The following is a 144179-nucleotide window of genomic DNA, read 5'->3' as shown; positions in this document are numbered from 1 at the left end:
AGTATTTATGACCGCGTGTTGCTCGATACTAAGAAGCAATTTGAAGGCGACTTTCTTTGTTTCTTTCAATTTTTCGGTGCATCCCATTGAATGAAGGTGATTCAGAATCATTTTATTATAGCAGTTCATTTTTTCGCCAATTCACGATTGGTTTGGCGTTCGCTAGCCATCAAAAGTGATTTGAGACGTTCTTTATCGAATTGAGAAGACCTTCCCCTGCGATACGTGTCATCGACATCAAATTCGCCATTTTTGAACTTTGCAAACCATTTTAGTTCTGCAGACTCGCCTATGACAGCTTCTCCATATATATAATTGGCGCGTACACCCTATTTGTGGCGTGAGTCTTGATGTTATTCCAGAAATGGAGGGATCTACAGTTTCAAGGCGACTCCGAACGGCAAAAGTGTTTTTCTGAGGAGATTTTTCAGGGCTGAAATTCACTCAGAAAAATGTTTTTCTTCATTTTGGTGCTCCACCGAGATTCGAACCTACGTTCTCTCTGAATTCCTAATGGTACCACCAACCCATTAGGCTGCGGCGACCACACCTTCTCCATACGCATCGCAATTGTCCCGGTCTGCCTAGGCAGCTTTTGACCTCGATGAATAGCAAAGAGGGGCAGGTGTCGAAAATTTGGAATTTGCCTCCTGGGTATTCCATTTCTAAGGCTCAAAATTTATAAAAAAATAATTAACTCAAAAATACAATTAGCTTAGTTTTGTAGAGCAGAAAGATTTATATTGAATGAATACTTACTATTTGCCAAACAGCAAACACATCGTTGTGAAATGATATAATCGGCGCTTAACGGGTTATATACCTTGTGTTTGACTAAAAAATCGAAAAATTTTGTATGACATATTCTAAAAGTACATCATCTTAAAAATATAAATTCAAAAAATCATAAAGATCGTAGTACTAGAACGAAAGTTACAGACCGTGGAAGCGCGCGACCTTATCCTTAAATGAAGTGCCGCAAAACTTTAGACGCGATTATCTCGAAGTCGTGTTTCTTGAAAATTACCGTCGCGGTGATTATTATTTAATATATCAAAAACTATTTGACCGATTTGCATAAACTTTTTTTTATTATTCGAGGTTACAACCTCGCACATCTGAAGGGTTCACTTTTTATAAATATTTGCATAGTTCGCTGGAATTAATTTTTTTTTAATTTTTCAACACCTCAAAAATCGTTTTTTGGGTGCAAAGCGGTGTTCATACCGCTGGGTAAATAAACCGTTCAGATTCACTAAAAATCATTTTTCTACAATAATCATTTAATTTTTTTGATTTCTGTTGAGCTGCTCATGCGCTATCGTGATCACCGCAAGCCTCTTCTAAAAAACAGCGTTTCGGGGGAGGGGCGATATCAACAATAAAAAATAACATTTTTAAAAATATAAACACCAAAATGTATTCTTCGACAGTTCCTTTCAGTATGATATATGTCTCATTTGAATGAAAGTTCTAAAACATATTTAAAAAAAATTATGACATTCGTCCATTTTTTCGGGCTCACAAGGTATATAACGCCTTAAGCAATAATAATGATAATAATGCATTGTTGAAATAATCATTAAACGAGTACTCGTTGGATTGTTGGTTTTTCTTCTACTCGGGGGTCACTCTCATCTGCAGTTGCTCTAGATATATTTTTTTTAATTCCAGTTTTGCTTTACTCATCTTATTCTCCAATTCTCTTTGAACAGACAGTAATTCAGCCTGAACTATTGATAAAAAAAGGCGCGTGGATATTTTACAAATTATTTACTTTATTCATATCAAATACACATTCAAAGGTGTCCCATGCAAAGCTCGTCGGATTGTCTATATTCTTCTTCTTCCCGATATATTGGTTGTAGGCAATGGTTTCTGGTTTTTTTTTCTAATTTTATCCCATTTTCGTCTCATTCAAAATTTTGTATGTTAGAATTATATAAAATTCTGATATATATTTATTTAAATTCGATTAATTACTGTACGAATTATGTGGCTATATGAGCCACTAAATGCTTAATGCCGTACTAAAGCAAGATAATAAATAGTTTATATGTGAAAAAGTATGCCAAATATTTAAATATAATTTACTAAAAAAATGTATATTAAAAAAAAATTTTTCAACTAAAAAGTGTAACGCTATAATAAAGAGATCAAATGATTTACGCAATTTACTTCAGCAATTTTTTTCCTAAATCTAAGCTTTGAATCTACAGTATTACATTAAATCTACAGCAAAAAATATGTACCTGCGAATGAAAATCAATATTTTTTACACTTGCAATGGAATCTACAATTCATAAAATTTTTCCAGCTCTTCAACATTCTAGATTTTTTTTTCGCTGCATAGCAAAAATTAATGCTGTCATTAAGTTCAATCAAATATAAATAGTAATTAATTTTAATGGAAACTCAACCCGCGAATGGTGCACACATATATACTATGTATGTATAAGTGAGTATGCACGTATGTGTGCACATATTTACGAAGCTCTTTATTGAAATGGTTGGTTTGTAATTATAATTGACGTAAATGTTCTTAACCTTAGTTGACTTTCCTGGCAATTTGACGACTTTCAGGCTCACAAGTTCAGCCACTTGCTTAAACGGCCACAGATTTGCATACATTAGGGAGGGTTTTGCTTTGCAAATAATTTTTGTTTTGCTAAATTTCTATTATGAATTGAGTTATATATTGGGTTGGCAACTAATTAATTGCGGAGTTTTTAGAAAACCATAGACAGTTTTTTCATGGAACACAATAAGTTTATTCTGTAATGTTTTGCCCATTTTGATCAATAACCTTTTGCCATCTTTTAGGCAGCATCATAATCCCACGTTCATACTTCTGGTTTTTATTTGGTTTTTATTAGCAAAAAACTGAATCAGGTACGATTTGACTTCATCATCATTATTGAAATTTTTACCATTCAAGGAGTTTTGTCAAGATCGAAACAAAAAGTAATCAGATGGTGCAAGGTCAGAACTATGGTATATGGTGGATGTGGCAAAACATCCCAACCAAGCTCCAGTAACTTCTGCCGATCGGCCAAAGATGTGTGTGGCCTTGCATTGTCATGATGGAACAAAATATCTTTTCGATTTGTCAATTCGGACCGCTTTTCTTCAACTACATTGTTTAATTTCGTTATTTTCTCAATGTAGACATCAGAATTGATCGTTCGGTCGGGTGGTAAGACTTCGAAGTATCCAATTCCTTTGTAATCCCACCAAACTGATATCAAAACCTTCTTCTGATGAATATCAGCTTTTGATGTTGTTTGAGTTGGTTCACCTGACCTACTCCCCGATCTTTTCCGCTTGATATTGTTGTAAACAACCCATTTTCCATCGCCAGTTACCAGTTATTTTAAAAATGGATAATTTTCACTATGTTTCTTTAGCAAATCGCAGCTGTTAATGCGTTGCGTTCAATGCGTTTTTTTCAGTTTGTGAGATACCCATGAATCGAGTTTTTGAACAAAGTCAAGTTGTTTTAGGTGGCTTTCAATGCGTGTATGTGATACCCGAAGCTTCTCTGCAATCTCACGTGTTGTACTGTGAAGATGCGAATCGATTATGGCTTTGATTAGGGCGTCGTCAACTTCAACTGGACGACCAGCGCGTTTTTCATCTTTGAGTGAAAAATCACCAAAACGAAATTTGGCAAACCAATTTTAACACTGCCGTACTTTTAAGGCTTCGTCACCATAAACAGCACATCACTTTTTAAGAGCTTGCGATGCGGTTTTCCCTTTGCGGAAATAAAAAAGTAAAATATGACGAAAATATTCCTTTTGATTTCCCATTTTTCAACGAGCGCCAAACGAAAACTACGCAACCGATCAAAAAACGTTTTTTACTGATTAACAGCTGAATTGCCAACTATCAAATAACAAATTGTGTTTTACATTTGTACTTCGTCTGCAAACCTAAAAATTCAAGGGAAGCCATCTATGAGTCAAATCCGTAATTACATTACGATGCGGTACCAGCTGGTGGTAGCAGAGGAAGAGGAAGGCCTCCTCTGCGTTGGAAAGATCATGTGGAAAAGAACTTGGCTTCACTTGGTGTGTCCAATTCGCGCCGGTTAGGACGAGAAAGAAACAACTGGCGCGCTTTGTTAAGCTCGGCCAAAATCGCGTAACCGGTTATCGCGCCAATTAAGAAGAAGAAAAGATGAAGAGGAGAGAGTTGTAGCGGAAAGTGTCTAAAACATGCTACAGCGTCACCAACGGCGCAGATAAATTAAATTTTTCAGCAAAGTTGATCTAATTCATAAATCCCGACAACATCCCGAACAATATCGGGATCCGGAAAATAAAATTTTAAAACTACGAAAACTCGAAATATGCCAAGTTTTCGCATATTAATGGGTACGCATGCAAATGTGTGAGTACTTTCGTTTGTTCGCGTTTGTTTGAGCGCAATGTCCACTGGACAAGTGTCAATGAGGGCGAAAGAATAATTAAATCAAAAGCGACGACGTAAACAAAACAAATCGAGCTGTTATAAAGAAAGCAGAAACTAAAATTAAATTGAAATTAAATTTCGGCATTGCGCAGTTAAATGCATGAAAATGTTTGAAATAGATGGTTTTACTACAGTGGGGAGAGCCAAATAGAAATTAACCTAGAAATACATTAAAGGTGGCCCAAAACTAATCAACCAATTTCGTTTTTGAATGACTTTTTACAAAATAAAAAAAAATGATTTTGAGTGATGGCAGTCTTTATTTGGAGCTTTAGGCGATCCATTACTAAGATTTTTGCATGCTGCGGTCTAGTTCGTGTCTAGTTCACAGGAGTCAAATATGATTAACGTACAATTTGTAAAAATAATAAATTTTCCTATAGGACGATTAATTTTGTGCCATTTTACTTAGTACTAGCGCACGCAGTGTATTAAAAACGGCATTACATACTTTTTAATAAAAAAGAAAAAAAAGTTGGCACTCAGTAAGCTTTAAAAAAATTAGTTAACCATTAAATAACCACAGCGCTAGGAATTATTGGCAAGTTTTGACAATTTAATTGTTTCATGTATAAAAATTAATATTTTTTTCAAGTAAAATATATAATTAATCTTTAATAATTTTTTTTTTCAGATAATTTCAGATTTTAGATAATTTTGAATAATTTTTTTTTTTTCAAGTAATTATAGCTAATTTTTAATAATTTTTTTTCACGTGAATATATTTAATATCCTACAAAACCCAAATATAAATCAAGTTTTCAAATTTTATGCAAATTTAAAAGAAAAATTTTCAACAAATTTCACACTTTTTAATCAGCAACTTTAGAAAAATTTCAAGTACGCAGTTTTATCAATTTTGGTGAAGTGGTAAAATGCAACTTTCAAGTAGCTCACAAATTTTGCTGCAAATCTTGTGCGTTTTCGCCATATAACCAATGCTCGAACTTTTTTTATACGGAAGGAAAAATCAAACAGTATGAGCTGAATAAGCATCAAAAATTAACCTTATTTTTGAGCCACTTAAAACTTACACTTTATCATACAAAATTCTTTCTAAATGTTAGCACTTGTTTCTTCAGCTATTTGTCCCAACTAAGCCTGCACCAAAATTTAATGAGCTAAAATTTGCATATGTGAAATTTTCTGATTAAGTGAGTGAAAGGTTTTTAAATTTTTTTTTAATTTTCACAAATTGTGACCTTTTATTTATATTAGGTTAGGTTACCTGGCGGGCTAAAAACCATCACATAGACCTATTGGTCCTTAGTGGTACCAAATGGAACTTCACCCTTAAGTTTCCTTGTAGTGGGCTTCTTGTAATAAGCCTGCGTCTTTTGCGAATCTAAGTAAGCTCTGAAGCTCTCACCCCGAGAGACATTCTAACCTTTCATATTGTAGAGCTCCTAAGCATTTCATTCGGGTTCTAGCTAATGGAGGGTAAGAACATAGAAGATGTTCAAGAGTTTCCCTGTCTTCGAGTTCATTGCAAAATCTGCAGTTATCCCTTGTTTGTGTGTCGCTAACAAATTGTGGGCTGTCAGTGTACCTACGATAGTTCTGCTTTCATTTCTGCACAGAGATAGTACAAATCTGACGTATTTATCTGCATTCTGTGTATACATAATTTTCACGATTTTACAAGTGGCTAAATTATTCCACCTCCTGTCTATCCGTATTTTCATGTCCGCAGCGATTCCATTGTATATCGTATTTAAAGGTTTCAGTATGCCGTTTTCTTGTTCGAATTGTATGTAAACAACGCTTTTGGCAATCTCATCAAGAATTTCGTTTCCTGCAATGCCCTTATGTCCGGGTACCCAATAGATGTGTAACTGTCTGTCTGCGGTTAGTCCCTCTTTGGCTTGCCTGGTCCTAAGAACGTTTTTGGATGATATTTCACATGAGTTTATTGCCTTTGTTGCCACTTGACTGTCAACGTATATATTTAGGTATGTTGGAGTTGCTCGATGTCTTTCCTAGTGCTACTTATTTCTGCAGCCTTTCCTACCGCAAAGACTTCTGCTTGAAAAATACTGCAATGGGCAGTGAGCTTAATTTACGCCTTATGTCCAGCTCTGCTCAATAAATCCCTGCACCTACTCCGTCCATCACTTTCGAGCTGTCAGTAAATATAGTAAGCGTATTCGGTCTAGGTTTCATACCTCGGAGTAATATTAGTCCGGTCAAATTAGGCCGAAACGTTACAGTAAATCCACTAGAATTCATAACAAGCTGAAAATGGATGAAATTGCTCAAAACATTTGTAAAAACAAAAAAAAGTTAAAAAATGGGGTTTTCGTGAATTTCTCGAAAACAGTCAGTTTTATCGCAAAATTAACTCAGAAAAAAATTGTATATCTTAAAAATTATCTACAAAAAAGGTAGAGTTGCAAGTGTAATAATATGCATAAGCTCACCACGTATATACATTTTTGTAGCTGTAATATAAGTAAACATCCTTTTCTATCGGTGATTTTAACTGAGATTTGAAATGTATAACATAGACATAAGTATAATTCTCAGAATATTAGGTATAATGAAACCCAGTCCCTTATTTTATATGCTAGTGTAACCTTGAACGACAGCTGCCCATCTGTTCAATTGTGTGCGTGACTACGGTCGTATACCTTCTATGTGTGAGAATTCCGCCTAAGTGGGCTACCGTAAGTCTTGAGCGTCACTCCGTAGTGAAAACACGTGTTTATTCTAACCTATTTTATGTTGCTTTAATTGCCTAAAAAAACTACCTGCTTAGATAAATATCGATATGCATGTTTTGTTAAGAAGGCAATTAACTTGTCTTTCTCCAACGTCTGTCGCTGCTCATCAACATCTTCTCCGGGTGCATTACCAAGTTCAAGTATGGCTTGGTAATCAGCTAGACCCAACAGATTGGGGTTGGAGGTTGGTCGAGGATACATCAGAACCGATTCAGACTTTACTGCCACCAGCACCAGAGAAAATACTAAACATGATTTTTTGCAACTGTAAAAGAGGATACAGTGCCAAATGTGGTTGCGAAAAAGGGGGTCTGTATTGTTCTCTGGCGTGCACAAATTGTCAAGGCCGATCGTGTTCTAATCTGGAATCATCAACAGCAGAAGATTCGATCGGTTCCGACGAACTGGCATGCGATACTTCGTTGTTGACGCAATCTACTTGCAGACAGGATGAAGAAGAAGAAGAAGATCGAGAAGAAGAGGAAGAAGAAGAAGACTGTAACATATATGACTGTAACCTGGAATAATAAATTTTTATCTAAGATTTTTTAATTTTAATTGCGTTTTGAATCCGAAAAATTCAATTTTTACTTCCGTTTTTTTACTTAAATCACAATAGGCCTACTGGGGAAACCACGTTAAAAAAAACGCGCTAAGTACAAGACCTCCGAGGTGGCGTGGAAATGTGTGCCTATTATGACACTTGCAACTCTTTACTTCGTTATATGTTAGAAACGGTGGTATTTAGGGAAAAAATGTTGTAGATAATTTTATGATCTACAATTTTTGTCTGAGTTAACTTTGCGATAAAACTGACCGTTTTCGAGAAATTCTCGAAAAACTCCTTTTTTAACCTTTGACTTCGAGTCAATAGAATTGAAGAAGATAGCCCCGCCCGGTATTCTTTTATAAGCATATAGTGTGTTACTGGCCTTTTTCTTCCTCTCCAACACATTGAGCTTCCATGATAGTTTGCTATCCAAAATTACTCCAAGGTACTTTTATTTTATTTATATTATTTTTGTAGGAAAATAATCTGAATTTAAAGGAAAAAAAAAATTAAAATTAAATATGAAACTAATAAATTGCATTGTGCATTGATATCACTACAAAATGCATTCCAACTACTAAATTTTGTGAATACTAACTATTACAGTAAGGAAAAAAAAAATGTGTTTGCAATTTTTATTTATTTTTATTTAAAGTATCTTTATTTCAATAATTTATTTCACTGGCTTTATTATCACTTCATATTACCATATTGAATACTGTCGAAATATGTATAAACGTTACCATATCGCTAATGTAGGAGTATAATTATAAGAATCGTATAATAGAAATATTGTGTGTGTGTTTGTATGCAACTACATACGCACATATGCGTATCTGTATGTATATGAAAGATGCACGCTTCAGATTTGATATAAATTAATTCAACTACAAAATATAAACAACACTGAAAACAAGTGAATTGAAGTGTGCGATAAAGAAAGGACTACAAGAAGTTTCGTTAGCACTTTCAGTAGAAAAAGTACTTGACTATCGATTATTCTTACCGAGCCACTAACACACAACAAAAAGTAATGTTGATCGCCAATTGTGTTTCCTATTCGATAAAAATTAATTGCTACCTTGACTATGTTTTGAAATTATTGTGACAAGGCGCTTATAAGATTTTATCGCTTTATGCATATAATTTTTTTTTTTTTTTTTGGTTTTTCTTTTTGCATATTTCTATCAGTGCCACTTCCGACTTCCATTCGGTTTCATATAAGTACAAATAATTAAGCTTTTTTTTCTCCGCTTCAACTTCAGAACTTATCACCTTTGTTTCAGCCAATTCTTAAGTCAGATGACTTCTCCAATTATCCACTGCCGTTTTGCATATCCGATTAAAATGCACTGTTATTTTTTCAGAAAACATAAGAAAAGCTGACAGTGCAAAAACGGAAATCAAATACAGGAAAATATTATAACAGTTATAATTGCACACTAATTTCTATGTTAAACAAATACAACTAAATTCTGCTAGTCTCAATAAACAAACAATTTTTCAATAGAATTTCAGCTAAATAAAACTAGTCCAATATTGCGCTAATTATCATTACAAAATAGTTTAATTAATATCCATTAGTTAATCATTACAAATGTACTTATTTTATTTGTATGAATTTATTTTAATATTACATTAATAAATAATTTCCAAATTATTCTCTATTCAGATGCTAAGCAAAGTATGAGTACAACTCTAAGAGGATATGACTAGAAGTGGGGCTGTGTAATTTGTAAAATATGCAATAACAATTGAAACAAAAAATTGTTGCGTTAAAAATTCAAAGCCTTACCACTTTGAAATGAATAAGTGACAAATAAAGGCTGATAGGATTCGAGGTATTTTTTCCAATAGGGGTTTTTGACAGATCACGCGTGACTACTGTCAAACTAAATACATAATTGTTTCCGTATTCACTGACATTTCATCATGGCAAGACTTACGCCTCAACAACGTTTACAAATCGTAAAATTAAATTAGGAAAATCGACGCTTAGCTTGAAAGCGTATAAAATACAGTCATAATTTCAGTCGTTGGGCTCTTGAAAAGTTCGGCGAAGATCCGCATTTTGCGACAAGAATCCCTTTCAGTGATGAGCCCCATTTTTAGCTTAATGGCTACGTCAATAAGCTAAATTTCCGTATTTTGACTGAATAGCAACCTGAAACCATTGAAGAAAAGCCATTACGTCCATTGAAAACAACCGTTTAGTGCAGCCTAGCGGCTCGAGGAATGTTCAGCGCATATTTCTTCAAAGACGAGGCTGGCGTCAATGTAACTGTGGTAATCGAAGCTCGTGACCTCCAGAACATTTGATTTGAATAAGACCGCGCTACTTGACATGCTAATCACCTGCCCTAAAAAGCGCCAGCCTGAACTAATGACAACCGACCCGCAAATATCAGCGGACACTCTTTATCCCCACATCACCACCGTCTGGAGCAATGAAAAGCTGCCTCCGTCTTGGACAAAAGGCATCATAGTAAACCTGCCTAAGAAAGGCGACCTACCTGACTGTGACAACTGGCGAGGAATAACTCTACTTAACACCATCTACAAAATTGTAGCCGTGATCATACAAAGCAGGCTCAAAGATATCAAGCACTCGACGAGTAAGCTGGTTTTCGCCCTCACCGAAGCTGTGTGGACCAAACCAACACTCTTCGGATTATAGTAGAACAATCAGTTGAGTGGCGCTCTCCGCAATATGGCTAGCACTGAGTAGAAAGGGAGTTTCCGCCAAGATAATCCGCCTCATCTAAGCCCTCTACGAGAACTCTGAACTGGCAGGGCTTCACATATCAAAGGTTGTGCCCTGTCGCCCCTTCTCTTCGCCATTGTCCTTGATGTTGTCATGAGCCAACTGGCACTGCACAAAAAAGGCGTCGTAAGGAGTTTCACCAGACATTTTGAGGACCTGGGCTTCGCCGATGACATCTGCCTTCTCTCTCACAAACTCTCTGACATGCAAGCGAAGGCGGACAAACTAGTCGCGCTGGCACGGACTGTCGGACTGGAGGTCAACAAAGCCAAGACCAAGGCCATGAGAGTTAACCACAATAACGCAAGGCAGATATTGGTTGACAGTTGCCGAGAAGAATTTGTCGAGAGTTTCTGCTACTCGACTGCATCATCACGGCAGATGATGGAGCAGATGAAGATGTAAACTGCAAGCTCAACAAAGCTAGGGCGGCATTCGGGCGAATGCATACAGTATGGGAGAGTTCGCAAATCTCCAGGCGCATTAAACTACGAATATTCGGCTCATGCGTAAAGTCCGTATTGTTGTACGGCGAAGCATGGCTGGTCTCTAACACCATCATACAGAGGCTCCAATCTTTCTTCAACAAATGCCTCCGCATCATCTGCAGAATATTCTGGCCAAACACCATCAGTAACGACGCATTGTGAAGATTAACGAATGATGAACCCATCCTTAGGCAAATCAAAAGCAGAAAGTGGAGATGGATGGGTCACACATTGAGAAAACCACCAGATAGCATCGCGCGAATCGGACTGGAACGCGCAAGGGAGCAGAGGTCGCGGTCGACCAAAAAACAGTTGGAGAAAGTCGATGCTGCGGGAACTAGCAGATGCCGACATCTCATAAGACGGTGCAAAAACAACATCTCGGAACCATGTACGATGGAAAAGTCTTATCGAGCCCCTATGCTCCCGAAAGGAGTGAACAAGGAAAGAAAAACTTGCCATATAGCCCGTGAAACAGTGGATACTGCGCCGTCGTTTCGGTGCGCAATTCATCCCTCGTCTCTGAGCAGTGGATTGCCTTCCAAGATCGTGTGATATCACACCTTTGGACTTTTATTTGTGGGGATTGTGGGGGTGCGTAAAGTCTAAATGCTTTGTGTTATAAACCAGTTTCGATTGAGGCATTGGAAGGCAATGCTATTAAAGTTCTTGATAAGATACCGAGCACTGTCCTCCAGCGAGTCATTGAAAATTGGTGTTTACGGCGCGGTTGCGGCCAACATTTGAAAGGGATTATCTTTAAAAAATAAGTGGCATGAATGGTTTTACGCACAAGTAATAAAGATTGCCCAATCAATTTGAAATCCGTCTTCCCTAATTCATTTAAAATGTCCACGCTTTATAATCCTTCCAGGCAGGTGGTACGGCATTCACTGAGCAGAGCAATGATAAGAAAAAGGATTCTTTGCGAAAAAGTGCGCTTGCCTCCTGGGTATGAACGAGGGCAGACGTTATACCTTAACCAAACGAAGAATGCATTGGAAAGTAGTATATTTTTTTAACCTTAAAGAACTCGAAAACTTCGAGATTTTACATATAAAAAGTTTGTAGTTGAAACTAAAATTAATGATTACACAACCCCAGTTATATGAGTAAGTTAATAATAATATTGATAAGTGTGTGTGTGTGTGTGTGTGATAAATGCATACTATTACGAATACTAAGTTTTAATAGTTGCAGGATGCGAGTAACTTAGGATCTCTAGAAAGCTAAGTGAATATTTTCTACGTTTCAGATATTTCTGACCTTTCTTCTTTCGAGTTAGCTGCATTTGCCTATCAGATTGGATTGTACGTTTGCTGCACACTAGCACACTATGACACACTAACTGAGTATGTATTCATATACATACAAATACATTTAAGTAATATTACAAAATTTCTGCGTGTGATCTTTCGCCGTTGCTTATCATTGAGCTGTCACATTGGCTCATATACTTTAAGGTATTTCTGTTTAACACATATACATACGCATGTTTGTAACCTGTAGTTTTATATGTATGTGTGTATTACTTGTGTATTCTTAAGGAAATAAATATTGCAACTATGAGATGCCAAAGCATCTGAAAATGTTCATATTTTGCAGCACCTTTTTTCTTCAAAATTATTTCACATCATTTTGGCATATTTTTTAGTGTCGTTTCAATATTTTTACAACTTAACGGAAATATGAAAAACTTTGTTGCTACTTGAGTATCTGCAGTTGAAAATAAACAAATGCATGAGCTTGATGCAACTTGACTCTTCGCAAGCGTTAGTTGGTTAAATGTCCCTTAAGCGATTGCCAAAGTACGTCTATTCATCACCTGCAACTAAGTTTATTTGGTTCTTTCAAAGTTACTTCACACCATCTTGGCAGTAAATTCTTTACTTAGACTTTGCCATACTTACATTCTAATGATTTTTTATTTCGACGGTTTCATACAGTGAGTTTCACTAAAAATCGTACAGCAAAAACGGTTTTTGTTAAGCTAAAAAAAAAATTATTTTAACTTATTTGTAAAAATTCATGAAAAATCTACCAAATTCCATTGAAATTTTTAATTTTACTCAAATCAAAATTTTTACGAATATTCAGTTATTATTCAATCAAGTGACTTTTATCAATCAGTAAGAAGCTTTAGAGCTTTTCGCTACAAAATCGAAAAAATTGCATTGAAAATTCAAAAAGAAACAAAAAGAAAAAAACAAAAATTTTTTTTACTCATTTGTAAATAGTCATGAAAAATCGACAAAATTGCATCGACATTTTAACTTTAATCAAATCAAAATGTTTATGAGTATTCAATTATTAAGTTCAAGTGACTTATCCGTGAGGAACTTTCGAGCTTTTCGCTAAAAAATCGAATACATTGCATTGAAAATTCAAAACAATACAAAATTTCTTAACTCATTTGTAAAAACTCAGGTAACCAAATAGCATCGAAATTTTAAATTTTAATCAACAAATAATTATTCAGTCAAGTGACTTTTATCAATCGGTAAGAAACTTTGGAGGTTTTCGCTAAAAAAATCCAAAAAATGCATTGAAATTAAAAAAAAGACACATTTGTTTAACTCGTTTATAAAAAGTTATGAAAAATCGACCAAACGGCAACAAAATTTCGAAAGTTTTAATCAACTTTTAATGTAAATGGATATTAGGTTCAAGCAATTTTTATCGGTCGGTAAGGAGAATTGGAGGTTTTCGCTTAAAACTCGAAAAAATTGCATCGAAATTTCGAAAATTTCATTTGTTAAAACTCAGGCAAAATCGACAAAAATGCATACAAATTTCGAAAATTTTAATCAACTTGAAAATTTCCAAAAAAAAATTTTTTTCCAACTTATTTGTAAAAACTCTGGCCAAATCGACCAAATTGTATCGAATCGCAAAATTTTTAATCAACTTTTAGTGTAAATGAATATTAGGTTCAAGTGACTTTAATCGGTCGGTAAGGAGCAATTGGAAGTTTTCGCTAAAAGTCGAAAAAATTGCATTGAAATTTTAGACAGTTTGCAATGTTTCTTGTTTTTCTTAATTTAATAACATAAAAAAAAGCTCAAAAGTTAACAAAAGAAGGCTTAATCAAAGCCTATTTTGGTAAAGTAGTTTTTTTTCTCATTTGCAAAAGCTCCTGAAAAGCGATCAAATCGCATCGAAATTTCGAAAATTTTAATCAACTTGGAAATTTCCAAAAAAATGTTTTTAACTTATTTGTAAAAACTCATGACAAATTGACTAAATGGCAACGAAATTTCGAAAATTTTAATCAACTCGAAAAAAAAAAAAATTTGTTTGACTTATTTGTATAAAGTCACGAAAAATCGACCAAATGGCAACAAAATTTCGAAAATTTTTATCAATCTGATTAAACTTTTTGCCGAGTACTCAATTTAAAGCATTTTTAGAGTAAATGGAGTGACTTTTATCGATCGGTAAGGAGCTTTCGAAAATTCCCAAAAAAATTGTTTTTTAATTCACTTGTAAAAACTCAGGAAAAAACGACCAAATTGCATAGAAACTTCGAAAATGTTAATCAACTTTTAGAGTAAATGGATATTATTAATATATTATTTCTCATTTGCAAAACCTCCTGAAATTTGACCAAAATTGCATCGAAAATTTTAATCATCTTGGAAATCTCCAACAAAAAAAAATTGTTTACTCGGGGAAAAACGACTAAATGGCAACGAAATTTTGAAAATTTTTATCAGGTTTTAGTGTAAATGGGTATTAGGTTCAATTGATTATCAAAAAAAAATATAAAAAAATCGCTGAAAAATCGAAAAGATTGCACTGCATTTTGCATTTCAAAAAGTTTAAAGAAATTCATAAAGAATTTTACGATTTTTTGCTATTTTTTATAGCAATTTTTATGTCATAGGGTAAAAGCTTTAAATGGCTTTTTCCAAACGTTAAAGAGCTATGAGATTTTTAACTGAAAAATTTCTCCAAAGAAACAAAATTGTTACGAATACTGCACTAAAATTGAAAAAACTGCACTGCACTGTGATAAAACTGGATATGCCACCGAAAAAATTCTAAAATATCAGTCTAAATTTTTATAACTTGCAATGCAATTTTCTCACTTCGCTTGGAGTTTTCAAGCCGTTTGCCTCACCAGTCGAAATGTGCTCAAGGTACTCAAAATACCTGGCGTCGGCCAGACTTTTACTGTTTGTTCTACTGAAAAAAATTTACAGAAAAAAACAGAATTACTAAAATTATTTCTTTTCTTGAAACTTAAAAAAAAATTATTGCGGATTATTCTATTCTTGATGATAAGAGGGAGTTTTTGTTCACACGGACAATTCCGCGCCTGGTGGCAAGAGGGAGCTTTTGTATAATAATAATAATTTCTTTGATAAGAGGCAGTTTTTGTTCGCGGATTAAGCCCTCAAATGATGCAACAGGGTGAAAAATGCATTAAAAAAACAGTTTAAAAGCCTTTCAAAGCAATAGCTACACAATTTTTAGTGAGACTCACTGTATACAATTATTAAAAAAAAAAATATGTATGTATATAATTACATGATGAACATTATGAAAATTTATAACAAATTGCATGTTTTGAGTTCTTTTATAAAATTTGCCAAAGTTCGCTCAGATGCCTTTTTTATTTTCTTATTTTTTACTATTTATGTTTAATTTTTTATTTAATTTTTTTTTTTTAATTTTAACATCATTACCAATATCCTCATTACTCTCATTATCAATAGTTAATATATCTTTTTTTCCAAAAAAAAACGCTCTTGAGAACATACGAAGATGTGCCTTGTCTTCCTGCCGAAGAAGTGAAAAACACATTAATAAGTAAATACAGAATTCGTAGAAAAATGTATAAAAAATTAATCAAATAATTACAATCAATCAAGCAGAGTACTCAATTACCATATTTTCGTATTAGCATTCCCTAGTACAGACACAGACAATGTAATTTTTCCTATGCAACATTCAATGCATTCGCACTTGCATTTGTAGTTTGCTTACAGTTAGTAAATAATTATTTAGTATGAGTCTATAGTATAAGTAAATATATGCAACTTCGTATAAATACAAAATATCGATATGCCATATTGTAGTGTTGTAGTTGTAGTTACTTATGCATGCCTCAGTGCGCGTATGCCTCGGTAAACCCCAATGCACTCTGAGCTTTGACAAGAAAAGTCGCTATAATCCGATCAAATAAGCAATGCATCAGTCGGAACTTAATTAAGGAATTGCATACAAGCGAATTGCATATTTAATTGTTTGTTCTTCCTTTTTGTTGAACGTCAGAAAGTCAAGTTGATACTTGCATAAGTCGAATAAGTAACTAAAGAAAATTGGATTTGAATGCCTTTACAAGTGTTGCACGCAGAAGCATTGAAAACATGAAAGTGCAAGTAAGTCAGAATTCATTGATTTATTGATTCAAACAAAAGATTCAAATTCACTGACAATACGAAATTAAATCGCAAAATGTCCGCAACGCAGTTGAATGTGAATGAATTTTTTTTTAAATAAATGAGGGTAACTAAGTTTTTGAGTAGAATTTACGCAGGATACGAATTCGTTTTTTTTTTATTTACGTATTAAATAAGTAGCCCACGCAAGTGTTACATTGGGCTAAGTAGGCAATTGTTGTTGAATTGATTGAGTATTTCTACTGAAATAATCCTAATTAACGGCCTGCACCGTTTTACTACCACTGTCCTCGTGTGATGATGTCCATTTTTTTTTTTTTTTCTTTTGTTTGCTTCTAAGTCAGTTCCATTTAGTGAGGTCTAAGTATAACAGCACAGACATAGCTCAGTGAATGAAGATCCATCGGCTTCGTAGGATGTGTTATGTCGTCCGAATGGATACAAACGCTCCGACTCTGAAAGTTTTTGATGCGGTACCAGCTGATGGTGGCAGAGGAAGAGAAATGCCTCCTCTACGTTGGAAAGGTCAGGTGGAGAAGAACTTGGCTTCACTTGGTGTGCCCAACTGGCGCCGGTTAGCACGAAACGTTAGAAACGACTGGCGGGCTTTGTTGAACTCGGCCAACAAGAAGAAGAATAAGTAATAGACGTATTTTTCTAGAGAAATTGCTTTATGTGCTTTCCGAGATATTGAAGGCGCCTTTGACGACACGGATTATCGCTAGATAGAAAGAACTCTTCTCAATAAGAAAATCGATCCGCCGACTGTATTCACCTCCCCATATGAAAACTATGCTTGGCAGCAGAATGATTAGCTCAACTCTAGGGACTGAAACTGTCTCAGTCAAGGCATGCAAAGGCTCTTAACAAGGAGGTCTATTGTCACCTCTTCTATGGTCTTTAGTCATTGATGATCTCCTAATAAAAATACAAAACGCACATCAGACTGGTGTTGAGCTGAAATATTACCTGTTGGGCCCAGCAAGGCAATCACTTTCATTTACAAACAAACTAAAGTTGAACCTTACTACAATAATTGTAAAAGGAACTATCATACTATAAACTCCATCGAAGTAAAATATCTGGGTGCTATCTTAGACAAACGTCGAAATTGGAACTCTCCCCTCGAAGCGATGATAGCAAAATCCACTAGAGCCATGTGGGTCTGCCGAAGCTTTTATGGCAGAACGTGAGGTCTCGACTCTAAAATGATTCATTGAATGTATGGCAGGATGATTAGACCGATCATCACCGATGGCGCCCGTGTTTGGTGGCTGAAAGCCAAACAAATAATCACTAAACAGCAGCTTGGTAGCCGGTAACAGACAAGCCTGCTGGCAATAACTGGTGCTATTAACAGCTGTCCCACCACTGCTGTTATAAAAGCGATAATAGAAGTGTCCTCACTGTATATTTTCCTTAAAAAATGTGCAGCCAGATGTGCCCTACAAATGTAAATGCTTAACCTACGATTAAGGTTTGAAATCATAATCTCAGATCGCGATGAAGGAGAACTGGGACGACATTGGGTCTATCCCAGAAGTCTGAAAGGATTCACAAACGGTTCGAATACAAATACTGGAGTTAGTGCGGAAATGTATGGTGCAAACACAAATTCGTCGAACAAACGCTTCAAAACGCCAAATAGAGAATTGCATTTACGGTTTGGCCCGTCAGCACCAACTCCTTGTGGACAATTCGCTTGGAATCGTAAAATCAAATGAGCTTCGACTTGATTTTAGAGTTCTCCAAACGTGATTTTTGGGTGGTGGCTCGTCTTGGGTCTTCTATTCATCACTTTGACGCTTAGTTTCAGGTTCATGTTGGAAACACCAAGTTTCATCACCAGTTACAATGTTGTAAAGGAAGTTCTCGTCTTTTCTCGCCTCTTTAATAGGTCTTTCCTAAGTTGAATTCTGAGCAATTTTTGGTCCTCAGTTAACATGTGCGGAATGAAATATGCACAGACCGTTCGTAAGCCAACGTGCCTGTCGTGCTTGGAGGAGGCGAATAGCACTGAGCACTTTTTCTGTGAGTGTCCTGCCTTTGAGTGTGTGAGTGTCCGATGTCGTGAGAATGAGTAATATTCGTCCTCTAAAACTGGAGGATATTTACAGATTTGCCAAAGAATCTGGAAAATTCTCACAGGACTAACTATCTCTATCATTCAACGACTCGCTGCTCTGTGCATAACAAGAGCGATGAAAATCACTCCAATGGCGGCACTGGAAATGATACTCAGCGTGCCACCTAATGACCTTTTGGCGGAAAACCTGGGTATTCACCTGCAGAACCTTCGGTCCCAGCTCAATAGGAAAGGGGAGCTCAGGTTGCACGGACTGCATGATTCCGACACCCACGATTCTAGCCTACACTAGAACAAGAAATAACTCAATAATTAATATATAATATATGTGGACAGTCAAGCAGCAATAAGAGCAATAAGCTCAATAAGTCCAAAAATGTTCGACGGAGCAGGGAGGCCATAGAAAGGCTAGCCGCAAACACTAGGCTGCATATCTACTGGGTACCTGGTCACAAAGGCATTATGGGGAACGAAATAGTAGATGAGATAGCAAAAAGTGCTGTTAGACTACCTTTTGAGCAAGAGAACGACATACCAAAACCGCTAAACACAATATACAATGAAATGGACGACCACATGAAAAGGCAAGTGGAAGATAGGTGGACTAGTCTGACCACATGCAAAACAGCAAAAGTCATGTGCAGAACTAACAACAAAAAACTGACTCAATTCGTACTTACGCTCTCGCGAAAGGTCTGCAGAACTATCATAGGTATGCTAACAGGTCATAATCTATTGGCTGCACATACGTACAAGATAGGAAATGCATTTAGGATGTTGAGGAAACTTTAGAACCCCTTCTGTGCGTTTGTCCGGCTTTATTAAAAATGCGAGCCATAACTATCATATCTTCTTTGTCTCTATTCTTTCCTATCTCTTTCTCTGATACTTTTCTCCTTCCCCCTTCACTATCTTTGTAGCCTGGGTGCTTTAGCAGCCACCAAATCTCCTGGTGCTCCTTGGCTCGACTTTTTCAAAATTCAGCTTGAATTTCAAGCCCAAATGATCAGTTAAAATGCGATAAATCAATGTTTTGGAGATATTCAACTCCAATTCCATGAATTTCAACTATGATTTCGGTTTTGATAAATTTACGAACAATTTCGATGGAGTTTTCGGTGATTTCTGATTTTGGGCGGCTCGTATGTTCATTGTCATTTATGTCCTCACAACTATCTCTGAAACGTGTAAACCACCCATGAACTCTGGCACGAGATAGGCAATCACCGCCATAAACTTTTTTCATCAATTCAAATATTTCGGTAAACGTTTTACCGATTTCAAAATAAAATTTGATATTAACTCTTTGTTCAAAACTCATTTTTGTACCTATGACACAAACATACTGACACTTTAGACGCAATAACTTCCCTCCACTGAACCAAATGTCGCCAACGAAGTCAGCTTTTTATGACTTGTTTACTTCACCTTGTAATACATTTAATAAGTTGTATGTAGTCAATATGCCGTTTCATGCGCCTCGTGAGTTTTACTGCCGTCAGAAAAATGGCTAAAAAACGTTAAACAAGTTCCGGAGAAATTTCTAAACAATTTCACTTCCTTCAGTGGCACCAGCAACTTTTCTTATAGCTCACACTTAGGCATGCAATTGGTATTATTATTTATTTATTTACTTTTTTTTTGCTTAGCTCACTTCAGATCAATAACGATTTTCATAACTCTTAAATAAACTGGTATACCAGTTCGTTTTTGTTTTTGCAATACTTTTTCGCTCCTCAAAATTATTGTTTTCCTTCTCGCTTGGGGCAGTGACCACTTCAATATACATGCGTATGTGTGTGTATGTTTGCATGCATTTTCATCTTTTCAAATTCTTTAAACCTATGCTGCGCGAATATCTCGTCGTATTTATGTATGTGTGTGTGTGTATGTATGCGTTTTTCATATCAATTCAACGTTAATTATGTGGTAGCATGGCAATGTGGCAATGATTTCAGTCCTTCAATTCTATTACATATTGTTTTTGTTTTTTTGTTTTTGTTTTTGTTTTTTTGTCAATACATTTATAAATCTTACGAATTTTTTAAGCTATTTCGCTTCTTCTGTTTGGCTTGCAATTACACTTGTCTCATATGCATATAAATATTTAATAGCGGCATTTCTATTGTTTACGACTTTAATTATACTTTTATCCGTTTTTTATGTTTTTTAATTCTAACGCTTTTTTCGAATTTTTTTTCATGTAAGATCTTTAGTTAAGAATGCAAGTGCGCTGTCGTATGAGTAACCTCGAACTTTTACTGCTTACACGCGTGTGTGTGTGTGTGTGTACGTGTTGACTACAAATCGTTCATTGTTAGGAAATATTCTCACTGGTTTATTACGTCTTTTATACAATTATTTATATCTTAATAACGCTTTCATTTGCTTTTCTTGCCAATATCAATATTTCTAATCTCTTATATAATACCATTTGCTTTACTGCTATTAAGTCAATGACATTGGTTGAGCACACTTACACATGCAAATAATTGCGCAATAGCCGTACTCTTAAGTATTTGCACGAAAATCAATTATTAGCTATTTTAATGATGTACTAGAAGGGCGGATAAGTTTTATTGATGGTGGGTGATGTAAGTTATTATATTTGTTTGAAAAAATTCTAAGGGGACACGTGTGATGGCATACGAATTTGAAGAGAAATTCTACGAGTAATTCAGCTATAACTTCACGACAAAGTAGCTATGAAACCGAACTGTGGGGAAGCTGCTAAAAGTGTTTATTTTCGCAAACAAATACGCAAAAAAAGTTTAGGTTAAGGTGCATAGTGGAAATATATAAAAAAGTGAGCCATTCTAATAAAGTAAAGTTGAATTAAATTTTATCATAATGTAATCAAGGTGAATCTATTAAAAGTGGTATCGCTAAATCGGCTGATTCGTTGTCTTCTTTCGCCGTGTCCATGTGGCTGTCAGCCCCATGGCTTCCCCCCACGCTTCTCCGATATTAGAGTTCAAACGCTCACACTTTGGCAGGCAAGATGGAACTCTAAACGGTACGGTACATGGACACCGAGACTAATACCCCATCTAAAAAAGTGGGTAGAAAGAAAGCACGGTGAGGTGAACTATTACCTCACACAGTTTTTGTCCGGGCATGGGTCCTTTCGCAAGTATTTGTGGCGAATGGGAAAAGTGAGCCTAAACACTGTACTGCATATATGGAGATACTGAGTATGATGATGCAGAGCACACCATCTTTAAATGCGAGAGGTGGCACATGGAGAGAACAGGTCTGCAACGAGCTTTTGGTGTATTTACACCTAAAGAAATTAGCGAACAAATGATGATAGACGAAGAAAAATGGAATGCCGTCGGAAATTTCGTAGAGGATATTATCCGAAAAAAGAAGCATGAAATGGAAAGTTATGATGAAGAGCATTGAGCATAGGTTGCTCAAAACAGGCGACCCTGAACGCAGGGTGAGTAAGTAAGTGCCTTCTTGGTCTTCTACCTGGAAGCAATGCGGAAGCAGTGCCGGAGTGGGGGGAAAAATCCAAGAAAAGAGGAGGAATATTTTTAGTGGAATCACCAGACACGCAGTAGCGACGATTACTATATGGTGCGAAGGCATTTTTAATTTTAATGCCATCATCTTTAATGAATGCACCTCACCTAGTAATGTAAGAATACCACTGGAGAGAATATCAAAAGAGGTCCTTAAAAACTGGCTCAACAACTTCTTTGATGATGAAGGTGCAGTTCTCGACAAGAAACTAAATTTGAACTTGAATGCAGAGGACAGAGTAAGAAAACCTACTATAGCTCTATTCATGCCAAAAGGTAATAGAACGCAGGTCTCTAAAATCTCCGAAGATAACTCACTGGCTGTATATGACCGTTATCAGATCTACCCTCCTTTGCGGGATTATAGTCTGCTGGTCTACACCTCTCAACAAGAGTACGATTAGAAATAGGCTTTTGATGGCTCAAGACATGGCGCTTATATCTATCAGCGGCGCTCTTAGACGCACACCCCCTGACACTGTGAAAAGTCTTTTCTTCTTACTTCCCTGAGATTTGTTGTTAAACAAAATGCAGGTAATACTGTTGCTCGGCTTGTCGCAACTAATCAATGAAGCGTTTTGGGTATTGCACACGCGGCCATAACACTCGGTCTGGGTTCAACCAATCCTTTTGACTATTGATGGAATGAACCATACTTCAATGGGTTATTTTGCACTAGAATCTTACCCAGATGTGAGTGGGTTGACAATATATCTGGTCGGAAAAACTGTCTACGGTTCTTTACTAATGGCTCAACGCTTGACGATGAAGTTAGCTTTGGTGTCTACTGTAAGACGCCAAAAGTATGCGTTTCGGCTTGTCTTCCAAATCACAAATCAGGCTGAACTTCTAGACATTAAAAGTCTTGTTACAGAAGTCTATATTTATTCCGTTAGCCAAGCGGAGACTACATTTCTTGGTGGGGTTGTCACTAATTCCATCATTGCTCGCAAATGTCGGGCGTCTCTTAACGAGAAGGTGGAATATTTCCGAATCCATTTGCCAGGGCATAGTTAGATACCAGGGAAATGTAAGGCAGAAAATTAGCAAAAGAGAGCACTACCACTCGCCTTTCTCTTGTTATGGAGTTTTTATGTATACCCCTCTCAACCCACAAACTGCGTGGTGCCAGTGGTTTTGTCACTTCAGCTAACACGAGATGGGTTGATAGTCTGACATGTACCGCAACAAAAATAGGTTGCCCGAAATGGGACGTCAGACGCTCAAAGACGCTACTTTATCTGTCAAGGAAAAACGTCTGTATGTTAGCTGGCTTCATCACAGGTCATCCTTGGTCGACATGCTCACAGTTTGAACGCACCTTCTTCTTCTCAAATATTTTTCATTTCCATTTCCCAAAAATATTTTCAAAAACGAATATACAGAATGCAAAGGTATGACTTGGATCAAACCGTTACTCGGCTATCAGCAAATGTTGAAGAATCAGCTGATTTGCTTACGCAAAGGCTGTTTGGACGAGTGTGTGAATACGTGTGATATGAACAAACGAAATTCTGCTGTCGAGTCCTCAACTCCGTGGCTGGTGAAGTTGTTCTCACAATTTTTCTATGGATGGCCAAACCTCGCCCGGTAATCTATCATTAATATAAAAAACGGCCGATTGGAAGTGCCTAAGAAGAGGTGTGAAATGAGTGGACTCCATTCTGTTGATCGCCCTGGCCGTCCGTGGTGTAACAGTCAAAGTTAGACAGCCAAAAGCTTACTAGCAACTCATCAAATTTTACTATCGCTACCCTAGACTTTAGAATAGAGTTCAAGGTAAAGTTATCCACACGAATGGAATGTGATTATAATTCAGTAGTCAAAGAGAATACAACTGCAGTTTACACTGACGAATCCAAGATGGATTGCGGCGTCGGTGCCCGTGTATATTCGGAAGACCTCGAAACTTCCAAGTCTTTCGCGTGTAGAATTGGAATAGTATTTTTCAAACAGGAAATTTCGCAATAAGGGAGACTTGCAGGATAATTGGAAACCATCCACAACAACTATCGGAAGAAAATATTTTCAGATAGCCAAGCAGCCATCTTAACTTTAAAGTCACCTAGAACCAATTGAAAAATCATCAGACAATGCGAAGAAGCACTAAACTCTTAGGTATGCACGACAGACATCACTCTCATATGGATACCTGGCTATAGAAAAATATAAGGAGATGAGAAGGCTGATGTCCTGCCAAGATAGGGGGCATCTTATAACGAATCCGAAGCGGTAGAAATAGGCTGTACACAAGGCGTGTGCAAAAGGGCAAACTTCTCGCTATTCCAGAAGCAGGCTGTTGGCAGATGGACTAACACGAATACCTGCAAAATAACCAAACAAACGTGGCACAAGTTCAATAAATCCAGAACTGATGAGTTGTTAAGAAAGCGACGAGCAGACATATTCAGAATTACGTCAACAATAACCGGTCACTGGCCTTTGGGAGGCATTGCCAGGAAACAGTCATTCACTAGCTGTGTGATTGCCCAAGCCTAGATGTTCTACGGCATAGAGTGCTGGGGGAAATACTCGATGGTTAACTTGAAAGAAATTGCAGAAATGAAAATGCACGAGGTGGGCAGATTTATAGTCAATTGAAGATGGTTCGACTAATAAAAAGCAGTGGGTAGTTATTCTACAAGTGGCGAATCAAAATGGCAGCTTTTGTGCTCATTGAGTCTGGGATGCGGTACTCAGACAACGCCTCCACCAGCACCACCACTCAGGCACATACTTAAGATTCTAGTTTATCAGCATTCAAATAAAAATAATAAAATTAGACTTTGAATACCAGTGCGAAAATGTGAACCGAGTGAGACTCGACAGTAAAATTCTCTCTTCTCTCTCTGAGGGTATAACCATGACCAACCTATTATAAGTGGAATATAGGATTACATTGAATGATTAAATAATAAAATACTCTGTGAGTCCATAGTTCTTAATACGGTACAGAACGCACAGCACTGCAAAAAATCCGCAGCTCCACAGTGCAGCTCCTGCTGAAGTACTGAATAGATGAATGCAACTGAAGCAGCGAGATTGTAGAAGTACTCTCAAGGTACTTGTGAAATCATAGCAAGGTGACACGGCACATTCTAGCATCGGTTGGGTAAATTCTGGAGACATTGTTTGATGCGTGACACAGTTCGTAGCATCATTTTAATGACAAAATTTTAATTGCAGTTGCATACAAAGACAAAGCCTTAATGCTATAGCGCCAATTCATATACATTCCCGTATTTGTATTACAAATCCCCACAACTACTCCTACACACTTATGTCTACTTTACAATTTGCTTATCTTTTAACTTTTAGTCTTCATTGAGACCATTCAATTCAACGCTCTGCGTCTCTAGACTGCGTTTCAAATCCGCAATAGTGCTGAGTATCATTTGCTTTTTCTGCTCTTCGTTTGTGCCAACGCCAGCTGATTCACTGTCACAGTTAAAATCGTGCAGATCCTGACTGCTGCTACGCGTAGCTAAACGTGGATTGGAGTTTTGGCGTTCGCGACGCCTCAAATTGTGTATCTTAGCCAGCATCGTTTGTTTTGGTATTTCTACAACAGACAAATAAGTAATTAGCCGTCGAATTAGTGATACTAATTTTGTGTCCAAACACTCACCAGCTTCAAGGTCGAAACTCTTTTTGATGCGCTCAAATGTCGAGCTCCCACTGTAAACTTTTCGTTTCAAAGGCTCACTTTGCGGACACGCGTGCATCATTCCCGACCGCCAATGCACCACTGCATCACTTGGTTTTGCCTCTACGTTGGCCATATTGTGATTTCGCAGATCCGCTTCATCGTAGCGCGAAATGCGCGCGAATTCCGGCAAATAATTGTGATTCACTGCATCCACGACTGCGGTGTCATTGACAAACTGTTGCTGCCCACCACCAACCTTTTGTTGAGACTCCGACTCAGAGTCGCTGTCAAAGCTTTGCGCTCGCTGTAGGTTTCCACTTCGCTTGTAACGCGCCACTGGCGATTGGCTGCGGAAGCGACGCTCTTGCAGCGGGGCGGCAGTTGGGCTGTGCTGCATACGACGCCCATTTAACTGTAGCTGCGGCGACTGTGGCGGTTTTGCCAAATCGACTGCCTTACGCACCGGCACCTCTGGTGGCACATTTTGATTTATAAAATTCGTCAAATGCGTTTTTCGTGGACTGCAACGACTGAAACGTGGGCTATTCGGTGCAGAGGCTGGCGCATGTCTTAGTAGATCTATGCGACGATTGATGGCGGCAGCGAGTTCATGCTGTTGTTGTTTCTCAGACTGGGCTGCATCCAGAGAACGTTGCTGGGCTTGCTTTAACTGCTCGCGACGTGTATCTGCCTCACAATTTTTCAACATTTCTACGCGCTTATTGGCGAGTGGATTTACACGACGTGGACTGGAAACGGGTGTGTCGCGTGGTATGCTGAAAAGTGGTGGAAGTTAGTTGAGGCTTTTCGTGGAGTGCGATATGGAGTGCTTACCTCTGCATGCTATTCTTCATGGAGACTAGTAAAGATTCGGCTTCCTGTATGAGTTGTCTGTACTTGACGTCGGCCTCCAAGTCAGCTCTGAGCAAAGCACGTTCGCTCTCTGCAATTGTCATAAAGCGTTTGGTGTCGCACACATCCACGCATACCAGCGAACTGGAGCGATTGGTGAGTGGTGACGTTTCATATATTCTAAAAAAAATAGAAAATATATAAAATTAAAGTGTAAAACAAGGTAATACTCGATGAATAGAGAGAGAGAGAGGGGGAGAGAGAGAGAGAGAGAGAGAGAGAGAGAGAGAGAGTGAGGGAGAGAAATTTAAATAATAAGCTTGGACTTATGTGCGCTCGGCGAAACGAACCGGGTGACCAGTTGACATTGGCGAATTAACTAAGGTGACCAAACCCAATTACACTGCACAACACAAAAAAATACAAGGTTCCGACTATAGGTGTCGATAGACAGGTAAAAAATATGCATTTATCGACGATTTCAAAGTTTACCTCTGAACTTTTTTAGGGGTGTAGCGACTTTGTCACTTTGCACATTCTTTCTTCATTATGGTAAGCCGATGGGACAGTGAAGCGAGTGACAGATGAACGGCGTAACTTATTCCATAAATTAACAAATGGATGCAAAGGAACTACGGGAAAGTGAACTAATTCTTAACTCCATTCCTCTTGGGTCACGGATACTTCCGGAGATACCTATACCGCAAAGGCAAGATAACCGATTCCAAGTGAACAAACGTTTTTTAGTTGTAACAAATGGCTCGCGGAAAGAAATGCTCTGGGGAGCAGCAAAATGCTCGAACGCGAGGACAGCTGGAACGCGGTAAAGAAATACTTCGAGAACGTACTACAAAAAAACAAAGATTGACCTCAAGACAGTGCAACAAAGCGAAGCCGCACAGATAGAGACACAGGAAGACGAGCCTTAAGCATGAAAGCTGGCTACAAATATGGTTCACCCAGACGTGGGTGAATAGAATTGATCCTTTATAGATGCCATTCTGAGCCCTCGTGAAGTAATATAGAAAGTAGTTCCGGGAAGGGTGTCTCCCCACACGACGCAGTAGACGAGGGTCGCTGTAAATGCGAAGGCATCAAAAACAAAGCTTTCACCCACAAAAAAAAAAAAACGGCAAAGGAAATGGTGCGATTCTTGATGCAGTTCTATAGCAAAAACAAAGTGAAACATTTTTGTGGAGTATTTTAACCCTCTAACTACTCAATAGATGGATCTTATTGGTCTCCTTTGCTGGAAAAGGTCAGAAGCACTCACAGCCGAGTGATATAACGGTTTAAAATGTTCCACAAAAATATTTGCAACTAAATTTTACTATAAGTCTCTTAATACACCGAAGCATAAAATTCAACTTAAACGCTCTAAATAAGTCAAAATGGAAGATATGCAAGGGTTAAATTCGGAAAAATAATATATTTTTGGAACCTGGTTATTTTGGGAAAAAGTATGATTTTGTAGTACAGTGTTAACGCCAACACAATGTGAGTCTCTTGTCTGGGGCAGGAATACAAGGAAGTAGTAATATTTTTAAGTGTTTCTCTGGGTTTTACCAGACTGAGTTTAATATCATACGTATGAAGAAGAGGCCAATTCAATACGACTTCACCGGTTTGTTAGGCGGTTCAAAGAGTTAGCGAGGCCTGAGCAGGAGTAATAAGACTCAAGCAGTCTATTGTCTAGCGCTGAATTCTTTCTAGGGAAACTAAACCTGCATTCTTAAAAAATTACAATTGTTTTTCCACGCTACTCAAAGCGCTTGAAAATCCATCCACCCAAGGACGTGATTTCAGGCGCTTCACGATTTCAGATATTTGCAAGCACACAAACAATCGCAAAGTCTTAAGCGTTAAAAACTTGTTTCCTGCTTCCTTAAATCGCTAACTTTTCCTCTCCCACATTACTCACCTATTCTTCGCTATGATATGTCTTTGCCTTCGCACACAGACCGGTGTTCCACCAACACTACGGGACTGTCGCGACTTGTGTGGCGAATATGATCGGTCTGTACGATTCTCGGCACTCTTCTTGCGTGTCTTGAGAAAACGCTTACGTCGCCGCTGCGAACCACTTCCAGGCGCCATCACACCACCACCAGCCTCTTGTGAGTTCTTCATGTTTCGATAATTTCGTCGCGAACGCACTGAAGCACGCGTCTCCCCATGCTGCCGCATCGAACTCCGCTTGGGACTTTGGTTGCAATAATAATAGCTGCCCGCATTGCTCTCAACCTCCTTGCGCTCAGATACCTCATGCATGGATGAGGTATCAATGAAATCTATATCGAGCAGCTCATCGGTGTCACACTCATCGCCGGCATCCTGCCCAGTATCCAAGTCTGAGGGGCAGTCCGTTGGGTCCGAATCGCTGCTACAGTAAGTGTTGTTATTAAAAAAGCAACAATTAACTCATTTTTTCCCCACACACATACCTGAGTATGTCAGTCTCCTTCTCATAAACGTAACTCTCATCAAATTTGCCCATCATCTCGTTTAGCGTGGCATCATCGTCACTTACAACTGGCTCCCTGTTGCTGCCACCGCCTACGACACATACATCCGCCAACATTACAGCCAGCGGCTGTGCCACCTTTGCTTGTAGCTGCTCTGCACGTTTGCGTCGCACTGTGTTCGGCGTGTATGTCCTTTGCATATTTTCCACTTCAGTCAAAGATGATGAGCTCTCCGTCGACTCATAACCAGTGCCCACCATGCCACCATTGTGCCTGCAAAGCAGATAAGAATGAAGCATTTTAATTTTGGCCGCATTCTGTTTGTCTTCTCTGTTCATTCGACTAACTACACTCATGTGAAATAAAGCGCAGTACACTGAAGTATTCGATTGCGCTTTTTTCCTTTTCAGCCCGGCTACTTACTTGTCACTTGTCTGTTGATTATGCTGCATTACCCGGCGTCCATCTGTTGTTGCGTTGCTAGATCTCTTGCCTGAAGAGGATGTGCTTGCGGCATCAAGCTCGCTGCGTCCACCGCCCACGTTGCCACTTGTCAGCATCTTACCCGCTTTATGTTGCCGCGTTGGCGTGCCTAACGCCTCGAGCGCCTTAGTTGAGTGCGCTGACGAGGAAATCGTCGACGTGTCGGATGTTGTTGACATCGCCGTCGGCGGTGGTTGTGTTGGTGGTGGTGGTGGCAGAAATGCTATCACGTTCTGTACGCTCACACTTCCCGTTGCTGGTGCATTCGCTTCCGATGTGAGGTACCATGGATTCGTGCGTATGCGACAACGCTGCCTAGGGGAGGGTGCTGCACATGAGGAAGAGAGAAAAAAAGGTAAGAGAGAGGGGAAAGGGTGGTTGACAATGACATTAAGCTATCATTTGGCTCATCGGAGTCAATGATTTTGTTTATGCTTCTATGCTACAACAATTGGGACTTACACTCAAAACCCTTCAAGGTGGGCAAAACAATGGCATTACGCAATCCCACAGGACTATGACGTCCAACGTTGCCAGTGTGTTGTATGGCATGTGGGGCATCGAGTGGTATGAAAGGTTCGTGATGCATGCCATTGTTGTTACTGCAGCCTTGGCCCATATCATACGAATCCGCACGCTTGTATAGGCCGGAAGCATTGGCGAATGATGTCTTTGGCTATGGAAATATGAAAGTGATGTGAGAATTGAATAATCGCTACTGCTTTCAATGACAAATAAAACACTTGATATCCTGCCAATGTAATAGTTACAACTATTTTAGGTGACTACTGATTGATTTCTTTTATTTGAATCTGTTTCAAAGTTATCAGAAAGACAAATAGTTGTCCTTACGTTCGTCCGCCTGTTCATGCAAATATGAATTCATGTAGAAAATTAGATATCTAAATTTTGTTTATGTCAAAACCTTGAACTTTTTAAATAGAATTAATTCCGAATTTAATTAGAATTTTTCCAGCCCATTGAATTCAAGCACAAATTGTAAGTTTCAAGTGACTACAAAATACCGTTGATTTAAAAACCAAAATTAAATTTAATTTTCGCTGAGTTGTCCCGCCATTTCTTCCATATTTGTTATATGGACGAAGCAGCCTGGCACTACCCATACAAAAATTGTCAAAAACCAACGGCATTTTGTAGTCATTTGAAACTTGCACTTTGTTAGACTAGAATTTAATGGGTTAAAAAACTGTGTATCCGAAATAATTCTAGAAATTTTTGTTCACAAGTTTTAGGTTAGGTTAAGTTAACCCGGCTGACATTAAGCTACGCATAGCCCTGTTCGCCCCTAGCGATACCAGATGGAGACTGCCTTTATTAAGACTTTTTTTAAGTTTTTAGTTTTGATACAATTTTGAATATTTTAAGAATTTTGTAAAAACGTTTGAAATTTTACGTAAAATGTTTTTTATTTTAGTATGAACTATATTTTTATAAAAAAATTTTGGTGAGCTTAAAATTTTGCAACTAGGTGCATATGAGAAGAAATCATAGGGGCACAAATTAGTAATAATTACGGCGATTATATTTAGCATCAAATATTGAACCCAAGCCTGATAAGTAGCGCTTAGTGTTGCTAAAATCCCATCTCTTTATTAATGATAGCTCGTTGGTAAATGCATAGTTCGACTGGGAAGGCTACTAACAAATTGCCAAAACAATTCATAATTTTGGATTTGGCGGAAAACCGTCAAGGCCGAACGAATTTGAGCTTAACTGTGATTTAAGCCCGTTGGACTATTTTTTGTGGGGAGCCGTTAAGGACAAATGCTATGCGAACCATCCAGAGACGATTGTTGCCATTCATGAAATTGGAGCCCAAACAATCGAAAATGTGCTTAAAAATTGGGTTGATCGAATGGCCTACTGTAAAGCCAGTCGTGGCAGTCATTTGAACGATACTATTTTCCTTTCATAAATGACAATGTTTAATCTTCAAAATAAAAAACAAAGTTTGAAAAAATATTGATTAGTTTTTTCTTTATAGCCGATTCAAAAAGCAAATTTTACATGGCCCACCCTATATATATATATATTTGTATATAAGTCGAGCATAAATTCATTATGCTGTATAAAACAAAAAAAACAACAAACTTTATAACACCTCATCAATAATAAATGAAATTACAAATTGAACTCAACACTTCAGCTTAAATCTTCACAGCTTACCATTGGGTCGATAGGTGACATTTCCTCTATTTTATTCAGACCAAATTTGTAACGTTGCGCCTCAATAGCCAGTGAATTGACGCTCTTCGGAAAGTAGTGAGTGCCGGTACGCATATTTATGTAGTATTCCGGAGGCGTGTAAATGGCGCCTGGTATGACGAAATGGATCTTAGCCAGTTAACTACTAAACTCGCCTTGCTTTACTTACCTGGTGAAGTACCGTCGGTGGAGTAACCAGTCGAGTAAGCGCTCTCCGGCGACGAGAGGCTATGCAGCGGCGCTCCAGTCATGCCTGCCATTGGCTGGGAGCCATTCAAAGCATGCCCATTGCCAAAACGTCCTCCACGCAAGCGGCTGCGCTGGCAATGCATCGACATCAAACCATTCGAAGGACCACCCTGATGTGTAGCACCGAACTCGCCTGACATGCCGCCCATCACCCCGATACCGGGATGTTGATATTGTTGCGATATGTACTCCGCACTGCCACTCCTCATGTATGTCATGGAGGCATTCGCATTCAAACTGTCATTCGAATTGCTGCAGCTTTGAATTTTCGATGGCAGCAGGCGGCCGTAGCGATTAGAGGCATCATCTTGCGAACGACGATCCGCATAGAGCGAACGCACGGGCGTGAATGTTGTGAGCTGTTCTGATTTTGGGCGCTCATGTATTAAGAAAGGGTTGGTATTATTGTTATTGTAACTGGCGCTGCAGTGCTCCGGATGACGCAAAATAGTACGTATTTCCTCGTAGTGTACAGTATTAGGATCCTCCTCGAAGTGTTGCAAATCGGTGGTGCTGGTATTTTGCGGCTCAGGCGTGGGTAGTGGCTTCGACAGTGAACTATTATTATTGCTACTATTCTGGTTAGTTATGTTGTTGTTGTGATTGCTGCTGGAATTCATTGAAGGCTCCTTGGAGCCAGTAGACCATGACAACGATGAAATTGATGATGATGAGCAATCGGCGGGATGTGGTTGTTGTTGTTGACGCTGCAAAGTGTTTTGTTGCAGCTGTTGCTGTTGTTTTTGTTGGTGTTGTTGTGGTTGTAAGTGATGGCTATAGGATTGTGTATAAGACTTTGCTTGCAGTGAGCGATCATCACTTGAATTATCTTTGCTATTTGGCGCCGTATAGGGATGCTGCTGTTGTTGCTGCTGTTGTTGGTGGTGGTGGTGGTTAGAGTGATGCGACTGACTGCGTACACGATGTTGTGGCGCATACAGGAAATTGTCAGATTTTGGCGAAGTGACTGTCTCCTGATCCGGTGACTGCCAGCCGAAACGGCTCTGTGTCTAAACGAGGACAAAAACAAAAACAAAAAGAAAAAGGAAAGTAAAGAAAACCCAGAGTATTAATCAAACATAAAACACGCGCCCCAGACCCCAATACTCATGGTCGCCCAACACCACGGACATCTAAGTGGGCTATTATCCATCAACATTTTTTGTGCGAACTTACATGGCCTTGAATAGGCGAGACTTCTCGTCGTCTGACTGGACTCGCAATAACACTGCCGCAGCTATTTCCACCGCCTCCACCGCCACTCACGCCACCGCCATTGTGATGATTAGCACCGAATGAGGACATCGCGCCGGGTGCCACCATTACCGTTGTCATTGTCGGCGCCGCGGACGCGGACGAGTTGTTGGCAGTGATTGATGTTGACGCAGACGACGCGCCATTGCCGTGCGCGTGATGAAGCGTAAAAATAGCGCTCGAATTGGTGTTGGATATCTTCTTGTTGTTGCTATTTTGATGCTGGTACGCTTCGTGACTGCAACCCGCGGCATTGGCGACACTGACAGCGCTGCGGAAGAGGAAAATGCGGCAAAAAATAGCACAAAAAAATGAGTGTTTGTTTTGGCTCTGCTGACAAAGCAAAAGTTGGATGTGTTTTTAAATGTACGAGCAGTCGACTATTTTATTTTACCTATTTGCAGTTTTATTTTTGGCGCCCTTCTTACGCGGCCGCCCAATGTGGTTTTCCATCCATGAACGTAATTTTGAGCCGAACATCGCGTCCGGATTTTATGTAGTTGCTACTCCTTCTACGAAACTTAATATTTAATTTTTATTTTGGTTTTGGTTTTGGTTTTGGTTTCTTGTAGAATAAACTTATTATTTAGTTATTGACTTCAGCATTGCTTAATTGTTTTTAATTTCAATTTTATTCCTGTATAAGTTGACAACAATGGACGGATTTCGTCAAGTATTTCACCAAGGAGCTGGAGGATATAGAAAAAGTAGGAGTTAAATATGAAATAATTCGATTCACAAATGTAAGAGGTGTATTTGCATTGGATCTGGTTGGTCGTCATACGAAAAAAAGTTGGAAAATTCCATCCATGCATTTAAAATTTATGTTGAGAGGATTTCGACGCTATCGATTTTCTTAATGCTTAGAAAACTGCCGAAAACTGCAATACGCCATGATTACAGCCTTGAAGACTTCTATATTCAGTTTTTATATGTACCCTTTTGAGTTCCGAAGGCATTTTCACATAGTTTGAACAGTTATACTTCCCTTAGATATCCTTTTCGTTTCATCAAACTCAAGATTCTCAAAATTTATTAGAAGTTTACTCTTAAATTGTTCTGCTGAATTCATAAACAAAAAATTATATCTAAAACCTCAAACCTCAGGTTTATATCTAAAACCTGACCCAATTGCGTGAAAATAGCTTCGAAACTCAGTGTGCGAGATGCGGAAATCAAACCGGTGGAACCTTCGACCATTCAAGATCACAGCATCTATCCACCAGATGCTGGTGCCAGCTATATAAATGTCTACTTAAAATTTACAACCTGCCGCATAGCTGGGCTTCACATCCATAAAAGAACTTCTCAATAAGAAAAGCAAACAGAGCCTCTAATAGAACCCTCCATTTTTGTTGGCGACCATACCGAACGTTTTAAGGACTACGATTTGAGGACAAGCACCTTAATGCAGAAGATGGCTCTGTACGGCTATTTGATATACTTGTTAGAGCAAAGACTGGCATTTTCGTCACTCAAAAGCTAATATACGATGAACGGCGCAAGCCAATAAGATCATTGGGTATTGCGATGTCTAATGCAGTTGCGTCCATGTAAGGAATAAATATATCAGTGTCGGATTGGTAGTGGATGAGCGATTTCGCTACCAAGTACGCTTACTTACTCCGGTGAATGAACATCTTACCATAATCCGCTTCAAAGTAAGACGAAGGAGAAGCACGGCATAACAAAAGATCACTTCTATTTTTTTAGAAATAGTTTTGAAAGCTTTCGTCTATTAATCTCCTTCAAATCTGGTTTCTTTTCTTGTAGATTTCTCGCTAGAAAGCAGATAGAAGTCGCTTAGCGCAAGTTCCGTTGAAGAAGACGAAAGATCTAACGCTGTGATTTTATACTTTGCCGGAATCTTTTTGAGCCGAGCTCTCCCGCCTATTTATCGTGTGCGTCTTGATGTTGTTCCACAGTTTCAAAACGACTCCGAACGGCAAATTGTTTTTATGAGGAGCTTTTTCATGGCAGAAATACCCTCGGAGTCTTGCCATTGCCTGGCAAGGGGCGACCGCTATTAAAAAACATGTTTTCTACCATTTTGATGCTCTATGCACGGAGATTTGATCCTACGCACTCCCGAAAGGTGGACACACACCAACTCATTTGGCACAGTGGAGCCAGCGAATGAATCAGTCTTGTTTTAGTCTTTGACTTGTCTTTCGATAATGCGGGTTGTTATTTCTTCTTAGTTCGTGGAATGAGTATTGACTCTAAACTTCTCTGGAAAGAACATATCACGTTGAAAAGAAATGAGGTAAAAAACAGATTCCGACAACTATACTGGCTACTTGGCAGGCGCTCGAAACTGTCATTGCTGAATAAAACACTTATATACAAAACTGTGATTGTGCCAATCTGGGCATACGGCATAGAAATCTGGGGAACTGCAAGTAAAAGTGACATTGACATTATTCAACGGCTACAATCAAAAATACTCAGAACTATAACCAATGCACCTTGGTACGTCCCAAACGAAGATATTCATCGCGACCTCAACATCGATACAGTAGCAGAAATCATCCCCAAACGCAGCACAAATCATATTGCCCGTTTAATGAACCATACAAATACTCATGCGACAACTCCCATCAGCAAAAAGGGCAAACTCCAGGCGGCTCACACGACCAACCTCAACTCAGCTGATAACTAGAATAATTCAAAGCTATGTACATACATACACTTGTAAACTCACACAAAAACTTAACCAAACTGTAATATTGATAATGATTAATGTTGTGAAATCCAAGCTGTAGAAAGAATTACTTAGTGTCATACGACAGGTGTAATTAATAAAGGAGGCAAAAAAAAAAAGTTCGTGGAAGGCAGTGAAGATGCGAAATCGAAGCAGGTTAAAAATTCATTCAATATTGAAAGAGCGAACGAGGAACTGTAAAAATTTCGCCAATAGCGAATTTGCCACACCAGAAGCCACGCTCATAAGGTCCTATCGGTTTATTGACAATGTACCCTTTACACAATGCCGGCGATAGGTGGGAAGATTTATTATAGTGCAGTAGACACAAGCTGCAAGATAACAATTCTTTTATCAAAATCATCCCTTTCAAGTAAATTGGTAGTGATTCCTATGCGGAAGTGTTGTACGTAAGTAGGGTTATAAAATGTTTGTAGTACCAGACTGGAACTCCCCAAATAAAACTACAGCGCCATTTTGATACCATTATGAGACCTCCAAGGAGCAGATGTCTACAGCCAGCCAAAGCTGTTGAAGTAATGAAGAAGATTAAAGAGAGTTAGGTTGGCGCACTATCGAAGAAAAAGCGCCCAGTGACCTTAATCGTTTAGATGCCAAGCCCGGATATTTACAGAAAAAATGCTCTATAGATTCCTTGTCTGAAAGGACACCTGAGCTTCTGCAACGGAGATTGAATAGTACACCCAACTTTTCTGCGTGAGTGCCGATCGTTCAATGGCCGGTATGTACAGCTACTTATTTGGAAATTGAATGACGTGGACTATCTGCGTCCTGCTTCTGTTGTACTGAGGTCAAAGGATATTCGAAATACCACCTTCTGGACTGTGCTTTCCTGAGAAATAAGTTGTGCGATTTCCCTTTAACAACAATCAGGGGGATGCCGATAACAGGGTGGTAGAACTCTGAAACCAATTCAGTCTACTCCTTCCAGGCAAGCTCATCAGCTCTCTCTTTGTTCCTATGCCCTGCCACCCAGATCATAGAAATGTTACCTACACACACAAAAAATTTGATCTCCTCCTTACAGAAGTTGAAGAATTTGGATCCGCGTCATGACTTTGTCAGTGCGGAAGTGCTGTACCGTTATTAATAATTACACATTAGATTGAGATGTCACTAGTCAGCAACCCAAAAGTCTTTTTAAGCTAGAAATTCATATCTCTAGAATAATTTATTAATTCTTGACAATGCTTGGCTTTTTTCTATACAAGAAATATGAGCATTTACTTTGTATGGAGGAAAAAGTGTAGCACCTCCGTGAAGATTATCAAAAATCAATAGTATTTTCTAGCCGCTTGAAACTTGAGCTTTCTAAATTACTAAAACTCAAACTGCATACCCAGTAAAACTCTAAAAATTCTGTTCAAAAAGTTTAACATTTTGACGGATTTTGAAATATTTTACAAAGTGTCAGACTTTAGTGGCTAGACAGAGCACTCTGGAGACGGTTTCATTGCAAAACGAGCGGATCGCGGTTCCTCTGAGAAGCTTTGGTCTACTCTTGAAGAGATGGTCCTCGTTTCAATTCAGCGAGCGCTGGGCTAGTGCGAAAACGTGCAAAGTCGCGAGATCCTACTGGCCCCGGGTCGATCGAGGGCGCTCGGGGGAACTACTAAGGCTAATAAAGCCGCAGCTCTCGAGTTTGGTAGGTATCCTTAACGGGCATTGTGCGTTAGGTGTACATGCGGGGAGACTTGGGATTGCTTCAAGTCCTTTCTGCCGAAGATGCCTGAGGGATGAGATGGAATCATCCAGTACCTTCTTCTCAGCTGCCCTGTGCTCTCGTCGGGCAAAGATGTAAGCATCTGGGAAATCGATTTTTTGCTAAACTTGCAGATATTGCGGATTTAAATATCACACAATTGTTGTGCAGCACATCAGTAGCTTGAAGCGGTTAATACGAACTTAAATAGCCACTGTTGGTCGTCATTCTTTAATCCAAAGTCCTTTCTACCTTTTCCTCCTGTTGGGCTCGTTTTATTATATTCCCCTCCTCCCCCTGCATGATATCACAACGGACAAATTTTGATTTTTTTATCGAAGTGGGCCTCTAGCAAGTGCAGCCATTTATCCTTCACTATCCTTGAGACTTTGCATTATTTGGTCTTTGTTGTAGTATAAATTATATTTTCATAAAACGAAAAAATGGTGGTATGTTTATAAATTAGCAACGGGATGTATATGAGAAGAAATCAAATAAATAGTGACCACCGCGTGGTTAAGTTAATAATATCCGAAAAATCTTGTTGTACAATTATATTTTTTAAATAAAAAAGCAAAAACTTGGTATCAATTTTCTGTCCCCGAATTTTGATTTAGGCACCGATACGCAGTAGTAAATATGCAGCTTTACTGGAAACTCAAATGCGATTTCTTCAGAAAATTATGCGCAACCTCTTTCGCCATACAGCCAGCCATTCATTGCTCTGATTTTCTCCATAAATGATTGACGCTTAAATTATGCAATAGATCCTTTTCTTCCTTTCATTCTTCAACTATCCAACTATCCACCACTAACACCACTAAAATTGCTTCATGCAAAATTTATTGCCAAATAGGCTGTTAAAGCGATTTTCAATTTCTTCGTATGTGCGAGTATTTTATGTAACTCCCCCCCACTCACTTTATTTTGCATGCCTTTGAGTTCGAGACAATAACTGGCGTTGTTCCAGTTCTGTCAACGTCTCATATCAAGCGGTCGACAGGCGGATATGCCGGAATGTGAACAGGCATGTAAGTGTGCAAGAGTAACTGCATATGTATGTGTGTGTGTGTGTGTATATATAGACAGGCCAACATGCCAACTTGGAGTCAAACTGGCTGGAATACAATCAATTTGTGGGGTAAATTCGCACGAAGGCATGCCTCGATGTAAGCCCAATCGGCGCTGAACACGCACAACAACAGTTATGGAAGAAATATGTGTAACAGTATCTGAATATCCGGTGCCACCCGCCTGTGAGGGGCGCATATGACAGCTACATTTTTTACACTGATTTTAGAAGCCACAAGCAGCCGAGTTCAGAGAACTGCATATCCTGTTCCATATACAGAAGTATTTAATATAATTTGAACTAACGATTTTTCCACTCCTTAGGGCTTAATGTGAAGTACAATTATTAAATTACGGCAATCAAAGACATGGAAAATTTATGAAGGTTACTTTATTTTTTCTACACTTTTAAATGTATGTCAATGCATACACCCCGGGACAAAATGATAGCACAAATAACATTTTCATCAATTATGATTTTTTTCTTTTTTATTTTGAATGGCCATTATTTTTGTATAAAAGTATAACTCAAACAAAAAACTATAAATCCATTTTAGCTATAAATGAAATTTTATAAAAAAAATTATAAAATTCCATAAATTTTTATCCTTTAAGTGGGATCGGGATAAACTGCACTCCAAAAATCTATCTAGAAATCCCACTTAAAAGCCGTGGAATCGTAGTGTAATACAGTGCATAGCGAAAAGATTTCAAAGGTGAGCTCATCATTAGGCACTGAGCGAATTCGGCCGAATCAGTTGATGGGCAGTCGTCACTTAAGGAGTTTTTACTACAAAACTGCGATTGTGTTGATTATGTACGAAATAAAATCAGCAATCACACAAAACTGTGAGGAGAACTTCGGCTGCCACGTCACGGGGGACTCGCCAGTCGAATTGCGAATCGTGTTCTTGTTCTTGTCGTTGTAGCAGCATAAACATTCTCCATATATATATAACCGACTATCGTGGGAACGCGAATCGTGAGTTTGTGGGTTACGAGCGGCGACTGATTTGCAGTTTTGTTAACTGCTGCTGATGAAGTTAATCAGAGTTTTGATACCACGGGCTGCTATCAGCAGTCATAGGAATAAAGTGAGAGCTAATATGCCTAAATCTTAGTCACGCGAGAGCACGGCTGTTAAGCGATAGCCTCTCGAATTCCATCTTTGAGGTCTTGAATCGACCCTGGGCTATTGGCGTATACCTTCTCTTTCACGTGGCCCCAAAGAAAAAAGTCTCAATGTGTTAAGTCACAAGATCTCGGTGGCTAATTGTGATTACCTCTTCGAGAGATAACACGGTTCGGAAACTTTTTCCGTAAAAGATCGATGGTTTCGTTGCTTGTGTGTCACGTAGCGCCGTCTTGTTGAAAATAAATGTTGTCCAGACCAATACCATCAAATTCCGGCCATAAAAATGCGTTAACCATCTCTCGATAGCGATAGATAACACCTGTTATTAGAAAACCCTTTATTATATTATTTTCATTTTCTATACTAAAATACCGAATTTAAAACTTTATATTAGCCTTTGCCTTTTGAAAATTGATTGAACCATTCTCAAGTTATAAAAGATTGAACTCAGAACTAACGTGTCCAGTTTTTTTTTTGGTTCACTGTACACACGAGGTATGTTCAAAAAGTATCGCGAATTTCGATTTTTTGTCTCTCATGTCTCTCACTCATGCCGACGAGTTCGGCCATTTTGAATGTTGTGCCTTTCAAAAAGATGGATAAAGAACAAACACACTAATGATGCCACAGCCACCGTATTCCCCAAATCTGTCCCGAAATTGACAACGCTACTCTAGGATTGACGAGATAAAGACGGCATCGAAGGAGGGGCTGAACAAGATAAAAAAAATTATTTTTTGAAGTGCTTCGAAGATTGGAAAAAACATGGACGTCCAATGTAGAGTACAGATTAAAGAAAGCGAATATAACACTTTACACGTGTAAGAGGCGGCCGCCGTAGCCGAATGGGTTGGTGCGTGATTACCATTCGGAATTCACAGAGAGGTCGTTGGTTCGAATCTCGGTGAAAGCAAAATTAATAAAAACATTTTTCTAATAGCGGTCGCCCCTCGGCAGGCAATGGCAAACCTCCGAGTGTATTTCTGCCATGAAAAAGCTCCTCATAAAAATATCTGCCGTTCGGAGTCGGCTTGAAACTGTAGGTCCCTCCATTTGTGGAACAACATCAAGGCGCACACCACAAATAGGAGGAGGAGCTCGGCCAAACACCTAACAGAAGTGTACGCGCCAATTATTTATTTTATTTTTTTAACCAAAACTATTTAATTGGTCCTACACAGCCATTGTAAGACCAATAATAAGGTAGGTGTCACTTTTGACGCGCAATAGAAAAGAAATACAAGCAAGCTAAACAAGATACAAAGAACAGCGCGTATCTTAACCGCAGGAGAGCTTAGCACCAGTCATACTGAAGCGCTTAATGTCCTAACATATCTATTACTAATGGACTTACATAAAAAAATCGTCACTGGCAGCGCGGTGAGACTCAGAGACATAGCTTGACAACAAGATCGTACGGTCACAGCAACATCCTCCTACAGGGACCCTCGCTGCTCAAAAACAAATCAGACTATCCAGTCCCCGACCTTAACTTCAAGAAAGACTTCACGCTACGTTTTCCACCTGTAGCCGAATGGGGCAAAGGGAAGGTGATTGGAAGGTACGATATTCAAATCTACACGGACGGTTCTAAGATGAACTGTGATGTGGGAGCTGGGAGCTCCATTCTGTGCCGCTCAGCAAATCTCAGTCAATTCGACTTCCTGACTATGTCAGCGTGCCAAGCATGCAAATCACCAAAACTCTATAAGGAAGTTGGTGCAAGAGTAGCTATCTTTTCAGACAGTCAAGCACCACGTCCACCTCTACTAGTCTTACAGTTTAGAGCGGAACTAGAATTCCTTCGTTATTGGCTTGAAGTTACTCTGATATGGGTTCCCGGTCTTAGGAATATTTGGGGTTATGGGATAGCAGATGAGCTAACAAGAAAAGGTTTGGCACTAGACATAGCAGAGACGGTGGAGGTTACTACCCCTTTTAACATAATAAAAACATCCATGGCTTCGCACTACCATACTTAAGCCGAAAGAAGGGGGATGCAAATAAATACGTGTAATACTACAAGTAAAACATGGCCGTCGTACAACATCCAAAGGACGAATTACCTATTAGGATGCTTGGTTGGTTAAAGTGGTAATTCTTCCAGAATCCAACTATCGCTTCCGCACCATTTTGTTGACACATCCTCGTTACCAGGTTGTTTAACGATTGTTTACAGCATGACTATATCCAGTCTGTGCGGTTTAAGAACCTTATTAGGTTGTTGACATGTACGCCAGACAGTTGTTCGAGACTCTCGAACAGCGGTTGGCCAAGGGTTAATATTCTGTCCTTCCATAGGGCAGGGCATTCACAGAGGAAATGGAAGATTGTTTTCTTTTTCTCCGGTTGTTTACAACTATGAGGGATACCCATTTTGGCTGCTTGTTCTCTGATAGACCAAAAGCCAGTTATGATTGCCGTTAGTGTCCAGGCGTCGCGTCGTTTCATGTTTATCAATGTTAACGATTGCTTAAGGTTGTAGGTCGGCCATAACGTTCTGCTAATTTTGCATTTTGTCTGTTTGCTCCATCTACAATCTGCGATTCGGAGGTACTTTAGGGAAATTATACTCTTGACTGCACCTAGTGGTGTGAATATCGATTCTGCGAGAGCGTTATTCATGGCAGATCCCCCTCTTGCCAATTCATTTGCTTTTTTGTTACTTTTAACGTTCCGATGTCCCGGGACTCAGATTAAGGTAACTTTATGGTTTTCACTCAAGGTGGTGAGGCTATTCCTTCTGTGTTCCACCACTTTAGAGGTTGTTGTAGCCGAAGCCAGTGCCTGGATTGCAGCTTGGCTATCCGAAAGAATAGCGATATTGCCCTTGAAAGAGAAACCTGCGATTAGTAGCCTACAGGCTTCCCCAATTGCCAGTACTTCCGCCTGGCAGACACTGCTGGTATTATGGAGACGGACAGATTTCTCAATTTTAATTCTTTATTTCAGTAGAAGTATTCAACCACTTCAACAACAACAAGAACAACAACAACAACAACAAGAGTCACCAATCATCACTAATAGTGATAAATGGCCATAATACAGGCTTACAAGTGTAAGTGCCAAAAGTACACTCGGTAATCGAGTCCCACATTTTTTTAAATGCCTTTGTTATGACTCTGTTAAATGCCGCTGTAATGTTACACTATTTAACTGATCCAGTTAATCTCCGCGTCACCAGCTCTCCACAGCGCTAATCTGAGTCCTTAGAAAGTTAATTTTTTTACATTTATTTAACAACTCATTCAAACATGCAAACATAGGGCAGTATTTCATAAAGTATAAGCGATTACAAGCGATTTGAATAAAAGCAATTGTAGCAAGTTTTCGTTTTGGCAAATCGGTGAGAAGGCAATTTTATTCAAATGAACACAATAAACACATTTTCCTCAAACACTGCCATTTTTTATTGCTTTTCTTGTATTCTAAACCAAGTTAAGTTATACTTTAAACTCGAAACGAATTTCTTTAAATATCGTACGCTCCTATCTTTGCTCCCCAGTATCCCTAGCAACTCAGAGTATTACACTTTTGGGTGGATTCTGATTACACTATTGGGGCACATTTGCAATTGCATGCCATCATTATCCGTTGCCATTCAAATCCTGACATAATCATCAACCAAGCATGAGATCATCCGAGAAATGGCACTACAACATCATAAAAATAAGGAAAGAAAGAAAGAATGAAATCTTAGAAAATGTGCTATTCGGTGCGCTTTGGATAGGCGAGGAGGATACAGATTTATATTTATCATTTGTGTTAGCGAAATTTCAAATTAATGTACGAATAGAAAAGCGCAAGCTGAAGTTCACTAATAGAAGATGAGCAAGAAATGTAGATGCGCGACGTGGTGCGGGTGGCGGGCACACACACAAAGGGATACGATATGGGACTGTGTGATAGGCGAGCGTTTCGTTGCAAAATTACACTTAATACATACAGACAGCACGTAAAAGTTACTGTTTGTTATTGCAGTGCGCTTGTCATTGGTGTGTAGTTGAAAAGCTGAAAAGCCTCCAGGGAGCATTTTATGCTGATAAGAAAAATTCAATGCAAACGCTACCATGCCATGCCGCGCCACGCCACGTCACTCACTATGCAGCTGCGCCCTTCCTTTAACGACCCACTGAATGAACTAAAGGAGCGCCTGCAGTGCCAGCAAAGTATCACTCGATGCCCCTCAACTCCTTCACTTCGCCGCTGCCGAGTGCGCAATAGTTGTATACTATGTAACTACATTGGAGGTGTATACTATTTCAACTCACTTGCAGGAGGACGTATGCCGAGTTAGTAAAGCCTACCCAAAATGGAAAGATACACTGTATTTGTGCACAAATCCATTTGTGTGCCAACATAAATATCCAGACTTGTATGTGTGGGCATACATGCCTTCAACACAAACAAACAAAAAAAACTTACTATTTGTATTTTTGTGTGTGTGCATGTGCTATATTTGTTTTTGTGTTTTGCTGTGCCGGAATGCGGCATCATTTACCTTATCCTTTGCGAATTCTGCAGCTGCCATCGCATCATCCTCATCATCATCAGCATCATCCTAGTTACTATATCCTTCATATCCTTTTGCTTTTTGTTTCAGTGACAAAGCGGAAACGTGTGCAACAACAGCAATAAGTAGGCAGTCAATGCGATAAAAACCAAAACAAAAAGAAAATGTAAAGCAGAAAACTTTAATAGTTGCCGTTGTAAATGCACCTCCGCCACTCTACCACCCCCGCTTGCTATCGCTCTTTTTCGCCTACTCGCGCCCCACTCTTCACTTGTCGGTTTTGTTCCTTTCTATCTGCTTTCTGTTTGTTTACCGTTTGCCGCTTACAATTTTGTATACCTTCAATTTATTTGTTTATTTTTGTTGCGACTGCACTAGAAGTCGGAATTTACTACTCACTCACTTATAGTGTTGTTTTTATTAGTGTTATCAAATATCATTTACTTTTTGTATTTTACAGCTAGCAATGGAGAGCGCGTGACGAGCATACTCGAACGCCAAAGAGAACAAGAAATAGAGCGCTTGTGTATGAGTAAGTTGTGTGTGTGTGTGAACGCCTACAGAGCCGGCTTGACAGCGTTCGGCTTCGATGTTGGTTGTTTTTGGGGGGTTGGTCGGTCGTCTGCTTGCGTTGATTGACTGTTTGCTGGCACACAAGCAAAGAGGATGCTCACAGGATGCGCGCTATATCGCTGGCGTAATGTCAGCGTCGAAGCGGAGAGTGGTTGCGGGTGGTGGTGGGTTGTTTGTTGGCAGACGCGTTCAAGTAAAAGACGTTGGCAGCGATTGATGTTGGCGGTAGAAGGGGCGTGGGCGAGCTCACTGTGATTATGAGTGAGTGCGAATGCACTGAGGGTGGGTTGTTGGTGGTAATGGTGGTTGTTGCTTCTGTTTTTATTGTAATTGTTTGTTGCTTTAATGCTGCTACTGTAGTTATTTGCGTTATTATGGTTGAAATTATTTGGAGTTGTTGTTTTGTTGGTAGCGACGATAGCGTTGGCTTGGTTTGGTTGTTTAGTTGTTGTTATTGTTGTTGGTAGTGAAATTTCTCGTCTTCTCGGTAGAATTTTTCAATTCTGTCGGAATTTTCTGTGGTGTATCAATTTTTTCGCACATACATCTGCATTATGTGCATACATACATATGTGGGTACACATACCAATGCAAATCTATATGTTTATCTACGCACACGTGCGCAAATCAATACAAACACATAAATCATGATTTCTGAATTACATTGGAGAAAGACCTCCGCACATTTCTTACAATGTAAATTTATAATGCACACAATTTATGTAAATTCAAAAAAAAAATTTTAATATTTTTGCACTAATTTTACAAAAACAAAATATGGCTTTTGCCATAAACCACACTGATTTACCAATTAATTTATTTATTTTACCTTCTATTTCTTTGCACTGCAACAACGCGCCTCATCGCCCGTCATATTCACAATTTCTACAATTTTCCAGTTCTACAATTTTACACATTTTCCACCTTTACCCGTATTCCGCACATTTTTGCTGCCCAATGGTCTCTCCGCGCACCCGCCTTTTGTTTCCGTTTACGTCCAGCAGCCAACACACAAATATCTGCTTATACACACATAAACAGCGTCTGGCTGTTTAAAACAATTTTCTAAAATTTTCAGCCAATTTTCATTCAACGGTCTATCACTCACATATTAATTGCATCTGATTTCATTATATTCTTACACATTTTTTCACATTTCCACCCAAATTTGCGGTGCAAGTTTTTGCCAATGATCTCGTCGATTACGTTTTGCAAATGAAGCGAAAATTGTTTACGAAATAAAACAATTAAAAAGCGTTGAAAAATGCAATATTGCCGCAACGATGGCCAGCCGCCAATGAGTATTACTGCAATTTGACAATAGATTAAATTTTTCCAGTCTCAATGTATTCACCGACTGCCTTCTTTCCCTTTCGCAATATGCGTATGCACGTATGTATGTATGTGCGTGTGTGTTTCTCTGTGATTTGTTGATTGTGTTGGGTATAGTAAGCGCACGTCCCGTTATTTTCCGTTCACCGGAAATGCGTCCGCAACGTTTGAGATGTACCAAGCAACTGACTCGGTGACTGTTGGTATTCGCAACCCCTGCGTTGGAGCGGCAAATTTCCTTACACTTGCCCATTCTCACACACACAAACACGTACGCAATTCAAACCCGAGTGGTGCAACATTTAGTAGGTAATGCGAATGGGCCCAAAGCTGCATGGGGCGCGTGAAATGCGAGTTTGTTAAGCTTTGAAATTTACTTAGCAGAAAAAGAGTGCCCGCTTTGGCAAAATATAAAGTTGAAACTAGAAGAAGTTAAGAAAAATACTATACATATAAAAAATTATTATTATAATTATGCCTAAAAATATTGATCTTTTCCTAAAACTACAAATAAGCTTCCATCAAGGTTTTTTAATGAATGAAATATGAATCGAAACTGCTTATGCGTTGCCGAAACTCCTTCCCAGCAGTTTTAAAATTATAGTAAAATTTCAGTTATTGGAATGAAGCTATGCTATTTTCTTAAATACAGCTTCTTTAATGAAGTCGTAAAAGTAGTCCAAGTGTCCTATCTCTATCTCTGTCTCTATTCTTCCCTATCTCTTTCACTGATACTTTTCTCCTTCCCTCCTTGACTATCTACCCCCATTCCAGAGCTTTAAATACAATGGGCTTTTTAGCTTCAGCGTTTTAGGAGCCACCAAATCTATTGATGCTCCTTGGCTCGACCTTTTCAAATTTAAATTTCAATCCAAGTGTGATATATATTTTAAACATTACTCACAAGGAACGTTAGGCCAAATTTTTCAACTTAGATTACTTCAATCTCATACATTAGTATGGGGAAAAGAAATCCATTACTTTTGTGTAAAATTTTTGCGCAAATGGTTTAAAACTGTTTTATGATCGATCTTTAGCTCCTGGGCCGTGCTACGACTACTAAAATGCCGGTAAACTTCGATTATTTCGGTGATTTTATCGACATTTTGGGCATTATCAACATTTTTTTTTACATCAAAAATGCCTAAATGGAATCGACGAAACCAAAAAAAAAAACAGAGGTTGCACGTAATTAGTTGTTACAGTATCGGGTGTCGGCACCACAAACACCAGGCTTGCATTCTCACCTTTGTCAAAAAAAAAGTGTAAAATGTACGGAGTTTTCTCTTTGTTAACTTCCATTGCTAACTCCCCGTAACTCACAACTGAATGGAAGAAACAAAACACAGCAAAAGAAATTTTTTAGTGTGAAATGCCACCTTGACAACGAATACGATATTTGTACTTATGTCGCGAAAAATTCTGGGACGCAGGTCAATGTTGTTAAAATCTCGTAATCTCGAGATTTACAAAGGAGATCAAAACGGGGTTATATACAGTGAGAATTTTCAAAAAATCGATTTGGTTTTTATTTCATTTTCTTAATGTGCATATATTTAAGAATGCACAGAGAAAATTTAATATCGTTCCGGTGAATATTTTCCAAGCTACACGAAAATTTGAAAAGGCGTTTCAGAGAATTTTTACCTTATGCAAAGTGCTTTTCAAATTTTAAACGCGTTTTTCTCATAACCGTGTTTTAGAAGTCGGTGGAAAGATTTCTCAAAAACGGCTGAACCGATCATCTTGAAATTTTAACACAACCTTCTCAGATATATTCTCCAGGTATCAATTGAAGGACTAAGAATTTCGAAGATTTTTTCAGTTTTTTTAGGCAATTTTTCGCGAAAATTTTTGTAGAAAATTCGATTTTTGTTTTTTAAATGTTTACTATTCCTTCGATTAATATGTATCTAGCTTTAATTATCCACAAAAAGAATCTAATTAGTTTTTCGATTTCAGATAATCCAAACCGGAGATATTTTGTCCACCGCCGAACACTTTTTTTTGAAGGACGCTTGGGAGATCATCTGCAGGAGCCGAGCACTTCAATACTTTCACTAACTTTACGTTCTATTATTAACTTTAAAGTAGACATTATTTGAATAATTAAAAATTGTATTTGTTGAATAAAATCGTTCTTTGTAAAAAATTCTCAAAAAAACCTGATTTTTCAGGCTTACAAGTGTATGCTTTTAATATCGTTGACTATTATACTGTACTGCAAATACTGACTTCGGAAAACAAATATTAAAAACCGAAAAATCTACAACTTTTGTGCGGAATTGCTCTAAAAATACACGACATAATCTTCAAGCTGATTGAAATAAAAAAAAAACATCTATCACTGATTACTTTAGAGACTGTGGGAGGTTCAAGTATATAGAAAGTTATACCCTAGCTTTGGAGAGAACTCGTAGCGTATATTTAAGAGCTGTTAGCGCACACCAATGTCGTGGGGCTAAACAATTTTTTTTACTTTATTGAGCTTTGTGACTGCTGAAACTCTTCTGATGAACATTCAAAATGAATTCGATGATGAAAATATAACTTTATTCTAAAAAAATGGTTACAAGTGAAAGTATTGCCCATCGCTGGCTATTACTTTTCCCCATCTACATATATGGTAGATCTCGTATACCGTCGCGGTAAAACTGTCTTCTTTTGAGGCTATCCACGGGTCAAGCCATTTTTTGATGTCTTCATATGAATGGAACATGTGCCATCAAGCGGAACAGGTGATAATCGGACGGCGCAATATCTCGAGAATATGGAGGGTGGGGCAGAATTTCCTATTTCAGTGTTTCCAGGTAGGTTTTAATGGGTTTGGCAACATGAGGCCGAGCGTTGTCATAGTGTAGAATCACTTTTTCATGCCTCTCCGCGTATTGCGGCCGCTTCTCGCGCAGTGCTCGGCTCAATCACATCAATTGAAGTCGATACCGAGTGATGGTTTCGCTTGATTTTAACAGTTCATAATAAGTGACACCAACTTGGTCCCACCACATACATAGCATAACCTTCGCAGCGTAAATATTCGGCCGAGACGACGACGTAGAAGCATGACCGGGGAGTCCCCATGACTTTATTTTCTTTGGATTGCAGTAATGAATCCATTTTTCATCACCCGTCACGATGCGATGAAGGCGATGAAGAAAGCGCTTCCTTTTTAGCCGCTGGAGCAGTTGTTCACAGGCGAAAAAACGACGTTCAACATCCCTTGGTTTTAACTCATAAGAAACCCAAGTCCCCTGTTTCTGAATCATTCCCAAAGCATGCAATCGCTTGGAAATGGATTGGCGGGTAACTCCTTATACTGAGGCGCAGCTCTTCTTGCGTTTGACTCGGATCCTCATTGGGCAATGCCTCCTATTTAGCGTCTTCGAAGGTTTTTGGCCTTCCTTCACGCGGACGATCGTCAACATTAAAATCACCGTCTTTGAAGCGACTGAACCAATCTCGGCACGTTGTTTCACTTAAAGCAGCATCTCCATAACCTCTTTTGTAGCTCTCGATGCGCTTCAGCCTCCGTTTTTTCGAATGAAAGAGGAAAATCAACACTTCCCGCAAATGATGATTATTCAGCACAAAATCAGACATTTTCACAAAACCAAAAGTATTTGATACCAAAACAAAATCACTAATGTGTCGAAACAGTTTGTTTACCATATGTCGAAGCTTGGTTTATGACGTTTAGGTTATGTTAGAATCAACTAGCACACACTGCTGGCGGCATCTATTGACAAACAGCGGGAACTTTGTTGCGCACCTAATACAATAAGTGTTATAAAAACATGGATCAGAGTTAAAAATTTTCTAAGTCTCGTAAATAATTTTTACGGTGAGTTTCTCTTCATAAAACTAGAAAAAAATATTGTACATATTTCAATTTAAAGTAGGCCTTTCAAGATGAATTTCGAAATATGAAAATAGGTCCAACCAAGGCGAATCTATTAAAGGTGATATCGTTAAATCAGCTGATTTGTTTTTTGTTCGCCGTGTCCATGTGGCTGTCAGCGCAGAATCAAAAAAAGCAAATTCATTTTTTGTTTTCTATTTTGCCAATGATTTATTTGACAATCAAACGTACAAAACATTGTTGTTGATCTAGTGTCACCAGCTTTATGAATCCAACCAAATATTTGAGCTCAATATAAATATTTTAATATTTTGCGCTTAGTCATAATTTTTTATTGTAATTAGCGTTAAAAACTTTCAAAATTTCACACATGCACTTTTTCAAAATGAATTCCAAAATGAAAATGAATCCAATAAAGTGCTTGATTTCAATATAAATATTTTGCGTTCAGTCATAATTTTTATGTAAAATATTTTCGTTCTAAATTCATTTAACTAATTCCCTTCATCAAACTTTTTCTGCCACAATTCTAATACAGTTTCCAAGGGAAATAATGCCTCACTTCCGCTCCTGTTCATTATTTACATTTCTCTGCTCTGCTTACTCGCTTTTCTTTGTATTTTTTGTTTGTCTTCAAATTGGCGCAGGCGCACTTCGAAGGTCTCTCTCTCTTTTGCCAGCGACCTTAGCTGCATATTAAATTAAATTAGCTATAGACGATGAGTCTGCGTTGTTAACGGTGTTTTTAATGACCAGCTTAAAGGCTGCAATAAATTTTGATAAAAGCGGATTTTAAAAATCCAATGAGTAAGCAAAAAATTCACTCATTTTTTTGCCGTTAAAGACGACTAAATCGAAACTAGAAAAACGTCATAGTTCAAGTGCAAATGAACTGAAATCAGTGTCATTAACGGTATTTAATTAATTACTTCTGCACTGGATATTGCCAATGATGCAGACCATTGAATGCCAGTGGGGGTTGCTTGGGTGAACGGAGTCGTTTCAAATGAAAATCAGAAGGCCTAACGGTTTGATTGCATGCAATTCCATTTCAAGGTTTTTTTGTAATGACTTAACTGGGACATCGTGTATGTATGTATATATGTATGTATTTTAAAAAATCTAATTTGAATTTAACAACTTAATGAAGTCGATATGCTACGTAATGATTATACAAGTACAGATATATGTACATATATATTATAACTGGCACTTACACCATTTTTGGGTGTTTGATGAGCTCCTCCTCCTATTTGCGGCCTGCGTCTTGATGTTGTTCTACAAATGGAGGATCCTACAGTTTCAAGCCGGCTCCGAAAGGAAGATGGGTTTTTATGAGGTGCTTTTTCATGACCGTAATACACTCGGAGGTTTGCCATTGCCTGCATGGGGGCGCCCGCGATTAGAAAAAAAGGTTTTCTATCATTTGATGTTTCATACCCGAAGACTCGAACCTGAGCACTTTCGAAAGTTATTCTCGGGCCAACCCATTTGGCTACAGCGGTGGCAAGATGTGTATACAGAGTCCGTCACTCGAGCTGTACCCAATTAAAAATGCCATAAATTGAGTTTGGAAAATTACTTTTATTCAATTCAAAGTAAAAAATGTGTGAAAATAATACAAAATTAAGAATCAGTTTACTTTTGCTCAATATGACCACCTTTTGCCTTGACTATGGCCTTGAGACAGTCCAGAAAAGGATCGCAAGCTGCCCGAATGTGACTTGCAGGTATTTTGGCCCATCCCCGGACGATAACTTTTTTCCGCGCCTCAAAACTGGTGAGTCCTTTAGTTCGAACTTTGCTCTCCAAAATGGCCCAAAGAAAATAATCCATCGGATTCGCGTCCAGTGAAATTGAGAGCCAATGTGTGGACGCTATGAAGATCGGAACGTTGGTTTTTAGCCATTCTTGGTTCACTCGAGCTTTGTGAGACGGTGCCGAGTTCTGTTGAAACGTCCATGTTCTGCCACCGAAATATTTGTATGCTCATAGCTTCAAAGCAAACTCGTGAATACTTTCCTGATAATATTTCGCATTTACCTTAACGCAAGGCTCGATGCTCCAAAAGATTGGTGAGCGCCTATCAGCGGTTACAGCGGCCCAAGCTATTAATGTGGCGGGTGCTGCCTTCTGGTGGCCAATCGATGACTCAAGTTCTCGTATCGGGAGTTTATGAATTGCTCAATTTCAAAAATTGTCTGGTCAGAAAACACACTGTTCGGAAATTGACCGCTTTCGGCCAAGCGAAGCAACTCCTTCGCTCTCTCAAGTCGGACTTGTTGCTGCTTTGGTGTGAGATCATGCACCTTTTCAAACTTGTAAGGCTTGACTTTGCGATCATTTTTCAGTATGCGGCGATATTTTCAGTTCTTTCGCCATTTGATTGGCACTTCGTCGGGGATTTCGCCAAGTCGCTTCTTCAATTTTTGCACCATTTCACGTGACGTTGCAGTCTTTTGATGACCACCTGCATGAGGTTTCACGATGCTACCAGTATCATTGTAACGAGTAATGGCGCGATAAATAAAAACTTTATTTACTTCAAGTTGATCGAGCTCACGAACAATCGCTGGTTGTGATTTTCCAGCCTAATATAATGCAATTACACTTTTACGTTTGAAATTCATTGCTTATTTCTTTTTTCGCGTTTACTCTCGGCAAAATGCTTCCGCGCGCTTATAAACAATACTCTGGACTGTCATTTAGCCAACTAACAAACAGCTAATGCCCGTACATCAGCTGCACGAGCGGTCTGAATTTGGTTACACTTCGGGTGCTGGACCCTGTAAGTATATCATAGGAAAATATGTATATTGGTTAAGTTAGCGTACAAGGCTGTTCATGCAAGAGCCCACTTGGGCAAATAATCAAGTTTGTCCATTGTGTTACCATCATCATCATTTGGCGCTACAGCTCTGTATGAGCTTTGGCCTGCTACACAAAATGCCTCCATTTGCCCCGATCCTTGGTTGATTCCAGCCAGTTGTTGATCTCGAGTTTCGCCATGCCATTTTCTAGTTCGTCAATCCATCTTGATCTACTCCTTGTTTTCGTTGCAAATGTTTTAGCGTCGATTATTTTTCGTTGAGCTCTCGTGGCGTCCATTCTCATGGTATGACCTAGCCATTTCAGCTTTTGAGCTTTGATGAAGTCCAGTTAATGGTTCCATTTTATACGCCACCTGCCGTTGTCTTTGACCACACCGAAGATTAGCCTCAAAGTTTTTCTCTCGAATACTTGAAGTTTTTTTTTATCTCTTTCACTTATTGTCTAAGACTGCGATCCATATCAAAGAACCCGTCGGACTATTGATTCATGCAGCGTAATTTTGCAAGGTCTGTTCAACAGCTTTGACGTAAAAAGTTTGATAAGTGAGTAAAATGCTTCATATGCTGCTTGTATTCGCTCGTCGATTGTGATGCCCCGTACGTTGTCGTGGTTTAGTTTAAACTCCAAATGGGTGAAAGTTTTCACCGCTTCGAAGTCATATGCCTCGATTTTGATTGCACCAATTACCCCATCATTTTTTCTGGACATCAAAATATATTTTTTTTCCTCGTTGATTCTCAATTCAATTTTACTGGTTATGTTTTTTACATATATCACAGAAAATATTTAATAATGCACTAAAGCTTTTGCTGACTATCGCAATATCAACCGCGTACACGTATCCTCCTATTGGTGTTGTTCTGTTAAGGGCCCAGTTCTTCTTGCATCAGTTACTGCGTCTATTGCGAAACACAGTAAAAGATTAAAAATGGTTGAGGAAAGCGCGACGCCTTGCCTAACTCCGGTCACTATTTTAAAGGCCTCAGATAAACTGTCTTGCACCTTGTGATGATAGGGGGAAAAAGAAGGAATGAACTTTGGATTAGAGAAGAATGACGACCAAACGGTGGTTAATTACAATTGCGTTAACCGCTTCAAGCTGCTGATGAAATTCACCAGGTTTGTGATATTTAAATCTGCTATAGCCGCAGGTGTTTCCCAGATGTCTGAATCTTAGCGCGGCGAGAACAGGACAGCTAAGGAAAAGGTGCTGGGATGACTCCACCTCATCCACCAGACAGCTTCTGGTAAGAATTTAGCTAGGATGGGCTCTGAGACCAACTTCTTCAGCTTGGAGCCCGTACTGCCATTCCCTTTTGCAGTCATCAAAGTCACGGTTAGCAAACGGGTTACTCTAACCCACAAGCGACCTTAGCAGGCTGAGAGAGGCTGCAGATGGACAAAAGTAATGTTACCTGTCATGTCCAACCGACTGTCGCAAATCCTCCTAACATAAGCAGAAGGAGCTGCAGACAGCTTTCTGTGAGCAAAGCACATGGAAAAGGTGGGCATCTCAGACAGTGCGCTCTGTGCAGCATATGGAGAGGAGGATGTAACGGCGAACCACTTTCTGTGCGTCTTTGGCACTGATGTGTTAAGAACGACCACCTTGGCTCTTTGGCACCACAACATCTGTTCAGATTTCTTCGGAGGTGGGGTGCAGTACAATGGACTTAATTGTGTCTGAGTGCTGTACTTGCTAGTCTGTCTCGATTAAAAAAAAACAAAAACAGGATACCCACTAAATTGGAAAGCTGCAGCTTTGTTCGTCCTATAATTTTTTTCGAGCACCCCCGATCTGCCTGTGCCCAGAAGTATCTTGCGACTTTGCACGTTTTCGCACTAGCCCAGCACTCGCTGAGTTGACACGAGGTCCTACTTTCCAGGAGCAGACCACAGAATCTCAAAGGAACTGCAGTCCTCACATTGGACGGTGAAACCGGCTCGAGACGCTTAATTAAAATGCAGTACCAAAAAAATATTAGATTTAAAAAAATAAAAATTTTATCTACGATGTGAATAAAAAGTTTTTATTATTCTTTTAAAATACTAATATATATTATTCTATCTTTAAGATTTAAATCAATTCTTTAATAAAAAAAATTTGTCTCATAAAAAACAGAAATTCAGGGTTAACATTAAAATAATAGTGGCCATACAAAAAACGCATTCTGACCAATTTTATAAAAAAAAACTAAAGAAAATCTGCATCGACAAAGTTTGCATGTATAAAGTTGAAACTAGTATTTAATTGACTTCCCATTTTTTTATTACGGCAGCACAACGACGAGGCATTGAGTCCACCAATTGCTCACATCGCCGCTTAGAAATCTTCGGCCACGCATCTTTAATATCTGGTTGACTGTTACTCGATTTGGCATTGTGTACAGGTCTCTTTAAGTCTCCTCACAGATTTTCTATAGGATTGAGGTCGAGGAACAGAGCTGGGCATTCCATAACCTCAATTTTATTTGCGCTAAGCCAATTCTTGGCCTTCCGACTCGTGCGTTTAGGATCATTATCCTGTTGGTGGACCGAATTTATTTGCATTTCCTCTATGCACTACGCCAACATATCAATCTGCATTACTTCCAGATAAATATTGGTGTTTGTATAATAAATTTTGTGCGAGAGGCTTGCGCCATAATATGAGAAGCATCCGCATACGATTAGAGTGCATTCTGGCTGACTTTCGGTTCCAAGTGGGCGTCTAACATATTGTAGTGAGCCCGTGCCGCTATACAAAACTATTTTAGACTCGTCAAAAAATATTACGCCACATGTAGCTGACATGTTTTCTTGCAAAGTCCAATCGTTTTGCCTTTTGTTTTGGTGTCTGGAGGGCCTTTTTCGTAAGCTGCGAGCTGTTATCCAGTTTTCCGTAGTTTTCTAGGTGCAGTAACATCAGAAACATTTAAGTACACCTCTTTTTTTAATTCGTAGGGCTGACTTCATGGGATTCTCTTTGGAGCACCTTACAATTCCATGATCGTCATGCAGGAAAGTTTCTCATTTTTCTCCTCTTTTTCCGGATTTTTCAAAATTTTGATTACATTTGAAATCATTTCCGCTGCACATGAAAGAATTTATTGTATTTCTATCTACGATCATCCATCCGCTCTCAATTTGGAAATCTGCTTTTCTAGTTCTGTGGTGCAGTGTTTGGTTCGCCCCTCTATAGTCAAAACATTAGAAATGAAAGCGAAATAGAAATAACAAAATTAAAAAAAAAAATATTAATAAAAAATAAAAAAACATACTTTCCTCTAAATCTGTGCAAAATTGCATTAAAATTCCTTGTATAACTTCAAAAAACTGAGGGCACTGCTATTTAATGTTGCAATCAAAAACGTAACGACGCCAATAAAGAACCGTTTTTTACGTAGTTGCTAGATTTATTCAGATAAACTCTACACATTTAAAATGACTTAACCCTTCGTAGATATTTGGTATTGAAATTTTCTTTGGTGTGATTTGTACAGAAGCAATAAATGACTTCAAAATAATTGTTTAAGGGTACTGCTTTTTTTATGTTCATATAGTTGTATATATGCCTCCTAAATGTATGCTTCAATATTGAGACTGAGTTCAAGAAATGTGTTAAGCAGCGGTTATCGTATATGATTTAGGCTGAATACAAATTCGTCTAAATTTTAAAATCAGCACTGCTTCAAATCAGAAAAATAGCTGCTAAATTAAATTTTAATTTGTTTGCTTTTATCGAATACATAAATGTGTATATGAAGTGAATAATTTTGTGGTGACTTTGTGACTATTTAGCAATACAATAAATACTGTGTCGTAATACAAAAAATCGTACAAATTTTGCAGTTCAATTTAAATTGCAAAGTGTGCTGCAAAATATGGTAAATTTTCTATAATCACTGCACTGCCGACAATTCACTGCATTGCCTATAATTCCCTGCATCGCCTTTAATCCACTGCATTACGCACTCGTTTCACTTCTTTCCATTAAATGCTGCTATAACCAGCTATAACGTCGAAGAATACACTGCATTGCCATCCGCATTTCGTATTATCACCATTGACAGCTGATGCCTGATTTATTTACATATGCGTATGCAAGTATGTACTCGTATATCCATCAAAATTTGCACATATGCATGTATGAATGCGTGCGTGTGTAAATACATATATGCACACAAACGCATAATAAAGGCTTTAAATTTATTGGTAAAGATTAGACATGCATTTTATTATGTTTTCAGTGAGTGCAACTGTCAGCCAGGATTCTTTTGTTTGGGAAAATAGCAATGCTTCAACTTATTTCTTAGCGTTGTATGAAAATTACGAAAACGCCGAATGAAAGGCAAAACATACACCGTTTTTCATACACTTTCATATTCTGTACAAACCCAAGGACACAGGCTATAGCTGTTAATTGATTATTATTATAATTCTTAATGTCAATTTACTTTTGTGTATGCATTTAAAATCATTTCATAACAATTCTCATACTATGGATTTCTATGCAATACGGCAGCACCTTCCGAACAGCTGTCCGTTTGACAACCAAACACCTGCTTAATTGCAAGGCCTCTTCGTATAATTAGCAAAAATTTGTTTTTAAGAAGATTTAACGTGTTCTAAGTTTTATAGTCTAAATAAAAATAATTGAGTAGGTAGAAAACTTTGTCAAAGTTTTCAGTGGAGACCCGCTAACAATTTGAAATTACAATAAAGGCGACATTACAAAAATGAAGTGTTACTACGAAGAACTGGGTGTAGCTCGCGACGCTACAGACAGTGATATTAAGACTGCATATCGCAAGCTGGCTTTGCGTTGGCATCCCGACAAAAATCTCAACTCACTCGAAGATGCAAAAGAACGGTTCCAAATTATTCAACAAGCATACGAAGTGCTGTCCGATCCGCAGGAGCGCGCATGGTATGACAATCATCGGGATCAAATATTGCGCGGCAAAAACTCCGAGTACACAGATAATTGTCTCGATGTCTTTGAATATTTCACTTCATTCTGCTTCCGGGGCTATGGTGATGATGAAAAAGGTTTTTATGCAGTTTACAAGCAGGTATTCGAAAAGATTGCCGCCGAGGATGCAGAATTTATGGATGATGAGGATGAAATGGAGCAGATACCAACTTTTGGTGATTCAACGAGCAGCTATGAAGATGTGGTTGCGCCCTTCTACGCTTATTGGCAGGCCTATTGCACGAAGAAAACATACACATGGCTATGCCCGTACGACGTGAAAGATATCAGGGATCGGCGAATACTGCGTGAAGTTGAGAAGCAAATGAAAAAAGTGGCACAAAAGGCGCGCAGGGAGCGCAATGAGGAAGTAAGTAGTGTTTTCAATATTAATAATATATATGCCTATATACATAATAGCATAATACGGTATATTACATGGTGAACCTTTCTTTAAACTTTCAGGTGCGCAATTTGGTATCCTTTGTGCGCAAGCGAGACAAGCGTGTGCAGGCGTACAGAAAAGTTCTCGAGGAACGCGCTGAACTCAACCGCAAGAAGCAAGAACAGAATAGATTGGAGCGAATTCGTAAGCGTCAACGTGAACTTGAAGAGATGCGCCGAAATCATGCACAAAACAACCATCACCATGACGATTATGAAGCACAGCTAAAGCAACTTGCGCAAGATTATGGCGACAGCAGTGCCGCAGAAAGTACTGAAGCGAGTGATGAGGAAGCGGAGGAAGACGAAGAAGAGTCTGGAGAAGACGACTTTTATGTAGATGATCTTTACTGTGTCGCTTGCAATAAAGTATTCAAAAACGATCGTGCGTATGCAAGTCACGAGACGAGTAAAAAGCACCGCGACGCAGTGGAGCGCATCAAACTTGAAATGCAAGCAGAGGAGGCAGTATTTGAAAAATGTAACGAAGATGAAGAACAGCAGCAAGATGAAAAATTGCAAGATAGTGGGACGGGAGAACTAGAAGTAGAGGAAACAACGACTGAAAGCCACATTCTAATTCAAGAGCAGTCGGAGGAAACCGATGTAGCCGCGGCTGATAAGGATGATGCGAGTGCAGACGATGAAATACCTGCCACGCGAAAGGCAAAAAAAGGTAAAAAAGCACGGAAAAATGCCAAACTCAATAAATCACAAGTGCCAGATTCAGACGATGAACACGAAGGATCTATTGCGACCGATTTTCTGGCGCGTGCGAAAATAGCGAACAGTGATGAGGAAGACTGGAACAGCAGCGGTAAAAAAGCGACGCGCAAAAACAAAAACAAAAAGCAATTAAAAAATGCTGTTGTCGAAGAAGCAAAACCGAACTCTTCAATACAAGAAGATAAACCGACGACGGAACCGAAAAAACTTAGTGTGACAAAGGGCCAAGAAACGACTGATGAACCTGTTAAGAAAACGCAACCCAACATCAAGTTAAAAGTCGAGGAGAATTCCACTACCACGTCGCATGTGTGCGTTACTTGCCACAGTAATTTTTCATCTAAAAATAAGCTATTTGCTCATTTGAAAATCACCAATCACGGTGTTTACATACCCAAAACGAAAGCGGAAACGCCAAGCAAAAAGGGTAAGGGTAAGAAGAAGTAAGCACAATGAGCGCGTGATCAATGAACGAAAATCGCTACAATTTCATACAAAAGGGTTTTCCAATAAGAGGTGTTATTTTGATGAAAAAAATCATTGGTTTCGTTGCTTGTGTGGCACGTAGCGCCGTCTTGTTGAAAATAAACGTTGTCCAGATCAATACAATCCAATTCATTCGGCCATAAAAAAGCGTTAATCAGCTCTCGATAGCGCAATCCGTTCACCGTAACTGTTGCTCCAGCTTCATTTTCGAAAAAGAAAGGTCCAATTACTCCGCCGGACCATAAACCGCACCAAACAGTCACACGTTGAGGATAGAGAGGTTTTTCAACAATAACTCCGCGATTTTCTGAGCCTCAGATCCGACAATTTTGCTTGTTGACGAAGCCACCGAGGTGGAAATGGGCCTCATCACTCAAGATGATTTTTCGCTGATGGAATTCCGGATCATTTTCATGCATTTCAACGACCCAATCAGGGCATCAATTTCTGTATTGCGGTCCGACAAGGTGCTTCACGATGACCCAAAAATGCTCGAGTTTTACGAATCGTCTGCCAAATTTTCACCATTTTTTAGTGAATCTTAATAATTTCAGTGCGTAGTTTCTACTTGTCAAATATCAAAAAATGACAGCTTCAAAAGTGGCATCTACAGAAATAGCGGGCTATTCAAAATGACACCTGTTATTGGAAAATCCTTTATTTATGTGGGAATATATTGCATCCGTCTGTCTTATGATTTTAAGTCAAGAAAATGTACCTCGCCTCACTTAAGTATCAGCGGTGCATTATCAAGTGTGTGTTGCTAAAAACCTGTCTTCGATTCCGTTTAGCGTTTATTGCACGCCAAAACTTAACTTAATTTTTATTGTAACATAAAACTAGCGCTTCTCTTATATGAAAACTTTAAGTAAATTTTTTATTAAAAATTGTTAACAACTACGAAATTCAAATTGAATAGTAAGCAGTTAAGTCGTAAAAATATCGTAAATTATCTTAAGATCTTAAAAATATATATTTTGGCCGGAATCAATTATTTCACACAAAACGTATATGGATTTATTGCATTGTGACCAAATTTAAAATAAAATATAAAAAGCAAGGTGCATTCATTAAAGGTGGTGGCACTAGACCAACAACAATGTTTTGTATGTTTGATTGTCAGAGCCAAGTATTGGCAAGGTAGAAAACATAAATTGAATTCGCCTTGTTTCATTCTGGGCTGACAGCTTCATAGACACGGCGAAAGAAAAAAAAACAAATCAGCGGATTTACGATACCATCTTTAATAAATTCGCCTTGATAAAAAGCTTGTAAAAAATAAATTATTTGCTTTTATATATAATTGGCGCGTACATTTTTTTTTTGGTGTTTGGCCGAGCTCCTCCTATTATTTGTGGTGTGCGTCTCGATGTTGTTCCACAAATGGAGGGACCTACAGTTTCAAGCCGACTCCGAACGGCAGATATTTTTTATAGCAGAAATACACTCGGGGGTTTGCCTTTGCCTGCCGAGGGGCGACCGTTATTAGAAAAAACTTTTTCTTAATTTTTGATCTTTCACCGAGATTCGAACCGACGTTCTCCCTCTAAATTCCGAGTGGTGGTCACGCACCAACCCATTCCGACGGTAAATAACCCCAAAATTTTGGGTGTAACCTTTGACAGCTTGCTCTCCTTCTCTGCGCACACAACCGCAATTGCCACTAAAGTCCAAAATCGCAACAAGCTCCTCAAATCGCTGGCCGGCAGCACTTGGGGCAAAGACAAAGAACTGTTGCTTTCGACATTTAAGGCAATTGGTCGGCCGGTTCTAAACTATGCTGCGCCTGTCTGGTCGCCTGGAACTAGTGATACGCAGTGGACAAAGCTACAGACATGTCAAAATACCGCCATTCGGACAGCGACCGGGTGCCTCCTGATGTCTCCTACTCAACACCTACATAACGAGGCACAAATGCTCCCAGTAGTGGAGCACAACAAACTGCTCAGCAAGCAGTTCCTGCTTGGATGTTACCGCAGGGTTCACCCCTGCAGACACCTACTTGAGCCTGAGCCGCCTCCCAGGCACGTCAGGAGACACCTCTTAGACTACGCTGACGAAATTAAGGACAAAACTGACCGCAACCTACTGGACCGGACAGTCAATAAACGACATCCACCGGGAGATCGTTACCACCTTCATGAACTCCCGTCCTGTGAATGCCTTTTTCGGAGTCCAACCACCACCTATTGCAGACGAAGAGCTCTAGCTTCCCCGTGAGACTCGTGTAACAGCCACGGCGGCCGCTTTTATACATCGATGGCATACATTTATAGATTTATTTAGTGTAGTTGTAAAATGAACAAATGAGGTTTATTTTTGTATTTGTGACACCCAATAAGTGATTTAATTAAATAAAAAAAACATAATTTTTAAAAGAAATTTAATGTTCACATTCTTCAAATAAAGGCAAATTCACCATAAGATTATAACTAATCACAAGTAAATTATGTTTCTTTATACTGTTGAACAAATCTGTTAAGGGGTTATAACAGTTAGAATTTTCAAAAAATCAATTTTTGAAGTGAAACTTCTTAGGCGTCGATGGGCGAGCGGGAATGGAGAGTAAAATTTCAAGGCCATGCAACGTTTTGGGCATTTTCGTTCCGCGAGAGAGAAAAAAGATGTAACGTAGAGGAAAAGGAGAGAGAGAGCTATACCTTATATATATTTTAGATACACTTTAGGCTATTTTTACCGAGTTTTTCCTTGTGGTTGCCAATTTCTAGTGAGAAATAACATTGCCTACTTTTCTACGCTTGTTTGTTGGTGCAAATTTGTAGGAAACATATTTTTGGTGCCTACTTTTTGGCGTTATATTTCCTTGTGCCTACTGTTTGGGGCGTTTTTTGGCGTTTATTTTTGGTGCCTACTTTTTGGCGCTTATTTCCGTTTCCTGGCTAGTGCTGGTGCGTACTATAAAGTGCTATCAATTCCGGCGTCGGACTTATTGGTATTGCCTTGCGGTAATTTGTGCCGTTGCTGCGGTTCTGGAATCGCTGCGCTTGTGCGGGTGATAAACGCTCGGAGTAGTGTGCGTTGTTGCCACGGTTTTGTTCGGCGCTTACCTACACCGGTGGACCCTTCTCCGTTTTTTGTAAATTTTGTCTATTTGTATTCTCTGCAAATGTTGTGAATTTTTTAGATATATATTCCTTATCTTTCTCCCTCTCTCTCTCTCATTCTCTCTCGGGTCTCTCCCTCTTTCTGTGTCTGCCTTGAAAGTTTCACTTCTGTTATGTGTACATCGCTACACGCACTTTCATTTTTTTTTTTCTTAACGTACATATAAAGGGTGGTTAAGTTTCAAGGGCAGGTGTTGATTTTAAATAAAAACAATTTTTTTTTTGAGAAATTATTGTCATTTCTCTTTATTATGATAATATTGGTATGGCTCAATTACGTATGGAACAAATTATAAGCCAAATGGCCGCCGCGGCCTCGGCGGCACACCTCCATCCGATGGTCCAAATTTTCGATGACGCTGAGGCATAATTGAGGTTCTATGCCGTTAATGTGTCGAATTATCTCATCCTTTAGCTCTTGAATTGTTGCTGGCTTATCGACGTACACCTTTTCTTTCAAATTACCCAAAGAAAGAAGTCCAACGGTGTCAAATCACATGATCTTGGCGGCCATGATCTTGGAGACAATTCACACTCTTCGTAGCTCGTGAGACTTCTCTATACATTAACGTTCTCTGTGTGTACATGAACAGCAAAACTTGAGAATTACAAATACAAATTATTTGCTTCATGAACAGACCTGTTTTCATTCAATAGCAATTTTAGTTTGTTTGAGGGATGTTTGTAAATATTCTAAATCGAATGATTAGCTTATCAAAAAATGTAAACTTATTCGGGAGATTCGTTAGATTTATTCGCACTTCTCTTGCGCCAAAGCTGGCTTTTATAATTATACGCCTCATAAAAGACACTTAGGTGTAAATATTATATTTAAAGTATGTAATTATACCGTTAATAACTGTACTGTTCCTAAATATCTAAATATAGAACATACAAAAAATATGTCACTGGAGTTTGTGTAAGTAATAGTTTGTAATACTTAAATCAAAAAAAAAAAAAAAATACAGTTAAAGCAGCTTAAGCTATTACATATTTCTATTGGGAAAATACACACCTACACAGACATACATACATAAAAAAATTTACAACACAGTAATATAATATAAAAATTCGAAGTACAACATTTGATGCGACTTATCGAGGATTTGTTTTTTTTTTAATTCTACAAGAAATCGCTAATAATCATGGAATGCACACCAATCGATTGCCCTCCTCAACGCGGCGTTTTACACGCGAGCGCATATTTGACGACTCTGCCTTCAGACTGATGCCGGCGCAAATGAAGCAGAGTACCGCTGCCACCACGGCGCAATAGATGGAAATGCCTGGAAGAAATGTTCGATTGTTTAAAATCGCATAAACTTCAAATACCTCAAACTAGACACTACCAATGGAACAGCTGGCGGGATAAAATGGCTCGGCGTCAGCACCGCACAACAACTGCACTCTAGGCACACCCCAGGCAAGCGGATGTAGAAAAAGCGCCAACATAATACTGATCGCTGCAAAAGAAAAACAAAGCAAAAAACAAAGAAAATAAAAACCAAAAATATGAATTCCATTGCAAAAAATTTCAGCATCTGCTGGTTCTGTTCTGTTCTGTCGAATTAATCGAATGCATGACTCACCTGACACAACTTGCGCGCAGCCCGTCATATTGTGTATGCTCTTGCCAAATGCCGATTGCCGGCAACAAGTGATGAGCGTCAACGCCACCGTTATCGAGTGCACCGCAAAGCCCAGTGACATAAAGAACATCGTGAACTTCCACGCAACCGGATAGACGCTGTTGTCCGTCGCAAAGCCATCCAAGTCGAAGGGACCACAATGATAGCCATAGCTATGCATCACCTTGCAACGCGTATAAATGCCCACGGAGGGGTAGCGCACCGTTGGCACCAGCGACACCAAGTGTGTATCGTTTTGGACCTCTTGCGCACTCGTTTGTATGGATGCGCTGGAGCCGACACTGACCAGCGTTGGATTGGGCCCAATCAGCCATTTGGGTGTGACTATCGCAGAGGCGATTAACATATCGGCTATCAGGCTCAACACGAACCAGACTAGACTGCCACCGGTGATGATGATGTAACACATCTCTCTTCGATTCCACTTCTCTACTCAGGAAATGTATTTGTGTATTAGCGCTCCGCCTGACCGTGCTACTGACCGCGTGCTCGCTGCATTTGTGTGCTGGAATGGCATAAAAAGAACATGAAGAAATGCGATGAGAAAAAAAATAACTTTAATTTTTGAGTAAAATGTGTGTGTGTGTGTGTTTGTTTCATTTGGATTACACACCGCTGCACCCCGTCGCATGGCATCACCACAATGTGTGACCCATATACTGAGTTCACAAAACTTGTGAATAAACAAAGTGAATGCAACAAAAAATGGCAGTAGGTATGAAGCAACAATAAAATTCAACAGAATAAAAACCAGACCAAAAATCACTGCACATTGATGATCAGCCAAAATGACGTCACTCCGCTTTGGTGTTGTATTCTTTGTTTATTTACTGAGTAATACGAGCTAATGATTGTATTTTTATGATCTTCAACTCTGCACGCATAATAGCCGGGCGTTCGTATGGCATCTGTATGAATATGTAATCATGTATGTATGTATGTATATGTAAGTTTGACGTATTTATGTAAAGTTCTTACACAAAAGAAACGTTTGAAAGCTTACATACAAACATAGCTTTGTAAAGGGTGATCAATTGAGAGCTTTCGGATTTTAAAATGAAATAAAATTATGAAAATTCAAATTTATTGGGCAATCCTTTTTGTTTTTGTATAGAACCATTCAAGACATTTATTTCTTAAAGATAATCCCTTTTAAATCTTGGCCGCAACAGCGCCGCAATTCGGTCCTCTGCAATTCGGTCCTCCTTTAGTAATGTTGGTTTCCCCAAGATAAGGCCCTACAAATAAAAGTCCAAAGGTGTGATATCAAACGATATTGGTGGCCAATCCACTGCTCTGAGACGAGAGATAAATTGCGCACCGAAACGACGACACAGTAAATCCTTTGTTTCACGGGCTGTGTGGCAAATAGCGCCGTCTTGTTGGAACCAAATGTTGTGGAGATCACGAGCTTCAATTTCACCCATTCTCTGCATCAAAAAGTCGTTCACCATGACGTGATAGCGTTAGCCATTCACTGTTACATTGACGCCAGCCGAGTCTTTGAAGAAATATGAGCCGATGATTCCTCCAGCCCATAGGACACACCACTGGGTTGTTTTCAATACATCTAATGGCTGTTCTTGAATGGTTTGGAGTTGTTCTTCAGTCCAAATATGGCAGTTTTGCTTATTGATGAATCCATTAAGCCAAAAATGGGCCTCATTGCCGAACACCAAAAGTTGGCCTGAGCGCGCGATGAACTCTTTTCACAGAGCGTCGTGATCTGTCAAAACGAGTCTGGCGTGATCTGTCAAAACGCCCTATTGGAAAAAGAACCTCCAATCTGATCACCCTTTATTTATGTAAAGTTCTTATATCAAAGAAAAGTTTGAGAAAATACATACAAACCTAGCTTTGTACTTGAAGGGTTAGGTGAAGGCAAAAAAAAACATAATTAATTTGAGAATTTTTTCAGCGGAAATATGGAATGAAAGCAAATTTTGAAGAATTTTTTTTATTGGAATTACAGAATTAGTTTTCAGTTCAAGAAAATTGATTGGATTCCTCTTCCAATTTGTACTGCACCACCTCTGCAGATCTTCAAGTTAAATCAATTACTGCTCAGAGCGCTATTAGGTTGAGTGAGATTGACCTCTGGAGGCAACTTCCTGTAGGACATAGTAGCATCTTGAATCAGATCTCCCCTTCCTTCTCTGTACTTCGTACAGATCTCTCCATCCGCAAACTGAGATTTGAGAGTTAAGGTGGGGCTATCTTTCTGAGCGGGCAAAATTGGAAGGAGATGAGAGTACCTCTGTCTTCACTGACGGATCCAAGATGGAATCTGGAGTGGGAGCGGGGGTTTTCTCTAAATCAGCCAATATTTCAGCCTCCTTTAAACTGTCGAAAACGAGCAGCGCTTTCCTGCACAACTTCAACAGCACTGAATGGATGTAGATGGTATTCTCTTCCCTTCGCAGGTAGTGTAGTAGTCCACATTATGGTATCAAAATGCCATGTAAGCGCTACTTGAAGTACACCTGTGGTACTCTTGCCATCTAACCTACCTACCGACCGCTGCAGATTCCAATGTCCAAGGTCTTCCTGGGTGTAACTCACAATAACTTCTGCAGGAGTTGCGAAAATGAAGAAGACACTGAGTCGATACAACACTGAATGTCCTGCGCTTCAAAATGCCAGGTATCTTGGCGATTATTTCTTTAAAGACCTGGGAAATTTGCCAAGTATCTCTATGATGTCTCGAGGGACTACTTGCCTTCTTAAAGGGATCCAAGTAGTTTCAGCAACTTAGTTAGGGGATGGAAATCAAATTTAGGGCCAACGAGTGTCTTGCCTTAGACAAGCAACCTGGCTTACCTAACCTAACCTAGTCAATTCATTCGTTTCCCCGTGTAAATTATTTTTTACCTTAAAAAATAATTAAAAAATGATTAAAAACCCTAAAAATACATCAGATATTTCACTTTGAAAAACTCTGCACCAAAATTTTCATCATTGAATAAATCTTAAAATTATTTTTTTTTTCCAAAATTTTTTCCGTGTTAATCCAATAATTTGTCAAGCGCATTTGACTTAAAACGTTCACACGACAGTCGGTTCAACGTTACCGGAATTACCCGGATTTACCCAAGGACTGTCACTCCAGTAGTATTCCATGTACCACTTTATGTCTCTTAATTGGAGTGATAACCGTTTACACGAGCCGAGTGTAACAAATCGCTCCAGTCGATGAAAACCACTCCTACGGCGGCGCTAGAAGGAATGCTTTGCACACCACCTATTGGTCTTAATGGGGAAAATCTTGCGGCAAAATCCGCGGGAAGATTAGTGGCTGCTGGAGTATTTACTTACAGGCATAGCTCAATAGGAAAGAGGAGTACAGGTTGCACAGACTACATGACTCCGCACTTTAATTGGGAGTGTTTCATACTAGAAGTGAAAATGATGGATGGCACAAAGTTATGAAGCCTGGTAGGACTTTTCATATTTACACAAACGGGTCAAGAACTTTGGACGGAGTGGGAGCGGGTACTTACTGTTCAAAACTAGTTAATTGGCAGCCAATCAAACTGCCAGACCAGAGCAGTATTTTCCAAGTGTAAGTTTTTGCTGTTGAAAATGCCGGGGAACTAGGCTACACAAAAACTGAAAATAACTCAATAATTAATATTTATGCACGTGTACCGTCAAGCAGCAACAAAAGCAATAACCTCATATTTTTTTAAATCCGAAAATGTCCAACGGAGCAGAGAAGTCATGGAAAAGCTCGCCGCAAACAGAAGGCTGCACATCTATGGGGTACCGAGTCACAAATACATTATGGAAAAATCAAGTGAAAGCTAAATGGACTAATCTGACCACATGCAAAACTTCAAAAGTCATGTGTAGAACTGAGTTTAAAAAACTGACTCTGGAGGATATCTCACAAATATTTAGATCCGCATGCGCTACTTTTTTTCCTTGTTCACTGCTCTCGGGAGCATAGGGCCTCGGCAAGACTGCTCCATCGTACACGGTTTTGTGCTATTGTTTTTTCACCGTCCCATGAGATGTGTTTTTTGGTCGAGCGCGATGCGTTGCTTAGATTTGCTAAAAGCATTGACATCCTACGAGATGTGTACTTTAAATATAGGTCAGTCTACATGTGGTATTGCTAGGGACCAAAAGGTACATGCGTGACTAAATGCCAGCCGAGTTAACCTAACCTATCCTACAAACTGCGATATTCTACAATTAGAAGCCTGTGTAAGCTGGCGAAAAAATATTAAAAAATATTAAACGCGTTTTCAATTAATTTTCTAACACTTTGATTTTCCATACCAACAATGGAAGTTTCTTAATGGACCTACTGCCGACATATTACTTGATTTACTGAAATCACAGAAGGCATTAAATTTCTAATTGGATTTTCCTAAGCTAAGTTTGCTTTCAATTTCCGTTTTTTCACCATTAGTATTAAATTTCAATTTGTTCGATTGCAGTGCATGGCATGACTTGGCCTATTAATTTACACACATATTTAGCTATAAACATATTTATGTACGTGCGTACGTATGTGCCATAATATAACTCATCCCCGCCGCCGCCACACTCCACAACTTGACCACTTTGCATGGCCATAAGTGGCGGACACTCCCACATTTTTTGTCTTTTCTGACTACCATTCATGCCACATATCTCCTAAGGCTGTCCCGCTGCCCCGCAGATAATTCACGAACACAACAACAACAACTATTTAATTCAGCTACAACCATAACCTCAATGTATGATACAAAAAAGTCCCATATGAATGTGTGTGTATGTATGTATGCATGTATGTCTGTATTTAGCTCGTCATTAGCCTGAAAAACAAAGCGTCGGAAGCACAATGACCTGTAAATGATTTCGAATTAGTAAAAAAGTGTGTGTGAAAGAGGAGCACACCAAGGGCGAGCAGACGTGACGCCATGCCATGCCATCACCGGGTAGATTGACGTATGGAGGGGAACCTGTGAACGTTTTATGGTTGATGTAACGCTGCAACTATTTGAGGTGATTTAAAGCTTTTGACGCGTCGGGAGCGTGAAAGTAATTTAAATGTAAAACAAGCAGCTGACAGTGGGATTATGCCGGTAGGGTCGCGCTGAATATATGCGCCTTAAACACGCTCAATGCGTCAACCCGACAATTAACGGTACAATTTATTAAAACATAGACCATAAAAGCACTACAACGCTTGGCAGCAGGCAACAACAAAACCAAACGCACGACTGCTGTGCACTTCCGCCCACTTAGTGTAAACATTGAATGCTTCAGCGGCTTCATATTTAATATGTAGACATTCTCACTTCTTATAAACTTTTTTTTTTTGTGATACTGAACTTTCCAGTTCACTTTTTAGCCCCTTCGGCCGGCTACAAGTCATTATAATTGAAGTTTAAGTGCTAATGATGATGGCCCCCAATGCGGAAGCTATAAGCAAATTGCAACAGACGCAGCCGTTGTTGTAGCGCAACATATGTTCATCTAACTGTAAACTTTGCCACGATCTCACAGCATCGGCGGAATCTAAATTCCAAATTGCAATGGACATACATTCTTGCACAACTACAACTAGTCGCTGCGCTGGCATTAGTATCCCATGGACCATACTCCAATTGCTGCTGCACAGTGTTCTAAAGTTATGAAAACTTGTGGGTAATTTGCGAAACATAAAGACACAAAACTGTTATGTGCTACGCGTTCCCACGACAGTTGATTCTACTTTACCGGAACGACCTGGACTTGTGTCAGGCCAAGGACTGTCATTCCAGCAGCATTCCCCGTGCTGGATAAAGGAAGTGCTTCCAACACTGAAGGGTTTGCGGGATGGTACGAAGTTGAAAATAGTCGACAGAAACGACATTTTGTATATACCTCGTGACAAGATGCGTGTAGCCGGCACGATAAAACTGGAAGTCGCATCTTTACTACTGAAGCGACAAAATTCTGGCGTCCCTACAATGGATTGGAAACTGCTCCATGCAGAAAAACCGGATGCGAGCGGATCTTAGGACCTTATACTCCAAATTAACATGGAGGCCGAGGCCCTATTATATCATACCATCGCTTTGGCAACATGACTTGGGCAATAACATCCTAAGGATAGCAACGAAAACACTCTTGAGGCCGGGGAAGTAGAGAGACCCCGGACTGGAATCCGTGATGATCGCCCCTCTCGCGCTTCGGAGTGAAAACACGGAGATAAGAGAGGTTAATTCGCATAGAGAATCGGCAAACAGCCGTTCCTATGTCAGAGAACACTGATCTAAATGGAGGGGAAGGTTCTGCAGTTCAACCTCCATCACAGTAGAACGGCATCGCAATAAATCCTCCTCATGCTTGAGGACTTAACCTAACCTTCCGCCATTTTTCGCCCCCTTAAAAGCAGTAACATCTCTCCGTTGTTAAACGGCATTTCTTTAAGGCCTTCGGCCCCCTTCCATTGGCTCGGAGACTCTTTCTTCAGTGTGCTTTATAAACTATTTATTTATTTATTCTTATATTATTACTTCCCATGGTTCCTGGGAGGAACAAAGGCCCACAACAAGTTCCTTCCATTCAAATTTGTTCTGCGCCAGTCTCTAAACTTCATTCCAGGTTAAACTCATTTCTAATCCAAAAAAACGTTTCCAATTGTTCGATGACCTTTCGCGTCTACGACTGCCTTGGGGATTAATCAATCAATAGCGGCTCTTGCTTGTTATAAATATATACCTATATAATTGGCGCGTACACCCTTTTTGGATGTTTGGCCGAGCTCCTCCTCCTCCTAATTGTGGCGTGCGTCTTGATGTTGTTCACAAATGGAGGGATCTACAGTTTTAAGCCGACTTCGAACGGCAGGAATTTTTATGAGGAGCTTTTTCATGGCATAAATACTCTCGGAGGTTTGCAATTGCCTGCCGAGGGGCAAGGCTTTTTCTTTATTTTTGCTTTTCACCGAGATTTGAACCTGTGAATTACGAATGATAGTCACGCACCAACCCATTTGGCTACGACGGCCGCCTCCTCGGCCAATCCAATCCCATTTTTTTTCTAATATACAAATCTCAAAGAGTAATGGAATTTGTTAAGTTTTTATCCGCAGATCAGCATTCGAGATTGGGTTTGATAGTTTTCAAGATTTTACGAAAACATTGATTAGTGAAAACTTGTAGTTTGTTCGTTTATAGAGTAGAGTAGACATGATTTTACATTAGAATGAAAGATCCACAACCTTGTGCGTTGTGAAATGTGTGTTGCTTTCCAGGCTGGACGGCGGGAGCCAAATATTGCTAGAGCTTTCCTATGTGGTATTTAATGTCTTCCCTCGAGCCACCTGACTCCGAGATGATACTGCCCAGATAGCAAAAGGTGGCCCCTAAAACCTTAACAATCGATCAGCAACCGATGCGTATTTTGCGTATTAGTATGCATCACTTTGGTTTTTGAAATGTAACGATTGGAGTTGCATTGCCATGTCGGGAAAAGTATGCGATAGTAGGTCTTATGAATAGCCCGATGCTATATATTTGGTACTACAACCTTTATTGAGTGTTTGGCCGAGCTCCTCCTCCTATTTATGACGTGCTTCTTGATGTTGTTCCACAAATGGAGGAACCTCGGAGGTTTGCAATTGCCTGCCGAGGGGTGACCGCTGTTAGAAAAAACTCGTTCTATCATTTGGTGTTTCAAGTTCGGAGATTGGAATCTTCTCAGTTCCGAATGGTAGTCACGCACCAACCAGTTCGACTACGGTGGCCGCCTCACAGATGGACGTTACACTTAGGCAAATACCTTCGTTATGGAAATACTCGCGGGAATTAAATTGGATAGTAACTTTTCAAGTAGAAAGCTTGATTTGGAAGAGAAACTTTTTTTTTAATTGTCTTCACAGCAGAGACGTACAGAACAGCACATGCGTCATGCTTAACTGAACTCATTTCCTTCTCAGTTTGGGATTGGATCCTCACAAAGTCATCTGCTTGCCATTTAGCGAGTTTCATTTCATCCCAAATAAGGCATTACTACTTCTAGCTCACCCAATATAATTTGAATTTTTATAAAAATATGAAATGTGACAAGGAATTATGCGCTCAGAAAACACTGTATCTTGCAGCGGCTCTATTATGAACTTCTAAAGATGTAGTTCGAGCAGATACGCGTCAGCAGCGTTGCAATCAAACGGGTTGATTGGACTCTCAAAGAGAGGCGTCCGCCTAATGATTTGGCTGCTGAAACTTGCTCGCCTTATGCTGCTTTCGATAGCATTTCATTTGTTTGGAGTTTCGAAAACCACTACCGCCATCAACAACGGCGCATCGTTAATGGTGGGGCGGCATGGAGGCGGTGGTGCAGACATCAGCGCGCGTCAGCCACTATCGCATCATCAACAGTTGTTTTACATGCGTCTCAGATTGCTGCACGAGTATTTGTTGTACAATAAATTGACTAGAGTTTGTTGTTGTTGCTGCTATATTTTGTTATTAGTAGGCTATTTGATGGCATGTGGCAGGCTGGCTCCTCATAATTGCATGATTGTGTTTTGGCAGCTAAATGAAATTTGTGCAGAAGGGTTGAATGGTTGGCGCTTGCGACTTAAAAAATGTTGCCGGCAATGAAGGGGCATAGCAAAGGGCAAAGCTTTGTAATTGATATTGATATAAGAGAATTTTCAAAGTTTGATTTTTTCTCAATTACAAGTCAAATTAAGTTGCATATGTTTCGCTTTTTTTCGCTTTGTTGTAAGCGTGGGTTCAATACGAGTAAAACAAGCGCAAAATAATGAGAAAAAGAAAACATTAATATTTACAACAAATGTAATTTTGTATTCACTCCGCGCAATCGGCGCGTTGATTCTCTGAATGACTAGCCGCGGCCGCCAAACTTCCACAGATGTAGAGCAGCGGGTGCGGGTGGCGGAACTCTGTTGGCTGGCAGTTGGATGTGAGCGATGAGTATCATAGTTAGTTAGCTACTTATGCATTGATAGGAAATAGCAAAATATGGTGGGCTGAATGTGGACGTGAGGAGAGCGCGGTGGGGTAGGAGAGTGAGTCTATAATACGTTGCCTGTTATGGGTTTTGGGGTGCGGTCACTGCCGTTTACTGACTGCGGCCATATAAACAAGCAAACAAACTAAGAACTAAGTAAACTAAAGGGAATGACAGTCAAACAGGGAACGAAATAAATGCATACAACCAAATGAATATGCGAGTGTGTGTGTGTGTGTTACGCAAAGAGAGCAAACAGTCAGGGGGAGCAGACAATTGAAGCTATTATTATTTACCACAATCATTATTATGGCAACGAATGGAACAACAACAACAAAAGACAAGAGAAAAACACATAACTCTAAACCAATAAAATGCAGGAGCAGTAGTTAGAAAAAATGTTACACGAAGAATACAAAACATAAGAAAAAAACAAGTAGCAGTCTGGCAGCGGTTTGGGGCGCAGATAAATAGGCAGTGCGTACCAAGGATGCCAATATTAATGGTGATTGTTAATTTCGGGATTTCGTCGGCATAACTACACCGCACGAGAAAATTATAAGACTAAGATGATTACGATTATATCTACAGGGTGGGCCATGTAAAATTTGCTTTTTGAATCGGCTATAAAAAAACTAACCAAATTTTTTGTCAAAGTTTTTGTTTTATTTTGAAGATTGAACATTGACATTTATGAATGAAAAATAATATCGTTCGAATGACTGCCACGACTGGCTTTACAGTAGGCCATTCGATCAACCCAATTTTTAAGCACATTTTCGATTGTTTGGGGTCCAATTTCATGAATGGCAACTTCGATTTAGTGTTTTAAAGCATCAATCGTCTCTGGATGGTTCGCATAGCATTTGTCCTTAACGGCTCCCCACAAAAAATAGTCCAACGGGCTTAAATCACAGCTCCGAGGCGGCCAATTGATATCGGAATTTCGGCTGAATATTCGGTAGCCAAAAGTTCGAATGTAACTTTGGCAGTGTGACAAGTTGCACCGTCCTATTGAAACCAAATGTCGTCCATGTCATCCTCTTCAATTTTTGGAAACAACTCGTTGAGCATGTCGCGGTAACGCTCACCATTTACTGTAACCGCGGCTCCTCGCTCATTTTCGAAAAAAAATTGCCCCGATGATGCCGCCAGACCAAAAACCGCACCAAACAGTGACTCGTTGTGGATGCATTTGCTTGTCTACAGTAACGTGTGGATTTTCTGAGCCCCAAATCCCACAAATTTTGCTTATTGACGTAGCCACCGCTGTTAAAATCAGAAAAGAAGAAGAGGACTCACCACTTTGGAAATAGGTTTTCAATATTTCCCAATTTTGTTCAAGAGCATTGCGTCCCATTTTGTAAATGTCAAACCTTTAAGTAAATTATCAACACATTTCTACCATTCTCAAAAAAATAGGTGGTTCAAAAGGCAAACGCTATATGGCCCACCCTGCATATTCGCCGTTGCTGCTTACAACCTCTTCCCAACCCCTCTCGACCAATTTGTTGATGCCGTTCCGCCAAAAATTGTCTGGTCTGGTGTCAAAGAAGTTGTTGAACCAGTTTTTAAGGACCACTTTGTTATCGAAGGTAACAAACACCCTTCATTTGGTTTGACAGAGAGCAGAAAAGATGGGAATTGGTCGGTGCAAGGTCCGGGGAATACGACGGATGCTGAAGGGCCTCCCATTCGAGCTCTTCGAGTGCGGCTTTGACGACATGTGCAACATGTGGCCTGGAAGGAGTATGGTTTGACCGTTTGGTTTGGTTTGACAAGTCGATCAGATCTTTTCAGTCGAATAGTCAGTCAAATAGCCTCATTCACGCGGAGTAGTTGAACAATGCAGAGTTCCTAGTTGAACTCAAATTTTTCGTCGGGGAATCCTTATGCTGCCTGAAAGATGGAGCAAAATTGTAGCGTTCAATGGCACGCACTTCACATAATATCATGCAGTATTTAATTGTTTCAATGATTCATAACTTTGGCTAAGAAAATACGGAAATATATTCCCACACCCAATATACCTATATGTTTTATATATTTAGCTCAAAGAATATGGTATTAAACCTATTATTTAAATTAAAAACGATGCAAATTCAGTTTTTATGAACTTAAACAAAATACTATATTACAAAAAAGTAATTTCTATTCAAATTAACTGGAATCCACACAAGAAACCAAGCAAATCGTATATAAAAAAGAGGCAAAAAATATTCTCTCATCTCGAACGGGAAAAATGGGTTCCTTATGCTTCATTACAATCGAAATATGTTTGTAAAGATAGTACTGTTTACCAGGGCACAAGGGAACAGACGGAAATGAGAGAGTTGACGAGCTTGCTAAGGCACCCGCTTGCCTAAGATGAGTAGGTCGTTCACTCTCACTTTTGATGGCGGCACAAGATGAGCAATTAACTCTAGAGACACATTCTATATGAGAAGCCTCGAATTCCCACCGGATTGCCTTACAACAGAAAACACAACGAACTTTATTTTATCACACCCAAGGAATGGATGTAAAATATTGGTTGGAGTACTGACGGGACATTCTCTCACTACATATCACGCAGCTAAAATAGCATTTGCACAGAACGACGCGTGTCGCTTATGCGAAGAAGAAGGGGGTACGTTAGAACACCTCTTTTGCCACTGCCCTGCGCTAAGCAGAACTTATTACAATTGCTGGGTAAGATATATGGCACAAACTATGTTTAACACGACTCCAAAATCACTGGTAACACTACTGACTCTGGTGGTCTATGCGAGATATATTCAGATCAGCTGGATAACCTAAAGAAACGTTGTAAGATCAGTAAACCCACTATAAATATGCTAATAAAAGGTGGTTTTCAAACACTTGAAGATCGCTCGAAATATCTCAAAAGTCGCATAATATACAAATTACTCTACGATTCTGCTCATATTCTTCACCATGAAATTCGATTACTGAATAAAAGAAGAAGACCATTTTCACATAAATCAACATTATGCGAAGTAATAGTGCTCGCTGATCATTTAAACTTGAAGACATCTCCAATGAGAATACCTCAAACCAAGCTACAACCCTGGGCTCTAAACTCTGATAGCTTTATCGAAGACTTATGCTTTTTACGAAAACAGTGCACCAACAACACAACATATCAGCAAATTTTCTGGAGAATAGTGCACCCTCTGAAACGAAGTGGTTGGAATATTTTCACCAAGCAAGTCAATGACTGTTTTGCTGTTACAAATGAAGCTTGGTAAACCCTTTCTCACGTAGTGAAATATCCCAGCTACTTGAGACAGGCTAAACGGATGTACAGATTATGCAATGTCAGAATCATTAGAGGCTATAGGACCATATCTGACGAAGCAGCAGGGGTAAGGGCAGAATCCTCCTCGATATAAAGGTAAAATGCATGAAACAAAAATACACGCATGCAAAAAACGCGTGGGTATCTGGTCACAAATCCTCACTGAGGGACGCGCTACAGAGGATCGATGATACCGTTCTGCAAAACTGGCAGACCAAATGGAGCGATAGTGGGAAGGAAAGAACCACTTTCACTATGATCGCCAACATACAGAAATGGATCCGGAGAACACATGGAAACGTTACCTTTATGCTGACACAGTTTTTAACTGGGCATGGCTGTTTCAGGCAGTATTTGTAAAAAAACAAGCACACAGATCCCCACTCCACATTTTACCTATACTGTCAAGAAAAACATGAAACGCCTGAGCATGCCCTATTAGGATGCTCTAGATTTGATGGGAAACGAAGCATATGGCGCTCAAATATCGGCGAGAGCATGACAGCTGCTAGCCTAGTACAATATATGCTAGTATCGGAATAAACGTGGAACTATGGTTGTAACCTAGCCTCAGACATGATGACAATGAACGCAGACAAATGAGTGAATAAACACATCCTGCCCCCTCGAAGGAATATCTTAAGCGAGGCGATGGAGTGGTTTAGTCCCCAGGCACTACGAATACTCAGTTCAAAAGAGCCAGGGAATATCGCATGTGAATCGGGCATACGCGTGAGTCGGCTCATACGTATCTTTAGAAGATTCCACCTCCAAGGTCCGCATACGAAAAAAAAGAACCCTTTCTCACGGACTACTACCGCAGGATGCCAATATCTTTGAAGCTGAATTACAGGACATAATTTCAGCATTAAATCTGTAAAGATTAAACAAAAGGTTTTAATATGCACAGAGAGCGAATCAGTGTTCAATGCTGCTTGAAACATTCGAATGGTTGTAGGCCCAATGTATGCAACAATTCGAAATCATTTTTTCGAAGCAAAAATAGTAGGAAAATTCGCCCCAAAATTCATTTTTTTTTTCGAAGCATTTTATTCCGCGAATTTCTACTTTGGACTTCTTTCTTTGGGGTTATTTGAAAGAAAAGGTGTACGTCGATAAGCCAGCAACAATTCAAGAGCTAAAGGATGAGATAATTCGACTCATTAACGGCATAGAACCTCAATTATGCCACAGCGTCATCGAAAATTTGGATGGAGGTGTGCCGCCGTGGCCGCAGCGACCATATATATATATATATCTGTTTATGTACTTGTAGACTTGTGGTGCATATATGCATAGATCTGTGCCCCCAAGCAATAAGTCAATAAGTCAATAAGTCAACTTAGGATACATTGAGTTACGCAGGTACGAGTAGTAAAGAAAATCTGGACGAGCGAAGAGTTCAAAAGCAGCTAGAAAAATTGCCAACTAAAAATAGCACAAATATTCATTCATTGCCTTCAGTGCAATGGATTACGCAATCATTTAAATGAGTTCGATTCGCAAAACCTAATCATTTAAAGGGAACCCCAGATATTTGCTTTCCAACTCGTAGTAGATTTCGTGGAAAAAATTGCATGTTTGTTTGTTATATTGTAAAAATAAGTCTAATAAAAAAATTTGTTTTCTAGTAGAAAAAGTAATTATTATACATATCTCAAATACATAACTGAACATTTCGATTGAATTTTCATTTGGTTATTAATTTAAAACATTTTATGATTAAACAAAATTACCGGCACTCTTCCATAAATCGCAGAATACGAAGAAATAATAAATAAAGAGTAATGTTATCTGCTTTCTTCCAATGAAAACTTTGAAATTAGTCAAACTTTTATTAATGAATATTCGTATGTAAATCAATTTCAAGTCAATCTCGGTGTGTTTGTGACTCATTAAATAAAACCACTTTTTAATTTTTGAATTCATTTTTTTTCAAACTTTTTGTTCGCCACTTAACTTTTTCTGTATTTTTCTGAATCTATTATTCTAAATTTATTTCAAAACTGTCATAGCTGAAGTACTTTTTTCCGACCAGTTTTTCGTGTTGTGTTGTAGCTTTCACGTGAGCAAAATTGTTTGTGGCTGTGTGGGCATGTTGTTGGTAGTTTATTGGAGGTGTCCACTAATGTATAAACTTGTATAAATACATACATACAGTTATCAGCATGAACATTTAATCAAACAAGGAGCTACACGGTTATCTTCCCGTCTAGGGAAGAGTGGAACACTAACCCAACATGGCTAAATGATGGCTCACAAAAATGCTACACAGATGGTTCCAAAACGTTCCAAGGATTAGCCAAGCGGAGCTCTTCGACATAATGGAAACAGTGGAAATCATATCCAAAAGAGGTTCAAGAAAGTAAAAATTAAAATACTTTCGGACAGCATATCGGTTCTCAAAGCCTTGAATAGCTTCACATTCAAGTCAAAAGTCCTAATAGAGTGTAACAATGCACTCAACTGGCCACTCATAATCAGGTCTCACTGACTTGGGTACCAGAAAATGAATGACACGAAGGAAATGAGAAGGCAGACTTTTATGCCAAAAAAGGGCAGAAGGGGTTATTAATTGGACCTACCCAATTTTTCAGCTTTGACAAAACTAATATGAAACAGGAAACCAAAAAATGGATCCAAACTAAAATCAGGGAACACTAGAACGGGCAAGCGGACTTAATCACACCAAAAAGACTTTGAACTTCAATCTCAAAAGAGAAAAACTCTGTTCTAACCCTAGATAAAAAGGGCCTCAGATTACTCTGTGGAGCACTTACAGATCACTTTGCCTGTAATAAACACTTTAACACAATAGGATTATCTAGTACAAGATCATGCAGGTTTTGCTGTGATGACGAAGAGTCTATGGAACACTTAATCACCAACTGTAAGGCATTAGGCCACAGAAGACACAGAATCCTGGGCTCTTACCTACTAGAGGAGCAAGACTACAATTGCTCCCTCCTATGGAGCTGGATCGATTCCTCGGTGCACTCAATACCACGTCAAGCAATAATAATTATTCCTTTTCTGCCCATTAGTGGGTGCGAAGATTGTGAGTGATGACACCATATGACCTGTATCAACCTCATCTATTATTTAAAGGTCATAAACATAAGTCACTGCTCGACTTAGGTGCTTGATAATGACCAAAGCTCCACTATCCGCCCACCCAAAGCCTCCAAGTGGTCGGTCAACGTGCATACTTACAAATCATTGCTTTGAAGCAGAGCCGTACGACTCGCTGAAATTCGTTTTGACCTACAACGCAAAAAACTATGAGACCTTCAGCCCATCCGAACTGACGAGAACACAAGCTAACCCAAATCAAATTTAAATGCATTTGTGAAGAAGATTTAACTCTTAGAAAGAAGTGGATGCTGAAGTTTTGGCCAAAGATAGTCACAGCCTAAGGCTTAGAACACTCTTTGTGGCAGTGCATTTCAAGTATGCATGCGTATGTATGTATGTGTACGGGTTAATGATTTCGGTATCATTTTAGCCTGATTACATCCACATGTGACTACCATTCGATAGTGCCCGAATTCGACGCCCCGTATATTATCAGTTCCTTCGTATTCGTCAGTTACTCTAAGAAGCTCAGCAAACCATTCGCCCGTTTATCTACCCCGATGATCCAGATCCGCTAGAAATGGGATGCATTCGTCACATGTTCCGTGCGGTACAAGGTGGCGGTACTTGCGTACCGAATAATTTATAATGTGGCTATAATAGTCGCTTCATGAATGCCTAAATGTTGAACACGTCGCGATGCATCCACATGTTAAAGGTTGTTCAGCAACACTTTGCGTTACAACAGCAATGATGGGGAAGATGAAGAAGAATCTAAGAAAACAGTCTTTCACAAGCTGTGTGAGTCCCCAGGTCTGGGTGATCTGCACCACGGAATGCTCGTGGAATTCTCGATGGTTAACTTGAAAGCAATTCCGGAAAAGAAAGTAAGCGACAGAGGCAGTTTCATAGTCAATAGAAGATGGTTCGACTAATAAAAAGCAATGGTTCTACAAGTGGCGTATCAAAATGGCAACTTTTGTGCTCATTGGATCTGGGCTGTGTCACTCAGATAGCACCTCCACCAGCACCACCACCACCACTAGAATAATCGAAATACTTTCTTAACCGAAGCTTAATAATATTTGGCTAGTTTTAAGTTACTTCCATTAGGGTGGTACTTAAGGCAGGTGGGAACTGATATTTTGTGAATTTTTTTACTAAATTGGCTTGCAGAAATTTTTGCGTGTTAAGGGGTGGTCTAGAATTTTCAAAAAATCGATGATTTTGTGTTCTGATATTTCGTAAGGTAGGCTTTTAAGGATATACTGTCAAATTTGTATTTGTAACGTGGTTTATGAAGCCCCAAAGATTACGATGGTATAAGTACGTTTTAAGAATGAGCAGCGAAAGAACAACCAAAAACGTATTTAAAGCAAACTTTGAAGGAGCAAGAAGAGAGGCCGGCCAAAGAGACGATGGTTGCAAGACGTAGAAGACGAAATACGAAAGATGAAAATCTCTATCTATAAAGAGCGAAAGCGGACTGTCTAGAAGAATGGAGGCGTATTGTAGAGGAGGCAATGGTCCACCCGGACTGTAATGCCAAGATGCTGACTATGATTCCTAGTATTTTCGATTATACAGCCGTTTTAGCAGGTAGAATGAGATTCGTCACGCGGCGGCATCAATGGAAATATCCACTCTAAAAACTTTAAACTCAATTATCTCGAAACTACTTTTTTCGGTCTGGTGTTGTCAAAAAAGAAAAAAAAAAACTATTCAACCGAATCATCTGAAATTTTAATATGTTGTTCACAACATCAATGGCTATCGCCCGTACTAGAATCATATTATTATTTCAAATATTTTTTATTAAAAAACTGAAAAAAACCTGATTTTTAGAGTGTCATATTCAAAACAGCGCTATTTTGTCAATTTTTTTTTTTTATTCTAGTACCGGGACATATCTACAGTCATACTGATGAATAAACATTTTTTCGGATTTTGTGTTTCAGATAAATAGAAGAGCCAAAATGGACAACACCGTCCAAGTCCAATTTTTCGGTAGGGTCCACCTCGGCGCTATTTTTAAAGTTATTAAAATTAAAACAATTTTTTTTTTCATTTTTTCATTTAAAATAAAAACAAAAAATTTTCAAAAAAAAAAATTAGAATTAAAAAAAAATGCTCATTTAAATTTTAAATAAAACAAAATTTAAATTTTTTCATTTAAAAGAAATAAAAAATTTCAAAAATGGAAAAAAAAACTTAATTAAAAAAACGTTTTTAATTCAAAAAAATATTTTATTATAAAAAAAAGTGTATTAAAAAATTAATTAAAAACTTGTTTTTTTAATTAAAAATTTTTTTTTTGATAAAAATTTTTTTTTAATTAAAATTTTTTTCGATTTTTGAAATTATTTTTTTTTGGTTTAAATGAAAAAATGTTTGATTTTTTTAAAATAAATTTTTTTTTTTTAATTAAAATTTTGTGTTTCATTTTTGTATGTAAAAGAAATTAAATAAGAAACCTTAACAAGCCGGAACTTTTTTGTTTTTCCTTTTAGGGTGGTACGGTGTAACGTATATGTATGTGTGCACATACACAGCTGTAACAATTTTGATTTGTATTATTGAAAGAAGAATCAAATAAAAAAATAAATGAAAAAAATTAGCTTTTCCCGCGGGAAGTTCTCATATTTTCATGGCAAACTTGAAAAACGCCGAGCACAGCTTGGTGGCCCAGGTATCTTTTTTTCTATATTAAGTTAAGTAAATATATAAAATTATTTTATTTTTATAATTAAATTTTTTTTAAATTAATAGTAATTTAAATTATTTTAATTATTATACGCATCACAGAGATGTTTTGTTTTTTTGTTTTTGTTTTCTTTGGAATCGGTTTTGTCTTCTTTTCTATGAATTATATATAGTACATCTGTATGTCAGAAACTAAATATTTTACGCATACATACACACATATTTGAGAGCATTGAAGTTTCCAATCAATCTTCAAAATTCACATATTAAAATTTTAGTCTTTTTGAAGAATATTTTCCTTATTTTCAAATACACAAACACATCTGCATCAAACTACAAACACACAACATATTTTTTCCTAGAATACGAATACTCATAATTTCATTACTTTTTCTTGAGTAATTCCGCAACACTCCTTTGCCACCAGGGAGCCAGTCACTCCCTTTGCTCCTTTTGTTGATGTGTTTTTTTTTTTTTGTATTTTTGTGAACTTCTTTTTCTGTGTTATTTACTCGTATTTTGTATTTATTTTGTACGTTTCACGCTTTTGCAACACCAACCAACAGCGGCAACTGATCGCGCGATTTGGAGCAAATCTTTGCTGCTCCAAATAGAAAAAGTCAATCAGCCAGTCAGCACAGCCACAGTACAAAACAATAACAATGCAGTGAACAATAAGAACAAACAATAGCAACAACAAAAAGCAAAGAGTAACGCCAACGCGAATCTTCAAATGAATTCAGTGCGCCCGCAAATTCGACTCGACTGTAGAAAATGAGAGATAGAATAAATTTTGTTGCTGCCACAACGAAGGCTCCGACAAGACTGAAGCCAACTGAAGCCAACTGAAATTGCTTGCGCTTTAGTAGTGGAGTGGCGGCGTAAACGCACGCAATGTTGTGGCGTGGCAGTGGCAGCGAACTTTTAGGTGGCAGAACATATAAACCAGCCAGCCGGCCAGCCAAACAACCACCCCGTTAACAGCGCCACCGCCCGCAACAGCAACAACACAGCTGAATGAGCAATGCACACGATTACGCCGCGAAAGCGAAATCCAGTCATTCCCCTGCTTGCTACACTCTCGCCGCCCTCACAGTCACGCTAGTTTGGAGCTTCGCTGCTTCGCGATCAGCTTATAAGTGCCGGCATACATTACACCAAAGGCAGAGGGCGTCGATGAGCGGTTAGGAGACGGTGCGTATGCGTATATTCGGGCAAAGAGCAACAACATAAAACAAAGACACAAACCAGCAAATATGTACATAGGTTTATGTATGTATGTATATTATGTGTAGACATATGCGGATGATTGCTGGTGGCTTGTTTGACTAACCGGCTAGCTGGCTGGCTGGCAGGCTTGTCCGCTTGGCTGCTCCACATGGTAGCACACACTCGCACAAATGCCCATCAACAGCTGCTTAAAGTGCGCCACTGTTTCGACTATTCAATCGCAGCCGCTCGTCCGCGTATGCCCCCAGTCGTTGCCGCTAGCGGCTTAGTATTATCTGCATGGCAATTGAACCTGGCAGGGGAACTCCAACGTTGCAAATCGAAGGCAATACGTTTCCCTCTTTACATTACATTGCATTTTCATGCTGGTTTCTTTTTATACTTGATTGCCTTAAACATTTTATTTCATTTTAATTACGAGTGCTTCCTTTGGTCCCCCATCAGCACCAACGAGTCTGCAATGGTTGACTGATAATTAAATCCAGGCGCGCACATTTGCTTTTCAACTCAATGCTTAGTTGTTGTTGGAACTTTTGAAAGACAACGCAAGTCCTAATCTTTGCGAATAATGCGTGTTAGCATAAATATGTCGGCATTAGGTGCCAGAGGCGTAGTAGGGACTGAAATTGCGGAGGAAGAAGAGGGCAAAATGTCCTTCGGAAATATTCGACGTGATAAAAAAGTTCTCAACGATTCTACGTCACTCACATATGCAAAAATATTTAAAACAAGGTGTAATTCATTTGAGCAAGGCGATGAGAATTTTATTATCGATGCTGATTCGATGAAGCAAGCCTTCTCCCTCCACCAAAGCACAGCTCTTAATATGGAAAATGAAAATAAAGGGTGAACAGATTGGAGATACTTTTTGCAAAAGGGTTTTCTGACAAATCACACTCGACTACTGCCAAACTAAACACATAACTCTTTTGTAAGATTCATTGACATTTCATCATGGAAAGACTTATGTTTCAACAACATTTGCAAATCGTGCAATTGTATTACAAAAATTGACGCTCTGTGAAAAGTGTTCATTGCGCGGTCAGGCCGACTTATGGTGTTCATAAATGCGGCCCATTTTTGGCTTCATAGCTACGTCAATAAGCAAGTTTCCATATTTGAGCTGAAGAACAACTCCAAACCATTCAAGAACAGCTATTAGATGTATTGAAAACAACCCAGTGGTGCGGCCTATGGGCTGGAGGAATCATCGGCTCATATTTCTTCAAAGACTCGGCTGGCGTCAATGTAACAGTGAATGGCGATTGCTATCGCGCCATGATAAACGACTTTTTGATACCGGAGATTGAAGCCTATGACCTCACGACATTCGGCTTCAAGAAAACGGCGCTACTTGCCATACGTCCCGTGAAAAAATTGATTTACTGCGTCGTCGTTTCGGTGCGCAATTTATCTCTAGTTTCGGAGCAGTGGATTGGCCACCAAGATCGTGTGATATCACACCTTTGAACTTTTATTTGTGGGGTTAAGCTTAAATGCTTTGTGGATAAAGCAGCTTCGATTGAGGCATTGGAAGGTAACAATTGGAAATAAAAAACTATTGAAGCAAAACATTATAACGCATATTATATCGTTCCTAGTCGGAACACAGGTCGCACACAAATGTTCTCAGTCGCTATGTGTCTTATTTAGTTCTTCGTGGGGGTGGAAGGAATCTCTTGGCAGATTGTGCACATCCAAGTCTGATGTGGGCGACCTCTGCGTCGACTTCCTTGCGGATTTCATTGAAAAGACATTTTGGCCACACCTACATCTTCTCTACGGCAGAATGTCCAATACAATTCCATTTTCGTCTTTTTATTTCGGAGTTAAGTGGGCAACTTTAACTAGGCAGAAGAAGGTCTATAGTGGAGATTATACTCTGCCAAAAGACACGGCATATAATTCTGAGGCAAACCTTTGAAGACGTCGACTAACATTTGACTTAGAGACATAAGCCAGGTCTCAGAACCATATAGGAGTACCAATTTCACGCTGATATTGAACATTTGAGGTTTTGTTTTTAGTGACAGAGTGCGAGATCGCCACAGTCCGCTTAGTTTATGAAACAGAGTTCGTGCTTTGAAAATACGAGCTGCCACATCTGCAACTACGCCACATCTTTTGTGATTTTACTACCGAGGTAGCTGAACTCATCCAAATCAATGAATGGAGAAGAAGCTGAAAAAATCGCTAATCTGATATTTTGAAGTTCCATCCTAATGTGTATATACATAATTTATTACCCCAATAAATGCATAAAACTTAAAAACAATATTTCTTTGTTCGAATATTTTGATTTGAAACACTTTTTTTAAATAAATTATAACAAAATCGAAAATCTCTTGTTTCAGGACATTCCCAGGTCTACAGGACTACAAAATATGATTCCGAAAATCCTGGGATGTATAAAACCACGAAATTCGTTATCCCCAACATACATGCATGCGTATAAGCTAGTCTCCTATACTGCTCTAAATATAGGGTGTTTTTTAGGAACTTAAGCACTTCAAATGATAATACAAAAGATAAAAATTTTTTGAAATATTTTTTTTTTTATTATTTAAAACTGGTAGATGATTTCATGTCATTTTTGGTTTTTTTTTATACGATATCCGGTACATGTTCGCCGCAGCAACGATTTATTTGGTCCATTCGATCAATCCAAATTTGGGCTACTTTTCCCAATAAATCAGAATAATAAATCCAAAGGAGCTCAATTAGAAAAAATGCGACGTAAACTATTGTCATTAGGCTTCAATTCTTGCATTAGCTGTATTGTACGAGTATAGGCACACAAGTTCATATCCTTGTGTCAAATTTTCCACGTAGTTGAAGGATAAAGGCCAACAAGTTGAGAAGGACGACGAATCAACATTTCGGCATCGTCTTCAACTATTCGCTCTATAAACTTCGCGAACAGATTTAATTATTTTTTCAAAGAAAATTTCCTCAATTTCGAAGCGTTGTTCTGGCGTTAAACCATTCATTATGACTTGGCAAATTTTACTAAACAGAAATGTCAGCATAGTTTGCCATTGTCAGTTGTCAAATCATAGTTAACAATACGATAATTCTCATGCAGTTAAATAAAAACACCCGTTAGTTCAAAAATGCGGCATTCGGCGCACATACCTACCAAAGACGTTTAAGGCATTCTGAAAGCGATTCAGATATTAGGTCGTCTTCTTCTTCCTTAGCATGACAGTCCTGGATGGACCACTGCTTCTCCAGATTTTTCGAACTGCTGTCAACCGCATCACTTTTGTATGTTCATCTCTTTGAGGTCATCGATAACCGAATCTATCCTTATTTTCTTTGTCCTTCCATTAGTTCGCTTCCCACACGGTTGCTGCTTGAAGGCTCTTCGTTTTCGTTTTCGTGCTCTTTGCTTTGGCATAGATAGATAGATATATGAATGAGGATTGCACTTCGACCTCATGATCTTTTGAGTCCTGTACTCATCACAGTACCTTAGATCAAACCCAGTTCCCTTATTAAGTTCAGAATAGAGCTGGGTTGGATTGAGTGTGTGTGATCTTCTATCTGTAGTTGGCCAAGATTTCTCAACATTGTATGCGCTATAGCGCTGCATTTCAGGAGAAGGTGCATTAATGTCTTCTGGGATTGGTCGCAGAAACGGTAAGAGTCCGTAGACCAAATCCCGATCATGTTCGAATGGCTTCGAAGTCTGCAGTGGCCTGTGAGGATGCCCGAGAGCATTCTCAGATTATCCTCTTGGAGGGTTTGAGTTTTCTAAACCTCTTTTGATTGTACCTTCCCAGTAGAGATTTCGCCTGGGATTCCGCCTAGCTCTTCACTCCTGAGCTTCTACTTGTTGGTGTGTTGTCCCATGACAAGGAAGGGCTCGGGTCCTATTAAAGGCGAGGCCGCAGCCTCGCTCGCCAATGCGTGGCTCTGGCATTCTTTCTACGTGTTCAAGCCAGCGAATTCGTTGAGCTTTTATGTATTTTATGATGTTTCTTACCTTCTAAGGTGCTCAAGTTTTAGATTGTATCGAATACGATATGCGCCATATTAGGTCAGTTCGCGTAAAAATTATCCAGTAACCTGCCAGTAACTTAATATAATTTCTGAAAATTCGCTCTCAAAGAGAAAAAAATATAACCCAAAAGATACCTTCAATGCTTTTGCATTTCAGAAACTGCAGCAACGGTGACTGGAGGCTGTGGGGAATCAAGGATGAAAAATTGAGGGGAACTTTGGATTCTTTTGTTTTGTGTTTCACAAAATTTAGCATTAGCAAAGTGAAACACAAAACGACTGACGTCGATATATCTGTCAAACTCGCTTAGAGCCGAAAACGGTCTGCTAGGTAGTACACCTCTAAAAATCTTTTCGCCATGTGAAGAATTAATTTCCTCTAATTCCTATTTAATATATGACTTCAAATAAACTTTATAAGTTTCATCCAAAATATATTTAATTACATTCTCCATTTTAATCCCGATTTTTATTTAAATTGACTCAGTTCGCAAATTTTAAATCGTTTTTATTTTTACTTTCCCAGCTGCTGCTTTTCTAACTTGCAAATTCCTACAACTACAAATGTATCCAGTAAAAATTTGCAACTTCCCCTCAAAATGAAATGTCATTTTGCTCTCTCACTTTCCCCTACTTTGCAAGTTTGCTGGATAGATGAACACCAAAGCTTGATAATTTGTAACAGATTTTCAGTTTTTCTTGAAATGAACGTTAGATATCATCATTTGATCTCCTCATCATGGTTGGCATTTATTGATTTGATATCGCCATACATAAATCGTTCCACAAGCTTTTAATTTTGTAAGAATGCCACAAAAGCTAATTAATACAGCGGAAATATTAGCCACTTCATTGAGTTTGTGAATCTTTATTTAAAAAGTAAACTTTTAAAGTTACCAAAAAACCATTTTTCTTTAAATTTACTTCGCGCACGTAAGACCCTTTTCAAAGCATTGAGTAGCAACGTCCTTGGCACTTGTGCTTACTTTCATCCGCACGCATCTTTGCGCACTCCGCCGCTTAACAAATGCACTCTCGTTTACAAGTGAGCAAATAATCATAAATACATTGCGTCTGCAAATGCACATGAATCAATATAAGTGTGTATGTATGTATGTACTCATATATAAATGCACTTGATATTCATTCTGTGGTTGCGGTTGCGGCTGCGTCTGATTCGTTAAATTATTTTCTTCGATTTTGTCTTTTGTCTGTTTGGCTTTGAATATTCTAGTCATTCTTCAAGGCTTTTAAGCACATAGAATATACGAATATCTTGACAGCATTATATTGTATCTCGGTACCGCGCCTCTTCCCCCATTCTCCATCCTCCCAAACACACTTAACTTGAAGCCATTTGTTTAAGTATTCAAATCGCATACGCAGATAAGTTCATTTCATTATGCACTTGCACGTGTGTGGGTGTAGTTGTGCAAGTTGTTTTTATTATTACAACTCTTTGTAAAGCTTTTACACTTTCGATCATTCCATTGCATATCTCCAGATATCGATTACTTCATGAGCAAATATTTTATTTATCTTTTCAATTTCATTTGTCCATCTTATTTGCTTAATGAACTTATAAGTGCTTATCGAGTTCCCGTCAATTTTTTTATCATGTTTTCGGTGATTAAATGCGTATGTATGTATGTACCTGCATATATCTACAGTTTGTCAAGAAAGTCTTTTGACATCTACTAATCTAGCGAAATTCAAACAAATTGCTTAAGAAAAAATGTATTTTTTCATGATTTTCTTTCAATCTGTGGCTTTATTTGAACAATATAAATAATTCATAATCCAGTAGTAAAGATACAGTTATTCCGGTTAAAATTATAACTTACAAGAAAGTAAAAAATAAACTCAAATTCAAATTTCTAAATTTAAATAAAAATTGTGATTAAAGTGGAGAATGTAAGTGAACATATAATATTTTAGATGCAAATACAAGGTGAAGTCCAAAATAAATAAGAGTGAGCTAAAATAGAAACCACAGGAGCTTTGTTCTGATATCTTCGAGTTTATTTATTCAAAATAGTCCCCTCTGTCTTCGATACACTGTTTTGCGCGATCTAAAAGCTTTTCGAAAGAGTGTTTCAGGTCATTGACCGGAACCCGGAATGTTCTTCAGGATGTCGGTACAAGCCTTTTGGATGGCCTCTACGGATGCAAAACGTTTTCCTTTCATGGCCAAATGCAATTTTCCGAATAGGTAGAAGTCACAGGGAGCCATACCAGGCGATTACGGTGAGTGATTGATGGTTAAAATGCGATTTCTTGTCAAAAAATCAGTCACTAGAGTGGATCGATGAAATGGTGCATTAGTATGCAATAAGCGTCAACTTCCTCCTTCGCGGTATTCAGTGCGAATTTGACGAATGCGATGCAACAAACGCTTCAAAACGCCAAGATAGAAAATTGCATTGACGATTTGGCCCATTGGCATGAACTTCTTGTGGACAATTCCCTTGGAATCGTAAAGACAAATGAGCATCGCCTTGATTTCTGACTTCTCCAAACGCGATTTTTTGTGTGGTGGCTCGTCTGGGCCTTCCATTCGGCAACTTCATTTGACACTTAGTTTCAGATTCATGTTGGAAACACCACGTTTCATCACCAGTTAAAATGTTGTAAAGGAAGTTCTCATCATTTCTCGCCTCTTTAATGAGGTCTTTCAAATGTTGAGCTCTGAGCAATTTTTGGTCCTCAGTTAACTTGAGCGGAATCAAACGAGCACAGACATTCGTAAGCCCAAATTATTAGTTAAAATGCGATAAATCGATGTTTTGGAGATATTCAACAACTTCCATGGATTTCAACGATGATTTCGGTTCAAAAGGTAAATTTTGATGATTAAACAATTATTTTGCGTTTTATTGAACAATACCCGGTACTTTGTTGACAGAATGTATATGCATAGATGGAAGCAAGGAAAATATGAAGAAAGTTGGGATTGCCACAACAATACAGTTGCTAAAGGAGTGTTCTTCATTTGACTGCGATGACGAAATGGAACAAATTATTGTGGACAAAATAAAGTCTTGTGATGCTGAGCTCGTTAGTTAGCTCCGGAGTTGCGGTCGCCATAGCAGAATGGGTTGGGGCGTGACTGCCATTCGGGAGTTCGTAGGTTCAAATCTCCGGATTTGTGGAACATCAAGACGCACACCACAAAATAGGAGGAAGAACAGAAGTGTAGACGATATTTTTTTTTTTTAATTTAGCTTAATTGAAAAAAAATTTTAATTTTTGTGATTTTTCCCACCAACAATTTAATCAGCTGTTCGTAAAACTTGCAAATTGTCACTGGTTTAGCGTTCATGTACTTTTTTGATATTTTTTCTTTGAGAGCGTATTCCCGGATATAAAGTGGCTGGATAATTTTTTTGTAATTAATGAAATAACCTCGAAAGGTTCTCCAAATTCCATGAGAAATGATGGTTTTAGCTAAAGAAGAGCAAATAACTGGAATACGTCAAAATATTTTCTTGACAAACTGTAATATAGGTAAATAAATATTGAATAATAACTAAGCACCAGTTGCTCATGCAGGTACGCAAATCACTTAAGTACACATTTAAGTATGCGATAATCATGCAGCATCAACGCTTTCACTCCTAACGCAACACACATTTTGAACGCACGCCGTGAATGAATTCTACGCATGGGAACTTGGGTGCTGCTAGGCTGTGCGCTGATCGCATTCTCATTTCACCCGTAGACGCTGTTTGGCGCGCAGCTCACATCTTCAATATCGCGTCGGGCGGAGCATCGCAGCATAAGTGCATACACACATACATACATACGAAAATCTGTGTAGAACGCTTCTCCACATAAGAACCACATCAGCTATTGCCGCAACCCACCAACGCTGGCCAGCTACAATGCAATTTGCTACTTCAACCGTTTCGGTGCTGTGCTTCCTGTTTGCCAACCTTCCATCACTGCTGGGGGCCGCAACGCGCCATCCATTGCCTTCACTGCGTTCACACCATTGGCGCCCATCACCACTGCCCTGCTCCGACTACGAGATGCTAATCATCAATACGAATTACTGCGTCTCGCGCTGTCCTATCCGTTGCATAAATGGGCGATGCTTTGAGGATGGGGACTGTCCCTGCTCCGCGTACTATCAAACCTCTTTCGAGAAGGAAGCACTGGTATGCGCTGCCGAATGTTTGCCTGGCTGCCAGAGCGCCGGTGGTTTTTGTGCAGCGCCTGATCTTTGTCTCTGTAGCCGCAAGGGCTATTATTTCGATGCGGTGGCGCGTCGTTGCCGCAAATACCACCTTTTCAGCGATCGTTGTTTCGGGTGAGTGAGCAAACAAATTTTTTTTTTTTTTATGCAAAATATTATTGCTTTTGTTCTACGGATTTGCAGGCGTTGTTTGTATGGAAAATGTACAGCGAACGGGGAATGCGTTTGTGCGCAAGGATATGCGGTTCAGGAGACGGTATTCGGGCAGCTGTGTGCACCCGTGTGTAAACAGTAAGTGTTAGCGATTATTTATAAAGTTGATAAAACATTATCAGTAGAGAGGAACTACGTGGTACAGTTATGCGAAAGGAATAGAAGCACATAAACGTTTCTTGTGAATTCAATTAATATGCAGAGAGAGAGGCAATCGGTTACTTTTCTTAGAGTATTATGAGTTTCGTGGGATGCAGTAGGAACTTTGGGACCTCAATGCATAAATTATTTACCGCTGGCATTTTTTATTAGCCAATATTACTAGTACTTTCCAAATAGGCAGAATTGGATCGAGGGGAAAATCTACACCAAAGCTTGCACCTCTGTCTGCACTGATGGTTTCAAGATGGAATCGGGAGTCTGAGTTTCTCTGAATCAGCCAATTTATCTATCTCCTTTTAACTGCCGAATACTGCTACTGTGTTTCAAGCAGAAGTCTTTGCGATCCTGCAAGCATGCAAAATGCTTAGGGAACCCGGGAGCGAGGGAGACATTAACAAGAGAGTGAGGTATTATCAAGCCGCGATCAAGGCTCTGACGACGCTATGGTGCAAAACGAAACTAGTAAACTCCTGTAAGGAGGAGACCAAATCTCTTGGGTGTGCAGGTAACATTTCTCTGATCTGGGTTCCAGCACGTAGGAACATAGAGGAAAATGAAATTGCTGATGAGCTTGTCAGGAAGTAGATTGAATTGGCCTCAGAGACCTCCTACGCAGTCTTCGGCATCCCCCTCACAGTTGTTAAAGGGGAACTGCATAAATTATATCTCAGGAAAGCGCAGAAAAGATGGAGCTCCATTTCTTCATGTGCCATTTCGAAAACCCTTTGGCCCGAGTACAATATATTCGGAGGACTCAGAAAATCTTTTGGACTCCTCGCCCTCCAACTTCCAAACTCATAGCTGTGTTTACCGGTCAATGGACGATTGGCACACGCGCGGAAAAGCTAGGGTTACCATTTAACCCCAATTGCAGAAAATGGGGGGACCTTTCAGAAAAGGAAACTGTAGAGCATTTTCTCTGTAAACTGCAGAAAATGTGGGAACCTTTCAGTGAAGGAGACTGTAGAGCATTTTCTCTGTAAATGACCGGATTTCGCAGCTAAACGACTAAGGTCACTGGGCGCTCCTTTCTTCGACAGCCTGGGGCAGTGCGCCAACCTAAATCCAATCAATCCCTCCACTATATCAATAGCTCTGGCTGGCTGTCTGCCTGCTGGAGGTCTCATAATGCTCTCAAAACGGCGCTTTAGTGCTTCTTCAGGAGTACCAGACTGGCACTTCAACCATTTCACCTACCTGCCTACTATTACTAGTACGAAATCTATTTTATTTTCTCCCTAATTTTCGTCTCCCATAATGCAACATAATGACAATACATTTCTCTTGCATACATACGTACCTTCTGTCAAAAATGCACCAGGAATTGGTTGAAACTTGTAAAAAAGTACTAAACTCAGTCTGGACAGAACTTTATATACCAACGCACATATTAGTAAAAATGTTTCTTAGCTGGCTATTCATTTTGGAATGTGAGTTGTAGTTTGTAATATCAGAGGGACGGGAGGACATTTTTGTATGGTGCACTAGACAGAGATAGTTTAGCAGCCCTTTTAGTAGAACCGGCTGTCATGGGAATGATGGCGATCCCCTTTACCACCTGTACGAAGAAGTTCAAACTGCAGCTAAAGGTAAAAGTCATTCACACACAAATGCCGCAACCGCAATTGCGACTGAGGTCCAAAACCGCAATGAGGTCCTCAAATCGCTAGCCGGCAGCACTTGGGGCAAAGACAAAGAAATGTTGCTGGCGACATTTATTTATAAATTACGCAGCATCTGTCTGGTCGCCTCGTACCAGTGATTCGCAGTGGATAAAGCTACAAACTTATCAAAATACTCCTCTCAGAACGGCCACGGGATGTCCCCTGATGCCCTTCCCTGCAACATCTACACAATGAGGCATCAATGATTCCTGTTAGGGAACACAACAAAATGCTCAGCAAGCAGTTTTTTCTTGAGTGCTATCGCAGGTGTCGTCCCTATAGACATTTGAGCCTGAGCCACCTCCCGAGCACGTCAAGGGATATCTCTTTAACTACACTGCCGAGATCCAGTACAAATTACAATTACAACTACTGGACTGAACAGTTTCCCGACAAGCAGTAAACGACGTTCATCGGAAGACCCTTACCACCTTCCTAAACGCTCGACCCCGAATGCTGTTCTCGGTATCAAATCACCACCTATTGCGGACGTAGAGCTTCAGCTTCCTCGCGAGATCGGTGTAGCTTTGGCCAAATTGTGTTAAGAATATTGCAGCAGATTAAACTCATACCTATCTGGATTCAACCCCGTCATACCCATACTCTTCACATGCTTTAACAAACCTGCCCACCTGACACCCCTCTCCCTCTGGACCCGACCTATCGAAACAGCACTCATTCTGGGTCTACCGTTAGATGAGTTAGACGAAGACGGCAGGAGACTACATTGCCCAGACAGGGTTTGGTAAGCTGCTACAACAACAATGGAAATTTAGGCTTAAGGTATAAAAAGTGGGCGTGGTTTTTATAGGATCTGAATATTATGTTTGTATGTCGGATCTAAATGAGGGTACTAATATGTCCCCCATATTTGGACGAGTTGCAAATATCACACATTTACCCAAAACTAGTAAATGTGGTTGTGGCACCGCCCTCATCTCAAAATTTTACTTGCGCCTGTAGTGCGAATTTAATCATCCTATCGGGAGATTTATAATTCTTGCAAATGGCAAACTGATCTTTTCAAACAAAAATTTTTAGGGAAAAAGTTTATGTGCACAGTTGCACACACCAAGTGAAGCCAAGTCCTTTTCCACCTAATCTTTCCAACACAGAGAACGTCTTCCTCTTTTTCTGCTACCACCAGCTGGTACCGCATCGAATACTTTCAGAGCCGAAGCGTTTGTATCCATTCCCATGACCAAAGAAAGCCGCTGGATCTTTATTCGCTGCGCTATGTCTATGTCGTCGTAAAGCTCATACAGCTCATTGTTCCATCGCTTGCAATACTCGCCGTCACTAAAGTGCAAAGGTCCAAAAATCTTCCGCAGAATCTTTCTCTCAAACACTCCAAGGAACGCCTCATTATCGTCGTCCAATCTTCTGCCCCAATACTGCATGCCTTAATTTTTTGCTCGGAGTATCGTGCGCATAGACCGACAGACATATTTAAATCGACTTCTCCCATCTATCTACATTGCTTTATGATGCTACAAACAGCCGTTATGTGAACAAATTTGAAATACCCTTGGGCACAACTGCGCGCGGGTATAAAAATAGAACTAGGAATAGCCACATCACGTCTCCTTTTCCACATTCCGATTTTGAAGTGCAAGAATTGCGATATTTGGCTATATTTGAAGTTAAGTAACATCGTAAGATATATATATTTTTTTAATGTGGTAACATTGTCTCAAAGTTCACCTTTTCACCTTCTCTGAGAAATCGCCTATTGAATTTGCAGCGTTAAATTCGTATAAAGGGACCCACAAAAAAACTCAACCCAACTGTGAAATAAGTAAACTCTGTAAATTTAACCGAGGGCATTTCAGAGAAAAATAAAGACTTTTTACGTATGAAAGTGTGGTCTAAAAAGGAAATAGTTTCACTTTGAGATGAGATCGACACATTAAAAAAAATATATCCATAAGCTTATAAAACCTCATGATTCAATTATTAAAGGTTTGCTCACTAGTGACATTCGATTTTTGACACTCCCTTACAAAAGGTTGTATTTAAGAAGGAAAAAATTAAATCCTTTTTGGGAGAAATGGTAGCAAAATAGTATTTTGTTACTTAAATGGAAACAAACTGCGAACGGTTTAAAAAATAAATTTTTATTAATATTTGAATGTAAATAATGGTATAGATAGAAGTGATTAGCGGAAATTGCCAAGTCTAATATTAAAACAAGAAATTATTTCACATAATCCAAGATTTTATTTTGAGAATTAATTTTTAAATTTAAAACCAATCGCAACGTTTCGCCAATATGAAACTATTTTGTTAAAAATAAATAAATAATTGGCACGTACAATTTCGTACAATTTGTTTCGCCGAGATCCTCCTCTTATTTGTAGCGCGCGTTTCACAATTGGAAGCCGATTCCGGTAGATGGTTTTTTATGAGAAGCTCTTTCATACTGGTACTGTGCTTTTCTAAGCCTCCTGTGGACACTTCATCCAGGAAGGTGGGCTCATTGGAAACAAGTTCTGCCAACTTTTTTATAATGAGTTCTGCAATGTAATCGATTGCGTCGGGACTATTCAATAATTCTCCCTGCTGTAACTCTTTAGCAAACGCTAGCTCCTTGCAAAACATGAGTTCCGTTTAAATCACCACATCATAAGAAATACAGCTTTGTAAATTCTCCATCTCGATCTAGGATTGTGTCAAATACTCTATTATGTCCTGACTTAATCGGTATCTATTTCATGTCATACTACCATAGTCCTGAACATACCGATAAAAACTCTTGAGCGAGTTGTTGCTCGTAAGCAGTCCATTTTGAAAATGAAATGTTTTTTCTACAAATTTTACTTTTCTCCACTTTTAGTCAAAATTTCTAGAGCTAGCAACCCAGTGTCTTGCTAAGGGAGCCGATTTGTCAAGAGGGAATGAGAAAGCTGCTTACTGAGCAAACCTTTTATTATTGAATCATGATAAAACCTGAAGCATAGCTGGAATATTTCAAAAACCTGCTAGGGCTGCCCTGGGTTCAGCGCGCATCACTGAAAATCAGTTTTGAAAAATTGTGGTATAACTACTTCAAATTTTGTAAGCCTGTGTTATTCGCTGGGATTCCTAAGTGCATCATTCGAATTGGGCCGATACAATAAATTTGAATGAGTAATAAAATTGAAATGAAAAATAAATTCGGTGCCTTTTTGGCCCATTCCCCGTACTCTTCTAACAAAATGCGTATTTTCTTTTATTTTCTGTCATTCACAGAGACTGCGGCAAATATGGCTTTTGTTATCTGCCGAATATGTGCGCCTGTCGAAAGAAAGACTATCACTACGAATATGACGGCAAGTGCCATGCGGACTACATCCATCTGGAGCAATGAAATTAATTGGGCAAACCAATATTTTATTTTGACTGAATTTAATGCATAGTTTATAGTTATTGCTTTTATGTTGCTTTTAGGTTATCACCATTAATGCGCTTTTATTATTTATTAAGAATAAATAAATACAATTTCGTTCATAAATTTAGTGCACACACAATTTATTATCAAAGAAAGGTTAACATTGCACTTACGCACATCCATTTATATGTACATATGTACTTATTACATACATACCCAAATGTGTTAATATGTATTATCAATTCCTTACTAAGAAATGAAGACATGCACTTATAGACACAAGGTGGCGCAAAATTAGTCATCCTAGCTAATATCTAACTTTCAATACTCAGCCTGTTATAAGAAAACTAATCTATGACCGAAGGAGCCTGCATACGTTTCGCGTTTACTTGACGTACCTTGGTTTATAGTGCAAAAAGAGTGCAGAGTACAGAGTCGGGTATAATAAAACATAAACTAAAAACTTTTTAAAAAAATTTAATAATTTTAAAATTTGTTGAAATTTTGGTATCAGTTGTTTTAAAGATGTGTTGCATACGCAAAAAATCTTGGAATTTTTCCTCCTAAAAGTTGTCCCTTAATTAATAATCAACCTGTATGGTTGCTGAATGATAATGCTATGACACATCTCTACACAATTTAAAAAAGTCAAATACTAGTATACTGGTATACCAGCAAAGATTTTTGGAGCTTATAAATAAATAGAAATCCCTTAATTACACAGCGATATACACAGACGGCTCGAAACTAAATAATGCATCATCTGCAATCGTTAGGGAGCATGGAAAAACAATATCCGGCGGAATTCTACCAGGTTACTCGTCCGTATTTAGTGCTGAAGCATTTACAATTGCCAAAGCTATTGAATATGCTGTTAAAAACAAAGGGAGGTTTATCGTTTATCAGTAATGTATACAATTTTGCCACAGTCGTTTCTCAAATACGTGACATGTGCATCAAATACAGAAATAAAATTAAATTGCTCTGGGTGTCTGGTCATTCTGGTATAACTGGAAATGAGTTTGCCGACCATACTGCAAGTTATTTTGAAGCAGCACCGACCTTCCAGTTTGCGTCTTTATATAAAAAAGGTCTAAAGAAACACATACAGCTCCATATAAATTCAAAATGGGACATAGAGTGGCACAGTTTCATTCAAAAGTATAAAAGTATCAACCCAGATCGTTGTAAGGTAGTTTACCCTAGTAATACCACCCGTCACCAATCAACAATTTTTACCCGCCTGAGGATTGGCCACACCAACGTAACGCATCAGCATTTACTCAATGGAGATTCTCCTGTTTCCTGCCTTTTCTGCTCCAGATTAGCATCAGCGGAACACTTCCTCAACGAATGTTTAATTTTGGAGAGATTAAGGCTAAAACACTTTGGCTCTGCGAACCCAGCGTCTACTCTAAAATCTGTAACATCACGAAACATTTTAAGTATCTATATATAATATAATTTCATCAAAGAAAGCAATTTAAGTATCATATATGAAAAGTTGTAATAATGTATGTAATGTATAATTTTAGTTTCAATATCTTTACAGTTCACGTACTTCATATGTATTCTTCTACTTAACATTAAATTAGAGAGTCGATGGCCTAAGCTGCTTGTACTATTGTATATTTCTTTAAACATTAAGGGAGGGGTCTAGGGTTTGAGCATTTTTTTTATGAATTTTTGAGACTTTGCTTTAGAGATATGAATAGTGAAAATGTATTTAAACTTTTTGTACATTATAAAGCATCATTTCAACAATATTGTACTAAATTTTTGTAAGAAAATATCGGGAAATAAGCCGGTGAGGTAACTTTTCCGAAAACGCCTTTTCCAAAAGGTGATTTGCGGTGACTATCGTATCTAGTTGTAGAATCACCTGAAATAAAAAAAACAGAATTATTTGGTTAAACTATCACCAAAACCTCCCCCCCACTGGCTCCGATTTTTTTTTTTTTTTTCATTTTTACGTTGCCAGCGCGTTTTTGAAGCAAAAAGTGCGATTTTCACTGATTTTTTCGCTGTATAAGTGGAAACCGCCCTTAATGTAAAACAAAAAAGTGAAAAATCTCTCAGTGGGGGGGAGGTATTTTATATATAGAAGTTGTATACCAAATTTGAAAAGGATCGGTTAAATATTGTTGAAGTTCTAATAGTCACGGACTTTGAAAAAGTGGTTTCGAGAAAGACGCGTTTGAAAAAAAGGCATTTTTGTAACGCTCCGCTCCAAACGCTCGCAGCTGTCGCAGAGGAGTGGGGACAAAAACGTCTATAACTCCAAAAGTTTTGCTCCGATTGAGCTGAAATTTTTGGACAATATTTTTGAGATGATTTACTATAAGAAAAAGCTATTTCCAAAAAATCGATTTTTTGAAAGTCAAACCCTAGACCCCTCCCTTAAGCAATGTATTTTATACTATGTTTTAATAAATAATAATAATCATAGATTACTACATTTGACCACCTGATCTTTCCAACACAGAGGAGGTCACCCTCTTCCTCTGCTACCACCAGCTGGTACCGCAACGAATACTTTCAGAGCCGGAGCGTTTGTATTCATTCCGACGGCCAACGAAAGCCGCTGGATCTTTATTCGCTGCGCTATGTCTATGTCGTCGTAAAGCTCATACAGCTCATACATCGTTCCATCGCCTGCAATATTCGCCGTTGCCAACGTGCAAAGGTCCAAAAATCTTACGCAGAATATTTCTCTCAAACACCCCAAGCGTCGCTTCGTCGGATGTTGTCATAACCTTAAAAGGAGTAAAAAATTAAATTTACACTTTCAAAATATCAAATTTTAGCACTAAAATCTTCTCAGAGTGACCTTTTTTAACCTTCTTTTGCTTACTAATACAGTTTTTTTTTTTTAGCTTACAGTTTCGGTAGCTTTAAATTAAAAACAAATAGAAACAAACACCAAACTTAAAAACTTTCGTATTTTGTTATATAAAAAAGCACTAAATTTATTGTGCAGAGCAAATGGTTGGCAGCACTGCACAACTCAGTTAATGCGACGTCACGCACTTTCTGATGGGCGCAATCTTATTTCTATCATTCTGTGGTTTGACCAATAGCTATGATGAAAAACAAAAATCTTTACACCACGCAGTGCGATTACTCTGCGCTCACCAACGCACTCGCAAAGTCAATTTTGCCTGTTTTATTTATTCATTCCTCATTTGTTTTATTTATTCATTCCTCATTTGAAATAGCAGATATAGGCAAAATAATATATATATATAAATATAACAACAACTTGGGCGCAATTCGGTGGTTCAATAAACGTAAAATAATAGAACTTAGCCTCAATCAGCTGTTCAAATTTGAATAAATAATCAGAGACGTTAGCAAAGACGGAAAGCCTTAAATTTGCACATTTTGCACATTCACCTTTAATACATTTTTCGACTTTTATTTAACTTCATTTTCGTCATTATTTGCTTGTAGCAGACCAGAGTTTTCAATTAATTCTAATTCACAGACAGGATGAAATAAAAAAAAAAAAAAATAAATAATTGTCGCGCACGCTTCTGTTAGGTGTTTGGCCGAGCTCCTCCTCTTGTTTGTGGCGTGCGTCTTGTTGTTGTTCGACGAATGGAGGGGCCTACAGTTTTCAGCCGACTCCGAACGACAAATGGCTTTTTAAGTGAAGCTTTTTCATAGAAGAAATACACTCGGAGGTTTGCCATTGCCTGTCGAGGCGCGATCCCTATTAGAATGAAATAAACATCTAGTAAATGTCGATACAATTCCAACAAATTTTAATCAAACTCACTCGAAAGTGAATTATAGAGCCTGCCTGCACATTGACCGGAACGTTCAAACGAAAAAGTAAGGTTCGTTGTTGTTGTTGTAGCAGCAAAAACATTCTCCATACATGTACGGGGAGTCCTGATAGCTGCTTGAGTGACAGTCCTTGGAAGGGTATATAGTAAATTCGGGTCCGGTTCCTATAACATAGAACCGACTACCGGTGAGAGTAAAGTTCGTTCTAAAAGTTTGGAATAAATAAATAAAAACTGAAATAATGAAATAAAAATTAAAAATTTTTAATTTTTTTTTTAATTTTTAAATTTTTTTTTAATTTTTAATTTTATTTTTTAATTTAATTTTTTTAAATTTTGGAATAACCAAAAAAAACTGAAATAATAAAAAAAAATTAAAAAAGATTTATTTTTTTCCTAAGGCAGCGTGAAAAAGCTCCACATAAAAGAGAAGTGAAAAGCTTCAATCGAAATAAAAATGGCAACGCTCACAATTTTAGTGGCCTCATTGTACACCACCGAGCACCACCTTCATTTAGTCATTCTGTCAATCTATGCGGAATCATTGCACTCTCATTCGTAAACATTGGCTCTCACTCTCACAATCGTAGTTGTATATTGAGAGCGTTTGTGCCAATAAAAGCCGTGCCATAAATATTATATTTATTCACACGCGCGTACATTGTGCGCCTCTATATACATACATACATAAGTATGTACATTCGTACACACCACATTCAAGACAACAACAAATTCAATGTTGAATTATAATTAAATTCAAAAAAAAGCTAAATATATTAGACCCCTCAATAAGAGTCTGCCAAGTGAATCGCCGGCTTCTAATGCAACTAAGCACATGTACATTGCAAACATACGTACATATTGCCATACATACACACATACATATTATACTCGTATTTAAAGAAAAAGAATTTTGCTTATCATCGTTGCGATGACGTCTGAGACGCCCATTTCTTCGGCGCACAAGCACACGACCATACATATGGATGTGTGTGTGTGTTTGTACGTATGCACGTATCACTTTGCACATTAAAGTGGATAACAAAATAGGTAAATAAACGTTTTTTGTTTACTCACAAGCAAAATAGTTGCGCGTTCTTGTACTACACTAAAAAATTTCGTAAAATCCATTTTCAGGCGCGTGCAAATAAAATGGTAACAAATTGAGTATCGGCCAGAGGTAATAATGGCTATTTTATGTATGTATATAAACCTGCATGCTATGTACGTACAGCTGCGGTCAAAATAATAGTAGTGCCTACACAGTGGGAAAGAAGAAGTAAGATTTTTTTTGTTAAGTATTTTTGTTGTTTTTATTTTAAAAAAAGTTATGATTGCTTACAATAAAATAAATAAAATTAAATTTCATACGAACCTTTGCATGAACTTTGCCTTAAAAAAAATAGTGGTATAATTTTCTTTAATAAAAAAATATTTTAAATAAATCTTTCTTTTCATCACATTTAAAGGAAAAATAATACTTAAATAATCATAATAATAATTAGTACATAGTGGCGTATACTTTATGCGATATTTCCAGAACAAATCGCCGATTGCTTTATGAACAGACAATGATAAAAAATAAACCTATTAAACTATGTGGAGTACTTGCACTACTATTATTTTGATCGCAACTGTATGTATATATGTATGTATGCGTACACACGTATGTTTTAGTCGATTCAAAGCAGCATTGACCGAATTGGGGTAGGAAAATAATAAACTCCGTTGCTTACTGCTGAGCCGTACAACAAAGTTAAGAAAGAGCCTATAAGTCCACTTGTCTTTAGTTGAATTAAAGGCATTAATTAGCATTAATACTCCGAATATATGAAGCAAATTTAAATGCGTCGCACTAGACTTTTCTTTCACAGAAACTCAAAGATTTAACCATCTCAATTTTAATATTAATGAGTAAAATTTTTCCAGAGGCTAAGAGGCTAATAGAGCATGGAGAGATGAAGACACGTGCGTAACAGCCAGGCTACTATGGCCGCAAATAAATAAACAAAAAGAAAAAGAAACTCCTGCTTAGCCTTTCAAGAGAGGATATCTCGCGGGTCGTGGCTTGTATAACCGGCTATTGGCTATTCGGTAGGCATTCCTTGCGATTGTTACAACGACAACTAGGTGTTTCCTCCTTTCAATATTATAGGAGTTGTAGAGATTGAAAAGAGGAAGAAACAGTTGAGCAGCAGAGTAGCTAAGGTAAATATTTTGTCACTTCTCTTACGGAACTATCCGGGGTGGAGGAAAGGACCAATCCTGCGCTTTTTAAGAGCCACAAAATGGTACGACGAAGAAAAATAAATGATATTCCCGTGTCGCACAGTGGCTTCACAACTGTAAGGTCTAAGTGTGTTGGTTAAAGAGAGCGGCTACCACCATAGCCTAACCGAACCTAACCATCTCACCGTATGTAAGTATGAGGAATGTTTATGCTGCTACAACAACAACATCTCAATGAATTACACAGTCCTGCGAGGGTGAGTTTCTAGAATGGCTGTACTTGTTTCTTGTAGTTTTTTATGCGCTGAAAACGAATCTGACCTTCAAAATGCTCCATCACGTCAGGATTTTTGGTAAATGAAGCCTAAAAGGTCAAAAAATGGTCATTTTAGCCATTTTTGATAATTTTTTTTGGGATAGAAAATTTTTTTTTTCAGTTACGTATACGTTGGGTATAACGTCTATTGGCGTAACTGAAACTGTTAATTTCAAAATGTCATAACTTTTTTTTTAAAAATCGTACAATAATTTAAAAAAATGGGTTTTAAAGCTAAAGAGTTGTACTATGCGACCTTTTCGTCGAAAATTGAAAAAAAAATTTTTCTATCCCAAAAAAAATTATCAAAAATGGCTAAAATGACCATTTTTTGACCTTTTAGGCTTCATTTACCAAAAATCCTGACGTGATGGAGCATTTTGAAGGTCAGATTCGTTTTCAGCGCATAAAAAACTACAAGAAACAAGTACAGCCATTCTAGAAACTGAAAAAAGTTAAATTTCGCAGGCCTGTGTTATTACTGTTACTGCTACAACAACAACAGCTCAATTAATATTTGTTCTTGTTGTTGTAGCAGCATAAACCCATACATACGTATATGTACGGGAATGCTGCTACTGTGACAGTTCGGGTCGTCCGGGTAACGTAGCACCGATTGTCGTGAGAACAAAATGAATATTTGCCAAGAGTGCTGCTGTAGCCCGCCCTATTTTCCATTATTCTGGGCCAAGCTGTCATAGTAGCCCTTTTATTGGCATGGTCTCTTGACGGTCAGGAAAACCGGGACGAGGAAAATGTCCCTGTCAAAATCATCCTTCAATTCAAAATTAGCCAAATAAATCTCTCGATTCCATGCCTTTCATAAGCAATGAGAATTTTTCATCTTTCCACTTTGAGGAGAATTTTTCGAGAAACCCGAAATACTTTGCATGTGCCTCTTCGATTATTCCACCTGCGCTCTCTAAGCACTACTTCTTTCCCATGTTTGCGGCTGCTGATAAGTAGTACTAGGAGCAATACATAACATATATACATACACACATATGTATGTTTTTTTGTATATATGTAGATATGCAGATATCTCGAGGGTTTCTGATTAAATTGCCAAAATATTTTGTATAAATTAATAAATCTCTCTTAAAACTTTAGCAGTACTCACAACAAAACAAAGCGGTCACGCATGGTCTTTTATCTACAATTGCGTTTTTGTTGTTAGTATCCCCTTAAAAAAATACCTCAACAAAATGGAGACAAGTATAAAAATAAATCTCAATATGGAATGAAACGAATTTGAAATTGAAAACACATACATACATACTCGTACAATTTTGTATGCATCTAGGCATTTCTCCTTAAAAAAAAACAACACACATACGAAAACTGGTATTACCGAAAAGAACACCAAGGAGTTTCTTTTATTACTATACCAATATTTTAACCCAAATGCAGAATTTTAACTAAAATACACATTTAAAAAATCCCAATATATAAATATTTCGATTACATACGAATATATTATTTTACTCTGCTTGCTTATGGAAAAGTTCACATCATTTCGCAAGCAGTAAATTTCCCTACATTTCAAAGGATTTCTTCAAGTCCTACAGAAGTTCAAGAGGTACGAGCGTTAGTTTATGAGGAAGTATAGTTTGTGCTCAGCCTCTTTGAAATGCTAGGAGATGCATTACCTTTTCTCATTCGCTACCCACGACCCACAAATAAAATGGCAAAGTCGTGAACACTTCCCCTACAAAGCACTCTCTCAAAATATGTATATATAACGTAAATACTCCAGAATATCTCTTTGGACTACGTGACAAATATTCGCCGGATGCGTTGGTTTCTTTGGTAAGACTACAACAACAGCATCGAACTAGTTTATAACAATACAATTAGCATAATCGCACAATCGTACCAATCGTACAACAGGCCCAGCACTTTCTGAATACTCTGAAGAAAAAACACAAAAAAACGCGTGGTTTTTTATTCGATAAAGATTGTACATAGTCAGATGTCGGTATAGGTCGGCTGGCGAAGGCGCTACACATAGTAGGTATGTATGTATTTATTTATGGTTGAGAGAATACAGAAGTATGTGCTAGTATAAAGTCATATGTGATTTAGAGGCTTTCTAAAATTGTAGGAAAAATGAAATTGAATTGAATTGAAATTTAGAGCCCATATATGTATATAAGTCGCTTTCTATAATGCTTTTGATTTGGTTTGATGGCTAATTTTGTTATCATAATCGATTCTAACATAACCTAAACGTCATAAACCAAGCTTAGACATATGGCAAACAAACTGCTTCGACACATTAGTGATTTTGTTTTGGTATCATATACTTTTGGTTTTGTGAAAATGTCTGATTTTGTGCTGAATAATCATCATTTGCGGGAAGTGTTGATTTTCCTCTTTCATTCGAAAAAAAAACGGCGGCTGAAGCGCCTCGAGAGCTACCAAAAGTTTATGGATATGCTGCTTTAAGTGAAACAACGTGCCGAATTGGTTCCGTCGCTTCAAAGACGGTGATTTTAATGTTGACGACCGTCCGCGTGAAGGAAGGCCAAAAACCTTCGAAGACGCTGAATTGGAGGCATTGCCCAATGAGAATCCGTGTCAAACGCAAGATGAGCTTGCTTCAGTATTAGGAGTTACCCGCCAATGAATGATTCAAAAACAGGGGACTTCGGTTCCTTATGAGTTAAAACCAATGGACGTTGAACGTCGTTTTTTCGCGTGTGAACAACTGCTCCAGCGGCAAAAAAGGAAGGGTTTTCTTCATCGCATCGAGACGGGTGATGAAAAATGGATTCATTACAGTAATCCAAAGAGAAGAAAGACATGGGGACTGCCCGGTCATGTTTCTACGTCGTCGTCTCGGCCGGATATTCACGCTGCGAAGGTATTGCTATGTATTTGGTGGGACCAAGTTGGTGTTATTTATTATGAACTGTTAAAACCAAGCGAAATCATTACTGGGGATCGGTATCAACTTCAATCGATGCGATTGAGCTAAGCACTGTGCGAAAAGCGGCCGCAATACGCGAGGAGACATGAAAAAGTGACAAGCATGACAACGCTCGGCCTCACGTTGCCAAACCCGTAAAAACCTACCTAGAAACACTTAAATGGGAAATACTACCCCAGCCGCCATTGTCTCGAGATATTGTGCCGTCCGATTATCACCTGTTCCGAACGATGGTACATGGTCTAGCGGACCAGAAGTTCCATTCATATGAAGACATTGAAAATTGGCTTGATCCGCCTCAAATGGCTAGGATAGCCTCAAAAGATGAACAGTTTTACCGCGACGGTATACGAGATCTACTAGAAAAATGGGAGAAAGTAGTAGCCAGCGATGGGCAATACTTTCAATGATTCACTTGTAACCATTTTTTAAGAATAAAGTTGCATTTTCATCAAAAAAAAAAAAACACAGTGAGAACTTAGTTGCGCACCAATCAAATTTAGAGTTGAGAAATCAACATCGCAAACCTACTTATAATTACTAGAAAACTGCAGTAATTCTCTACAGCACAGAGAGCGCACTATCAATTTGAATCCGAAGGAAAGAAAAAGTACTCCACCGATGCGGCCGATTGTAGCGTACACAAATACGAGTAGGAGACAATTCATAACAGCAAGTAGCCGGTTCGCTCTTTTTGAGCAAGCCGTATTTCTTATGGCTGTTATCAGAGCGTTGTTATTGTTGTATTTTCCCTCTTTCGTTTGTTAAAGTTTTTGCTGTTTCAGCTTTTATGTTGTTATTACTGCTTTTATTTTTATAATTTAACTCGGTGGCCATAGTTGTTGTTGCTGCCATCAAAGGTTTGTGCGCTGGCGGGCTGGTTCTTGCCGCTGTTGCCTTTATACATAAGTTTAAAAATATTTACAATAAATATGTACATACATAGCCACATGTTTGTTTGCTTATAACAGATTGTTGCGCTGCTCCATTACCTTCCATTTGTTTCTACAACCACTACGGACGGCAGCAACGACTCCTGCTGTCATTACGAACAAATTTGAAATTCAGTTGAAGTTTTGCTCTCCAACGATACGCATCGTTTGCCTTCTCCGTTGGAGCTCGTTCAGTTTTTTTGCGTCGAGAATATTTCAAGTGCATTGCATTGCCGACCAGCACCCATTCCCAACACTTGATCACATAAGAGGATTTTTTACATAAAAAACAACAATCGCAACAACTGAAAACAATAAGAAAATATTTATTTTTAAATATTTATCTTTTGGATAATACAGCGCAAAAGTTGAGGGTTAACAGCCTGGCGGAGCAGTTTTTGCTGAATTTGTAAATTTTTTATTGTATTTTAAAAAGCTCTACGTGTGACAAAAGCAACAACAACAATGACTAACATCAGGGTAAGCTAAGTGCTGAGTGTATTAAAAATTTGAATAAGTAAATGATAGGGAACATTTTTTACTCAGTGGTGCTAATAAATGTTGTATTTTTGTGTTTTTAGTTTATTTTTTTTGTTGTTTTTTTTTGTTAACGAAAATTTATACTTTAAGGAATTTATGGCATTACTCAGTTTTCACATAATTAAAGTAAAATTTAAGGAAGTTTCAAAAACAAAAAACAAAAAAAATGGATTTCGTCCCATTGTCGTGCTATTGCTTTTTTTGGCATCACACTTTTCGTGATGACGTCGAGACGTGCCTCCTCTATTTTGGGCGCACGCACACGCACACACACTACCTACTTGTCTTGTATACTAAAGTTGCGCATGATGGCCACAAGGGCTCAGTTTCTCTACACCTCGTACATATGTGTGTATGTGTGTATATTTATTTAGGGCAAAAGCATGGGCGGTTTACATTCATGAGCAAATATGTGTGTACATTTTCTTATCATTGCTTCCTTACCATTCATGTAAAAGCCGCATGGAGCTGATGGTGAGGTGTTGCGTAATTGCGCTCATGAAGAAGTCGTCTTGAATAGAAGCAAACTAATTTTATTTGTGTACTTAAGATTTATTTTTCATACTTAAATGCATTACATAAAAATGTATAGAAATTTGCCGTTCTTGACTTTCGCCATACTATAAATTTACATGCAGCTACCCATTGAAGTGCAAAGCAAGACTTGATAATTATTTCTTCCGATTCACTGAAGTCATTATTCATTCATTTGCTTGTTTGTTTGGGTGTCTGTAAATACTTACAGGAAATTTTTAAAATTCTATATATTTTTTAATAGATTTGGCATTTCATGCAGTCATGTCACATGTGCGCACATGTACGAATGTATGTATGTATGTATGTATGTACGCGTCTATTCTTTTCCAAGCATTTATTGCGTGCAGCATGCATTAATGCATTAAAGTCGCTTCATTTGTATTGAATGGCATAAAATTGCAGCAATTAACTTGTCCTGCAGTACGACGGGTATACACTTTTATATACATATACGTAGGTTCACACATACATCCATACATCCATACATCCATAGGCAGTTGTTATCACTGCGTGTCTACGTAATTGCAACGACTGTCTGGTTCTAAATGAAAAAAAAAATTTGCAGTTTGTAATTTTTAATAGATTATGGAATACTGCACAACTACTACCAAATCGAAAGTGTTTTCAATTTACATACATAGTTTGTATGTATAAGTGCAGATGTATACACATCCATGCACTCGAGGAGAAATTTTATTTGTTATGTAACCAGCTATAATAACACAATACCTACGATTTTAAGCTCAAATAAAATTAAATTAAAGTAAGATAAATAAAATACCGGAAAAAAATAAAGGAGAGTACAATAAAATAAATTAAATTAAAATTGAATAAAAAAAATTAACAAAAAGTAAATCAATTAAACTTAATTTTAATAGATAAAAAAATACAAATTAGAAATACATTTAAATTTAAGCCGTAAAATTAAAAAAAAAAAAATACAACAAAAAAAAATAAATTAAATTAAAATGACGTGAAATGAAATAAATTAAATTAAAATAAAGCATAAAAAAATATTTCAAAAATATTAATAAATTAACTTAAACTTAATTAAATTAAATAAAATAAAACAAAATAAAAATATGTTAAATTTAACTCGTAAATAAAAAAATTATGTAAAGTACAATAAAATGAATTTAATTAAAATTATATAAATTAAATCAAAATTATATAAAAAACTAGCAAACCCGGCCCGCTTCGCTGGGCACACTAAAATAAAATAGATATGGTTTAGAACAGAAAAGATATGGTTTTCATATTATTTATTTCTTTATTCTTTATTCAAGCGCTTTGGCATAAACAATATTTTTTGTTTTTCTATTTGTTTTTGAGTAAATATAAAATATACATATATTGAAAATCAGGAAAAATATTGTTTTTAAATTTTAAATCAACGCAAATGAATAACTAAGAAACAATCGTCTTTTTTCCTGATCATCCATGAATTTTTCGTTTCAATTTATATGTTTAATTAAGCATTGGAGCCTTTTTAACCATTATCCGTTTATATTTTTCAAAAAAAAAAAAAACGAAAAATTTTTTTTTTCCACGAACACATAATTTCATTTGAACATTCGGATTTCACATTAAATTCTCAAATTTCGTAAGAAATCATTCACTGATCCAAAATCCACTCCAAAAAAATTCGTAAAAAAATGCATAAACAATTTTTACACTTTGCACTTACGTCTTCTCCTTATGGCATCCAAATCAGAAAGAAATATTGACACATTGTAACTCATACTGTCAAGTTCAGTTCAGTGACAGTTCAGTTCCGCCCCAAGCGGTAAAAAAGTAAACGACATTATGGCTGGTTCAAAAGAACGCTGTACGCATTGCCAGTGTTCCGAATTACAACCAAACTTTACGAAACCCATTTTCAATACTTACTTAACAATGTGCGTAAGTTTGGTTTAATTCGGTGCAAAGACACGGCGGGTCCACGTTTTGGCATATATTTCGAGACCCTAGTCATCAATAGGTATGAAAATTACCCCGTATTAAAGCACTTATCAACAGCTTTCATTTGATACCCATATTGTACATACACAACCGAAGGTTACCCGGGTCCACATTTTGGTCTCTATCTCGAGACCCTAGTCACGGAGCGGCACGAAAAATACTCTGAACTAAAGCATTCACCAACAGCTTCCATTTGATACCCATATTGTATATACACATCCGAAGGTTACCCGGGTCCACGTTTTGACCTATATCTCGAGACCCTAGTCACGGAGCGGCATGAAAAATACTCTGTACTAAAGCATTCACCAACAGCTTCCATTTGGTATCCATACCGTACAAACAAATTCCAGGGTCCACGTTTCGGTCTTTATCTCGAGACCCTAGTCACGGAGCGGCATGAAAAATACTCTGAACTAAAGTATTCACCAACAGCTTCCATTTGATACCCATATTGTACATACACATCCGAAGGTTACCCGGGTCCACGTTTTGATATATATCTCGAGCCCTATCCACCAATAGGCATCCAAACTATACGTAAACCATCTTCAATACCTACTTAACAATGTGTGTAAGTTTGGTTTAATTCGGTGCAAAGACACGGCCGGTTAGCGAACACACACAAAAAGTTGACTTTATTTTATATATAAGATAAAAAAATAGAAAATCAAATTAAACTTAATTTTAAATAAATAAAGCTAAACTATACAAAATAATATATATTAATAATAATAAATATGTTTACATAATCCATAAAATTCGATTATTTAATATACAAATTTTAAATAAAAAACAAAATTAAATATTGTACAGTACAAATAAATGATGGCCTAGCCGCTAATGCTTTTTAATTCATTGTGATTGTAATTCATTACTTTTCCAATTTGTAAATAAAAAAAGAAATTAAATTAAATTAAATTTGAAGAATATGTATAATAAAAGTTTGAACAAAAATAAATAATAAAATAAAATTTGAATAAAAATAAAAATATATAAACTAATCATAAAATTAAATTTAATTAATTAAATTAAAATAAAGTGAATTAAATTAAATTACAATAAAATATGTAATACAAAAAATATTTCAATTAAAATTGAACTTAATTTTAAATAAAAAAATAAAACGGAACAACATTTTTTATGTATGTATTTAAATTAAAATAGTTAAAACAATGAAAGAATTAAAAGTTAAAATAAAATTAATAGATTAAATTAAACTCAATTTAAATTAAGTGAAACAAAACAAAATGAAGTAAAATATATAAATAACCGTAAAATTAAAAAAGGAATACAATTTCAGTACAATAAAATAAATTTAATTAAAGCAAAATACAATAAATTCGATTTTTTTTAATTATATAAGAAAAATTTTTTTTTAAATGCCCATAACTTAGTCAAAAATGAACCGATTTTAATAATTCTGGGTTCAAAATGATCGTAATTACTTACAAAAGCGACTTCATGTAGAAACAATTGCAAAAAAGTAGTTGAAAATTTTTTATTTAGCAAAAAAGAAAAAAAATTTAAATTTTTCCAAAATTCAATATTTCAAAAAGTGTATTTTTTTTTTATAACTTTTTCCAAATCAAAAAAACATCTCAAACTTTAATTGAGCTGCATGCCTTGTAGCTAAAATGAGTTGTTTTTGAGTAATGAATTTTTGAGTAAACACCCTGTTTCGCACTTTTTGTTTTTTGCAAAATAAAAAATTTTCAACTACATTTTTGCAACTATTTCTACATGAAATCACTCGTGTAAGTAATGACGATCATTTTGAATCCAAAATTATTAAAATCGGTTCATTTTTGACTAAGTTATGGGCATTTAAAAAAACTTGTTTCTTATATAATTAAAAAAAATCGAGTTTGAGGCGAAAAACAAAATTGCCGATAACTCTTGAAAAAAATTTTTTTCGGGCGAACAAAAAAATACGTGTCTCATTATTTTGACCAGAGAGCAACATATTTAAGTTACATCGAAATCGAAGAACATGACCCGAATAGCCCGGTTGAATTGAAATGGAAAGCATCCTTTATAACTTAAATATTTAATTTAAACACTTTAAATAAAAGATTTAATTAAAATAAAATACAATAAAATAAAATAAATTAAATAAAATTAATTGAAATTAAACTACACTAAATTAAATTAATTAAAATAAAATAAATTAAAAATATTAATAAATGAAATTAAAATAAAAATTTATTTAATTTAAACCCATAAAATTAAAATAGTTGGTAAACAAATAGTATAATAAAAGAACTTAAACGAAATTGAAATGAAAGGAAAGGAAATGAAAGAAATTAAATTAAAATATAAAGCAAAATAAATTAATAAATTAAAATAACTTAAAAACATTAATAAATTATATTGAACTTAATAAAATTAAATGAAATAAAACAAAATAAAAATCGATTTAATTTAAAATTAAAATAGTTACAAAAAAATAAACTAAAATAAAGCCAAATAAAGTTTTTCTTGTTTGATCTGTTTTTTTTTTTGGTTCTTTTTTGTTTTTTTTTTGTATTGGTTCTTTTTTTTGTTGTTTCTGTTTTGGTTTTATTTCGTTTCTTTCTTTTTTTTTTTTTTTTTTTGTGTTTTCGTTTGTGCTTTTTGTGGGTGCGGTAGGATTCAAAATGCGTTCGCACTTACAGCAACCGTCGTCTACTGTATCGAGTAGTCTGCTCACTAAAGCAATCCCCTCCTCTCCTGCTGGAAAATCACCCTTCCCGGCACTACTTTCTGCATTACTTCGGGAGGGCCCAGAACGGCATCAATAAAGGACAAATTATATTCTGCCACGTCTGGGTCTACCGTATTTGTAGCCAGGTTTTTCACGTTATAGGCTCTTCTTCTTCTAGTTCCTCTGCCTTCGAGGCTTCGCCTTATTGCACTGTTTCGAGGTCTATCTTCTTGTTCCATAGTACGTCCTCGATATATGTATCTCTTTACCGCGCTTCAGCTAATATAAATAAATAAAAACAATATAAAAATATGAAGAAATAAAGTTAATTAAAAAAAAGAAGAAGTTATTTCTAACAGCGGGCGCCTCTTGGCAGGCAATGGCAAACCTCCGAGTGTATTTCTGCCATGAAAAGGCTCCTTATAAAAAAATCATTTGCCGTTCGGAGTCGGCTTAAAACTGTAGGTCCCTGCATTTGTGCTCAGCCAAACATTTAACAAAATTACTATCAATTTTTTTTAAATTAATTAAAATAACTCAAAATAAAATAAAATTAAATAAAAATTAATTGTAGGCCCTGGCAGCTAGTACTCGTTCTTGTATTAGTTTTAGTATTATATATTAATTCTAATAAATAAATAAATAAATAAAATTAAATAAAAAAAATTAAATTAAATAAAATTAAATTAAATCAAATCAAAATAAAATACAATAAAATAAGCAAACTAAATAAAATAACATGAATTTATTCGCTTTGCACTCCAGTCGATAAAATTTGAAGAGCCGCTTCCCTCTTATATTCGCCATAACCACAACCCTTACCAGTTGCTCTCATTTAACCCCCGTTGTAAAATTATACAAAAACCAAACCACTGTTTTTTTATGAAAATATAGTTCATACTACAACAAAAAACATATAACGCCAAGTTTAATACTATGTAAAATTTTTTGTTTAATTCCATTAAAACTTTCAACTTTTTAACAAGAATTTTTAGAATTTTTCTGGGTATACAGTTTTTATAGTTCATTGAGTTTTATGACAAATGTATAGAAAAGTGTAAGTTTCAAGAAACTAATATAATAAATACTGTTGATTTTTGAAATTTTTTTTGCACTGAGTACAAAGGGCATACTCGAATTTTTTTTATATATACGAATAAGCCTAGCCTCACTAGCCTTCAAAAATACTACATTTATGCAAGGACTACTACTATTTTGTATAACACTGTTTTTAAACTACAAATTTTTTTTAGTGGGTGCGGAGGAAACCGACAAAAGAATTATAAAGAGATGAAAATTATAGAATTTGTTTTTTTTTTAATTTTCGCTACTCAAACAAGCAATGGAAACCCACAGAGCGCAAATCATCTGCCCTTCGTAGAAAACATATAATTGTAGGTACCTCCATTGTTGAGGAAATAAGAAATCTGCTTATATGGCTATAAATATGGGTTCAGCTGTACATATGAATCAATTTATATGCCTATTAAGAAATATGTAAGTGTCTAATGTCGTTCTTAGGAGTTTGGAGACTTTTGAATACAATTTTCAACACCTTAGCAACACTTCAGAGGCATAAAATACCTTTTCCATATAACCATGTAGTCCAATTTTTGGAATATATTTTTCTCGCAAATACCTTGGGATAACTCCAGCGGCACTCTTTAAAATATAAACTAAAGATTAACCGACGAGAAAAGCATTCTTCCTTTGGTACTAATCCCTCATTCCATTTTCACTAGTGTCTTTCTTGGGTACCTGGGCGTATCTACTTCTTTGAAAAATTGCCTGTCGTTAAAGAAAAATTGTCCTTCATAAAATTCCTGTGAAAGTTTCACCAGCACAACAAATCTGCCATTCACTGCTAGTTCAGCGGCAAGCGCTTCAGTTGATTAATCGTGTATGTATGTATGTCCGTATGCATGTATGCACGAGCTGATGTACGTGCGTACCTGCTTGCATGCGTTATTGCCTTGCAGTCGTTGCATTCATGGATCCAGTGCTGCATACGTCATTTAATAGATGCATACATACATATGTATGTACATATATGTAAGTATGTGCGTATATATGTGTGTGCATACCTCCTGCCTAAGAGGGAAAACGACGAATTGATTTTTTCAAAGCAACATTAATTAAGAAATATAATATTTAAAATCGATAAACATTTCCCGGTATTTTATAGTTTGTGCTAAATTTGATTGGTTCCTGGTACGTTGCTCGCTGTGGAAATGATCAAATTACAGAAAAATTGTTTTCCAAAAGCGGTTGCCCGTCGATAGGCAAGGGCAAACCTCCAGTGAATTTTCTCCATGAAAAATAATTATCTTTTTACTTTTATTTTACTTATTTATTTATTTTTTTTTGTTTAAAAATAAAATTCGTCAACTCATTTTTATTATTTGAAAAGAACGAAATTTCCGAAAGCGCTTTTTCAAATCCTATTTGAGGCATATCCATCGAAATATTTGTGGAATAACACTTTTGATTTTTGGACCTCGATCAAATGCGGTCTCGACCTTATTATTTGGAAAACCACCGTTTTCACCTGATATGGATGGCTTCCGCCGACTTTTTCTCTCGTGAAACTCAAATTGTATTTTCGAAGCGCTCGTTTTTAGCCGATAAAATACATAAACGAGAATTCGCGGCGGCTACTGAAATGGATTCCGAATAATGTTTTGATGAATGGTTTATTCTTTGAAGGCGATACAATAAATTTTAGTGAATTAACCCCTTGAGTGGAAATAGCCGGCCTCGCCCGACAAGATTTTCTGTACTAAATTCGAATTTGGCAGGCGACGGCCCCCGTTTATTTTAATGTTTAAAATCATATAAATTTCTTTAAACTCGTAAAAATAAAAATATTATTATTGTTGCATATGGTCTTTTTCATATTCTAGCTAAATTGACCTTAAATATAGATAACGGTTTTAAGAGTTTTTTTTTTTAATAAACCTCTCATATGTAGAATTGCGCTAAATTTAATTGTCTGCATGCGTACTATTCTTCGAGATTTAATCGTAAGGCAAGGGGTTAAAAAAGGTATCGTGTTTTGTTAATGAATTCCCGGCAATTTTTTTAATAATTTTTGAGATAATTTCTCATTTGCCGCTTTGGTCTCTTCTTTACAACCATTAGAGGAAAATGCTGTGAAATATGCGAGTTTAGAAAATTGACTAAAACACTTAAATTTTATTCGAATATTTAGTATTTGAAGAGTTTCTGTCGATACAATTTTTATTTGATTGATTTTTATCAAATTAAATAACAATAAACTATGAAAAAAATGCATACGGCCCTCAACAACTGAAAATACGACTTTCATATTTTATGCATTGACTTTCATATTAAAATTAAAAAATGACTATTTTATGTTCAGACTTTCATGATTGGGTACCACAGCATTGAGCAAGAAACAACTGGCTATGTAAATAATTATAGCACTGCTTGCTTTGAAAAGGTGGGCTCATACGAATGTCGCTTGCACCACATTTGGTACTTTACTTTAGTCCAAGTGTGGCTGAAATGGCGGCAGCCACTCCCAAAATATATGTAAATTCATATATCTACACATATTTACATATATACATAGATACAAAAAACTCCATGTATTTACAAGGAATTAAAACTATCGGAAGCAAAATCGATTTATCGATGCCAATACTTTTCGCTTTTGATTTCTCCGATACACCGTCGGAATGCTGCATTACATTCATATGTACTCGTAAGTATACATACATACATATATATTTACCACTCTACTCTCGCCTTCATGCGTTTAATTTACGAGTACCTTGCTGAAACTTCGTCGATTTCATTGCGAATTTAAGAAAATCTTCCGATGCATTGGAAACAATGCAGTTACAGCAAACCGGTTGTCTTGGCTTAGTTTTTGTATGTTTTTGCCTACAATCATAATTATGTATGCATGCCTGTATGCATGCATATGAACGCGCTCGTCGAAGCATTGGAGGCGCGTCACGGAATAAAAACACACGAAGGCAGCACGAAGACCATGGACAACATCGCCACTTTTCAAAACAAATATACCAACCTATACTAGTATTCGTGTGTGTGTGCATGTTTTCCCATGCTTATTTACGTGTAGACATGTGTTAAACCAACAAATTTATAAATAAAAAGAAAAGTTGCTATTTAAAAATATTGCGATAGTTTTATTGCATAGTAAACAAATTTGTTCCAACATTTTGTGGTTTTGTTTGTCGTAAGCTACCTTGACTTGGATTGACAGAAAACTGAAATGATAACACTTTCTTTTGAAAACAAAAACAAAAGACAGAAGGCAAAATGTTTAAGACAACTTGAAATCTACCTGAACACACATGCATACATACATACATATATATGTATGTAGCTGATAACCTCTCTGCATTCTTAACGGAAATGAAGTTTTCGGCGAAGCATTTTTTGTTCAAATAATCGATAAAATCGTGGGTCGGCCGATTAGATAGGGCTGGGGCCAGTAAAATTTAAATTGTTATAAAATTCTGGTATATAAATTTACAGTAAAAGTCTTGCCGACGCAAGGTATTTTGAGTCAATCTCTCTTTTTGAGCGGTGATGCAAAAGGGTTAAAGATCGAGGCTCAATCTGCTCAGGATCTTTTCTGAATAATGCTCGGTTAGTCCGATTACAATCGATACGTTTTGCCTCTAAGTCATTGAAATAAAAAAAATATTCAAAATTTGAGTATTTCACAACTTTTCAACCAAAAACAATTGAAGATAATTGAAATATTCATGTTCCGATTTCTTTCGATATGGATGGAGCTTTTGAATTTCTTCCAACTAACTTAAGAAATATGTTGTATACTGCCTGTCGACCCAATTCTACACTTAACATGAACCATGTAAATCATATTCAATCAATGTAAATCACAATCCATGCCACAATTTCAAGATGGTTCAAATACTGGTCTGTTTTCTTTTTTTTTCTAATCGTACGTTGCAGAGCTATGAAAATTAACGATATAATTTGACTCGTTTTAACTTATACTCGTAATTTGATTAACACATTACCAATCTTTGGCTTCAAAAGCATTACCATCCATCCATCAACATCCATTCTTTGCGTTCTTATGTCTGGTTTTCATTTTTGCAGCTGTTTTTTTTTTTTTTTTGAATTTTTAATTTAGAAACAACCACTTGACGAAGCTGCCCAAAACAGACTTATGAATGAAATCGTGTTATCTGGATTGGCAAAAGTACAACACGTTCGAGTGCATACATATGTACATACACATGTTTTTCACATTAGATAAGTATTTAATGGAAATGATGTTTCCCTTTTGCCATATTTTTTTTTTCGCAATTCACTGAATCAGTGATAAGATACGCGATTAATTGACTGAAATGTACTCGTAAGTGCAGCTTTCCAATGGCATAATAAATCACATCCGGAGCCATTTAAGAGCTATAAATTAGTTAGGCATTTTTTTCGCAAAACTACCCGAACCGAACAGACTTTTCTAACGGTAATAAATAATGTTTGTTTTATTTGCAATTCAGTCGCTAATTTATTGAACCCCTAAATTATAACTGAAATATAAAAATCGACTCAGACTATAGACTTTTTTTCTTAATTTATTTTTTTGCTATTTTAAGTAGCGTACGACACATCAAAACATCGACAAATCATCCTGGCAAAAACAAAAATTAGTTGGACATCAAAGCAAAGGAAATTTGTGAACGAATGTTGAAAGTGTATAAGAGCTTTCCGCCGTCAATTAGTACAGTAGAAAGATGGGTTGCTGACTTTAAACGTGGTCACACAAGTTTTGAAGACGATCCACGTTAGGGACGTCCAAGAACAGTAGCAGCAGCACCAGAAATCGTAGAAAAAATACAGGATATCGTATGGGGAAATCATCGACTGAAACAGATTTAGTAGAGTCTCTAGTCATGTTGTTGTTTGTAGCAACAATACTAAACCCAGTCAGTGTAATATAAATCACCGGTCGTCTTCATTTAGCTAATTAAACGATAGGCCCAGAAACTTGCTGTTTCGACAGGTTGGGTCCAGAGGGAGAGGAGTGTTAGATGAGTGGGTTTGATGTGACATTTTAAAAGGTGGTTAGTGTCGTACGGGGTGCCTTCACATGCAGGACATATTTTTGGGTATGTGGGGATCGATTCTGGATAGGTAGGAGTTTAACCTGCTACAATATCCAGAACGTAGTTGTGCCATTCCCAAGTCGTCTCATTGGCCAGTGTAAGCAATATCTTGACTGAAGTTTTGGGTTTCACAAAGCTCTGTGCACAATGGGTCCCGCATTCGCTAACGTTGGAACAAAAAAGCCCTCGAATGCTACTTTCTCAGCAACATTTAGAGCTTTTTCGGAAAAGATAAAGTGGACTTTGTGTGCCGATTCATATCCATGAATGAGATTTGGGTCTATCACCACGATTCTAAATCAAAGCAACGGGCTGAAGAGTGGTATGAATCTGATTCTTCGGCTACAAAACGAGTTCGTGTACGGAAATCAGCCAAGAGGTGTTAGCATCAGTTATTTGTGATCCGAAAGGAATTTTGTTTGTGTTTAAATACTTGCAAACTGATAAAACCATAACTTCTGAATATTATTGTAACCTTTAAGATGAGTTGAAGGAACAAAATCGTGAAAAAATACCCAATGTGCAAAAGAAAAAAATTCTTTTTCATGAGGGCAATGCGCTATGCCACAAGACTATTCTGACGTTCCCACGATAGTCGGTTTAAAATCTGGCCAAGGAGTGACACTTCAGCAGCATTTCCCCGACATACCGTGGTTCACAGCTTATTTGATACAGCCAAAAAAAATTGTTAAAATATCAAATATATTTTATGGTATTTTTATTAAAGAAAAAAATCGTATATTTTTTTTATTGTTAAATAACATTTTTTATTTAATAGCAAAAAATAACAAAAAAAGTTTCTTCATAAGAAAGATATGGCAAATTAAAATAATTCGGTTACAGTTTTGAGGTCATAGCTTAAAGGATGCACTAAATTAAAAGTATTCAAAAAACACGAACACAGTAATTTTTCGATTTCATGATTACGGTCAACACTTCGTGGGGTATCTCTTTTGATTCAGAACAGCTTTTAATAGGGCGTTCATAGATTCTACAAGTTTTGCTGTATAATCGGATTTAAAGAAGAATCCCATTCTTCCTGTAGTGCCCGTTTCAGATCAGAAGCATTAGAAATATTGTGGTTTCTTATTTTATTTTCCAGCGCTGACCAAAAATTTTCAATAAAGTTAAAATCTGGACTCTGTGCAGGTGTCTGTACTATTTGTGGGCAGTTCCAGATAAGCCAAGTTTTTGCAGTACCGGACGTATGCTTGGGATGTTTGTCTTGGTAGAACCTAAACGAATTTCTAATGCCCATTTCATTCGCACTTTGTGTTAAATTATCTATTAGCAGATCCAGATACATCTCTTTATTCATGTTTCCTTCGATAAGTGTTAAATTTCCGACACCTGAATAGGACATGCATCCCCATACCATCACACTGCCCCCGCCGTGTTTAACTGTAGAGCGCAAATTACTGGTTTTCTCCAAACGCAGGACTTCTCATCAGACCTGAAAAGGTTAAATTTGCTTTCATCCGCAAAAGCAACGGACTTCCAGAACGCATTGTCTTTGTTCAAATGTTGTTCTAAAAAAGTATTGCCTGCATCAAATAAGCTGTGAGTCACTGTATATGGGGAATGTTTATGCTGCTACAACAGATAACAACTATTTTGTTACTGATTAAAATCCATGTATTAAAGTTCGAAATGTTGGAGTATCTACTGCATTCACCAGATTTGGCACTTAGCGACTTCCAATTGTTTCCAGACCTAAAAAATGTATGCGTGGAAAGCATTTTTCATCAAATGATGAGCTCATAAAAGCTCAGATTCTCACTTCAGTGATTTTTTCCCCTTGTTAACTCCTCTAGGGAGCATAGTTCCTCGACAATACTTGTCTTGTGTTGGTTTGGTTAATCTATTTGATTTCTGACAGGGTAGGTAATTAGCCTGCCGCTCCTTCTGTGCTTGAATTCATAAATTGGAATTTTGTTGAAGAAGTCTTTTGATATTCCTGCTGCATTGAATAATAAAATGTATTTCACACCATAAAATTGAGTTTTTCTTATTGAACCGCAAAACTTATTGAGCAACCCAGTACATAATTAAATCTAAGCTTGAAGTGACTTGAAATTCTCGTTGACTTGTGAATCACGTGCAACTTGAGCAATCGCTTATTGCCAATTATACGCTCCGTTCGTCATGCCAATGCTTTTTTTTTAGCCCTATGCACTTATTTATAATCATTTAAAAATATGAAATAGCGTTTCTTTATGAGAGCTCTTTTTTTGGCTCTTGTTTTGTCGACAAATATTTTGCGAGTCATTCATCAGTCTCAGCTGGGCGGCAAAGCATTGATAAGAAGGAGCAAGTGTTTGATAATCTTTTGCAGGGAATTGTGCCGTTCGTCATAATTAGTCGCATTATTTGCTAAATGTTTACATATCTACATATGTATGGGTATGTAATTAGGTGGCTAACGCAATTTTAATGGGAAAAAATTTAATTTCAGAGCAATTAAGAGTATTGCATTGAGAGCAATTAGCACAGCTTTCTTTCTACTTTTGTTTTTAATGTTTTTTTCTAGCAGCCAATTGTTTTTTATTCAATTCAATTTAAAATGTGTACATATGTATGTATGTGTATAGGCATATTTAGAGTGAATATGAATTAAAAGAATTGGTGATATAATCAAATGGAACTCAGAAAGTTTTGCACTAGCCTATATTTCATCAGCTTGCACTCCAGCAACAATTATTTATTTATTTATTAGAAGAAAGAATATCAACCTTTTCATCTGTAGCTGTAGATCACAAATCAAGCTAACTTCAAATCCCGTTGAGAAGTGGAACAAGTTTTAAATATTTTGAATATATGATTACATACATATGTACATATTAACCCTTCGTTGGACACGTTGGACACATTATTGAAAACCTTCAACTGAGCATCCGAGTCTGGCCTTTCTTTGTACTGTTCGAGGATCTTTTTTAAAAGGTTGTTTACATAACCCGACATCTCATGGGACGGTGCAAAAACAACAGCACAGAACCATGTACGATGGAAGAGTCTTGTCGAGGCCCTATGCTCCCGAAAGGAGTGAATAAGGAAAAAAACTATACATAAATCGATAAAAAATTTAATTTTACGAAGCTACTTGGGGAAGCTTAAGTCGTAAGCTATAATAGAAATACGAACATGTTAAATTCACGTCCAAAGTCGGAAAGCTCTGGCCACAACCGGATTTCCAACGGAGGGTTAAGAAAATAAATGATTTGTTGATAAACACCAGTGTTCAAAATAATAGAAGGAGCGTTTTAAAATTAAAAAACAAAATAGCGCCAAACTCTGTACGAATAAATTCACAATTTATATAGATATTTTGTGTGGATATAGAGAAGGAGGTAAATGGAATCGCAATGGAATAGGTCAAGTTAAATTTGTCAAATTCATGAAAGATATGTTCAATTTCGATTGTGCATCAGACGTTAATAAGTCAACAACACTAAGGGGCAACTCATCGATTTGCCTTTTTCAAGACACATTACACTCGAAACACTCTTTTCATTTCCTACTTTTCCTATCATCGTCCTATTCTCAACAGAGAAATGGTTCATTACCATGCACACAGGAAGAAGGCATATGTAAATACAAATATGTGAATTTATAGGTATATGTACACATACATACATATCGCACCCTAAATACAAAAGGGTCCCAACTCAAAATTTTCCAAAACTGAGTTTTTTGCATAAATTAATTCAGAGTACACATTTCTAGCTGCTGCAAATATTTCGTTCACATAACTATCTTCTTTAACTGGAAAAATACAGTTATGTCTATTTTTTGCGATATATATGCTCACTCAAGTAGGAGAGAGCTAGATGTCGAACGTTGCCGAACACGGCGCCGATTGTGCTCTTTGTAGTTCATTCCGCGCTCTCGCTTGCAGTTCAAGCAAGGTAACGACGCATAAGCAAGATAACGACGATTGAACAAGATAACGACACATTTTTTCGCGCGTGCAGCCGGCTTAATCGAATTATAAGACGTTATCACGTCAAAAAGTCAAAATTTAGAGTGGTTTAAGTTCTCGGCAGCCGTCATAGCTGAATGCGTGGATACCATTCAGAATTCAGAAAGAACGCAGGCTCTAATCTCAGTGGAACACTAAAATGAAGAAAAAGTTTATGATAAGAGAAATGAGTAGTTTCGGACATTTGTGCTAATGAGTTTATGATAACAGAAATGAGTAGGTTTGGCCATTTGTGCTGATGAATTTATGATAAAAGAAATGAGTAATTTTAGCTATCAGTGCTTGATTACTTTTTGGTAACAAAAATGAGAAGTTTTATTATTAGTACTTCTCAGCACTTTGTGGTGACAACAATGAGGAGTTTAGTTGCCAGCAGTTATTACATTGTAAAAATAAAAATGATTAGTTGCCTCATCTTTTAGAGCATATGTTAGTAGATATATTTCTCAGTTATAAGAAATTCCTATTGGTAAAAGAGAGATAGAATATCACACTGACAAGGGGAAACTATCAGAACTTTCCCATGGCTTGAACGAGAATGTGCAGTTTAATGTGGACAGTGATGATGATACCATGAGTGCTTATATGATAGTCAGCTGTCTTGTAGGAAATTTTTTCTCGCTAAGGTGTAGAGCATTTTCTTCCATATACAACTTTGTGAATTTTATATGTATATAGTTAGAAGCTTTGAGTTACATACAGTGTACTCTCTTTAAGGGTACACCTAAGGGACTGAAAAATTTGTTCGCTTGTGGGAGGTGTCTGCTTATGAGAAAAGTGTACAAAAAGTTAATATATTATGGGAGGGTTACGGTGTTACGAAAGGGTTGACCGCTCAAGTGAAACAAATTAAAAAAAATTCTGGTATGTACAGAATAAAGTGTCCGCTTATGTGAGGTGTTCGGTCAAGAGAGATGACCATTAGGAGAGAGTCCACTGTTTATCGTTTTTGCTGTAGAATGCATTACACTTCTATAAAGTCATATACAAAAAATAAATACAAAAGAAAATTAAATAAAAACTAGATGCTTCATCGCGCTCCTATTATTTTGAAATGGTAAATATTGTGAAAACTAAAATAAACCATATTTAGTTTTCGCCACAGATTCACTACAAAAACACACACATACTACATTTCTAAAAAGACGTTTAGCTACCACAAAAATTTCCGAAAATTCTCTCTCAAATAGAAAACTATCAAAAAAAAAATACATGAACGCAAAACCAGTAACAATTCGCCAGTTTTACGAACAGCTGATTAAATTGTTGGCAGAAAAAATCACAAAAATTAAGCATGTTTTCATTTGAGTTACCTCGTAAAAAAAAAAATTAAGTAAATAAAATGCAAAATAACGAGTTTCGGAGTCACATGATTTCATTTTGTCCGCAATAATTTGTTGCATTTCATCTTCGCTGTCAGATGACAAACATTCCATTAGCAACTGCAATTCGCAAATTTTAATTCGTTGTTGTTGTTGTATCAGCATAAACATACCCCATACATGGACGGGGAATGCTGCTGGAGTGACAGTCCCCGACCGGATATAAGCCCGGGTCGTTGCGAATCGTAGAACCGACGGTCATGGGAACGAATTTGAAATCAATTGCGATCAGCTGTTTTTTCACTTGCAAATTTTTACAAGTAAAAATGTATAAAGTAAAGACTTACAACTTCACCTCAAAACGAAATGTTACTTTGCTCTCTCACTTTCCCCTACTTTGCAAGTTTTTTGGGTACATGGTCACCAAAACGTTCTAATTTGCAGCAATTGTTCTATTAGCTTCATGAACAGACCTATTAACTATACATACATATGTGCATATATGCTACATACATACATACATACACACCTATATTGGTATGCCTTTCGATTCACTTCTAACTCTTTTCTTCTTGTCTACTACAGAAAGCCGCTTCTTCTCTGCAAAAACTCTTCGTTTGCGGCGCCTTGAAGTATGGCCAGCCTGGTCATTCCATACTCGCCAACTCCGGCAATGGTTATGCGAAATACTGGTGCCGCGCCACAACCACTGAGAAGCTGCCCCTTGTGATAGCCACACGCTACAACATTCCCTTCCTCTTGAACAAGCCTGGCATTGGCAACTATGTGGTGGGTGAGATTTACGAAGTAGATGATAGGATGCTCACATCGCTGGATAACTTAGAGGATTGCCAGGATATATTCAAAAGGGAAGTGCAGGACATGAACATTGGTGTGGGTGAGGGGTAAGTTTTTAATTCAAGTTTAAATAATAAAATAACGAACATATTAAATATATTTCTACCTTTTTTTCATATTCTCAATTAGCACCGTTCCCTGCTGGGTGTATTTGTTGCAAAAATATCCCGAAAAACTGCTCTCACTGCCATATCTGTCCAGATATGAGAACAGCGCCGCACACCCATATGTAATGCGCAATCATCGCACACACAAGCATCCACCCCAAGAGGATCTCGCCTACACTGCCGCCTAACAACTGTACTAAGAAGCACAATAAACAATTTATAGTTAGGTGCATACATACATATACATGTATGTATGTATGTACATATAGAGCCTGCTCATTAAACATTTGACCAATTGAGTGATTAGCATTTACTTACTGTGAACTTGTATTACATGGAATGCTTGGGTCCACTATTTTTTCTCGGCGAGTAGAGAAGATCTAGGAAGGCAGAGGAGCAACTTATGAAAATTCTAATGTCGATATTTAGCCGAACCATAGTGGGAGTAGTCTTTAGTTTTAGCCATATAAAATGTATTGTACGTTTGTGTGTATGTACTTATGTATGTATGCACAGCCGTACAAGCACTAAAAGATACCGATCGTCTGGTCTTCATATGTAATGTTGCCTAAAATCTTTTAAGTGAAAAACAAAAACAAAAAACAAAAAAAATTATGCATATTATGAAACAATAATTTTAAGCTACATATTTTTGTGAATAAACTGTTTGATAAGAAATATATGGAAAACAAGATTATGGAAAATATATGAACGTTTTTGGAAAATAGATGAAATCAAATGTTTGTATTCATTTTAAGGAAATACACTATGACAGTTGTTATTGTAGCAGCCTAAACATTGCCCAGAAATATTAGTTTGGGGAAAAAGAAATCCATTATTTTCTCGGTAGATGACTGTAGTGATCGATATCTCGTAAAGTATCGATCAACCAATTGAAAGTTTATGCTCGTTGTGAAGGTGACATTTCACACTAAAAAAAATCGTTTGCTGTTTTTTGTTTGTTCCACTCAGTTGTTCAGAGAACGTAAATTCATAGAGAAGGTTCAGTCCTGGCGCGTTCCTCATTTTGGGCAATAACAATACAAGGGTAAGAAATTCAACTCAGAAATTACTTCACCACAAGTTAACAGTAGCAAATTAATTAATTTGGCTGCCGGAGAGAAATGAAAGGGATAGAGTCTATTTCCATTCTGAACCATTCGCTCCTGAGCCTACTCTATAAATTTACGTGCTCTGAGTTGTAAGTCACAGGGTGTTAACAATGGAAGTTAACAAAGAAAAAATTTGGTACATTTTACACTTTTTCTTTGATAAAGGCGCAAATGCAAGCCAGGCCGCTCAATACATTCACAGCGAAGAGGGATTGTCGTCTTTGTCTACAAGGTTGCAAAAAGCTTCGTCGAAGAACTCATTTCTATTGTATTTTGTACCAGTATGCAAAAATCCAGTTTGTCAACTGCACTGTAAAATCTCATATGTATTTTGCTTGCCTTCCACCGAATCCCTAAATAAATATCATTTCATATTTTACCAAAAAATTTCATTGTAATCAAAATTTTTTGTTCCACCTTCTGCGAAATGAGTCAAAATAAAGAACAACATAAAAAATCCTGTTTTTCACAAACCAAAATATATTTAGTGATGCATGCCAAACCCCATGAAAAACGTGAGAAATTAAAAATATATACCTGCAATACTTAAAAATGGATTATTAATGTGGCGCATGGGCCACATAATCCATACAAATGCATGTAACCCGGATGTTTTCCCAACCGAGGGTTTTAAAAAAGGTTTGTCCAACGGAGGGTTAAACTTTTTTCCCCTTTTTTTAAATTTATTTAAATCGCAAACAATTTAGTATTTCGAGATATAGTGCAAAAATTTCCAGTCGATTTGATCTCAATTTGCAAAGTTATGACTATTTGAGTGTCCGTTGCTCCAAGCCGGGTTTCTATATCGGCTCGGCATTAAAGCTGGTCTCTGAAATTTGTTATCTAACTAGACCAGTGGTTTTCAAATAGTACACAGTTCTTCTTGATTTTTTTAATAATTATTAATCTTACAATAACAAATGAGCCGATTTTTTTTAACGGGTTTTTTGGCTTCCAAGTGCTACGAAACATTGAAAAAATCGAAAAAGTCCTTCCAATAAATGAATAAATTTAAGCCAGCTCTTCTCAGAATTCTGATTAACTCTTCGCACTACTACAACAACAACTGGACGGCTTATAGGAGGTGTCCGCTTATGAAAAAAGTGCACAAAAAGTTGATAATATGTTATGGGCAGGTTGTCCGCTCAGAGGAACAAATTTTAATGAATTCTTTAGGATTTGTGGTATGTACTAAAAAAGGTGTCCGGTTATTGCAGGAGTCCGCTTAAGAGAGGTGGCTGTTAATATACTGTAATTGATGTTTACAAAATTGAATAGTGAGACCACTTGTTTTTTTTTTGTGGGTGAGGTTAGGTTCGAAATTTCTTCGCAACAACAGCGACCGTCGTCTACTGCGTCGTGTGGTGTGGCCACAAAACGATCCCTCCTCTCCTTCTGGGGAGACATCCTTCCCGGAACTGCTTTCTATATTACTTCGGGAGGGAGGACCAAATTTGCATTTAAATCAACTGAAATAGCTCTGCCGTTCTAAAAATAACCTAAATGGGCAACTAGGTAAGTTCCGTCAATCGGCAATATAGCAGCTACTACGTCATATAAGAGGGCATCTCTCGTTCCCACAACAGTCAAGTCTACATTGAATTTGGATATTTATCACACACAACCTGTTTTCCCAGTAGCATTTCCTTGAAATTTATCGATGATGTTCTGAGCCGTTACAACAGCAAAAATGATACTTTAAACCATACTTCAAACTTTTCGAGGCCTGTGTAATATATTCTTCTACTTGATTGGCGCGCTAACCGCTTACGCAATTTTGGCCGAGTTTAGCAAAGCGCGCCAGACATTTCTTTCTCGTGCTGGGCGTCAGTTGGAAACACCAAGTGAAGCCAAGTCCTTCTCCATCTGATCCTTCCAACACAGAGGAGGCCTTCCTCTTCCTCTGCTACCACCAGCTGTTATCACATCGAATACTTTCACAGCCGGGGCGTTTGTATCCATTCGGACGACATGACGTGTTAAGGTCCAAAAATCTTCCAAAGAATCTTTCACTTAAACACTCCAAGGGACGCCTCATCGGACGCCTTGTCTTCGTTCAAGCTTCTGCGCCGTAAGTTATTTATATATTAACAGTTATATATTACACCCAGCTATTTATAAGTGCTGTAGAGAAGGATCCCCCATATAAAACTATACCCATTCTGCTTATATTCCAGTGATGTCTAAAGCCTATCCTCGCACGCTTTTTTGTAAAACACGTGGTTATTCATTTTCCAAAATGATTGCTCACCTCTGTTCGGTTACCTCTCTGCTCAGAAGTTATTTTATATAAGCAGGTATAGGGATAAATTTTCCTTGGATACAAATAAGCAGTCGTAACTATTGACAAAACTGCTGCCGTACCTGCTTCTATTGTCTTACTTTAGGATTGCAAGAGGACGACAGATGTTTTTTCGCTCGCACAGGTAGTAAACTTCATGAGTTTTTAAACTCAAATTCGTCGAAGGCTAAGCACTTTGCGGACTATCAAATTTTTGATGGCGAAGGACATTGTGGCAAACGGAATGCTAAGATTATAAATAAGGCTTTGCGAAGAAAGATGTCGTTCGATCACCCACTGGTAAGACCGGTGCAACAGATCACCTAATGGTAGATGGATGCATGAACTATTACCCAATGTTATGACTTGGTTAGAAAGAAACCATAGCGCAATAAACTCCCACCTAACTCACGTTCCCACGACAGTCGGCTCTACGTAACCGGAACGATCCTGATTTATATCCGGCCAAGGGCTGTCAGTTCAACAACAACAACCACCTAACTCAATCCCTTTCAAAGCGCGGGGCATATAGGAAATAACTCCATAAATTTGACCATGCCAGTTCCCCAGACTGTCCAATTAGCAAGGAGAGTGAAAAAGACGTTGATCAATACCTTCGTAGGTGGAACACAGAGCCTCAAGAAACAAGTTAATATTCGATTGCTTTAAAGCTAAGAATTTGATTTGTTCCCAAGTGCGACCTGCTTGTAGAGCTTCTTCTTCCACTAGTCGACTCCACGTCTTAAATGACCTCTCGCATCTCCGACTGCTAACCCGCAAAGCAGTCTAGCCCGTCTAGGGCTGCTTTTCTGATATCTCCATGTGGTTTTCGCAGTGTGTGACCAAACCATTTCAACGTTCACCGTCAGATTTCAAGATGAATGGATATCTGCTTTGTTCATTAATTTAAGAAGTTGCGTTTGACAGATTGCTTGTCTTCATGTGCAGATTGAAGCTACACAGGTCCGACTGAAAGCCCCTCCCGTGACTGCTACAGGACGAAGGCATCATCCTTGTAAACTTTTGCTAAAAGCCGGATCACCTGTAGATATTTCACAAGGCTTTTCCTTGAGCTCACTTACGAGGAGCTTAAAATATGTAAACGAATTGTTTGTTATATACAGACCCTAAACGGTAATCACTTAAGGAATATTCATCTTAGCCACTTTGAACCATGGACTCCTTTTTCACGAACGCCGGTTCTACTTTATTAGAACGAACTGGATTCATATCCGGTTGAGAATTGTCCCTCCAGCTGTATTCCCCAAATATATATATAAATGGATACTTTGCCTAAAGTGCATAACACTACATTTTGGAAATAGTTCTATTTAGAGTACCAACCAATTTCCATGTGGGAGCCTATACTTTTGAAGCAGTGCAGCATTTTAAGTACCTAAGAGTTATGTTCGCATGTAGCGGTGATTCAACTTCCGCCGTCCGGGATCGCACCAACGCCGCCAACAAAGCGTATTACGCCCACCTTAACTTGTTCAAGTCCCGACTTTTGTCTAAAGCTACAAAGTGCACTATGTACAAGAACCTTATTCGACCAATCCTGACATATGGTTGTGAGGTATGGACTCTTAATGTTGATGATTCTGCTCAGATTGCTCGCATGGAAAGAAAAATTTTATGAAAGATCTTATGAAAAATCTTTGGCATCCAACAAGAATGGATGATGGTACCTATAGAATTCGATTGAACTCTAAACTGAACGATCTAACTCAGAACGAGACAGCTGTGCGTTTTGTTAAAGCGCAGCGCATAAGATGGCTAGGTCATGTGATCCGTATGCCTGTTGACTGTACCGTGAAGAAAGCCTTGACAGGAAAGCTAATGGGCGTGAAGGCCAAAGGCAGACCGAGGAACCGTTGGATAGACGCAGTGGAACACGATCTTAAGAAGCTGGGAATACGTAACTACGAAGCAACAGCTCAAGATAGACCACTTTGGAGGAGTGTTTTGAAGGAAGCTTTGACGCACCCCGCGTTGTAACGCTATGAAAGAAGAAGTAGAGTACCAACCTCTTAATCACTCCAATACTCCAATCCTGTCTTTTAAAACGAGCTGTCAATCTGACACGTGGAAAGGCAGCTGCACGACTGTAAAATCGATATTGAGCCGAACACATTTTTTCCTGTGACCTCGAAGAGGAGCCGTAATGTTCCTTCCGCTTCAGGCTCACCGAGTCAGAATATTACTTCGGCCTGTAGAACATTGCACTGGCTACGAGTTGAGCTTAAACAATCTGTTTGTATAAACAGTTATGGTTTCGACTAAAATCATTTTGCGAACCCATTTTGAGTTCTCCACTGCACTATGGATTTGGTGGTTAAAGCCCTCATACAATTTAATTTTTTTTTTTTTTTGTTCGTGTCAAGCTAAGCGCCTGTTTTTCAGTGCAAATTTTGCTATACATACTTCACAGTTAAACTATCTTTAAATGCCCAATTTTGAAAGCTTAAACTCAGTTTAACAAATTCTCTGCATTTGAACTTCTTGTTCTTCCTCTTCTTGATTGGACCCATAACCTTTTACGCCGAGTTTAACAAAGCGCGCTATTCGTTACTTTCTCGTGCTTACCCATGATTCAATGAGAAATAATTAATAATTGAATCATGTTGCTAACCGTCGCCGATTGAATACACTAAGCGAAGCCAAGTCATCGCCCCCTTGATCTCTCCAACGCAGAGTAGGCCTTCCTCTTCCTCTGCTACCACCAGCTGGTAGCATAGATGACTAGATGTGAAACTCTTTTTCTCGTGAGAGCGCTGAAAAATGTGCATTTTTTATAACATTTTCCAATATTGCCACACCGGTAGAAACATGAATTGGGTATTTTTGAACCAAAGGTCTGGCATTTTTAGTTTCCATACCCCCATTGAGGTTAGTATTTAGTGTGCGGTTGCCCAATAGCCTTATATCACTCGTAACCCCCAACATATACTAAAAATAAGCACAATCCGTATGAAATATGTAAATAAATAAGCAAAAAATTTAAAAAGTTATATGTAAATGAAATTATTTAAAACTGGTATTCATAAGTAATTTAATAATAATAAAGTTGTGAACCCGAAAAACATAAGTTATAATTAAAAACATGACTTATTGCGATTTTTTAATATAACACAGAAAGTGGGTAACAAAAAACAAAAATTCTCAAACAACGAACAGAATAAGTTAAAGCAGATTACTTTTAATCTTCGTAAAATATCTCAAACTCAAATTAAATTCCCTTACCTACGCTTTTCACTCATAGAACAATTACGTATATACCAATTTACAGACATAAACCAACATACAGATTTCAATAAAAGTACATGTATGTACGAGTAAAATGTATTCATATGCATATGTGCATAAGACTAATTAAAGTAGAAGTTGAAAAGGATATAAAAGGCTTTGAAAAATTCTAAAACTCCCTTCAATTTAAATTATTACGTTTCAATTGGATTAATTTTAAGACAAATAATTATAAACATTTCAACACGTCATTTATCCATTAAGCAAAAACGAACTGTTTTCGTCAGTTATTTTCGGCGCGTTTCTTCTGGCAGTCTGCCATTTCGCCTATCAGCTGTTCAAAATCCCATAATGTGTGAGTGCTGCCAAGTTTTGAAACGTCCTCATGGGCGCGCTCTCTCTCAAAATGAATAAGTTTCACATCTAGTCATCTATGGCTGGTAGCGCAGCGAATACTTTCAGAGCCGGAGCGTTTGTATTCATTCGGACGACCTGACCAGCCAACGAAGTTAAACGAGCGGACAGTGGTCAAGTAGGCCGACGTTTTGGCCAAAAATCCCAAAATCGAAAGTTACCGTTTGAGGTAAAGCTTCATATATTCGTCAACAGATGACACTGGAGCATTAAAATCCAAAGGGACAGATGTTTACATTGAACAGATGTTCCGTGGTGAACGCTCAAAAGTGTCATTTGTCGGGACTCGCGCGAGACAGTACGCATGCACGTTTTCGAGCGTCACACAAAAATAGTTGCAGATTCACCATTTTTCAACGAAAAAGGGCAAACTAAAAAGGATGTTGTTCGGAAAGGTATGTAGATTACGAAAGTACTTTACTGTAACCATATTGTTGTATTTTTAGAGGCAATATTAATGACGCAATACAAGCCTTTTTCCCCTTTTTTTTCAATTGCACTTCATCTCGTAGATAATTATTTTTATTGCCACGAATTGCCGCGGAGATATTTACGTTTCCTAGTGCAGAAAAGTATACAGATTTCGAATCTGTTTAGATCTTGCTCCCGCGCTATCCCCGCTCGTCAAAAATACGCTTTCTTTGCAGCAGGTCGCTGCCGAGCTTGAAGCGCGTGTTAGGGCATTTGAGCCGCGGGGGGCGATCGAAACTGGTTTTATTTGTGTGTATGCCTGGGAAATATTAGGAATGAATGTAATATATGCAGAGTGTTTATTTCTACTTTTATCTCAATTTCTACCACAAATAGGAGGAGGAGCTCGGCCAAACACCTAACAGAAGTGTACGCGCCAATTATTTATTTTTTTTTTATCTCAATTTCTATAGTGAATATTGTTATTAAAACAATAAATAATTATTAATAAATGCAAAAGAGTGATAAAAATCATGTTTTGATAATATTAAAAAATCATATAATGATAATAATAAAATAATTAATGTAATGGTAATTATATTATTATTTTAAAGTATTTTTTTTTTTTTAATAGGATTCAAGAGAAAAATTTTTTCATGGACAAGGAGGAAAATATTCGATGCCATCCATGATGTTTTTCTGTCAGAAAAATTTGATAATTTAATACAAATTATCTGTAATAAACTAATGGACGACGCAAGAAAAATCAAAAATGGCTTTGATTAAAGTTATTTCTGTTTTGAAAAAGAAATGGAAAGATGCTCGCAGTACGAAAAATCGTTTCCTGGAGAATAATAAAAGCTTGTTGGACGATTCAACGAGCGTAACGGTGAATAGTTTATATAAATTTACATTAATATATGGTAAATATATTTATTGTATATTAATTTATATACATTAATGAAGTTTTCAGACAGCATCCTTGATGTGAACAATGAAGAGGAGATATGAATAAATGTATGTTCTTCCTATTAAAATTTAAGTTTATTTCATAAATAAATGTATGATACGTCACTTTCAGTTTAAGTGTATTATTTTTCACGACATATTTTCCCCCCTTTTAATGTGGCATATTCTTTTGAAAATCGTACGTCTACTGTCGAAATCAAAGACTCCAAAAACCTTGGTAATGTGAACTTCAGTAAAATCTGAAAACTTTTCGCAAAAACTGTCCGCCATTTTGAATTTTGAAATTCTGATCTCATATTCACAATCAGCGACCCCAAAAACCTCGGTAATGTGAATTTTAGTAAAATCTGAACACTTTTCGCGAAAAATGTCCGCCATTTTGGGTCCGCCATTTTGAACTTTGAAATTCTGATTTCATTTTCAGAATCAGCGACACAAAAAACCCTATATGTAAAAATTTCATAAAAATCGTACTATTTCTCTTTGACTTATTGTTTTCTGACCAAAACGTCGGGCTACTTGACCACTGTGGAGCGCTTAAATTTTTTAAATAATTATGCCTTAATTCTTAATTGCAGCGACGCAGAAGGGTTAATAAAAAAAGCTGCCACCTGTATTTGCTAATAAGTGCTGTCGGACTTGAGAAGAATTAAAGTGCAAGATTCGGCTAAGTAAAAAAAAGCAAAAAATATTTTTAACAAAGCAAAAAACTTTCAAGTTATTTTAAATATTTATATGCATATAGAGATGGTGCGCCATCGTTTTGTGCCTAATTATTAAACACCGCGTATATCCACTCCGGGCACTCTGGAAATCATTGCTGAATCAGCATCGAATTGGTTGTTATCAAAATGCGCAAAGCTTTCTACTCGCTTTTGGTGGTCATTTAATGAGATTTTCAACTACTTCGGCTTCACATTATGTCTGCGAAATTGTCTGGAAATCTTATAAAGGTATTCGTCTATGGCACGTTGAAGCGCGGCGAGCCAAATCACCACTGGCTCACACGCACTGAAAATGGGCACTCGCGTTTTGTGTGCGAGGCGCGCACTGTGCAAAAGTTTCCACTGGTGATAGGCACACGCTACAACATTCCATTTTTGTTAAATAAACCTGGAACGGGTCGTAATGTATGCGGTGAGGTTTACGAGGTGGACGACACAATGTTTGCAAATCTCGATGTGCTGGAGGATTGCCCCAATTATTACGAACGCGAAATACAGCAAGTAACAACTGAAGATAATGTGTAAGAATGCTAGGAACAGCAAATAGAAAATTAAGAAACAAAATTAAATTTTATGCATTGCAGATCAATGGACTGTTGGCTATATTTGATCAAGCAATTTCCGGAACAGCTGCTCTCCAAACGCCATCTGGACTCATATCATAATAACGCAGCACAACCGTATTGCGAAAGGTCAGCAAGATTGCCAGAAGTGAAGGCCAAAGAAGACATGGCCTATTGAGTGCTGCATGTGGAATGAAGTGGCTATTAGTTAACTGGCGTAATTTATGATTATTTTGTAGCAAGAATATGTATGAATTCCTTTAAACAGGCGCAGACGTTAAGCACTACTTTGCCTTATTTTCTTGCATATCAACTAAAATTAGGATTTACTATCTATGTACATACATACGCATCTACTATATCCGCCTTACTAACAGTAATTTCATTTACGCTAACAATACTGTTTTGTTTTTGCAGTTATCTAGAAAGCTCCAGGGACGACATGTATGTAGGGGAGGAGTTAAGTACGGTCAAAAAATGTACTAAACCAACGAATGATGTTTAGAATCCTTAATGTAATAAAAATTTCACCTACTGTGCAATAAATCGCATATTAAATAAAAAACTACTAACTTTTCACAAGCACATAGACGGAAAAGCTCAGAGAACTTTTAAGATACTCGGATTTATAACTAGCAATAGTAAGGACTTCAAGAACCTCTACTCCCTGCTTTGTCTTTTCAAAGCTCTAGTTCTTCCAATATTGGAGTATGGAGCCATAATCTGGTCTCCATACACTGAAGCAGGCATTACTAGAATTGAAAGAGTGCAGCGTAAGCTCTGCAAGACCTTAGCCTTCCGGCCTTCATCATCAACCGTTTTAGCCACAGAAGATATCTACATTCGGTACAACATCAACAGTCTGCGGGCTCGCCGTCGCATAACTGATCTGGCGTTCTTCTATAAAGTGGTAAATGGTATTATTGATGCTCCGGAAGTACGCAGCTCCTTCGAGCTTGCCCCGGCTGGTCTCACTCTTAGGAATAGTCGTCTACTGAAAACAGTCGCTACCTGCAAAAGCTACGTCTATCACGGCCCGCGCAATAGAATAGCCGTCAGCGTCAACTCACTTCATGGTGCTCTCGATTTCTATGGTGGAAATAAACGACACTTTTCTGCGAAATGCCAAAAATATCATCCTATAGTAATACCGTGATTTTTCTCAAGAACTTTGTGCCCCATAATCTTTATCATTGTATTTCTTACCAGCCCTCTATAAATTCTGATTCTGTACTCTGTTGTTGTTGTTGTAGCAGCATAAACATTCCCCATACATATCTGGGGAATGCTGCTGAAGTGACAGTCCTTGGCCGGAATAAATCCGGGTCGTTCCGGTAACGTAGAACCGACTGTCGTGGGAACGAATTCTGTACTCTCTTTTATAATATTTGTATGTTATTGCCGATTGGCGTTTGTTTAATAAAATAAAATAAAAAAAAAAAAACAATTTGTTTTTGTTTTAGCAGTTGACTTCATTATATATTTTATTTTCTGTTCTCATTTAATCATAAAATGAATTTCATGTTTTTCGGAAGCTAATCTCTGTCCCTACCACTATTTGAATATAATTTCTATTGTGAAGCGGCAGTTCCCGAACAATTATGAAAAGTGGCGGCCGCGTCAGGTACCACAATTCTGCACACCAGTTAGCAAAGTATAAAAAGTGCGAAAATAAAATGTTCTGAAGATTACAAAAAAAAAAAAAAAACAAATTGGTATAGATACGAAGCGTACAACACATACAATACAGACTTCCTCTTTTTTTTTTAAGAAAAGAAAAAGGAAAAAAGAATCCAAATAGAGTGAGTTGCGGCCTTCCGCTTTCTAGCTATCGTCCTCGTCCAGCGACTGGAAATAATTGGCCACGGAAACAGGCGCCGCAGTTTGATCATGAATGCGCTGCACTCGGCCACCATGTCGAACCTCCTCAAAAGCTGGCTCGTTTTTCTTTTTTCGTTGCTCTTCGGGCCGGGCGGCACTCAACGAAGGGAAGTACTCTGCATTCGTTATATCAGGCGCTGCACGATTGCGCGGCTTCAAGCGCGGACCCGGCGCAGCTCCCGCTTGCTAAACAAACAAGAACGTAAATAGTAATTATTTGTAAACAAAAGCGTATTTTCACAACAATTGACGTGGACGTGGCAAACATTTGCACTAACAATACCACATTTTTGCTTAATACTTACAGCTGCTCGTAGGGCAGGTGAAATGTAAAGTTTTGAAGTGGGTTTCTCCATTTCCATCGGGATTTGAGTTACTTCCTCGGCTGGTATAACCTTTTTCCACGGTCCACCGCCACTACGTTTCGAGGTATTTGTTTCGACATTTATATTGCCATCACTATCCACTTCATCTTCTTCACCCTCAGCTGGACTCTCCTCCTCTTCATCGTCAATGGTTAGTTGGCCAATTTTAAGACCAGTGTAATCTTTACGCTGCTCTTGCTCGAAATCATCCCATTCTTCTTCGGCTGGCTATAAAGAAGTATGTACACAAAAACAACAATGTGTTAATAATACACATAATGAATATAAATTATTTGCATTCGTCACTAACCTCTTCCACTACCTGCTTAGGTTTCACTTCCTCAATGTCACTCGGTGCAATGGTCGGTGCAGGGTTGGCTGGTTCCAACTTTTTTGGCTTGGTTATAGCTGCTTCGCGTTCCAAATTCTTGACCAGCTCTTCTGCTGTTAGAAACTTTGGCTTGGCCTTGGATTTTTTTTTGTCCTTTTTGGCAAAGAAATCGTCTAAATCGCCCATTGTGTTGTTATTGTGTACTTGCAAACGCAAAAGCAGTCGCTACCGCCGTCAACTATGCAAAAATTAAAGAAATTTAAATTGATGTTCACCCGAGTAGAAGTTTCGCAAAACAGCATGCGTAAAATGATTACTTACCACTTGCGACCTTACAAAAGAAGGAATTTACTTTGAAGTTGACAGCTAAGAAAATTAACGAGACAATTTGAAAACGAGTTAGTGAAAGTGACGAGTAGCGAGTAGGCAAAAGTGACAACTTTCATCAGGGTTGTAGCACAGGGCACCACGGAGGTTGCGCGTTGGTGTGAGGTTAGAGTATACAATATCTCGTGCGACTTTTTATGTCAAATGAAAAATAAAAATATTTAATAGGTTATAAAAATAAGGTAACAATTTCATAAAATCTATTTAATATTGCTTGAAAATATATGTATTGGTTTAATTTTCTTAATGCTCTCATAAAAATTAATAATTTCCGTCAGCGGTGGCGTTGTTTTTGTTATAGTGTTGGTGGTGTCTACACTAACTCCTTGAACAGAAGTGTAGTTGACAGCGGGTTGGCGGATGCCAGTTGTAAAAGTTATTTAATATCAGGGCACATTCATTAAATGTGGTAGCACTAGAACAACCAAAATGGTTTGTACGTTTGATAGTGAATGCAAAGTATTTATAAAGTAGACTACAAAAATGACCTCGCCTTGTTTCATTCCTGGCTGGTAGCCACATGAACACGGCAAAAGAAATAAACAAATCAGCTGATTTACCGATACTACCTTTAATAGATTCGCCTTGTTTAATAGCATGAAATTCAAGGATGATAGAATACCAGGTTGCGCCTTCCAAAGTCGCTGTGTCGTAAGAGCCCATGAAGCTTTGTTTCTTCAGAGGAGGGGAATTACTGGTCTGCGAAGAGGATGAATAAGCGAAAGCAATAGAAACAACCAAATAAAAGAAGTTATATGACCTCATATATAATGTCCAGCCACGACTTGTTCCACATAAAAACGCAAAAACTGCATTTGGGGCTTCATATTCATTTCTGATTAAACAATTTAACATGCGGCACTTGGTTTTTATTAGTTCGTTCGGTTTAAGATCACAAATCACAAAATTACCAAGCCATTCGCTGAGTTTTCACAAACATGTAATCTCTTTTGTTTTTGTTTGTTTTGTATTGGAAAGGGGCCTGACGTCATACTTGTCAAAATCGCGTATAATATAGTATCTGTTTTGGGAAGATGCCACCTACACAACTCAATTCGCCTCGCATGAAATCGCACAGAATCGCAGCAGAGACGAATTTCTTGCCGTCGGTTGTTTTTAAGGCGGCAAAATAATTAGATTCATTTTAAGAATAATAGAGAAGATGATTGCGATTTCCGAATTCGCAGTGTCGTAAGAGTCCATCAGTAAATAAACAAAAGGAAGGGTGCTCTGCTTAGCGCGGTGAAACCATCAGTCATCGGCTGATCGCCAGCAATGTTTCATTGTATTTGTCAAGTGCTACCGATTGAGGCATACGAACCTTGTTGCGGTTTTGGAATTTGGTGATGGTCACGGCTGTATCGTGCTCCATTCAGAGTTACTGGTCTAGGGGAATCAAACGATCCACCCAGCAGTCATGATTGGCGTCACGCCAACTCGTGTTTTTGCTGGAACGGGCAGGACCGTGTTCTCAGTAAGTTTCGTGGAGCTGATCCACTTAGCTTCGCTGAAGTTAATGATCAGATCAGCGCTGTCACTTTTCAGGCATGGCGGTCACCCAATATGTGTACCCTACGGCAGTTTGGAAACCTTGAGTGACAAAGGTTAAAGTCTTCCACTATTCGTACCACTCGCTTTTCACCTCTAAGTAGCGCACCAATATCAAGATGGTATCTTGACTAGCATTGATTCTGGATAAGTAGGAGTTTAACTTAATAACAGATCGAAATTGAGCCAAGGTTACGCGGGTCTCACGATGCAACCGAAGCTATTCGTTTGAAATGGGTGGTCGTTAGACTCCGGTACCGGCATTCGGGGGTCGGGAGTTTAGGAAGGTGGTGAGAGTCTCCCGATGAATGTCGTTTAAGATCTGTTTATATACTGACCGGTCCAGTAGTTGCAGTTGTTGTTGTTGTAGCAGTAGTTGCAGTCGTGTTTGGTGCTGCATCTCGTCGGTGTAGTCGAAGAGGAGCCTACTGACTCGCCTGGGAGGTGGCTCAGGCTCTAGCAAATGTCTGTAGTGGTGATTCATGCGTTAATACCCTAGCAGAAACCGCTTGCTGAACACTTTACTGTGCTCCTTGACCAGGAGCATGGAAACCCCTTTGAGTAATCGGGAGACCTCAGGGGGCATCCCGTGGCTATCTTGATAGCAGTGTTTTGATAGGTCTGGAACTTTGTCCACCGAGAATCGATTATACCAGACGACCAGATGGACGCATCGTAATTTAGTACCGACCGGCCAATTGCTTTAAATGTCGCCAAAAAACATTTCTTTGTCTTTGCTCCATGTGCTGCTGGCTAGCGATTTAAGGATCTTGTTGCTGTTTTCGATATTAGAGGCAGTTGCGGTTGTATGCGCCGTGAAAAAGAGCAAACTGCCGAAGGTGACACCCAAAAATTTGGGGTTTTTAGCGGTCGGTATTGCTGTAATCGAGTTTCACCTTGCTGGAGACTCCTCGCAATTAAAAAGCGAGAAAGACTGGAGATGAGTTAACATCCCAAAAAGTTTCGAAGAATGAATAAATCCGCTGAAAAGGTCCTAAATTAACATAAGTGAATGGATGAATATTCAACTATCAAGGAATTTCGCATTTATGAGCATACTTCGAGAAGTATAAGATGAGACAAGCTCATTAAGAAGAGGCGGTTGCAGAGTAAATCGTACAAAACTCCACTGCACTCCTTCAAGAGCAATTTTCAAAGATCAGCTGATAATACTAAATATTTTGAAGGAACCAATTTAGAGATTTAGATAAGGTCGTGTGGAAACATTTATTAATAATATATTAAGAATGCAACCCTGAGACGCATTCTAAGTAGTCATGAAAGCGGAAATAGCAAAAATTTTGCTTCGTTTATAATTATGCTTATCTTCTATATCGCTCTGTCTGTCCTTTTGATCGTTTCTCTATGCAAAGCATATCTTGAGCAAACATTTAGACATAGAGACGAAGCTCGAAACAATCAGTTTGTTCTTTTGCACTTCCTCCTTAAACTTGTGGAACCGTCAGGCAATAACGGGAGAGCAGCTACGAATTATGGCGGGACCGCAAAAAGCGCTTTTTCCAGAAAAAAGGTCACTCGACTTCTTTACCAAATAAAGGCTGATCAGGTTAGAGGTACTTTTTCCAGTAGAGTTTTTTGACAGATCACGCGTGACTATTGTCAAACTAAATAAATAATTTTTTTCCGTATTCATTGACATTTCATCATGGAAAGACTTACGCACAACGTTTACAAATCGACCTATTGTATAACGAAAATTGACGCTCTGTGAAAAGTGTTCAAGGCGCCGTCAGGCCGACTTATGGTGTTCGGCGATGAGGCCCATTTTTGGCTTAATGACTTAGTGCAACCCAAAGCGGTTTAAGAACAGCCATTACATCCATTGAAAAAAACCGTTTGGTGCGGCCTATGTGCTGGAGGAATACTCGGCCTATATTTCTTCAAAGACGCGACTGGCGCAAATGTAAAAGTGAAAGGCGAATGATAACGCGCCTTGATAAACGAGTTTTTGATCAGGAAATGGGGAAATTGAAGCCCGTGATCTCCACCACATTTGGTTCGAATAAGACGGAGCTACTTGCCATACAGCCTGTGTAACAATGGATTTAATGCGCCGTCGTTTTGGTGCGCAATTTCTCTCTCGTCTCGGAGCAGTGGATTGCCTACCAAGAACGTATGATATCACAGCTTGGGAAATTTATTTGTTAAGTTAAAATGCTTTGTGGATACAACAGCCTCGATTGAGGCATTGGTAGTCAACGCTACTAAAGTTATTCACGAGATACCGACCGAAGTTCTCCAGCGAGTCATTCAAAATTGGAGTTTACGGATGCACGAACTACGGCGCAGTTGCGGCAAACATTTGAAAGGATTTATCTTTAAAAATAAATATCATGAACGGCCAAATCAATTTGAATTTTCGTGGTTTATTTCTTTATTGTTTTTCAATTTAGGTAAAATACGACACCTCTAAATTGATCACCCTTTATAATCTATGGATAGTATAGATGTTACGGTGAAATATGTGTACGAGTAAGTACACGTAAGTTATAAGAATCACAAATCTATTCGGTGCCGGTCGCACAATTTTTTTGCAGTATTTCACGCCACTGACAGCATTTCAGCATCTCAATACCGGTTTTTGAAAGCAGTAACAATATTCGGTAATAAAATTCAAAACGAATAGAATATCCGCAAAAAGCAGCATATATATAACGGTTAATGTAAATTTGGAATAATACATGTTTACAAAATAACTTTATTTATTTATTTATTTAAAAGAAAAAACAATTATAAATAATTGTTCCACTTAAGTACTAAAGCACTGGCTGCCAGGGCCTTCGGCTTAATTAAAAATTAATTTATATTTATTATAACTATATAGAGATCGTTTAATATGAGTTAAGAGAATTTATAACTAAAGAAGAAAATATTAACATTTCTGGCAAATAAAAATATTTAGAAACGGACATTATAACTGCTGGGCATATTAAGTCCAGGCTCTTAAAACTAAGTTTTGTTAAGTATACATTTGTTTTTTATTGTTAGAAAAAAATTATGGAGTTATACTATATTAAGTTTACAAAGTGTAACAAATTTTGCAATCAGCTCTATATGACGGTCTACTGTTTGTGCAAGATAATCCGATGGTTTGTTGGGCAGTAATCGAGGAGGTGAGTCACGTTGAAATCAGGAGATCCACAGTGAACGCAGTTTGGTCGGGAGATGCCATTCAAGAGATGAACGTGAGTTGCGAGTGTATGACCAATCCTGAGACGCGCGAATACGGTTATCTTCCTACATGTTGAGCTTGTGGGGTAGGTAGGTTTTCCGCCAGTGGGATTATGACCTTTGTAGTAATGGCTAAAACTGCGCCAATCACTTGAAAACGTTTCTCTTAGATGCTTATTTACAAGTTTGCGTATATCTTTTTCGGTAAGGTAGTCAGCCATATGCAGAGGTTCTCTATTGGCTTCTTTTGCTCTTTTATCCGCCATTTCATTACCATGTATACCTACGTGGGCGGGCACCCACATTATCTTAATTTGATTGGTGTACTGAAATAGAACGTTGCGAATTTTCATGATCATTGGTGTACCGTTTAATTGGTTGAAAACAGCTTCGATGGCGGATTTACTATCGGTACAAATTACAGTTTTCCTTCCATAGCGAGAGGCAAAAAGTACTGCTTCAAGTAAAGCAGCGGCTTCGGCTGTAAATACCGAGCAGTACGAGGGCAAGGAGTATACAGCAATGGTGGCACCAAACTTATTTGTCACGGCAAACGTAGTACTGGTGCCCTATCGAAACGGCTCCATATCATATCAACTCCGTCATTGGTTGAAACAGCAATATTTCCGACTTGCTGCTCGCTTACACCATCACTTATTAATGTATCACAAAAACAAACCAAAGACTCTACCAGCAATAGTGAATACCAACAGTTACACAATGCAGCCCTTGAGCCTTTCAAACGTGATTGGGACATAATATATACGGATGGAACAAAATAACTTATAACAGTAATTTAGGAACTCAAGTGAATATAAATACAGGAAATTTTGGTACCAACCGTGGAGATTTTTACTCTTAACGGCAAACGACTAGCAATTTTTACTGCAAGCTCTTAAAAAATTTCAATTTCCGGGAATCTCCGCTATTTGTACGCTCATACCTTAAAGGCCCTTAGTACTGTAGATAAGGTTAAAGGCCATCTTCCATCGCGGAAACACTTAAAATGTGTGATCCAACCTCCAATCCACTAGAAATCGCAGCCATTTTTTTCCACCATTTTCTAAAGATTATATTCTTTGATGTAGAACTCCTATACCCATATACGAGGGAGATAGATTAGATTATATTTGTGGGAGGTTGGACAAGTCCAAGCACTCGAGTCAGGAAGACGATTGGACTATACCCGCATAGAATACAGTGGATTGTATAGAGAGACGG

At 38.0% G+C, this 144179-nt stretch overlaps 7 protein-coding genes across 11 annotated transcripts; 4 read left to right on the top strand and 3 right to left on the bottom strand.

Annotated features, from left to right (window-relative positions):
• Positions 1–24878: 24878 nt before the first annotated feature.
• On the bottom strand, positions 24879–45560 carry LOC128867976 (uncharacterized). Of its 2 annotated transcripts, none has more exons than XM_054109638.1 (12): positions 44335–45560; positions 33595–33889; positions 33123–33471; positions 31867–32956; positions 31659–31807; positions 29934–30147; positions 29412–29799; positions 28968–29261; positions 28445–28906; positions 26506–26703; positions 25651–26447; positions 24879–25584 (listed from the first exon to the last, which is right to left on the bottom strand). In XM_054109638.1, exons 2-12 carry the CDS (start codon positions 33678–33680, stop codon positions 25337–25339), a joined length of 4275 nt encoding a protein of 1424 aa, XP_053965613.1. In that variant the 5' UTR covers positions 33681–33889; positions 44335–45560; the 3' UTR covers positions 24879–25336. The 2 variants fall into 2 exon arrangements, with proteins under 2 accessions (XP_053965613.1, XP_053965614.1); XM_054109639.1 differs by having other exon boundaries at positions 28445–28903.
• An 11892-nt stretch (positions 45561–57452) lies between these two features.
• Positions 57453–61901, top strand: LOC128866383 (dnaJ homolog subfamily C member 21). Its single transcript, XM_054107076.1, has 2 exons — positions 57453–58266; positions 58362–61901. The coding sequence occupies exons 1-2, from the start codon at positions 57661–57663 to the stop codon at positions 59511–59513; spliced, it is 1758 nt and encodes a 585-aa protein (XP_053963051.1). The 5' UTR covers positions 57453–57660; the 3' UTR covers positions 59514–61901.
• A 1063-nt stretch (positions 61902–62964) lies between these two features.
• Positions 62965–83178, bottom strand: LOC128866384 (LHFPL tetraspan subfamily member 2a protein). Of its 2 annotated transcripts, none has more exons than XM_054107077.1 (4): positions 82752–83178; positions 64267–64831; positions 64027–64140; positions 62965–63963 (listed from the first exon to the last, which is right to left on the bottom strand). In XM_054107077.1, exons 2-4 carry the CDS (start codon positions 64733–64735, stop codon positions 63821–63823), a joined length of 726 nt encoding a protein of 241 aa, XP_053963052.1. In that variant the 5' UTR covers positions 64736–64831; positions 82752–83178; the 3' UTR covers positions 62965–63820. The 2 variants fall into 2 exon arrangements, with proteins under 2 accessions (XP_053963052.1, XP_053963053.1); XM_054107078.1 differs by lacking the exon at positions 82752–83178 and adding an exon at positions 64940–65067.
• An 8012-nt stretch (positions 83179–91190) lies between these two features.
• Positions 91191–97277, top strand: LOC128867633 (epidermal growth factor-like protein). The gene is made up of 3 exons (XM_054109048.1): positions 91191–91910; positions 91980–92087; positions 97067–97277. Exons 1-3 carry the CDS (start codon positions 91483–91485, stop codon positions 97182–97184), a joined length of 654 nt encoding a protein of 217 aa, XP_053965023.1. The 5' UTR covers positions 91191–91482; the 3' UTR covers positions 97185–97277.
• A 10252-nt stretch (positions 97278–107529) lies between these two features.
• Positions 107530–126258, top strand: LOC128866939 (troponin C-akin-1 protein). Its single transcript, XM_054107999.1, has 3 exons — positions 107530–107885; positions 125154–125473; positions 125556–126258. Exons 1-3 carry the CDS (start codon positions 107871–107873, stop codon positions 125719–125721), a joined length of 501 nt encoding a protein of 166 aa, XP_053963974.1. The 5' UTR covers positions 107530–107870; the 3' UTR covers positions 125722–126258.
• Positions 126259–134564: 8306 nt separating this feature from the next.
• Positions 134565–135864, top strand: LOC128866868 (putative gamma-glutamylcyclotransferase CG2811). 3 transcript variants are annotated; one of them, XM_054107898.1, is made up of 4 exons: positions 134565–134637; positions 134712–135212; positions 135276–135383; positions 135672–135864. In XM_054107898.1, exons 2-4 carry the CDS (start codon positions 134887–134889, stop codon positions 135757–135759), a joined length of 522 nt encoding a protein of 173 aa, XP_053963873.1. In that variant the 5' UTR covers positions 134565–134637; positions 134712–134886; the 3' UTR covers positions 135760–135864. The 3 variants fall into 3 exon arrangements, with proteins under 3 accessions (XP_053963873.1, XP_053963872.1, XP_053963875.1); XM_054107897.1 differs by having other exon boundaries at positions 134584–135212; XM_054107900.1 differs by having other exon boundaries at positions 134585–135212; positions 135276–135471; positions 135672–135762.
• An 840-nt stretch (positions 135865–136704) lies between these two features.
• On the bottom strand, positions 136705–138250 carry LOC128866867 (protein CDV3 homolog). Its single transcript, XM_054107896.1, has 4 exons — positions 138153–138250; positions 137811–138069; positions 137441–137728; positions 136705–137321 (listed from the first exon to the last, which is right to left on the bottom strand). Exons 2-4 carry the CDS (start codon positions 138015–138017, stop codon positions 137079–137081), a joined length of 738 nt encoding a protein of 245 aa, XP_053963871.1. The 5' UTR covers positions 138018–138069; positions 138153–138250; the 3' UTR covers positions 136705–137078.
• Positions 138251–144179: the final 5929 nt, after the last annotated feature.

The sequence above is a fragment of the Anastrepha ludens genome, chromosome 6, assembly GCF_028408465.1.
Source record: "Anastrepha ludens isolate Willacy chromosome 6, idAnaLude1.1, whole genome shotgun sequence".
In the NCBI taxonomy this organism is placed as follows: Eukaryota; Metazoa; Arthropoda; class Insecta; order Diptera; family Tephritidae; genus Anastrepha; species Anastrepha ludens.
This window is presented reverse-complemented; position numbering and strand designations above follow the sequence as displayed.

Excerpts from the sequence above, each read along its gene's own strand:
- LOC128867976 (XM_054109638.1), bottom strand. The coding sequence starts at position 33,680 with ATGTTCGGCTCAAAATTACGTTCATGGATGGAAAACCACATTGGGCGG. Across the intron at positions 26,704-28,444 it reads CATATCATAGCGAAGAATAG|AATATATGAAACGTCACCAC; the intron begins GTGAGTAATGTG and ends TATTTTTTTTAG. Across the intron at positions 26,448-26,505 it reads ATGAAGAATAGCATGCAGAG|CATACCACGCGACACACCCG; the intron begins GTAAGCACTCCA and ends ACCACTTTTCAG.
- LOC128866383 (XM_054107076.1), top strand. The coding sequence starts at position 57,661 with ATGAAGTGTTACTACGAAGAACTGGGTGTAGCTCGCGACGCTACAGAC. Across the intron at positions 58,267-58,361 it reads GCAGGGAGCGCAATGAGGAA|GTGCGCAATTTGGTATCCTT; the intron begins GTAAGTAGTGTT and ends TTAAACTTTCAG.
- LOC128866384 (XM_054107077.1), bottom strand. The coding sequence starts at position 64,735 with ATGTGTTACATCATCATCACCGGTGGCAGTCTAGTCTGGTTCGTGTTG. Across the intron at positions 64,141-64,266 it reads CTGCGCGCAAGTTGTGTCAG|CGATCAGTATTATGTTGGCG; the intron begins GTGAGTCATGCA and ends TTTCTTTTGCAG. Across the intron at positions 63,964-64,026 it reads TCCCGCCAGCTGTTCCATTG|GCATTTCCATCTATTGCGCC; the intron begins GTAGTGTCTAGT and ends CATTTCTTCCAG.
- LOC128867633 (XM_054109048.1), top strand. The coding sequence starts at position 91,483 with ATGCAATTTGCTACTTCAACCGTTTCGGTGCTGTGCTTCCTGTTTGCC. Across the intron at positions 91,911-91,979 it reads TTCAGCGATCGTTGTTTCGG|GCGTTGTTTGTATGGAAAAT; the intron begins GTGAGTGAGCAA and ends ACGGATTTGCAG. Across the intron at positions 92,088-97,066 it reads TGTGCACCCGTGTGTAAACA|AGACTGCGGCAAATATGGCT; the intron begins GTAAGTGTTAGC and ends TGTCATTCACAG.
- LOC128866939 (XM_054107999.1), top strand. Across the intron at positions 125,474-125,555 it reads AACATTGGTGTGGGTGAGGG|CACCGTTCCCTGCTGGGTGT; the intron begins GTAAGTTTTTAA and ends ATTCTCAATTAG.
- LOC128866868 (XM_054107898.1), top strand. The coding sequence starts at position 134,887 with ATGTCTGCGAAATTGTCTGGAAATCTTATAAAGGTATTCGTCTATGGC. Across the intron at positions 135,213-135,275 it reads GTAACAACTGAAGATAATGT|ATCAATGGACTGTTGGCTAT; the intron begins GTAAGAATGCTA and ends TATGCATTGCAG. Across the intron at positions 135,384-135,671 it reads GCACAACCGTATTGCGAAAG|TTATCTAGAAAGCTCCAGGG; the intron begins GTCAGCAAGATT and ends TTGTTTTTGCAG.
- LOC128866867 (XM_054107896.1), bottom strand. The coding sequence starts at position 138,017 with ATGGGCGATTTAGACGATTTCTTTGCCAAAAAGGACAAAAAAAAATCC. Across the intron at positions 137,729-137,810 it reads CTAAGCAGGTAGTGGAAGAG|CCAGCCGAAGAAGAATGGGA; the intron begins GTTAGTGACGAA and ends ACTTCTTTATAG. Across the intron at positions 137,322-137,440 it reads CACCTGCCCTACGAGCAGCT|CAAGCGGGAGCTGCGCCGGG; the intron begins GTAAGTATTAAG and ends TTGTTTGTTTAG.